The following is a 144,179-nucleotide window of genomic DNA, read 5'->3' on the forward strand; positions in this document are numbered from 1 at the left end:
TCATATTTGATTGTACCATTTCTGTATCTATTCTTCTGTTGATGGACACTCAGATTGCTTCCAGATCTTGGCTACTATAAATAATACTGCAATAAACACATCATATGGATGTATATGTCTTTTCAGTTTACTGTCCTGGGTTTCTTTGCATGTACACCCAGGAATGGAATTGCAGGGTCGCTCTTTGCCTCTTCTTATAGACTTTGTTTTAAAGTCTATTTTGTCTGGTGTAAGTTTTGCAACCTGAGCTTTTTTGTTTTGTTTTGTTTCCATTTTTATGAAATATCTTTTTCCTTGCCTTTACTTTCAGTCTGTGTGTGTCTTTCAAGCTGAAGTGTGTCTCTTGTAGACAGCATACATAAGGGACTTGTTTTCTTAACCATTCAGTCACTGTGTCTTTTGAACATTTAACCTATTTGCATTTAAAGTAATTGTTGATAGATATGTATGTATTTATTGTTATTTTTTATTCATATTTTTTATCTTTTCCTTTTCTTCTTCTTAAGAAAGACCCCTTAACATTTCTTGTAATATAGGTTTCATGGTGATAAACTCTTTCAGCTTTTTCTCGTCTGGGAAGCTCTTTGTCCTTCCATTCTAAATGATAGCTTTGCTGGGTAGAGGAATCTTGGTTGTAGGTCCTTGCTTTTCATCACTGAATATTTCCTGCTAATCCCTTCTGGCCTGTAAAACTTCTGTTGAGAAATCAGCTGACAGTCTCATGGGAGCTCCTTTGTAAGTAACTAAATTCTTTGCGCTTATCACTTTTAAGATTCTCTCTTTGTCTTTAAATTTTTGCATTTTAATTAGGATGTGTATTGGTGTGAAACTCTTGGTGTGAGTTCGTCTTGTATGCAACATTCTGTGCTTCCTGAACTTGCATGCCAATTTCTTTCACCAGATTAGGGAAGTGTTTTGTCATTATTTTTTCAAATAGGCTTTTAATTTCTTGTTTTCTCTTTTCTTTTTCTGGCATTCCCGTGATGCAAATGTTGGTATGCTTGCAGTTGTCTTAGAGGTTCTTACACTACCCTCATATATTTGGATTCTTTTTCTTTTTGCTGTTCTGATTGGGTGTTTTTGCTTCCTTATATTCTAAATCTGATTTGATTTTCTGCTTCATCTACTCTACTTTGTTTTCTTGTAATTTATTCTTCATTTTAGTTTGTGTAACTTTCATTTCTGACTGGTTCTTTCCTATGATTTCTATGTCCTTTTTTATGCTGTTGAAGTTCTCACTAAGTTCCTTGAGCATCCTTATAACCATTGTTTTGAACTTTGTATCTGGTAGTTTTTTTGTCTCTCTTTTATTTCGTTCTTTTTCTGGAGTTTTGTTCTGTTCTTTCATTTAGGACATTTTTTTTGTCTCCTCATTTTGGCTTCTTCCCTGTCTTTGTTTCTACATATTAGGTAGAGCTAATACATCGCCTCACTTGGTAAAGTGGCCTTGTGTAGTAGGTGTCCTGTCGGGCCCAGTGGCACAATCTCCCCAGCCACCTGAGCTGGACATTTTAGGTGCACTCCATGTGTGGGCAGTGTGCACTGTCCCATGGTAGTTGAGCCTTGATTGCTTTTGGCACGTCACTGGGAAGGATTGACTCCCAGGCTGATTGGCTTCAATGGCTGGCTACAAATATAGTGGAGGAGCTGTTGTGCATAGGTCAATCCCATGGAGCAGAACTTGTTTCAGTGAGGCTTTGGTGCCATTCAAGTTGGCCTCTTGAGTGTGTCACTTGTGGAGGTGGTTGGTTCTTAATCTGGCCTGGTCTGAAGATGTCCACAAAGTGCACTGTCTCTGGGGCCTCTCCAAGCAAGGTCAGTCACCACCTGTACCCTGACTGGGGCCACCTAGCATGAGCTACAGAGTGATTTATAGATGGCTGCTACTTCTGCTGGGCTTGGATGTAGCTAGGAGAGGCCAAGGTACAAACCAAGGCCAGCTGCCATTAATGCCAGGCCTGGGGCCACTTAGCAAGAGGTACAGGGCATGCAGAAGCCAAATGCTGCTTGTTTAAGATGTCTTAGGAAAGTCTGAAGCATGAGCCAAGACAGGTTGTTTATATGGACAAGCCACTGGAAACAACTTGGGTGGGCCTGCAAATTGGGTTGGGTAGAGTCTCAGGGAATCACCAGGACAGGGTGAACAATGATAGCCAGGTTGATGGAGACTCAGATATGGCACTCGCCTGGTACTCTGTGGCTCTGTTGGGGGAAGGCTCAGCAAAGGATGGCCTCAACAATGGCTTCTGCTAGCACTTCTGTCTGGGAAAAAGCTGTCTCTCCATCCTTCACCCTGAGGCCAGACAGTTCAGTTTTTCCCCTTGTGTTTCTGGAGCCTTTTGAGCTGCATCCCAGCACTGGAACTCAGAGCAAGTGAATCCCATTAAGTCCAGGTATGGGCCCTTTGAAAGGAATGCCTGGGATTTCATTAGTACTTTGTCTCACTCAGCCACAACCACCACGGGTTTTCACAGGCAGAAATTAAGACTTCTGTGGATTTCTTTTCCCAGCACTAGCACCCTGGGCTGGGAGTTCTCAAATGGGACTGGGACTTCTCACTTCTTAGGAGGAAATTCCACAGCTAAGATATCCCTCCCTGATGCGTGGGTCACCAGCCAGCAGTGACCACGGAACGCTGTGGATGGCTCGACAATAAACATGCGAGAAAAAACATGCACAGAGACAAACTAGTTTCTGTGGGGAAGTAGGGACAGAATGGCCACCCCCCCAGTGGGGAGCGCTCCGATCTACAGTCCATACCTGCTTTTATTGGGCTCATTTTGCATAATAATTCAGGTAAAGTACAGTACTCATTAGGGGGAAGTAAGGAACCATAGAAAACAAAGAACTCTGCCAGTCTATTGAGTCGGGGTCAAAGAGCTGTAAGACTTTGAGGAACAAACTAACTTCCTCCTTGGACCCCTCTCATTCAACTGAGAGCATTCTAAACAAAGAAGGTTTCATAGTAATTTACATATTCTTTCTTAGGCCTGATCACCCAGGGAATCCGCCCTTTTCAGCACAGTGCTGCACCACCCTGTCATTGTTTCAGGCTTAGGTGCAGCAAGGAAACTAAGGCAACCAAGAGATAAGGAGATTTTCTCCCAGACGATGAGAACTCAGGCTATGTCAAAGCCGAAGAGCGAGGGTCCATCACCCCCTTTTGCTGCAGCCCCCCAAGTCCTTCTTTCAGGGGGCCTCCCAAAGTGATCGTGCCTGTCGTAGGTCATTCCCCCCTTGGGGAATCTTACCCGTCTTTGGCTAACCAACCAAGCTTTGGGGTTCAGTTATGAATGAAGCAGCAGAAGCAGCATTCCTGCCAGGGAGATAAGCTTTTGTCTCCTTGCTGGCTTACGGTTCCAAGGGCGTTCCCTTAGCCTTAGCCTAGGTGGGGGTTTCAGCTTCTGATACCAGTCAGGGCGGTTCCCAACACCTCCCAATTTTAAACAACTACACATGGATGTGGGACTAGCCCTTCTATGTCCTTACCTTTCCCACCAGTCTCTATGTGGTTTCTTCTTTGTATCCTTATAGCACTTCTGTTCAGCTAGATTTCTGATATCCTGAATGATGATTTTATCTCTTCACCCCACTCCCTCATCCCCAAAAATATAAGCTTTGTGACAGCACAAGGATAGTGTTTGTTTGTTTACTTATATGTGATTACTACTTGGCACTTAACTACACATGCATATTTGTAGAATGAATGATTGAATGAAAGAATATATGAGTGAATAAAGGAATTAATGAATAAATGGGGGGGCACCTGTGAAGTACTTTCTACTCACCAGCACTGTGCTTAGCACAGTGTCCAATACTCGTAGTACCTGTTTACTTTAAAACTTGTAAACTTTTGCCTTGTAAAATATTATCCTAAGCTGATATTCCTATTTCCCTTTGCTGATATTCCTATGCTGATATTCCTATTTCCCTATTTCACTTCTGTCTCCTTTGATGCCTTCTCTGGCTACTTAACTACTGCCAAGGTTCCTTCCTCAATGGTATGCCCTCCCCTTGCTCTGCATTCTCCTTGACAGCATGTCACAGTGGCCCACCTGAGGGACTCTGATAGGCTTCTGTGTGTCATACTCCACCTCTGTAGAACAAGCTGTATCATGGACAGTTCTGGCAGACCAAACATATTCTAGGTCAAAGCTGTTGCTAGTGAATGTTTCAGCAATGTATAACATTTGTAAAGGTCTTGAGGAAGGAAGGAACATTGAACATTTGGGGAAGTGAAAAAAGCCCGTATGGCTGAAATGAAGAGACCAAGGGTACAACAATAATGATAACATAATTGTAAAGAAATTTTCAGTGGAGGTCGTGTTATGTGCATTTCATTGTCCAAGATGTGTGGACAAAGAAATTACAAATAAACTGAGGTCCCCTTTGTTGCTAAAGTTCTGTGACTTTTGTAATCACAAGCACTGTCTAAACATTGTGATGTCTGTGTCCCCATCAAACACCTTTATTTCACCTCTCAAATCCCCCTTTCCCTGGCCTCCTTTTTGAGGTTCCCCGTGGTCAATTCCACTATTCCTGTTTACTTGAGAAAACAAGTTTTCATCTTTATTTTTTTCAAAGAGTGATCTATATTTAAGATTAATCAGAACAAGAGATTTTATTCCAAAATTTATTCCAAAGTTCTAAGAATCACATGGAACTTAAATTGTATGTAACAAAGAAAAACACAACTTTTGGAAGCAATCATAAAACTGAAAGAGATGTCACTTGCCTTCCCCACTGTTGCACAGCTGTTTTCTTCTTCAGTTGTTTTCCTCCTGCTAGTTCATTCCCCTTCTATCCAGGCTCTTCACGTGTGCGCATGCACATGTGCCGACCACGGGAGTATCTGTGCACAACCCTGGAATCTGAGCTTCAGGCTGTTCTGAGCTGCCATCTACTTTGTAAATTTCAAACAGATGAACCCAACAAGTACCTAATAAAGAAAAGAGGACTTCTATTATGAAGATTCGATAATTACATTGATTATTTTTAAAACATTTTGCCCTAGCTAGTGGGCTCAGTGGATTGAGTGCCGGCCTCCAAACTGATGGGTCACTGGTTCGATTCCCAATCAGAGCATGTGCCTGGGTTGCAAGCTTGGTCCCCAGTGTGGGGCATGTAGGAGACAACCATACACAGATGTTTCTCTCCCTCTCTTTCTCCTTCCTTTCCCCTCTCTCTAAAAATAAAGAAATAAAATCTCTAAAAACAAACCTTTTGAGAAAAATAAGCAGATATTATGAAGAAGAGTGGGTTTAAGCTCTTTGGAAACTCTAAAACATTAGACAAACATAATATATTATTGTTATGAATAAGTAATTGCTTGTATTTAGCCCTGGCCAGGTGGCTAAGTTGGTTGGACCATTGTGCCATAAGCCAAAACAGTTGTGGATTCAATCCCTGGTCAGGATTTAAACAGGATTATAGGGAGCTGCTTTAAATGTGAGTGGGAAGTAAATTCTACAGAGAAACTAGAAGGAGAAAATTACTTTTTTCTTTCTGAACTTTTTCTTTTCTATCTTCTATATTAATGTACTTAGACATTGAGTTACAGGTTTAATATTCTGCTTAGAAAGAATCTTATATCTGCCACACTATACAATGAATTTAAGTGATTAATGAATTAACCAGCTGGAAACACTAAGTGTTTCTATTACCTGGGTGTATTTTAGCACATTTTCAACTAAGAGGAATAAAAGAGGTATCAGAGACCACTTGGGAATCACTAATAATAATTGCATACATTTAGTAAAGAAAATTTGATATTAATTGTCAGAGAAAATAGTCAAAACCTTGCAATATTTTCTGGGAGAAAGTGCAATAGGTGGAACTCAGAACCTTGCTTATCCAGCTAGTCTGTGTATTGCACAGTTTAAGACCGATCTCTGTAGAAAGCACTTGGTTTGCAAAATTGTCAAGGGACTAAATGACTTGATCAAACTTTCACATTTTTATCTGCAGTCAGTATAAGCTTATCTCATTACCAAACCATTCAAGTGATAGCCCCTGACTGAACAGAACACTCCACTGGGCGCAACATGAGTAACCTTCTCTCCTGGGAGGGGAATATTCACAGATATTGCAGTGTTTTTTTTGTTTTGTTTTTTGTTTTTACCTTCAACCTTTACAGGTAGAAACTTAAAAGTCATTTTGAACATTATCTCATTACTCCTTCATTTTTTAAAACTGGGAGTTGATTGCCCTCATTTTACAAGAGGAAACTGTATTGAGAAGTAACTCCATTTCTCTAATGTTACATACAAAGCACTCTGCGGGGCTAAGAACAGAATGCAAACCCTCCAGTCAGTCTGGTCATAATTTCTCCTCTGCTTCAGCATTTATGTAGCATAGTGTTACGACTAAGGCCCTCTATACCTTTGAAAAATATGAGATATTATTGACAAACAAAAATGCTTTTGTATACATTTGAAATTCCATTTCTTAAATCAAAGGTGGCTTTTTTTGAAAGAGAAATAAATTCAGACATTCAAATATAGCAGTGATTCTATTTAACTTATTTATTTTTCTAGTTAGAAAGCTGTTCTGTTTATTAAGAGCCCAAAGGAACGCATCCTTCAAAGAGACAAACTAAGGTAACCCTGATTGTTTTGTTGACTTTGCTAAAGGCAATGGCCCAAAGCATTAGCAATTAAAACCCATTTAAAATTAAATTAATTTCAGGAGCTTCACGAACCCGTAAATCAGACACATGCAAAATTAATAGCTACAGGTGCATTTTGAAGCTAATGGTTTTCCAAGTGAACACAGAGACAACAGAAGGAAGGAAAGCGCAGGAGGGGAAAAGGGGAAATAAGGAGTGAGCATGAGAAAAGAGAAAGTGCTCCATATTAACCTGAGAAGCTTGCCTTTGGACCTCTAGCCTACTGTTTCAAAGTAGGATTACATCACTGAGTAAAGTTTCTGGTTGCTGAAGCATCATTCTCTTTTTCCCCAGAATGGAGCCAAACTGGACCTAGGCATTTGAAAATATTTCTCTGGGTAAACATTAAATTTCTACACATTTCTCAAAACTGATCAGAGCTTCCATTGACTCTAATTTTAACTTCACAGAAATTAAGCAGCTACTTTCTGCAATGAAGTGTTACCCAAGCTTCACGTTGATGAATCTTCTATGCTCTCTTAGACACAAGAATTCAGATTACAAATGTTGGTGTCTGGGAGAAGTGGTGAATATCGCTAAACACTGACCCCACTCTTATTTGAAAGGAAAACTAGGGAAACTGACCTGTCCTGGTGTGAAAAAGAACGTGGTCTACAGTCAATTGCAATTAGGGGCCTGAGTCTGTCAGTTAGAGGTGGGATAGGAGTGTCAGAGAACAAAGGGCATGAAAATAAGCTTCTTTTATAAAGTTTCCTTTCTCTGCCTATCCCTTTCCTTTGCAAAATATGTATTTCTAATCAAGTGAGTGACCCAGTACTGAAAATATGATTTCCTAAAGGAAATTTTAGACTCCTTACAGAACTCTATTCTTGAAAGATACTTTAGAGCAGGGGTGTCCAATTTTTTGGCGTCTCTGGGCCACACTAGAAGAAGAATTGTCTTGGGCCACACATTAAATAGACAAGCACTAATGAAAACTGATGAACAAAAAAGAGTTTTAAGTAGATTTACAATTTTGTTTTGGGCTGCATTATAGCCATCCTGGGCCGTGGGTTGGACACCCCTTGTAGAGGGACCCAACCCTACCTCTGGTTACGTGAAGTAAATTCAACAATACCTCCTTGTCTGCAATGTTCATTATCTCTCACCAGCTCCCTTCTAGTTAATGCAGATAAGTCTATTGTTGAAGACTAAGTCTCAGAAAATTTTTCTTCTAAATCCAAATTCTGTTCTCTTGAGCAGCACAGGATATAATATTGTGTTCCACCATCTGAATGCAATAGCATGGTGGTGAGCCCTGGAGCTTTGAAGTGACTCAGGTTCATGGCCAAGGCTAACAGGGATACTTGTGAGGATAAGATAGGTTACTCAACCTCTCTAAGCATTGGTGTCCTTACCTGTAAAATTTCCCATAGATTTTTTGTAAGGATTAATGAAATAATACACTTAGAACAATGCCACGCATATAATAAATGCTTAGCTAGATTAGCTATTGTGGTGTTAAAGATGTGGATTTTGTAGTCACGTGGTCCTGAGTTCAAATCCCAACTCCACTCTTTAGTGGCTGTCTTTAGATTAATTAATTTCTCTGAGCTTCCATTCTCACATGTTTGACATCTGCCTCACAGGGATTATGTAATAATTTAATGAAAAAAAAAACATTGAAGTGTTTAATACAAAGTCCAGCCCTAATTTTTTTATATCATCATTTCCATCACTGTACACTTAATCAATATTCTCCTTAAAACATGGTGCTAGAAACTAATAAAACATCCCCAATGCAGTCAGCAGCAGCACAAAAGACAGCGTGAAGACTGTGTCCCTTGACCTAAATATGATCCATTTATTTGTGCATTCGAATGTTGTATTTGCCTTTTCTCCTTCTGCCCCATTAGAAAGAAGAGTGTGAAAGAGAAAATACAAACTTAGGATCTATTGGTTCTAGCCCACTCATTCAAAGTCAATAAAAACAATGTATATTGCTCTGGGGGTTGGGGGGCATGTAGCACAGTGGGGTGGATGGCTTTATAGCTGGACACTAGATGCAGCTAAATTGTCCCTTACCACTCACTGATAGGGTTTTGATATGAGTCTAGAAGCAATTGATTTATTACAGTCTCTGTGCAGTCCAACCTCTCTGCTAATGATAATCTGTATTTGCAGCCACTCCCCAGCACTAGCATCACCACCTCAGCTTCACCTCAGGTCATCAGGCATCAGATTCTCATAAGAAGCACACAACCTAGATCCCTCACATGCTCAGTTCACAGTAGGGTTTGCAGTCCTATGAGAATCTGATGCCACTGCTGATCTGATAGGAGGTGGAGCTCAGGAGGTAATATGAGTGTTGGGGAGCAGCTGACTGTCAATACAGATGAAGCTTCGCTAGCCATGGACTGATACTGGTCTGTGGCCCCCAGGGGTTTAGGGATTCCTGAGTTACAACATCTTCCTGATACTCCAAGGTTGCAGGTTCGATCCCTATTCAGGGCACATACAAGAAGCAACCAGTGAACGCATAAATAAGTGGAACAACAAATCAATGTTTCTCTCTCTCCCTTCTTCTTTCTCTCTCTAAAAATCAATAAATAAAAAAAATTAATGTGCACCAAGTTAGAATGTTTCCAGTAAAGGTAAGTCACATGACAGTTCTTTTTAGAGAGAGACATACAGACATACCTGTACTTACATCATTTACCACTTTTTCAGTTGTTCACAAACACTTGTCAAGTACCTCCAGACCGCATCAGATAGAGCCCTGTCCTTGTGGGTCTCATGGTTTAGTGGCATCTGGGATCCAAAGACCTGTTCAATTGAATATGATTTCTCTTAGATGGTCTTAAAATGTCCTCTACATGATTCATTCTACATAATCATTCCATTCAAGTTCCCAAGGTAAAAAGATCCACTTCTTCAAATTCCAGATGTCAAATTGCAATGATAAACTATCTCCACCAAAATGATAGCACATAAAGGTAAACTGTACTCCCGCTTCCAGCATAACTAACTGACCAGTGTACAGATCATTTAGACTCTTTGTTCATCTATAGAGTAAGGGCCATACACTAAATAATCTAAAAAGCCCCTTCTGCTCTAATTCTACAATATAGTTACACTATTCTATTACTAGAATTTCCTGTAGCACGAATTACCAGGCTATATATGTAAGTCACTAGGACATATCTCTTGGATCAGTCATAGAGGAAAACCTCAGTGAGGGTTCTTTTTAAAACTCTCAAATAAATATTCAAGAGAAAATTACTAACATCCCAAGATATACGTGAATAGCCTCAAAAAAAAAAACAACTCTTGCAGCACACACTGCTGCCTTTCCCACCAGCTATCTCCCCTATCCTCTCTTATTTCTTCCAAGTTACAGAAACCTATTTTGTTCATATATTCACTGGTCATGTCCTTCAAAGGAGTCTAGGCCCTTACCTGAACCCAGAGGTTAAGTGTGCATGGTCAGTGGCCAATTATCATTATTCTAATCCACTTGTCAGCAATTGGTTTAGGAATAGGCAAGTGATTGCAATTCTGGACAATTAGATATGAGAATTTAACAGGAGGGAAAATCATGTAAGTGGCTTCTGGAAAGCTTTTCTTTCCTGTTGAAAAGCCATAGGTGAGAGGAAGCTCCTTTTTTTTTAACCCTTTCACTCAGCTGGGCAAGGTGATGCCTGGAGCTTCTGCAGCCATCTTGTGACCACAGGAGGATAAATCTGAGTATAAAAGTAAGGATACTTAGCATAGCAGAGCAGAAAAATGGAAAACACCCAGGAATGGAAAAAATCAAGGCCCTTTTTGCATTGTTGAGTTGCTGACTTGACCAACCCTAGAACCACTTGCTTCTAGTCTACTTATTATCTGAGATTTAGTCCTTGTTTAAAACTGCGCTTCTCAAACAATAATGAGTATACAAATAACTTGTGTATCTTGTTAAAATGCAGCTACTGATTCAGATGTTCTGGGCTGGGGCTGCAGAGTCTGCACTTCTGGCAAGCTTCCAGGTAATGGTGATACTGGTGGTTCTGACCCAAAACTTTTGAGTAAGAAAGGTTTAAGTCATTTTAGATAGATTTCCTATTATTTGTAGTTGAAACCACATTAAAATTATATAATGCTCAACTCTCATCACCTCTTACCTGTGTTAATAAAATTCAACTGAGGACCTGAAAATTTTAACATTAATTTCAATTGCCATCGACCTGCAATACATGCTTTGACTCAGTTCCACACGTTTCTGTACCTCAGCATCACCAGCACCTTCTCTTTCTCTTCTACTTTAAATAAGGCATTCATGGGCCCCAGCACCCAGGGTGTGACAGAGGCCTCTGTGAATGCCGGGTGCATTACCCTGCTCACTGCCTCGAGCTTGCCAGCACACCTGGCCCAAAGGTGAAGCAGCTGCATGCACCTCCGTTCCTTCCCTGCCACCTCCAGCTCTAAAGACAAATGCTTGAGCGCTTTTGCAAATCAAAACCTTTTCATCCTGAATTTGGTGATTCACCCTGAATGGCGTCTTCTCGGAAAGTCTGCAATGCACTATTGTGTAAGATGGGTAAAATTGGCCTGTCTCATTGACAACACTCTTCTTCTCATGGCTCAGGCTGGGCTGGGGGAGGTGAAAGAGTCAAAGTAAAAAGGGTTCTTACAAACGGCTGCCTCCCTGGTGCAGCCACAGCAGTATACCTGCGTGGGCTGTTCTGTCTGCCCGTTGCTATTACCACCCTCTTTGTTCATTACATAGCCCTTGGATGAGAATTAGGTTTCAGCAGGTATGAAGATGCTGCTTGTATTTAACAAGGCAAATTTACAAAGCTTCCATACTTAAAAAAAAAAAGTGTGGAGGAGGCAGACATTCAAAGGCCATGCCAAATTTGCTTTCCCCCAAAGCAGGGAGAGACAAAGGAACTCTCAAGCATACCTCCCAGACACAAAGAACATGTGTTTACCCTCCAAATTCAAGCAAGTGAACTCAGCTCATTATCCCAGGAACTGGTCACTAATTATATCCAGTTAAAAAAAAAATACCTACACTCCCATTCAAAAAGTGAAGAATTTTCTTTGTATTTAGGGTCAACTAACATTTCTTTTAGTGCCAGATATCTCTACATTATGAAATCTTATATATATTATCTTATTTAATCTTTTCAATAAGTCTGTTTGGTAGATATTTGAATTAGTAAGAGAAAACTCCAGAGTCTAAAATGTGTATACTGAGCCCAAGAGAATTTTATGAGAGGAAAAGATAAAATCATTCTGGAAAAGTATATTAAACAGTTAAAGAGCAATTTTAGAGTGTCAAGACTTTGCCCCCAAACAGCTAAAACAGACCTCTCCTTGGCTCCTGCCTCAGTAGTAGTGTCGTGCTCTTTGTAGACAGAAGGACTAATGTCCAGGACCTTGGCCTGGTACCTTTCATCCCTGGATTTACAATACAACCCATGAGTTTACTGCTGGGTCAGCACTGTCCACACCAGAGCTTGTAACTAGCCACCCAGAAGGCAAATCTAGCTCACAGCAGCCTTTTGTGTGGTTCTCTCAACCTTGTTCATTGCTGGTATTTTAAAATGTAGAAATTTCATGTAAAAATATGGATTTTTTAATTTTCCAAGGAAATCAGAATATCTGTCTACACTGGACAGCAGGACAGTAACTCTCTTCACTGCTGAGTAGCAGGAGCCCCCCCTTTTTTTTTCAGAGAAGGTGGTCCCCTAAAGCTGGCACACTGAAGTTCTCCCTACTGTCTTTCCAACATGGTGGCCAGTGTCACTACAAAATACGGCAAGTCCTCCCTCAAATAGCACTGTTTTTTTTCAACACAGTTTCATTATAACATTGCTGAGAAAGAAAAATTGATGTACACCCAGGGCCACTGTCTGTGTAGAGTGGGCATGTTCTCCCCATGTCTGCATGGGTTTTCTCCATGGACTCTGGTTTCCTCCCACATCCCAGACATGTGCAGTTAGGTGAGTTGAAGTGTATGCATTGTCCCAGTCTCAGTCTGAATGAGTGTGAGTGTGGGTGTGAACGCACACTGCCAAGGAAGGGTGCCCTGTCCAGAGTGTCCTGCCTGGTGTCTTGAGCTTCCAGGAGAGACTCTGTCCATTATGACCCTAAACAGGAATAAGGGGTTGGAAACTCATTATCTGACTTGTTTTTAATTCACCCTTCTTAAATGTATGCCTCATATTTATTTCAATATTTAATATTAGAAGCATTTTGATATTTGGTGACATGTTTGTGACCAGAAATTTGTTCTAGGAACATAACTCTTGTTTCTGTCAGTTAGTCTGGGGCAAAGTTGATTGCACTGGAAGTCAGTTTCCAAGAACCTATCGATGATGTTAAGTGAGGACTTACTGTATATGTCACTCTACAACAAGGTTCTTCAACCTCAGAATTACAGGTATTTTGGGTCAGCTAATCTCTGATTGTGAAGGGCTGTCCTATATATCGTAGGATGTTTAGCAACTTCCTTGGTCTCTACTCACTGGATGCCAGTGGCACCTTCCACCCTTACAACAACTGAAAAGGTCTCCAGACATTGCCAAATGTTCCCTGGGCAACAAATGTCCTCTAGCTGAGAACCATACCCAGGCCTCTTCACAAATTTAAGATACCAGTCAAGCCCCCATCCTCATTAGAGTCTGGGTCTCCTACTGACTCCATATGGTCCCTCTTACCACTAATGATAAAAAGTCTGCAAATACAGCTCTGGCTGGTATGGCTCAGTGGATTGAGTGCTGGCCTGTGAACCAAGGAGTCTCAGGGTCAATTTCCAGTCAGGGCACATGCCTGGGTTGCAGGCCAGGTCCCCAGTTGGGGGTGCATGAGAGGCAACCACACTTTGATGTTTGTTTTTTTTTTTAAATCTACAACTATATGCCAATTTCCTTCAACTTAAGGTTTTGTATTCCCTTTAAAATGAGTATCAGTCTGGGTGAGGTAATATATTAACTATCAGTCATTTATATCTTAAGAGTTTCCAGATCCTTTCTCAGGGGCAATTTTTCATAGGGAATAGGATATGGGGAGCATAATATCACTGTGTCCTGAGGGAATGTTGATAATAAAATGTGATTTTAAGAAGAAAAGGGAACAGAAAAAGAGTAACAAACAGGCTACATTACTTTCTTAAGCACCAGCCCAGCAGGCAACCACTTGAAACAAAGCTTTCTGAGGATCACCTGTGCTCACGATGAACTTGACTGCTTTGAGTAGAATAGATTTACACAAGTCCCACCCCCACCCCCAGCCTTGCTCAATGACACACCTCATCAAATCCTGATGAAATCTAGGCGCAATCATATTCTTGTTTTAACTAGTTATTCTGGCAAGGGGTCTTTTTCAGAACTCTGTTCCTCATATTGGCAACATAGCTAACAAAAACACACCCATTTGCCAGCTCCCCTCATTGTCTGCCCTAATTAGAAGGGATGCTGGTGCTTCTTTCAAAACAGCAGAAGAGGGCAAGGGGCTGCTGCAGAGAGAGTGACCACTGCAGGGGCAATTGCTCCAAGTGTCCTCTTAGTAGGGATAGTAGGATCTAGAGAAGGGCTTTCCCATGTTGGGACCCGAGGAGACTCATTAGAACTTTGTGGTTAGATAAATCTAACTTTATAAATTATTTATAACTGAGCAACCACAGGAACCTCATGGAAATGTACAGAGACTTAGACAATGCAGGAAATCAAGGGGACTGAAAATTAGTAAACTCAAAACTTAGAAACAATAAGTAATCTTTTAAATAGAAGAAATTGATGAGAATAAAAGCAAATATTAATAAAAATAAGAATCAGTAAAATATATTTTTTGAGAAGTATGATAAAGAAAGACAGATCAGACTTCTGGTCAAGACGGAGACATTGGTAGACACATTTCATCTCCTCACACAACCATAGAAAGAACTACAATCAGATCTCAAGAAGACAAGAAACACCCAGAACCATCAGAAAATTGAGCTGTGTGGAAGTCCAACAACCAAGGATTTAAAGAAGTCACATTCATCCAGATGGGTAGGAGGAGTGGAGTTACAGAGACTGGGTAGAAAAGCAGTGCAGTGCAGAGAGGTGGTGGCAACAGTGGAATGGTCAGTACCACATTCATGTATGGTAGATAAAAATTGGAAGGGGTATCTAGGGAGAAAGCGATCCCAGCCCCAGGCCAGACTGCACAGCCTTGGGTTCCAGCAACTGGAAGATAAATACCCATTACCTCTGGCAGTAAAAACCAGTGGGGGTTGGGGCAGCAGAAGAAACTGCTGAATTTTCACTGCTTAAAGAACCCATGTGGACTTAGAAGGTACCCAAACTAACCCACTCTGGGTTTCATCATCAGGGTAGCAGCTGGAAGGGCACCAGTCATATACAGGAAGCAGACAAAGTGACTGGAACAGGGCAAGTGCCAGGAAAACCTTCAGAAGTCAGGTAGCAGTATTGTCCCCTTTCTGAGTCCTCCCCCCACACAGAGCCACAGTGGTGAAGCTGGTTGCCCTGCCCTGGCAATTACCTGTGGTTCTGCCACACACAATATACTGGTGCCTTTTCTACACAGGCTACACTACTAAGGCAGCTCTACCTAATACACAGAAACAAATACAAAGAGGCTGCTAAATTGAGGAGACAAAGGAATGTGGCCCAAATGAAAGAATAAAACAAAACCCCAGAAAAAGAACTAAACAAAACAGAGACAGCCAACCTATCAGATACAGAGTTCAAGAGACTGGTAATCAAGATGTTCAGAGAACTCATTGTGTATGACAAAAACATAAAGGAAGGAATGAAGGTTACACTAAATGAAATAAAGAAAAATCAATAGGGAACCAACAGAGATGGAAATGAAACTGGGATTCAAATCAATAATTTGGGACATAAGGAAGAAATAAACATTCAACCAGAATGGAAAGAAGAAACAAGAATTCAAAAAAAAACAAGGATAGACTTGGGAACCTTTGGGACATCTCCAAACAGGCCAACATCCAAATCATAGGGATGCCAGAAGCAGAAGAGGAAGAGCGAAAAATTGAAAATATATTTAAAAAATAATGAGCGAAAACTTCCCTTATTTGGCAAAGGAAATAGAAATACAAGTCCAGGAACCACAGAGAGTCCCAAACAAGTTGGGCCCAAAGAGCACCACAGCAAGACACATCATAATTAAAATGTCAGAGGTTAAAGATAAAGGCTGAATCTTAAAAGCAGCAAGAGAAAAGCAAAGAGTTACCTACAAAGGAGTTCCCATAAGACTATCAGCTGATTTCTCAAAAGAAACTTTGCAGGTAAGAAGGGACTTGGACGAAGGATTCAGTGTTGAAAAGCAAAGACCTACAACCTAAGTTATTCTACGCAGCCAAGCTGTCATTTAGAATGGAAGGGCAGATAAAGTGCTTCCCAGACAAGGTAAAGCTAAAGGAGTCCATTACCACCAAGCCATTATTATATGAAATGTTAAAGGGACTTTTTTAATAAAAAGAAAATCACAACCATGAACATTATGCCCTGGCTGGTGTGGCTCAGTGGATTGAGTGTTGGCCTGTGAATGAACCAAAGGGTCCCGGGTCAGATTTCCAGTCAGGGCACATGCCTGGGTTGCAGGTCAGGTCCCCATAGGGGGCATGTGAGAGGCAACCACATATTGATGTTTCTCTCCCTCTGTTTCTCCCTCCCTTCCCCTCTATCTAAAAATAAATAAATAAAATATTCTTTTAAACCCATGAACATTAAAAAGGTAACAAATTCATAACTATCAACAATTGAATCTAAAAAAATTAAGAAATTAAAAAAAAACAAATAAACAACCAGAACAGGAACAGAATCACAGAAATGGAGATCATTTAAAGGGTTATCAGCTGGGAGGAGTAGGGGAACAATGGGGGATATGATGCAGGGATTAAGAAGCATAATTGGTAGGAACAAAATAGGGGCATGTTAAGAATAGCATAGGAAATGGAGAGGTCAAAGAACTTATACACATGACTCATGGTCATGAACTAAGGGGAGAATTGCTAGAGGGAAGGGAGATACCAGGCAGACAGGGGCATGTGGGGGGAAATAGGATAACTGTAATAGCATAAGTAATAAAATATACATTAAAAAGGGAGCTCAATGTCATAAAGTATGAAAAGGGGCACATGAGTATATCCTAAAAGTCTAGGATATAAGAAATCCTATCTGTTCTATACTAGTCAAACCCGACCTGAGACATTTAGCTTATGTCTTTACAAGAGACAAACAATTCTCCCATAATACACCATGCATATCTCTATTACAGCATATTACCATATCTATTTTTACATTTATGTTACCCACTAGCCCCAGAACTCTTTCTGGAAGGGACTCTGTGTTATTTATGTCTGTACCCTAGAAGTAGGCATGTCTGACATACAAGTTAGTGCACACTAAATATTTGATAAGTGAATGAATTCAAAGAAGAATTACAGGATGATGAAAGGATTATTTTGTGAGGAAGGATACTTGAAGGAAACAGGAATATTTGATCGTCAAAAGAGGTAGTTACAGAATACACCATAGCTGCCTTCAAAAGTGTGAAGGGATATCATGAGGAAGAAGGATTACATTTTTCTAAATAGACCCACAAAATAGAACTTACACCCATGGACACAATGGAAACAGATAAGATTCATGTGGCAAAAGAACCAACTGGAGTATTTCATTTATAAAATACCTTTCTTCCCAGAATGTTTCTATTTAACTTGGTTAAAGGTAAGAAGTATGCCTAAATTATTTTAATTTAATGGTAAATCTCCCTGCCTTTTTTCCTATACACCACTCCCCACCTTACCCCCAAATCACTGATGGACCCTAACACAGTGGTTGGTCAAGAGCTGTTTGGCCAGCTTCAAGTTATAACCACGCATATACTACTTCCTACATCTCTGTCAGATTTCCAGTCTGAAAATAAACTTTGTCAGGTTGGTATGAAGCCTAATTCTAGCAAGGCTAAATGTTCCACTGAGCTGCCTGCCAGACGCTGCTAGTATCAACATTCTGTTCTTCACTCTGAATTGCAGTTTAAAATCAATCGGGCTTTTTCCCAAATAGCATGGCCACCTGTTTAAACCCTCATTTCCTCTATGCCCAGCATGAACACATATCTCCAAAAATCTGAATTAATGATTTTTCTTGATCAACTTCATTACACATGAGGATTAGACTGACTTTTTCACCTGATCATAGCTCACCAGCAATCTGCAAGGGTTTTGCTCTTCAAGCAAATAAACTCTTGATATGCTCACATATAGTTATATTTTTTGATGAATACCACTTTCAGACAAGAAATGAAATTGAAAATTGCATCTGATATTTGTAATTACTTAGGTCTCTACCTGCAGTGAATTGGTTTCACACTTAGAGGAAATGCAAATTACTTTAAATCCAGGTGGAGGAGTATTCTCAGAGGGCTTTATTGAAAATCCTACAGCACAACAAACCTCGAATTAGTAAGAGGAAGAAAGCTGCAAAATTATTACTTGCTCAAATTTAAGATATTGGTGTGTTTTTTCCCATATACAATGTGCTGTAAATACCCACAAATGTGTAATACACATGCCTTATCTAGAACAGCACGGCTGGCCCCTGCCACACACTTCTCAGACTGTTTTCCTGAAAAACCAATGCTGCTGGCACACCCATTCCTTCCCTTCCCACCTGATTCCTCACAATGCCAAAGCTTTTGGGAGTACATGAAATATGCAACAAATGTGTCTGTCAACCCTCTTAGTGCCATTGAAAACCCAAAATCACTAGAATAAAAGTTAGTTAATAGAAACTTATGTTTAATGAGCCAACCCAACAAACAACATATAAAGCTGATATTCCCCTGTCACCAAACTTCCAACTGTGATTTGGTTGAAGAAATGGCAGGTCTCGCATTGACTTCTGCTTATGTATGTTCCTTGAGGCAGAGCCCTTTTTTCACCCCAGGGTTTTGTAATGAACATCACGTACATTCCCTACAGAGATTACAGGCAATTCCATAGCATGTCTCAATCTCTGTACTTTGTGATTGGAATTATTTGGAAGGGTGCTGTTCACTCTTCATAGTCTTAATGAAGGGGAAAATGAGAGAAGGCATTGTTTTCTTTTGGGGATGTTCTATTTTCCTTTTGCATGCATAATGATTTTCTTATCTATTTCTTGTTTGCAAGTTTTTGATTTATAGAGTGCTCTCATTTCCCTTGGAATTTGTGTTTCCAATCACTCCACTAGATACAGACACAAGCACACTTTTCCAGAGTAGCTGCTATATCATATCCTTGTTTTACTAATGGCAACACTTGGGCCTAGTGTGAGATAGGTAGATTTACTGATAGGGAAATGACAGATAGGTGGAAAGAGAGAGAAAAAAAGATGATAGATGATAGACATAAATGACAGATAGATATAGATAATCATGTACCCTCCCCTACATTAAGGCCCTTGAAAGCTTAAGATTCCCTAAAAATTTGCCTGACAGAGAGGGAAAAAATAAACTATTTGTGAGTGGTTGGTGCTTTCATCAGGAAATAACCATAGTATACATGTGACATTCCTTGCTGCTGTCCAACATCTGAATCTCTTTCCTAGATATAGACAACTTCACTATATGAAATTTTATGGGAGGCAGAGCACACCTCCTCCTACACAAAAAGGACATTTTTCTGCCACCTCCACCAAACTGGCTGTTGTTCATGATGACACGACCAAGTCTCAGATGATCAGACACCGACACCCAACACCCAGGGCCTGGTGGCCATGACAGAAGGATGCAGGAACAGTGGAGAACGTGTGCTGCCAATGAGGTCCTGTGGCACTGGGGTAGCTGAGGCAGAGCCCGTGGGGCTTGCACTGCCCAACAGAGGGAACAGCATTGTCCTCACCAGGACACTTCATGTGTTCCTACCCAACTACCAAGCAGAGCTATCCAGTATTACCAGAAGTCTATGAGTTAACCAATATCATTTTCTTTTCATTTTCTTGTATTTTTTTCTTTACTATAAAGATTTATCAATGCAATGCATGTTCAGGGCTTAAAAATTAAATAGATATAGCCCCGGCTGGCATAGTTCAGTGGATTGAGTGCGGGCTGTGAACCAAAATGTCGCAGGTTCAATTCCCAGCCAGGGTACATGCCTGGGTTGCAGGCCATAACCCCCAGCAACCACACATTGATGCCTCTCTCTCTCTATCTCCCTCCCTCCCTTCCCTCTCTAAAAATAAATAAATAAAATCTTTTTAAAAATTAAATAGATATAAAACATTTATGAAAAAAACTGTCCCCTGCTTGCTGTCTCAGCCCCTCACCCCCTACAGTCATGCTCCCTAGAAGCATCACTTTTACCTTTTTGTCTATTTGTTCTGGAGTTTATCTCCATGTTCTTCAATAATGCAACCCTGTGAGTCCTTGATTCATCAGTGTTAGACATTGTCTACTAACTTCCTCTTATGCTAGATGATGAGTTCCTTTGCTCTACTTTCCTTCACCCAATCCTCCAAACACAGTCATAGAACAGTTTTATTTAACCCCACAGAGACTATTAGCATTATCAGGTGTAGAGAAAGACAATGTAGTACATCCTGGTGATTTTTTCCTACCCTATTAATTTTTGTCACACTTTTTTTAGAATTGAACAGTTTTCTACATAGCAATCACTGATATATTTCCCAAATGCTTGATTGTGCAAGAATTTCAGTAGTTTGTTTCAAGATAGCCCTCTACTTTTCCTGGGGATCCAATGTTTACCTGGCTGCTCTCCAGTTGGATCCTTTCCTTTGGAGTTTGCAAGTCCATTGGCCATCTGCTCATAGAGCAAGGGCCTAAAACCAATGGGAAATCCAGTGTGTGGGGGAGGGCCCACACTCTCATAGGTTTCTCTTTAGAGTGAATGGGGTGGGGTAGGTGCGTGGGGGCAGAAGGGAAGACCATTGTACACTGGTGAACTCCTAAGTCCATGGAAGTTCTTTCTTGGGGCTGGCCAATGTCTCCAGAATATTTCCTACCAATCTCCCTTGCTGCAGTATAATCCTGGCTGCTGACTCTCAGGGAGAGAAGCAAGGCATCCAACCAGGGCCAGCTACATGAATCACAAGGCACGGTGTCAAGTGAAAATGTGGGCCCCTTATTTCAAAAGCAGGAAAAATGCCATTAAATTTACTAAAATGTAAATCTTTTTTAAAATTGTGCAATCTCTCTCTTGATTTGTCATAGTGTTTTTCAGTTGCTATTTAAATTTCTAAGTAAAAGCAAATTAAAATTTTATATCATTAGCATGAATTTCACTGTTCATCTTTACATTATGCAATGCCAGTTTTAAATGCAAATATAATAACATTTAATTCTTAAGCAGAATCACTGAATTACATAATCTTTTCATAGCTTGTATCAATACTTGCATATACATTTCATTCTTACCAAAGCAATGGAAATGCTGCACATAAAAAATTGTTTTTATTTTACTTTCTTTAATCCTCACCTGAACATATTTAGAGAAAGAGGAATATTGATGTGTGAGAGAAACATGCTATGCCCACCTCATACACACCCAGAATAGGGACCAAACCCAAAACCAAGGTTATATGCCTTGACCAGAATCAAACTTGCAAACTTTTGGCATATGGGACAATGTTCCAACCAACTGAGCCACCTGATCAGGGTTCATTCTTATTCTTTTATTCTTATTCTTTTATTTTTATTATTCTTATTCTTATTCTCCTCCTCCTCCCTCTTCTTCTTTGTTTAGTCTTTTTCAAACTAGTATTGTAATTCTCTTTCCTTTCTTCCGTATCCCATGTACAACTACAAGAGTACTTATTTTTTTGTGGGGGGAGGGATATAAATCTTTTCTTTTATTTTTTAAAATTATATTTTATTAATTATTCTATTACAGTTGTCCCAACTTTTCCCCCTTTGCCCTTCTCCACCCAGCACCCCCTACTCCTTCAGGTAATCCTCACATGAGCAATGGCTCATGTCCAAGGATCATGGGTAGGTTCCTTGGCTACTCCATTTCCTATACTGTACTTTACATCACCATGGCTATTCTGTAACTACCTATTGGTACTTCTTAATCCTGCCACCTCTTCACCCATTCCTCTATTCCCCCCTCCCATCTGACAAACATTAAGACACACTCCATATCCATGATTCTCTCTCTGTTCTTCTCATTTGCTTTGTTTGTTTTTTAGATTCAATTCTTGATAGATGTATATTTATTACCATTTTATCATTAGTAGTTTTGATCTTCTTTTTCTTTAATAAGTCCCTTTAACATTTTATATAATAATGTTTGGTGATAATGAACTCCTTCAGTTTTTTCTTGTCTGGGAAGCTCTTTATCTGCCCTTCAGTTCTAAATAATATCTTAGCTTGATTTGCAAGATTGGGAGAACAATCTTGGCTATAGGTCCCTGCTTTTCAGGCTTTACATATTTCTTGCCAATTCTTTCTAGCATACAAAGTTTCTTTTGAAAAAACAGCTGACAGTCTTATGGGAATTCCGCTGTAGGTATTAACTGCTTTCCTTTTGCTGCTTTGTAGAGTCTCTCTTTATCTTTGACCTTTAGCATTTTCATTATGATGTGTCTAGGAGTGGGCTTCTTTGCATCTTCTTGTTTGGCTCTCACTGTTCTTCCTGGACTTGCATGTCTATTTCCTTCACCAAATTAGAGAAGTTTTTCATGATTTTTTGAAATAGATTTCCAATTTCTTGCTATTTCTCGTTGTTACAGGGTGCAGCCAAGAGGGGGGACCCCAAATGGGCATTTAAAATGGGGTCCAGAACTTAAGGTGTCCAGAAGATTTTAAGATGTCTTCACCCCAGCCCCCAGGGTGTGGGTTGGGGGAAGGGACAAATGGAGCAGGGCCTTTGAGAGCTGTTTTGCCTAGCAACAGCCTTGTAGCTAACCTCTGGTGTGGTCATTTAACATATCTATAGCCTTTGGCTGGTCGCTTAGATATGTTAAATAGCTGTGGCCATGCCCTGAGCCAGGGGAATGGAAGTAACTTCCCCACCAAGATGTGACTGGGGGAAGGTCCCGGAGCTACAGCGCCTGCGTGGGAGCTTGGAGAAGATTGGCTCCAGGACATGGGGCCACACCTGCCCAGATTCATGATGGCAGCCCAGTAAAGCTGGAAGGGTATGAGTTCTGGCATGTGAAGCTGAGTGTGGGAGGAGTCGGAAATGGGGCTGCAGAGGAAGACTGGCGCGGGGATTTAAACCCAGATGCAGCAACCATTGGAGGGTGAACCCTGCGTGGCCCTGAGGGAGAGAACTACGTGGCTTTAGGGAAGAACCATGCAGCTGTGGAAGTGTATAGAGGATCACAGCTATTGAAGAGGGAGAGAACCACGCAGCTTTAGCAGAGTGAAGACTCCCATGGCCCTGAGGGAGAGAACCACACGGCTCTGGCAGAGTGGGGACTCCTGTGGCCTGGGGAGAGAGGACCACGTGCCTTTGCCAAAGTGGGGACCCCTGCAGCTTTAGGAGATACGGTACTCTGGACTGGGCAAAGGGGGAAGGAAGGACTGTGTCTGTTTGTGGGTGTTTTAAGGGACTTTGGGATTTTGGTAAGGACATTAGGTCACTACTTTAAGTTTGTATAGCATTAAATAAACATTTCCTTTCCTTTTCACAAATCTCTGGCATTGAGAGACGTCTTTCCTCTGGCGGCGGACATAACAGACCTGGGGTCTTCTTTCAGTAATAGTATATCGTCCCAGGCCCCCCGCTTGTTTGTTCTGTAACATCTTCTCCTTCTGGCACACCTATGATGTGAATGCTGGAATGCTTGAAGTTGTCCTAGAGGCTGTTTACACAATCCTCATTTTTTAAGATTCTTTTTTTCATCTTGTTGTTCTGATTACTTGGTTTTGCTTCCTTATGTTCAAAATCATTGATTCAATTCTCAGCTTCATCCACTCTACTGTTGTTTCCCTGTAAATTGTTCTTTATTTCAATTAGTATATCCTTTGTTTCTGCCTGGGTCTTTTTTATACTGTTGAGGTCCTCACTAAGTTTCTTTAGCATTCTTATAACCAGTGTTTTTTTAATTTAATTTTATTTTTTTAAGATTTTTATTTATTTGTTTTTAGAAGGGGAGAGGGAGAAAGAAAGAAAGGGAGAGAAATATCAATGTTTGTTTGCCTCTCACCTGTCCCCCATTGGGGACCAGGACTGCAACCAAGGCATGTGCCCTAGACTGGGAAATGAACCAGTGACCCAGATTCATAGGCCAGCACTCAATCCACTGAGCCACACCAGCCAGGGGTATAACCAGTGTTTTGAACTCTGCATCTGACAGATGGCTTTTCTCCATTTTGTTTAGTTATTTTTCTGGAGTTTTGATCTGTTCTTTCATTTGGGACACATTTGTGTCCTCATTTTGGCAGCCTCTCTGTGTTTGTTTCTATGTATTAGGTAGAGCTGCTATGACTCCCTGTCTTGGTAGTGTGGCCTAATGTAGTAGGTGTCCTATGGTTTCCAGTGGCACAGCATCTTTTATCACACAAGCTGGGTACTTGAGGCATACTTTTCATGTGGGCTGAGTACACCCTCCCCTTGTATTTGAGCCTTAATTGCTATTGGCAGATCAATGAGAGGGATTCACCTAGGCCCATCAGTTGCAAGGACTGACCCAACCTCTGCCCTCCATGGAGGATCAGCTGTGTGTGGGTAGTGTGGTGGTGGTCTGATGTGGCTCTGGGATTTCCCAGGTGGTGCAGCCCATGGTCAGCCCCCACCTGTGTTTTACCCAGGGCCACCCTGCCTGGTCTATATAGCAATCTGAGATGGTTGCTACTTGTGCTGAGCTTGGAGATTCTCAGGTGAAGCCAAATTGTGAATCTAGGTTGACTGCTGCTAGTGCTGGGTCTGGGGCCGCTTAGCAAGAGGTATGAGGAATGAAGGCTCACAGAGGCCAGCTATTGCTTATTTGAGAGGATTTAGGAAGTTGTGAAGTATGAACAGAGACCAGCCATTCTTATGGAAAAGCACCTTGGGTGGGTTAGAGTCTCAGGGAATCTCCAAAGCAAAGCAAGCAGGGTTAACCAGGTTGATGGAGCCTCGGGTATGGCACCAGTTTTTTGGCCCTGTGGCTCTGTGGCTCCATGGCTCTGTGGGGTGAGGGTTCAAAAAGTGGATAATTGCCCCTTGTAGACAATTCAGTTTCTACCTGTATGCCGCTGGTGCTTTTCAAGCTGCTACCCCTAGAGCTCAGAGAGAGTGAGTCTGTAAGTCTGTGTGTGGGATCTTTAAGAGGAACTGCTTGGGACTGTAGAAGTTTCTTCCACTGACTCAATCCCTGTTGAGTTTTGCAGCCAAAAGTTATTAGGATTTATCTTTCTGGCACAAAAACCCTGGGCTGGGTGGACTGGTGTGGGGCTGGGCCTCCTCACTCCTGAGATACCCCTCCCAAATTTTTATCCACCACATGTGGATGTGGGACCAGCCTATTCCACATATCCACCCCACCCACTAGTCTGGTGGATGTGGTTTCTTTAATTCCATAGTTGTCAGATTTCCATTCAACTAGATTTCTGATGGTTCTAGAGTTTTGTTATAATTTTGATGTGATTGTCATCATTTTACTTCTTGATAGGCACACATTCTACCAATATTCTCTGCCTTCAGTTTACTGATGAGTAAGTTAGAACTGAAAAGAAAAAGAACTAAGAGTTTCCCTATCTTTCCCTTTCCTTCTTTGTCTGCATTTTCATTGTGATAGTTAGGCTAATACAGGAAAGTAAGGGGAATAAGAAAGGATATGATAGGGTGTCTTGGTGGTCATGTTTCTTAGAATGCAGCTAATTTTTTTCTCTATTTGACAGTTCTGACTTGAACAGAAAGTGTGCTCCCTGGGGCTATCAGTGCCTCAGCAAACTCACTTAGAGTCTTAACATGCTTACCTTACACTCACTGTGAGTCTTGCTAAACTACCACACATCTGGATCCTCTTTAATTCTGTGCTCACAGAGCATCACAAACACTACTCTTGAATGGGCAGCAAGGAACAGTGGACACACACATCATGTGTGCCTCTTCTGCTCACATTTATGCTCCATCATCCTATTGAACTTCACTTATAAAACACAAGTTCAAATGTAAAATTAGTAAGAGTTTCAAGATGGCAACAGAGGATCATTAAGTAAAGCACAGGACTCTTCTGAGCCCTGGCCTATGTCTCTGACACTAACCCCATGTCCTATGTATTGTTATGCAGACTTTCCCTCAAAATTTTTTTCCAACCTATTGCTTTACCCTCACATAGGGCGATGCTTGATTTCTCTGAGTTGCAATCTGTTCGATTAATTTTTTTTTCACAGAACAAATCTGTTCCATGTTTAAGGACTATACCTTTAACATAAAACAGATCCATAAGGTACATGGGGAGCAGGTCCTGGATTGCTGAGGGTCTCAGTGGGACAAACATGAATAGAGAGTTGGGTTGATTTCTATAACCTGGGTGGGTCCATTATGGTGGGTAGTGAAGTGGAAAGAAAAGGGTATGAAACACCAGACCAGTTAATGTTCATCAGGCTTAGAAAAATGTTATAGACATGTCAATTTCTTTATTTAACTGAAGACTATTGTTTTCATTAATGACTATTTTGCACCTTAAAAATATCTTTGTTAAGTCTGACATTGTGAAAATGTGTGATTTTCCCGAAGTATTTTGTTTTGCTTTGTTTTTGTTTTTGGAGTGATGGGAAATACTGGATTTTGGAGTTTACAGTCCTGGCATTGAACCCTGGTTCCAGGACTCCCCAAGTGTATCTATAGATAAATTATTCAGTCTCACTAAAGTTTGATTTTTCTCTTCTAAAGATAATGAACAGAACAATATCTAATCTCACACAATGGTTTCAAAGATAAAATGAAAGCTAAAATTATATAATATAATGACTAACACATTCTTGATGCATAATGAATATTAGTTTCCGGTCTCACTTTTGATAATATAAATTCTCTCATATCATCTCTTATGATGATATTTAAGAGAACTAAATATTAAGTTTAGAATGATAGAAGGCAACACAGATTTCTTATCCTCCATGGATGATGAATAATAGATACGTAAACATACAAATTTCCTTATTATATTAGTCACTTTACATTTATAAGTGGAGTTAAAGAATAATATATAGCTGGCTTTCATTTACACATGTGTGCATTTCATTTTGATTGGATTTGAACAATAAATTATTTATTTGTTTTTTTATGAACTTTTAAAAAAAGATAGTTACTATTTCTAATTGGATATTTCTGTTTATGTCTAGCATTCAGTAGTTATATACTTTATTATTTTAAGGTATGCTCCAAGTATCCTTAAAGTGTTTATTTTGATGTTGCTCTTTGTAGCTATCCCATCTCAGGTCCTAAACAATGGTTGCATGGGCTGTGTGGTCCATCTGTGACCTACAGCCACATTGGGTACCAATAAGCATGTCTTCAGTGTTGATGTGCTGGAGGCACCCCAGATCCTCCCTTTCAGCAATCATGTTTTGCTTTGTTAACATTAATGGCTATGATGGCTGGGGATGCTAAAGAAACTAACCTCAAGGACCTGCGTGTGTATATGTGATTGGTTTCAGGTTCATAATCAAGTAGAAGATTGAAGCAACATAGGTGTCAGACTTTCAGTTTGACCAGAAGAATAAATCCTTGTGGAAATGTCATGATTTTACATGCATATTCAGTACAATGTAAAATGGTAAAGAAGGTAGCAAACAAACAACATAAGCCAGTGCATGATTAAGTGCCAAGTATTTGATAGCAAGAGTAGGGATTTTAGAAAGTCATTGTTCTGGGTATGGGGCTAAGAGAGGAAGGTGGGAAGTTGGTTAGATAAAGAAGCTACAACAAAGTCACTACTCAGTTGGGAGACTACCCACGTTATCTCATGGGAAAGCTTTCATGATCCTCAAAGGTGAGTAATCTTGTAATATATATTCTTTATGCACAATGAATTTTAGTTTTATGCCTTGCATTTGGTATTATGAAAATCTCTTATGAGAAATGATGGCTTAAAGTGCAAAGAATAAGTAGAATGGAAATACTTGACTCTTACTGGAAAACATGAGAAAGTTCATTCTGCTCTTGTCCATCCCCATCTGCTCTGAAGGAAAATAAATTTCCTTGGTACTGCTACTAAGTGTCTTCAAAGCAATTTGTGAAAGGGAGAGGAAAACTTTCCAGATGCTCCAGAGCTTCAGAAGGAAATGTATATCATGCCTTGCCAGGAAAACAGGACATTAAGTAAAAGTCTAAACAGGAAAGTTTCCAACTAGCATGACCCATGAAGCCATGAAGCAAATCAGAATCTCTCTGTTTAATTTTGACAATGGGAATAATCTAGACTTTGCCAGTGCTTGCCTATGAAATCATTACCATCTTTCAATATATTCTTGGATCCAAGACTCCCTTAATAGTGGATGGAATAAGTGATCAACTATGAGTTTGAGACAACTGGAAATGTTTCCCTTACCACTTGTAACTGCAATTCTATCACTGGAAATTCCTATCTTTGGATTTAGCTTTTCAGCAAGAGATAACAATAAAACTTGAATGCTATCTGGAGTGCTATCCAATGTTGGTATTGGCTAACATTCAGAGGAGACTGCTCTCCTATTGTTCTTTAAGTGAGAGGAGAAATTAAAATGAGTTTCCACGTTGACTGAGCACCAGAAGAGCAAAAGGCTCCAGAAGCAAACAAGTGAGGACGATCAAGAAAACCATGCATTTCTTTCACCATACTCTAGAAATGACCATCCATGGACCTCCTTTTAAAAAGAGGAAACATAGACTTGCTGCCCTTCTAGCAGTTAAGCTTATTTGCAGATACTTCCTGCAGACACCTTGCTTAGCAGTAACTTCGTTTCACTAAGAAACTCTCCAACAGTCCTGCTGTTACCATTCACTGCACAGTGTAATGATGGGGCCACAAAGAAACTTCGACTTAAAATGGCAGAGATCATCAGAAGCAAAAACACTACAGAATTCCCAATCCATAGAGTAGAATCTCCCCTGAGTAGTGGAAGTGTCAGCATAACTTTCAAATTCTGTTACTGGCCTTTGCTTTTCAAATAGCTTTCTCAGCACACCAGTTTACAAAGAAACATGGCTCCCATTGTGTGTGTGCATACAGCAATATGGGGAGTCATCTTGTTTTTAATTTCTTCATTATGAACAAAAGCAGCCGTGCCTACTTCAGTGAGAAGCAACACCACCCTTTTGTTCACTCTGGATTGTCTACTGTCATCAGTTGAATGATTTTTCTTTTAAAGGACTGGCACAGACTGTCTTGTATTTGACTCACTGGAACTGACAGTATTTTCTTTGGTTGAGGACCAAATGGAAAACTATGCTTGGTTTCTGAGACACAAGAGCTCTATTTTGAGAGGGAATCAGACACCAAGAGACTTAACTAGTTCTCAGGCAATCCTGAGTGAGATAAGCCTTTTCTTAAATTTCCAGTTACAGCCAAAACTAAACTTGTCTAAGGTTTAAGTCAGTGTGAAATGTGTGAGGTACCTCTTTCCTCCAGCAGCCTTGTCACTTGATAAGGTAAAAGCTGGAAGACTAAGTGTGTAGCTGCCTCTTAGAAAATATTCAAGAAAATCAGGAGAGCAGTAGATGTCAAATATAGAGAAAGTGGAGGGAGTTAGGATTCTTACACCAGAAAAGAAAACAGTGTAGATGAGGATTTAATTCTTAGGTCCTTACATATGAAAATAACTACAACAACAACAATATTCTTATGATTTAAAAATATATGAATGAGCATATGGGGCAAACAGTAGTCCCAAGTCCTGGGAAGCAGCTCAGGAAAGGCAATATGAAGGGCCTGGGTAATAGGACTATGGTTGAGAATGGGATGGTTGTTACATCTTGGTGGGCACTCCCCTCCAAAAAAATTAACCAACAAACAATAACAGCCAATGAGGTATTAATCTTTGATTATGTAAGAAATAAATATTTGCAGAATGCCATCTGATTTTCTGTAATAAGGGCAGAGCAAAAATTACTACATTTGAAATGCTGTCATGTAATAAAATAATGCAATGAGGAAAATGTAACTGGAAGTTAAATCAGGACTCATCATATCTCTCTTTCAACCATGGTACCAATATTCCAGGTATCAGATACTCAAAAGAATGTGAAACAGCCCTGGCCTAGCAGCTCAGTTGGTAGGAGCATCGTCCCATGCACCAAAAGTTTGTGATTCAATCCCCAGTCAGCGCACATTCAGGAGGCAGCCAATCGATGTTTCTCTCTCACATCAGTGTCTCTCTCTCCTTCCCTCCCTGAAATCAATAAATATATCCTCAGGTGAGGATTTTTTTAAAAAGAATATGAAACAGATCCCCACATGAGCAGTTCACAAAAAGAATTTCTCAGAATTGATTATGTAACTCCTGTCCCCTCTCAATTATTTTGAAAATATTTAAAAAATAATGGACACAGTTGGAGAGCAAGAAATAGTAATGAGATTGTGTGGAGATGGCAGTTGTTACTCCTTGAGTGTGCCTGGCCCAAAAAGGAGGGGGTGGGAGGAGTCTCACTTCCGGCATCTCAGCCTAAATGGGTGGCTTCCAGAGGACCAGTGGATTATCTGGAAATGGGTTAGGCTGAGTCAGGAGATACAGAGGACTGGTTCGTGCCTCAGCACTGAGAAAGATGAAACAGCCCAGGGAGGGAGGATTGAGGTGATAATGCGATAGGTCTGCATTCTCAAGTGAGGGATATGTAAATTTTCCCTGTGGAGCAGATGTGAGAGTTTGCATTGGGCCCTGCACACTGGGGTAGAGTCTGGGGTGGCACAAGGAGCAAGGTGCTCGAGATTAAACCCACCAGAACTGCATCCTGACTTCTCTTTGCTTATGAAGATTAGAGGAAATTCACCTTGGCTTTGAAAACTAGAACAAAAGTGAAAGATTAAAAGTAAGACTTTAAAAAGAAGGAAATAACTTGATCATAACAGAGCAAGAGGAAGAAAATCAGTTATAAACTTTAATGTAAGGTTCTATACTACTGACAGAAAGAGAAATTAAGAGTTTTGAGGCAAAACCAGCTGTCAGACAGTTAGAAAATATGATGAAGCTCTTGAGAAAAGAGAATCTCCTGGAACAGATGGGCGCACCTCTGAGCTTTATAAAGCATTAACTAGCTGTTTAAATAAGTCCTTAGCAGATGTTTTCAATGTAATTTTGGAGGTGAAATGAAAAAAAAAATAACAAAGTCCAAGGCACAAGGGGAATGGATATCACACATAACAGACATCTTGAATTTAGAGTGGTAGTTACTGCAAAAAGTTTTTCTTTTTTTTTTAAGAGTAGCCAAAGTATTATGAAATTGAAGCACATTACCAAAATCTGCAATTAAATTAATGCATACAGGTTGTTACACCACTTTGCTTTTCCAAAAGACCTACATTAGGAGATTCTAACATTTTCTAACAATGTTAGATGGAAATATCTTACCTACTCCCCAGCTTTTGACGGATAAATATTAAAAACTTACAGAAAAATATGAAAAGATAAAAGACCTACATAAGTGCCTGGTTTTGCGAACCAAAATAAATCCAATGAGGATTTTCACTTTTACAAAACAAGACAAAAAGCCAAAGTATCATTCAGCATTTGTCTTGCAATGAGCTATTACAGAAGCAGCAGGCAACCAGAGCACTGAACTCGGCACCACCACACTTCTTCCCAGGGAACCCCACTCAGCATCTCAGCACCAAGTCCCTGTGACTTTGAACTTTGTCTGCGGGTGTCTGTGCTTTATCGCCATCCATTCTACACATCCATTAGCAAGACATGTTCAAAGGTAATTGATTACTTCTTTGCTACAGGCCATTTCAGCTTACAAAAGGTTTCATAGGAACACTCTATTTTGGATATTGAGGGAAACTGTATTGCAGTATTTGCCATTAAAAAGTAGAGCCATATTTAAAGAAAAGAACAGTTTACAGTGGTAGCTACATGATATATATAACTATTCATATGAGACCAAAAAACTGAGCAAACATCCATCTCTGCACTGCTACATGTGTAACGGGTATATTTTTGTAATAGTACCCTGTTTATAATGACTATTTTCATTAGGAAAAGATAATCCACAAAGGGAGAAAGGAAAAGATTTTCACAGGTCTGTGTTAAATGTACTGATACTCAATACTATGTTAAAATATACTTTTTAAAAAAAGAGTTCAGTATATTACACAGAAGATAAAGAGGGCAGTGAGTTTTCTAGTAAGATGGCTCACATGCCTACATACTTAAGATCAGCAAACATTTATCAAGGGGTGTAAGTGCCAGGGAGTGGCCGAAGTGATGCAGAGGGGAGCTAAATAACACCCAGTCCCACCGTCCAGGAGTGGCTGCTATTCTCACCTGTTATCTGACTTTGCATGCAAGTGCTACACTTACCCACACCTTTAGCCACCAACCAGCAGAAGTTGTGGAGGGGAATTGAAGGTGAGGAGCTAGAGAGGTGAAGTGGAGTACCTACGAAGATTCAGACTCCACTCCATCTCCAGATTCAGAGAGGCCTGAGTGGAGAATGTGGAAGACCATCGTGCCACAGGGGTGGAGACCCACATACCTAACGACTCAGCCCATTCACTTCAGCACCATGACTACATGCCGTCACTTAGGGAGGGAGGAGCAGAAGAATGGGAGAGGGGAGGGAGCATAGCACCCATGCCTGTGGCATATGTATTGAAAAGTGATGTGAAATAATCAAAGGAAGAAAAACATAACAATGTAAGGATAAAAGAAAGAATTAACCTATTTAAATTGTCCTTTTCACAAAGTTTGCATCATACGAGGGGACATTAAATCCTGCATAGCAGCTCAGAACTTGGGTTTTTGCCTCTAAGTAACAGCCCAGGATGGAAGTCAAGGCTTTGCCACTCACTAGACATGTAATTTCTGATACTCATTTTTCTCATCTGCAAAATGGGAATGAAAACAGCACCCACAAAGTGTTGCTATAAAAATTAAATCAGATTATGCACCCAAAGTACATGCATCACAGTGTGTGGTACTTACAAGATCTCAACAAATGTTTTCCACTATTATTATTGTTGTTGTTGTTACTATTGCTGAGACTGCTTACATTGGTGGAACTTCTTTACTGTCTAGATCTATCTTTCTGATTTCTCAAGGCATCTTGTTTGCATGGCACTGCATGATTTATCATCAGTGCATCCAGCATGTAGTTACTGATCATCAGTTTGGGGACAAGTAGGGATACAACAGGGGGAAGCAGGTCTGTTTTCTGCCTTCACAGAGCTCAAAGTTTGGGAGAAGAATTACTCTAGAAATGTGATGTTATTGGAAACATTCTTGGCATCAGAAAAATTTCAGAAGAATCCTTCCAAGACTCACATTGGGTCAAATAACTCCCACAAAATGGGTAAAAAGATCTTCCTTATATGAAAACTAAAAGGGAAAAAAGTGAACCTAAAACATGTGAGCCTGAGATAGGTTGGAACATTCATCTGACACTAGATTCTCTGGATTAATCTGATTCTGATGACCACAAGCCTTGCTAGTGCACACTTAATTTTTCTGATGGTTCCACTCCTCTTTACAGTCACTGTCACTATTCTAGTTTTTTCTCACCATCTGCAGCAGGTACCACCCCTATAGACTCCTGAGCGAGTGAGCTTCTGACATCTGGGCTCAGCTCCCTCTAATCATTCCTTTCACCTCCCCTAACAGAATCTCTCATGGTGTTTCAAGTCATCTCAGTTCCCTGTTTAAAACTCTGCAACACATTCCCATTGCCCACATGGCTTTCCATAGCAAAGAAAAACTGGACAGGAACCACTCTGCAGAGTTTTCATAAAACAAACTAAATAAATGCTGCCACCAGACTGTAGGGAGGCAGTTTGATCGAAGTCAAGAAGTCAGTAGGTTGGATGATTGGCTTCTCATCAGCCATGTGACTTTAGGGAAGCAGCTTAACCACTCTTTGCCTCAGTTTTCTAGTTGTAGTGATGTATCTCACATCTAGTTGATGTATCTCACATCTTGCCCTTTCTCTGCCAAAAGTTTTATTTGTTTTAATTCCTTAAAGATTTCAAAAGTACCACATTACCTCTCACCTCTCTGTTTTCCCATATGCTGGCCCCTCTGCCCAAACACCCAATCCGCTGTCCCCTCTGTTGGACTCCTCTAGTGTTATCATGGCTCTTCATGCCTTGATTTTAGGAATCTTAATGGTTTGTCCCTCTTTTTTCTTCTTTTTGTGTCCATCTCTGCACTGAACTGCAAGATCATTGTGAACAGTCTAACATGTTTTATTTGGGTATCCCCACATCTATAGTATTGCACAACTCAAAGTAGTTGCTCAATGAAAAGGTACATTTTTTTCACGTGCATTATCTGATATTTATAGACACTGTGCTTTCTAGAAACTATGTGAGATTGGGATGGCTGGTTTGGGACTTTTATCCCATTGTCAGTTGGTAAAAACAAAGAGAAGAAATATTCAGAAGTAACAGTACAGGATCATGTAAATAAAAATAGTATAAGTTGTTACTTAAATTCTTGCATTGTCTTTACATTCTCTCTTTCTATTAGTCCACATGACCTCTGGGTCTAGAGATGTGAAACAAGAGAAACTGATTGAATAAAAATAATTAATAGAGCAAGAAAGCAGGAGGGAATTTTAGATGTGACCCAATAAATAATCTAAATCATGACTCTCCATTTGTTAGTCAACACTCAAAAACTTTACTCCAAAAGAATACTTTTCTACATTATTTTCCATACTCAAACCAAACAAAAAAAGTTCATAACTTACAATTTACTCACTATGTAAAACCTTTATTCTTTTGCTATTTGTAATCCTCAACTTTAAATTTCCAAAATGTCCTCAAATATTAAACTTATACAGCAAACCTACATTCCAGGTACACATTGCCAAGGACTCATGCTCGGTGAAGCCCGGGTGATCCAAACAGGAACATGATACTGCTTTAAGTCACCTCAGCTCTCGACAGTGTCATTGGTCACGGGTAGAGGAAAATTCATGAGCAGCATCATGGGAGTTAATGAATGGTTGGCCAGATGGTGCCCGTCAGAAGGTGTTGACTCTTTAGACAACTGGGACTGTTTCCTGGGAGGAAACGAGAGGTGTGGAAGAAACAGACTGCATCTCAATCACACAGAAGCAGACAGATTCACTGTGATGAACACAATCACATAGCCAGGCATATTTTTTTCTCTTCTGATTTTGTTTGTTTGTTTCCCATGGTAGACATGGAGGAGGGGCTAACTGAAAATATAATATTCATATTATATTCATATTATATGAAGTAGAAAAACTATATACATAAACTGTATATTAGTATTTTAATTAGGAAATATAAAATAGAACAAGAAAAAAAGATCTGTGAAATAATGATAAACTAGCCCAAAATTAATAAGGGTATTTCAATTAGTATGCCATGAGCTGCTTAAAAAGAAAGCAAAGTTGAAATACAATGATCTGCAGATGTTACTGAAGGGCATTCAGACTAGTGGAGCCCGCTAAGGACGTGATGGCACTTTGGACTTTCCCACATAACACACTGACATGAGCCTCTTTTCCCACCCGGACCATTTTCATTTGTTGCTTAACTCAGTTGGTGATGTTTCCCTTTTGCATGCTCACTGGCATCTTTGATGACTAAACCCTAACATTCAACGCTAATCTTTTAGCAGATATAATCAAGAGAAAGCTTCAATGGTTTTTCGTTGCTATGAGAGAACACTACCTGTACACATATCTGTCTGTTGTGTACCTGTTAGGTGTTGCATGAAATCAGCTGAATAAATGGTGTTGCGGGTTGGCAGAGTGATCTAAGTAAAGATGTCCGCAGACCAAAAATGATAGGCTAGCTTCTTGTCAACTGTGTGACCCTAGGGAAGTTGCTCAGTCTCTCCTTGCCTCAGTTTCCTGCTTGTCGTGAAGATTATATGATGTGAATGAAAACAACTTGACATAGTCACTGGCATGAAGTTCACTTTCATATTAATTGCTTCTCTTTCCTGAATTACAAAGAGCACTCAAGAAGGGTCACTCATTCATTCCGTTCTTGTGTTTCCATTCTCTTTGACTGCCTTTAACCTTTCATCATCCTGAATTTTGTCACCCTTCTAGAGATATATCCAGAAATTTGCCTTGTTTGTTACCTATCAAAAGAGGCCAAGACTATATTAGTACAGAAATTGAAATACTGTATATTTTACTATTTTTTGCTACTAGAGTCAAGACCCTCGGCAGGGGTCAATGTCATGGGTTTTCAAGTACAATTTTTTCTATGCTCAGATTAAGGATTTCCTGGTGTGGGGGGCAGAGGTTCCTTGCAAATATTTTAAGCAATTTAGCAGAAACAGGTGGTTTCATATCCCTAGCACTAACCAAAATATATGTCATTTCTTTATCTTTTACACATGATTGTTTTATTTCTTGCTTGTGCAAATGCATCAGACTACAAGGGGGGATCCCCTCCAAAAAATGGAATTATCTGCTGGAGGGTTGGGCCCCTGGTAATTCAGGCTTCCCCCACTAGGTAAGAGTTCTAGGAACCCATCTGTATCAGTGCACCAGCTGGTGTTGTCGTGAGAGGTTGCCTTTGGCTTCAGTGAATTTTTTAAAGACTCTTTTCAACATGTTTGCCCATTTCATAATGGGTGATTTATAAGCACACCTGCCCACACTGCAGAGTGTTCAGCAGTTTTTGACCAAAACCGGCATCATCCTATGCCCTACCCTCTGTATTCACTTGATCTTGCCCTGTGAAACTGTTTGTTTCCCTGGATGAAAAAAGTCCTTAAAGGAAAGCATTTTGCTGATGTGGAAGAGGTGAAATGAAAAACAGCAGAAGCGCTAAAAGGAATCAAAATCAACGAGTTAAAAAACTGTTGAGCAGTGGAAAAAAGTCTCTATAGGTGTACTGCATCAAATAGAGAGTACGTTGAAGGTGACTGAAGTGTAAACATGTAAGAATAAATACACAAATTTTTATAGTAAGTTCCAGGTTTTTGGGGGGGTCCTCCCTCCTACATACATATAGACATTTCTCATTACGTGAAGTTAGGCATTCAGCCTCCATCTCCTGCATGAAAGCCTAACTATTAAGGAACCACTTGTTTTGGTCAGGATAACAATGGCAAATTTTTATTTCCAATGGACTTACTAATGAAATATAATGAATAAAAGAATGAGAAAGACTCTGACAACTTATGTGTGTATATTCTAAAAGTAAAGGAAGGCAGAAAGAATACTGAACTCTGAGAGAACATTAAAATGTCCAGCATATCCTGGTGCAACATGATTAGCATGGACCAGAATATAAACATTGTGTTGATGTTGTTTACAAGATTTAGTTCAGCCAACCTGGTATATGATGTGCAGTAACCACCACCTAACCATGGACTTGAGAAATCATTATTCCTATCACAGAAAATCCTCCAGCTTTTAAAACTTACTTAAATCTTAATTCAAAACATGTAATTATGAGGAAAATATCTTTAATGTTAATAAAGACTAGAATTCTGAAACTATTGTTGAGTTGAGTAAATGCCTTGTACAGCCAGTGACCTGTGAACAATACTATTAACATCAAATATCAACAACACTTCCGCATATTTGTCTCTTGTCGCATTTCTCTGAATGCTATCCTTCTGTTGGTCTCACAGCGCCATTAGTGAGAGTCACACTCAGCATAAGACCCAGTTGTACTCAGCACTCCTGATCATTTCCACACTGACAGTAACGCATGCTTTACTGCAAGTCATAACAAACTGGTTGGGTTTGTCACATGTCCACTAGTACCGTTTGTGGAACTTGAAGTGCTTCACTCACAAACATTTGCAGGCCACCTATTTCTGGTTATTTGGAAATGCTTACACTGCATGCAAGATGACCACCACAGACGCAAAGAGTACTCCACACAAAACTGCAACATACACATGCATCAGATAGAAGTTAAATTGTAGCATGACTTCCTTCCCTAGGAATCGAAGATATTCACATTTCAAGTTCCAAATGAGAATTAGCTCCATCTTGAACCCTTATTTCCCCTTAGGGAAACACTTTTCTGAAGAAGATGGAGAATGGACACCACGCTCCAGATTATTTGAACCAAAATCCACTTTCATTTCATTTAATTGTACCAATTAGCATTTTGCTTCAGTTCTCTTTCCTACTTTGCATTTTCAGACCCGGAAGGATTAAATACTGATTGATAATGATATCAGCCAGGCTATTATGGGGCCAGGTAGCAACAGTATATTCAAATTAACTCAGTCAGAGAAATTCAGTGTATGTCATTGACGTATCAAATGAGGCTTATCAAATTAAAAACTAGAATTTCTGGGCTTCTGACCCACTAAGCAGAAGTGGTAAAGTCACTTCTACTTAGGTAAAGTAGGTGTGTAGCTTCTGAGCTCAGTGACCTGGAATAAACATCCCTGTCACCCAGGCCTCTTCTCATCCTCCCACCCCACCTGCCCACCGCTCCCAAAAAAACTTGTCAAACTTTCCAAAACTTCCTAAAATTCCTTTCATGTAGGGCAAAAATTTTCATTTCAAAATGCCACTAGAAGCTGTGTGTTTACTTAATTTTACATTAAGTTATGGATATCCCCATAAAGGGCATGTCCTATCTTAGCAAAACTCAGAGCCATTAACATTGTGTACTGGCAGGACAGTTGCCTAGTAAGGAAGGTTGGCTGTTCAGAGCATTGATTCTCCCTCACCTCCTGCCCCTCACCCCCGCTTACCGTGTTTTCTCTTTGGGATTCTCTCATTTTGGTTACCATAGCCACCGCATGCAGACGCCCAGGAATGCTGTACTCTCCCTTTAATATTCTGGGTCGTGCATGGCTAAAGCCTCTTTTCTTAGTGTCTCTTAGCTTAGCTGATACTGACTGGAATACTTAAGTCTTTATTCTGTATTAAAGTACCGTGCTGGCAGGGGCATAGAAAAGGGAGAGAATAAGAAAGGGAAGGGAAGGAGCACTAACACTTTATGACGCTGTGTCTAGAAGCTTTACACATCTAGGAGTTATTTCACTTTATCATCACATCAGTCATATAAAAGAGATTTTATTATTCATGCTTTATAAGTGGTATAACAAGACACAGAGAGATTTAGTAACTCCAAGATCAACTGTTGTTAATAAAGGGCAGAGCTGGAACTCAAATCCAGGTGTGCTCAACCCTACAATATGCACCTGCCTCACACCAAGGGCTTGCTCATTCAGAGCACCAAATGGTCCCCACAGCTTCTTTGTCAAGTCATCTGGGTTTCCTAACCCTCATGCCCAACCCATTTCTGTGGGGAGAGTTCTGACACCTTCCAAAGGGAACAATCTTTCCAACATCAGATCAACTTCATAGGTAGAGGCCAAGAGAAATATCCTGCAGTCCACCTGGATTTAACTCTCTGGTTTCTGGCGATCTAACTTGAGATACTCCTTTTAAGGTGTCTGATTCTCATTCAAATCCAGTAGGTTTCTGACCTTTATAGACAAAACAGAAAACAGTTGTACCTTATACAACCTTCCATGTGCCTTCCATACAAGAGTTACATGCTATTGTAGTCAGAGAGTGTTTCCAATATAGACAATAATATATTCTTTTCTGAAAAAGGTATTAGGTACAGAGGGGAGGAGGGAGGAAGGGAAAACCCATTGTAAAAACACAGGTTAAAGAGAGACCAAGCCAGGGGGAACAGGTAAAGGAAATCAGGCCTTTCCCTCTTCATCTAGTAAGATCCTGCCGATTCCTGAAGGCACAACACAGATTCCTCCTCCGCATGAAGCTTTTTCTGGTGTCTTCACATAGTCTAATTTACCCATTTTTAAATAGCACAATGTTTTCTTTATGCTTTTATTGTTGGCATAAAATTATACTGTCCTGTGGTATAACTAGTTGTTCACGATCTTCCTCCCCTAGTAAAGTGGAAGGAACTTTGTGAGCAGGGACTGTGAGCAGGGACTGTGAGCAGGGACTGTGCCTTATCTCAGACAGTTCTCAAGGCATGTTAGAGGCAGAAACAGGGTTAATAATACTAACAGTAAAGACCACCATTTATTGAGTACTTGGCTTTGAGTGCACCATCCACACCACCCTTGAAATAAGAAATATCAGTCCTATTTTATAGACATAAAAGTCAACCAACCTCCTCAAAGTCACACTACCAATATCCGGCTTCATCCCACAGCTGACTAATTCCCAGATGATGTAGTTTTTGCCAAGTAAGCACTAAATAAGTGCTTCCTAAAAGAGTAAGAATAGTAAACCACTTGTTTTCCCAGTTTTGCTCTGAAAACAGCCCAGAGTAAATCAGAAAGAATTTACTGAGTTTGTCGTTGTTTTTAACCATCTAATATGGCCCACCTAACTAATTCCAATTTCGCAGGCTTGATGCAAGATGCATCAGTAGCTCAAACATAGCAATGTATGTATATTAAGAATCCAAAAATAAATATAAGAATATAAAAATAGATGGAGATGCCCCAAAGGTACAAATTGCCAGGTACAAAATAAACAAATCCTGGTGATATAAGGTACAGCATGGTGACTGAAGTTAACAATACCTATTGTATATTTGAAAGTTGCTGAGATAATAGGGTTTTAAAGTTCTCATCACACAAACAAAAGCAGTTTAACCATGCGTGGCAATGGATGTTAACTAAACTTATTGTGATAATTCTTTTAAAATATATACATGTAACAAATCATTCTGCTGTATACCTGAAACTAATGCAATGTTATATGTCAATTACATCTCAATAAAAAAGATCAAATGTGTACAATAAGTATTTCTGCCATGATATAGACAGTCCCTCTTATACTGAAGATACTCTTTTATCTTTCAGCAAGCCAGCTGACTCACTACTACTCTATAATGGTCAGTCTCTGTCAGCTTCTATAGAGATTCTGTGGATGCTCAGATCCTGTGGAAATGGATGAAACAAATCAGAGAATTTTCTGATATCTATTTTAGTATGTATTAAGCAACATGAACTCAGTATCATCATTTTTTAATAGAATGAGAAGACTGTAAGAAAACTAGCAGTGTTCAGGTTATTTTCTGTGAGGGGAAAACAACTCATCATTCCTTGATTAATCAAGCTTTACGGCACTGTGAACAAACTCTGCTTGCTAGAGGTTAGTGCTGTGGATGTTAAATGGCATCTATGCCAGAATATGGAGACTTATTCTAGCTGTTGGCCCCCGCTCCACTGAAGCAGAGATGCCTCACACCAGATGACAATATTAGTCAGACATGAATAGACAAGCGATAAGGAATATAAAACTACCATTGTTGAGGTGAGCAAATTAAAAGAAAGGAAAATAAAGATAAAGTCACACTACACATACATAGGCACACACTCAGGAGAAGAGAACAGGAAAAGAGTTATGTCCACTGTATTGTACAGGGCAACTGGTATCTTACATAACTGACAAAATGAGGGACTAACAGGAGTATTAATCTCAATCAATATTATAAGGTTAAAAATGTTTTTGTTCACTTGGTTAATCAACTAATCAAATTAGTTTGTTCTAACAAACTGTCTTGGGTTGTTAATTACTATGTTAAGCTTCTGTGGGGGGAAACAAAGAAATCCTAAAAGATAGTTCTTTCCCTCGAGCTTCTCATAGTCTCCTTCACTGCACACTTACTGAATGCCTGCCCTGTGCCAGGCACTGCTCCCACATCTCTGTCCCACAGAGCAAAAATCCTTGCGAGTAGGAACAGACAATCAGGTAGGAAAACCATGATGATGCAGCATGATCGGCACTGATCAGAAGGATGGCCCCTGGGAAGAAGCTTCCCAGAAGAGATTTGGATCGAAATTATCTTGAACGAGTAAACACTATGTCTGAGGCAACATGGGTATGAGACTGTATGCCACTTTTAGAAAATAGTAAGAGAATCCACATGGTGGAACAGTAGTATCTTTAAGAAAAAGGACGTTCAGGGAGCTGGAAAAGGGGGCAGCACATAAAGGGTCTCCACGCTGTGATCTGGAACTTGGACTTCATTCCAAGTGGACTATATTTTATCTCCATTATCGGTGATGGAGAAATACTAAGGAACAAAACACACCACAGAAAAAATATAGTAAGAGAGTAAACATAAAGAACTAAAATGAAGAACTAAAAAATTCAGAGAACTTGTTTTCAATGAAGGCTGAGTAAACAGAAATGAGATCACTTGAGGCAGACACAACCCCCATTCCTGACTCTCCTCTCTCTTGCTTACATCCTACTATAAAGACAAATATGAGGATATTGGCTTTCTGTCCTCCTTTAGAGCTGGGGCTGGCCATGTTCCCAGTGCCCATGTAATGCCGATCAGTTCAATGAGTTTAAGGGAATGTCTGCTGGGGCTTCTCACATACACACACAAAAGGAATTGAACCAGGTACTTAACAAAGATTTTGTTTTCTAATGAAAGGAAAGTCTCACCAAGAAAGCTTCCTCTCATTCTCCTATCACATGCCAATTTCTGCCCTTGAAAAGGCCCTGGAATCTTGTGAATTTTGACCCTGCAATAACTAATTGAAGATTACGGCAGAAGACTCAGGGTCCTGTTTCTGAAATTGAATCAGTTTCATCAAATAAATCATTCGTGCTTGAATATATTTCTTCTAGTGAACAGATTATCCCTAACCATCAATTGCCACAATTTATTTCCTATGATAGGTAAATAAAACTCCATGTTGCTGTGTCATGCAGGTTCAACAGAGTAAGACAAAACAAAAAGCTGAAATGCAAACAAGTGAAATCCTGTATGGGTTTATGTTCAGATGGTGATACAATATAATTAAATGAACAGGCACTAGATAGAAAGCCAAACTCTGGTACTTGCTTTATCTTTATAGAGCAGATGAGCAGATTAGATTAACCATAAAAAGAGGGTGCTGACTGGAAGTTGGGACCTGGAATGAAATTCATTCCCTGGGGTCGAAGACATGCTGGGCACAAAGATGCCTGTGGACCAGAGCCTAGGAGACACCTACGAGGACTGTGTGTTCTTCTCCTGCTACACTTTATACCTCCCTGAACATATGTTGGTGTTTTGCTTCTGGGTTACAGAGATACTAGGACCCATCTCTTTACTAGTCAGGGCTAACAGGGATTATTAGCAAGGTGGGACTCGGGCACCAGGAGCCATCCAGAAATCCCTTATTGCGTTCCAGGTCAGGGTGCTAACAGCAACTGTGACTTCTAGTTTTGTTAAATCTGAAATAACGGAACCCTCACTTTCTAAAGTCAGGGCTGCTTCCACAAACAGGGAGGCTGTTTGTCTCCTACTGGGGGGCAGTTTGGGAAGCTGTGGGGAAAGGATGACACTCATCAGGAGACAAGACAGGATCTGATGGGCCTGTTTCCATTTGGTAAAATAATGACCTTGAATCTCTAGTTTACTCACTCCAAACTGTCATTTTTGCTATTCTAAAACCCATTGCAGGGACTTGCCAAAAAGTAGAGCTAACATAAAACAGGGATTTTTCTGTACGTCAATTTTAGTGCGGGACCCTTAGAAATGGTCTCAACCCTGCCTCCCCACAAAATAAATTCCAATATGTATCAGACTTCTGGGGAGATACTGAGTAAGACAGAGATTGATTAGAAACAAAAACTATTACTTAATTAGCTGTATACCAGTTTAATTTATACTTCATCTAAAAAGATCTGCAAGATTGTGTTAATCATAGTAACAAACTCATACTAAATTAATACCACCCCAAATTTGTAAATCCACTTTGTAATACCCTCCTTTTATTAGTGCATGCTTTATTGTTTACATTTTGTATGATTGCTAATTGTTACATAGTTCTCTGCTGGGATTTTGAATCCCTTAATGCATCTCTTAGAGATTCTCAGCCTGGCAGCTTCTGAAATAACAAGCGCTAAAGCAAAAGGAAATGCAGTATCAAACCCCTGCTGGTGTGATTTTATAGATTCTATACATTCCATTCTTACCCAGAATGGAAACACTGTGTTTATCTTTTTGCATATCAATTCCAATCTGTGCTGGGACATCAGTTGATTTCCAAAGCCGCTCTCCTTTTTGTTTTTCTGAAAGTAAGCAAGCCAATGCATGCTGCTGTGCTAGTATTCTCTCTCCCACACGCACAGAGGACTTGTGCTAATCATTGAACTTCAGTCTGTCTGGGAAACAGGTATTTTTTGATTAGCTGATTTGAGAGCAGATGTAAAGTTTTCAATTAATAAAACAAACAACAAATCAATGCAAGGTTTTATTTAATACTAATGTATTTTTAGTAAGGTTATTTTGACAAGTATACAGTATATGCTATCATCACTGATTCTGATTACATTGATCACCAAATAAGATGCTGGAATGTGGAATGCATTAACTCACTATCCTGTTTCAAGGGTTTGAATTTTGCTAATTAGAATATAATAATTTGAGTGCCTTGTAATTGTCAATATCTGGTCTGCAACTATAATATGTACCTAAAAATACATTCTAAACAGACTACAGGATAAAAATCTCAATAAACTGGTAGGGTCTATCTACTGGAAAAGAATCCAACAAAAGAAGCACTAAGGGATGAAGAAGTACAAACTGGTTGTTATGGAATAATGGTGGGATATAAAGGACAGTATGGAGAATATAGTCAGTAATATTCTCATAACTATGTATGGTGTCAGGGGAGTATGAGAGTTATTGGGGTGATCACTTAGTAAGTTACATAATGTCCATTCACTGGGTTGCACACCTGAAACTAATATAATATTGTATGTAAACTGTAAATGAAAAAAATTTAAAAATGATTAAATGAAGAAAAATCATGAAATTATATAATTTCCAAATTTCTATGAGAATGTACTACTTTTGTAATATCAGCTTTAAGTACACAGAAAAGAATGCAAATCACACACAAGGACACCTTTCCAGAGAATGGCTTGCCAGCAAGTTTGTCAGGTGTGTGTACCTGTTTAGTTTGTGTTTTTCTTGCTACTGAAAAACTTTTCAAAAATGTTTCCTCACTTTGCAAGTAATGCTCAGACCTCCAAGTAGCCCAGATTCCACAAAATACAAGTCATTTGAGAGAGAGAGAAAAAAAAAAAAACAGTTTCTCAGAACTCTACCTGGGCAGGTGATTCTACAACTTAATGTCAGCAGTGCTCAGGAATAGGAGAGTTCTCATCAGAAATGGCTTTTTCAAATGCTACATTTAGCTTGACACAAAGATAGTTCCCTGTGACAACAAGCTTATTAGTGTATTTTTAATATGAGTTAAAGGTACAAACCCACAGAAGTCATTTTCTTGAAAGTAATTGCAGAACAAGACATTATCTGTTATAAGAAATGTATTGAAAAACTTACAAAGAAAACTAATGCTGGGGGAAATTTTAAATACATTTCATATTGACAACCCACATATAAGAAAAATGCCTGGTGCACGTTTTGAAGAATGTTCATGTGAGATAACAGACTTTGACTATAAACAAGTACTTTGCACCACTTAAAAGGATATCTGTTCTTTTAAAAAGTGTCTGAATTTGTGAAGTAACTATCAGTAAATACCTGAGAGAGTATAGTTATTCAGCTGGACTACGTATAAAACTATGCATTCCTCTAAAGATACTTTTACTTTTACTGACAAAAATACAAAATTAAAAAATTAAAAATTTTTTGCCATGAATAAATATGCTGCATGGAACCTAACTCAATCACAGAACATTATATATTATATTATATTTATATATATATATATATATATATATATATATATATATATATATATATTTGTGTGTGTGTGTGTGCTCTTATTGTTGAAATTTCTCCACCAGATAGAAGCTTAAGAAAAGAGATAATAATAATATCTAATATGCAGTGAATTTTTGATATACACCAACAACTACTCTAAGGATTGATGTTTTGTATTAATTCATGGAATACTTACATTTGGAAAGAAGATTTTTCATCTGACTTTATCAGGAATTATTAAATTGTATGATTGGCTCCTCTTGACCACTTCTCTCTAAATCTATATGAAAAATATTTAAGATACATGACAATGTGGACACTTTTTAAATGTTCTTTTCATGGATCAAATAACTCTCAAAGTTGTCATTAATACCAGAGGAAATGCTCTTATTCCTTGGTACTATTCAAATCCTACTTGTCATTTTTCCTTGATCACTGCTCCATATTATACAGCACATTTTGTCAAATTATTTATGATACTCTATTATTTGCACTATTTATTCTATTTATTGTTACATATTAGTGTCTGTCTTAAAAAAATGTGTATCTGCCTCATTTGAAGGTAATGTTTTCTCCAAATCTAAACGCTTCTGGAAGAGAGGACCAGCTTTCATTTATTTTTCTCTCCCTGTGGCCAAGAATAGTGCAAGGCCCACTGTAGGTGTTCCCATCACTTTGAGCTGAAGTCCATTAGGCACTAATGCTTGAAGAGAATTTTCCTCACCTTAGGATGCAATCTAATAACCTTGGGAGAGTCTCAGGTGTGAGGCAATATTAAAATGTAAGGCTGTTTGCTCAGGTAATTAATAGAAGGAAACAGGGCTGGGTTCTTTCCCTGACAAGGTTCAATAATGGCATCTTTAGTAGGGCAACAACCAATTTCCAAGTGCAGTATTAAATGACCTCCTTCCTGCCCTGGAAAAAAGTAAACAGAATTAAAATGTGCACAGTCCTACATGGCACGTCCAGGCCTTGCTCTGGCTCATTGCTAAGTAGGTAAGTTCAGGCACCTCCATGTACCTGGCCCAGGCTTGTTTTCCCCTTTTGTAATCTAGAAGTGACCCCAGAGGTTTTAATGAAGCAATATAAAAGAAGCATTTCCTTTCCTTGTAAGCACTCAGTCAATGACAGCTATTATTACTACCTCTCATAGCCTGTTGGAAGAGCAAAGAAGGTGGTCGTTTCACTGAAAAGCAGACTGGTTAGCAGATAGCTTTGTTACCAAAGGAAACAGGGCCTCTCTCAAACTGAGAAACTGAACCAAAGGCAGTGATGGCTGGATCACTTTGCCCTGGTGAATCTTTAGGGCACATCTACCAAATACCTTAGTATTTACAAAACATCTGTTCTTGGCCAGCGGGAAGAGTCACTCTTTCTGAGCTGGTAGGCATCCTGCAGGCTCCCTTTCTAGCATCTCCAGGTTGATGTGAGCCCTAAAGGTAGCCACACAGCTTCAGCTCCAGCTGTGGTGACCTTGAGCCTCCTCCCAAAAGCTTGCCAGTTGTAAGGTAGGAGATTCCCTCCACTCTCCTGGTGAAACCACAAATAGCTCTGGAGTTGGAGTTAAAGGTGGATGTTCCAGGAAGAGGAACTGTGTAACGGTGAAGGTCATAGCACATAAGGAATAGGATAGATGCGGCCCAATTGTGGCTTCCATGGCTGAATGGCAGTGTCGCTCTAAACTTCACTTTCCTCACCTAGGCATATTTACCATCCTAACACTTGCCTTGCTTTCTTCAAAATGTTATTTGATAATCAGATACATGAAGGGACTCCCCAAAATATATTTTTGAAATAAAAGGGCTCATTATTTCCTCAAGATACTACTTGAGAAATATTCAAGGGCTCTATCCCTCAGCCTCTTTGGGGATCTCAGACAAGTCACTGGACTTAGTTAGCTTGTCTGGGAAATGGGCATAACTCCATCTCCCTGGATGAGTGTGAGATATAAAAATACAAATGCTCTCAGTCTTCTGTAAATTCCAAGGTCAGCAAAATATATACATTATTTAAATGTTTCCCCCAAGAAAATACCCCAGGTTTATGTCTGAGGCATATTGAAAGAGCCAGCAATCTTTCTGTGGCCACACAGAAAGGCAGAATCAAGGCTGCTGTCTTCCTGAGCCCTCAGGGCCACACCATTGGTTCTTTCTTTCTCTACTCCCACACTCAAAACTTTTGCCATTTCCTGCTCCCTCTTTTTTCCTTGGGCTCTTCTTCTCCTAACAGGTTCTCCAAACCCAGACTTGAGAGCTAGAAAAACAAACAGTCCTTCAGGGGACGGAGCCCTGTGCCCAGCGTGCCTGGTCCGGCTGGCACAGGGCTGTTTGCTCAGAGGTGGCTGAGGCATCATTAAGTTCCTGGTTCCCTTGGAGACTAGTGTTGCAAGGTTCACATGGGGTGCATTCAGCTCACATATTATTTCAATCTCTGTAAAAATTAAAATGCAGCAGGTATTGTTTCTGCAAATCTCTATGCAAATACTTTCTGCCCGCGCTGACCAAGGAAATCAAGTCCATTAGAGCTGCTAGTACTCATCCTGCCTTTCAAGAAGAGAAGGCTCATAAATATTAGTCTGCTGGAACAGCAAGCAAATTGTTTTTAAATGCATTCTCTTTGGATTTTAAGTCTCTTTGGCTTTTGAATATGAGTGAGTTAATATGGTCTTTGACACCAGAAAACTGAAAACAAGTCACTAAGAAAGGAGTAGATAAAGATTAAATAGAACCAAATATTCCAAACCTTATCAGAGAATGCTGGTCCATCCTACTATATTTCTCCCCATATCCAATATCTCTAAAACTATATATTCAACAATACCAAAATGAGAAAAAGCCATTGGGTTAGACATATAGCATCATGTAGGATAATGGCCATAAAAATATTAGTTTATATCTAATTAAATCCCCAGTGCCTCATGGGGAGGCAGCATGGCATAGCTCTTAAGACCTTAGCCTGATAGATCTGGGTTTGACTCCTGACTCTGCTGTTATCTAATGAATTTTATTAAAATCTTTCATTATTTCTGAAGTAGTGGTATTTGACTAGGAGCATTCAATGGAAAATTTTGAGTAATTCTTTCATTATATAATCCATCCCATAGATCGCCTGGCAATAATTCGGAGAATTCATCCTTAAGATGTGGTTCTTCTAGAATCACTACCAGTAGCAAAATCTGAATTTTGTCAGAAAACTGTTTTTCTGACGAAAACAAGTAGGAGACAGATGATAGATAGATAAATAAATAGATGATAGCTAGCTAGGTAGCTAAACAATTTGTTACAGAAAATTGGCTGACAGTTGCGGGGATGACTAAGCAATTCCAGCATTAATAGGCAGGCCCTCAGGAAGGATCAGGAGAAGATGAAAAAGCTCCACGGGCACAGGCCAACGCTGCCATTGCTGTCATCCACAGACAGAGCTCCTTCCCCATGTAGGAGTGTTACAGGGTGCAGCCAAGAGGGGGGACCCCAAATAGGCATTTGAAATAGGATCCAGATCTTAAGGTGTCCAAGAGATTTTAAGATGTCTTCACCCCCATTCCCCAGGTGTGGGCTGGGGGAAGGGACACGTGGAATAGGGCCTTTGAAAGCTGTTTCTCATAGCAACATTCTTGCAGCTAACCTCTGGTGTGGTCATTTAACATATCTATAGCCTTTGGCTGGTCACTTAGATATGTTAAATAGCTGTGGCCATGCTCAGAGCCAAGGGAATGGAAGTAACTTCCCCACCAAGATGTAACTGGGGGGCAGGTTCCCCGAGTTACAGCGCCTGTGTGGGAGCTTGGAGATGATTAACTCCAGGACTTGGGGCCACACCTGCCCAGACTCCTGATGGCAGTCCAGTAAAGCTGGAAGGGTATGAGTTCTGGCATGTGAAGCCGAGTGTGGGAGGAGTCGGAAATGGGGCTGCAGAGGAAGATTGGCGCGGGGATTTAAACCAAGATGCAGCAGCCATTGGGGAGAGAACCACACAGCTTTAGCAGAGTGAAGACTCCTGCGGCCCTGAGTGAGAGAACCACACAGATTTAGCAGAGTGAAGACTCCCGCAGCCCTGAGGGAGAGAACCAGGCGACCTAGACAGAGTTGGGACTCCCACAACCCTGCGAGGGAGAACCACGCGGCTCTGGCAGAGTGGGGACTCCCGTGGCCCGGGGAGAGAGGACCACGTGCCTTTGCCAGAGTGGGGACCCCCGCAGCTTTAGAAGGGGGGACCACTGCCTGGTTTTAGCAGAGATCCCGGCGACTCAGCTGAAGGTGCCCGGAACCCAGGGAGGTCTTCCAGACGAGATCGAGTACTAACTGGGAATAACCAGAGGACTGCCTGAGCCATGGACTTCTATTTCCTTTCCTGAGATATGGTACTCTGGACTGGGCAAAGGGGGAAGGAAGGAAGGACTGTGTCTGTTTGTGGGTGTTTTAAGGGACTTGAGGATTTTGGTGAAGACATTAGGTCACTACTTTAAGTCTGTATAGCATTAAATAAACATTTCCTTTCCTTTTCACAAATCTCTGGTATTGAGAGATGTCTTTCCTCTGGCAGCAGACATAACGGACCTGGGGGCTTTTTTTCCAATAATAGTATATTGTCCCAGGCTCCCCCTTGTTTGTTCTGTAACAGGAGGAACCTCAGCCTTGATGCCAAGGCCTTCCAGGTCACTCAGTCAGGCCCAGCCAGATCCTTCAGGGCCCTCTTCCTTACTGAAGGTAAAGCAATTAGAGTGACTAATTACATACACAAACACCTTCACACAAGACCCTGATTAGTGTTTGACTGAGGCACTAGTCTAGTGTAGAAGAGACTAGTCTAGTCGAGTTAACACATGAAAATGTCATCATAAATATTTTAAAAATGCAATGCTAGGTGGAAACCTAAAAATAAACTGCATGGCTTCTGTGTTAAAAACTACAAAATTATTAGGAGAGATACACGGAAAGAACAATTGAAGAGTTATACCATGTTCATGAATTAAAAGACTCAATATTGTAAAGCTAATGATACTCCCAAAATTTAAAAATCGATGAATACCATTCTAATGAAATCCCTAGGAGATCTTTGCAAATATGTTGAAATTGACAAATAAATTCAAACATTTATGTGTAAGTGCAAAAGGCTAAACAATCCTGAACAAGAGCAAAACTGGATAGCTTACACTCCAGTTATCAAGATTCATTATAAAGCTATATTCATTAAGACAGTGTAGATTGCCATAAAAATAGAGTAATAGATCAAGAGAACAGAAGTGAGTCCAGAAACTAAAACATGCATATGAGGTCATTGGATTTATGACAAGGGAGCTACTCACTCAAAGTAGTGGAGGGCTAGTCAACTGGATAATCAATGTAAAAAACAAGTAAATCTTTACTCTCACTCGTATCATACACAGTAAAAATCTGTCCCAGAGAGAGTAGATCTAAATATGGAAGGTAAAATAATAAGCTTTTAGAATATATAAAAATATCTTTATAATCTTGGAGTAGGTGAAAAATTCATAAATAGGACCATAACCTCTAACTCTAAAGGTACATATATGTATTTAATTTATATCTATTACTATCAAGAATGTATGTTCATCAAAAGGCACCATTAAGAACAGAAGAGAGTGCAGAAATAGGCCCATATGTATGTAGTCAAATTGATTTTGGCAAATAGCCAAAATTCCTTTCAACAGATAAAGGAAAATATTTTCAATAAATGGCACTGAAGCCATTAAATAATCACACAAGGAAAGAAAACAATGCTTGACTCCTATCTTATGGGAAAACAAACAAACAAACAGTCAGGATATATCATAGACCTAAATGTAAAACTAAAACTCAGTGCTGATAATAAATAGTCTAGTTCTTGATTTGAATGCTGGGTACAGGGCTCTTTGGGTGAAAATTTTCAGGCTTACGCTATACTTTTTTTGTATGTGTACTATGCTTCTGTTAAAAATACTATTTGTGTGTGTGTGTGTGTGTGTGTTTAGATACATAGATGACCAATAGATAGATAAACACGTAGCTAAGTAGGTAGACAGATTTTTTTTATTTCAAGCCCTAACCCATGTGCCATTTTTACTATTTCTAATCCATAGTGCAGTTCCACAAGGCTAGAAGTAAACTCCCCACCTTGAACTTCAGTATTATATATTTGTGTCATAGTCTGTTCAAGCTGCTTCCAACAAAAATACCACAGACTGGGTGGCTCATAAACAACAGAAATTTATTTCTCACAGTTCTGGAAGCTGCAAGTCCAAGACCAGGGTGCCAGCACGGTCAGGTTGTAGTGAAGGGCCTCTTCTGAGTTTGAGGCTGCTGACTTCTCCCTGGGTCTTCACATGCCAAAAGGGTCAAGGGAGCTCCTGGGTACTCTTCTGTAAGGTCACTAATCCCATTCATGAGGTCCCCACCCTTATGACCCAATCACCTCTCAAACGCCCCACTTCTCACCCTATCACTTTGGGCATTATGTTTTCAACATATGAACTTTAGGTGAAAATAAACATTTAGTCTATAGTAACTTATAACTCCTTTGTGATACATCTTACTTTCTTTGCTGTAGTAATGTTACCAGGATAAACATTTTATTTCCTCTACTAGACTATAAATATATCCATCAAAGAGTCTACCAGTATTTTTGCCATAGCAAGTAATTGGCAACTACATGTCAAAGGACTGCATAAAACCGTGATTTAGTTTCTAAAAAAATGAAAACCTCAACATTTTTTAAGTGGTCATTATAGCATTAAAACATTCATGATTAAATGGATTGCTGACAATGTACAGTGTGTATTAATTTCAGGCATAAACTCTATTTTTAAAATGACATACATAGAACATATACATTTCAACAAAGCAAGATACTTGTACAATATTTTAACAATTGAATATCAATGGATTTTTTCTAAATTAAAATGCATATTTAAACATGAAACTGTAGTTCGCTGGTGTTGGAGAAAGAGCGAGTTACTGTAGTTTAGTGGTTGATACATTTACTAGATACCTGAACAACAGCAGCAAGTCCACATTAAATCGTGATCATCTGTTTAGTTTCCACTTTCCTCATGAGACTGGAGTCCCTTTGAGGACAGGGACCTCATCTTATCCATCATTGCATGTCTAATACCAATTTCACAAATTGCATGTAAACCCAGATTTTTGATGAGTAAATAAATAAAATTAACTGAATAACTTGAAATCAGGAAATCTTTATTTCAAGCCCAGCCCTGCTTTGAACTCTTGTACAGCCTGGCAAAGTCACAAGATAATTCTTTTCCTTCCTTCCTCATTCTTTCCCTTTCTATCTACAACATTAGCAGTAATGCTGCTATGTAAATTACAGACAATTTCTATGTTTGATCCTCTTCTTATAGATCTGCCTTCTCCTCTCTCACACACTAGATTACACATTGCAGTGTTACAGGACAAGAATGGCATCTCTTTTAGGAAAACCTCTATCTTTGGACTCTTCCACATCCTGGTAAATTTAAGCATAAGTACCCACAATCACTCAGGGTTAAAAGGACCCAGGTAAGTGTCATCCCATCATTAACCCTGCACTTTCGATCATAAATCTTTCTAAATATTTCAGGATTGCAAATACACTTTCTTTAAAATGCAATTTTAGTTCATTGATGGGGATATCTTGGGTCCTGTATTGAGAAAAATTCTAAGGTTACCTTCAGTCTCAGCAGGACAGAAAAATCAACTAGTAAGAGAGGAGAGAGAAGGGTTATGCATACCATATACTTATATACAGGGTGTTGCAAAAGTGGGTTTATAGTTGTAAATCTGGCTGGTATGGCTCATTTGATTGGAGTGTTGTCCCATAGATGGAAAGGTCACAGGTACAATTCCCAGTCAGAGCACATACCCAGGCTCTGGGTTCAATCCCTATCCAGGGCATGTATGAGAGGGCAGCCAATAAATGTTGCTCTCTCACATTGATCTTTCTCTCTTTCTCTCTTCCTTCCTCTTTCACTAAAGCAATGAAAATATGTCCTCTGGTGAGGATAAAAATGGAAAAAAGGAAGAAAGGGAGGGAGGGAGGGAGGGAGAAAGATTGACTGATTCTGTGTGTCATGGACTCACAACTGTAAACCTACATTTGCCCCACACTGTATTTGCCATCCCTTTTCCATGGCCTTTAATTATTTCATGCTGAAGTGAAAATTGAAATAGTCATTCATTTACTGATTAGTTCTTCCATTTAACTCAAGATATATTTATTGGGGCTGACTAGGCCCCTAATAGCCAGTATGATTAGAGAAAGAGCTGAGTCCTCTAGACCAACATTCACTCATACAGCCTTTTGAACAAGATATTCTTTTCATGACTTGTCTAATCATTTTAACAGCATTGATTAGTGATATTTCATAGTGCATGCCTTTGTTAAGAAATACTATTCTCTTAAACATTACAATATTTACTTCATCTTATAGAATATTCTTTTTAATTGTAAGGAGATAGATGTCCTTGCACCCATTTTACAAATAAGAAAAACTGAGTCATATATAAACCAAATATAGAAAACAGATAATTAAATCTGGGTTTGTCTAAACATAGAATGTTAGGTAAGGAAAATGTCCTGGTGATCATTCTCATTTTTTCCTGCAGTAATGTTCTGATTTTGTGACTTCCCAAGAGAATTCCCTTTCATGAATTTTAGCTCATTCACTGTGTTCTTACACTTTGCTAAGTAGGGAAAGGCCAGCATTCAGATGCTGGGAGAAAATTCAAATAACATTGAGAAGATGGCACTAGTTTTCTAATTGTCTTCTGGACATGCAGAATTGGACTAACTGTATTTTCTCCTTTCCTCCCATTCAAGTTGCTTGCTTTTTGATACAAGCATACGCATAAAAAATGTGTATAGAATGCTCAATAACACCTGCTGCTGATCATCCTACATATCTCCTAAGTTGGGAGAAAAAACAGTGTGTGTGTGTGTGTGTGTGTGTGTGTGTGTGTGTGTGTGTGTGTGAGAGAGAGAGAGAGAGATAGGTAGAGAGAGAGAGAGAGAGAACCCAATACGAAATAAGGGGAGGAGGAAAACACACAAATCCCACAAGAACATAGCTTGGTGGTTCTGTTCTTTCTTCTTTGGATGGCAGCCACAAGGAACTGGAAATGACTAGAGGTTAAATGTTTTTCATTTCCTGCAGCCCTTAGTCAGAAGGCACACCATGTAGGTGGAATACACCCTAAGATTTGGGTAATTTATTTAAAAAAACATGGTAAATTTTACCAGCTAGGAGTTGGTTACTGCTCCCTGAAACTAAACTTATTTTCACTTTCTAATTATATTTTTCATACAACTTCCCATGAAAAGAAACAATAAGAAACTATACTTCCTGGGGCCATGTCAGGCTAAGGCTAGTCCCACATCCCTAAGATCAAATGACATCTCTGCTCTGACCTAAATTTGACCAATTTTGACTTGTGAATTTCAAGTTTCTGAATGTGTTCTTAGGTCCTGTTTTCAAATTCACTCCTTTCAATTAAATATCTTTTCCTCTAGGTTGAGATTTTAAAATATTGCCCTATTATTTCCCAGGAAAATATTATCTTCAAGTGTGTCTTAAAGAATTGGTTAACTCTTGAAATCATTGCTCTATCAAACATTCGTGAGTATACTTAATTCATTTTCTTGATTTCATAGGTGTGATATCACACGTACAAATTATAATACACAGATCTGCTTTGTGCCAAGGAGCACCATGTGCTTAGCACAGCTATCTATTATACCACACACACATTACTCATTAACACTAATGGACATCACGTGCATAAAGTCCCACTCATTAACTGGAAAATTAAACCCCCTTGTGTACAAACAAATCACATACCAGCTATAGAAAGGCACTTATTTTTATCTTTAAATTTATATTTCAGTGCTTGTCTAATAAACGCAATTGGACTGTTTTATAGTACCTCTTATTGTAGCAAAGATTTGGCTATTGTGCGAACAAATTCCAAGTCTGTCTACTTCAAGCCCCAAAGAGTAAGTGTTAGAACTATTATTAGCCTTCACTCGGTCACTAATATTTCATGCCAAAAGACAGATGGTAAAAGTGGATAAATGTTTTGCAGGCTGATAGTAATGCATGTACATCCTATTAGTAGAGCAAAGTTTTAGCCGAGTTTTAGGCAAAAAGTCCTCTTGAACTCAAAATGACACTCTTACCTGTTTCTTCCTAAAATGGTGAATAAGCTACTATCAGCCTCTGTGTTCCGATTTTCTCAGTTGGAAAATGGGCTAATAATGAAACCTATCTCATAGGCCGTTGGGAAGTTTAAATAAAATAACATACATGGAACTCTTGCCACACATTTGCCACAGCCGGACAGAAGCTAGAAAAGAAAACTGAAATGATCCACCAATTAACTGAAGCCACTTAAATCATGATAATGGGGTTCTACTATGTGCCAGTCTTTCTAAGGGATGCTTTTCTTATCCCAAGCGATCCTCGCAATCCTTATACACTGCAATCATTATTCCCATTGAACACATAAACAATGCTGCAGTTTGTAAGAACCTGACTCAGAGAGGTTAAGCAGGTCTCTCCAGGTCACAAGGATTTGGGCACAAGGATTCTATGTGATTAAGCTCTATACTCTTTCTCTGATTGAGAAAAGCTGAAGGACGAATGCAGACAGAGGGTAACTATTTGTCTCAGAAAAATATCCAAAGCCCCATAAGCTGCTATGATGTCTTTTTTGTAGCTTCTCAGAGAATTTTTGTAGATAATTGTTGGGAACCGTCCTGCCTAGTTTCAGAAGCTGTAACCCTCCCATGGCTAAGGCTGAGAAAGCGACCTTCGGACTGTAAGCCACTAAGGAGACAAGGCTTATCTCCCTTGCAGGGGCACCAGTTCTGCTCATTTTTCTTCATCCATAGCTGGCCCCCAATGTTTGATCGGTTAGCCAATGACGGGTAAGATTCCCCAAGGGAGGAACAACCTAAGACAGGCATGATCACATGGAGGCCCCAAGGAAGGACTTGGGGGTCCACAGCAAAAGGGGATGATGGACCCTTGCCCCTCGGCTTTGACATAGCCTGAGTCCTCATTCTGTCTGAGAGTAGTCTCCTAATCTCTTGGCTGCCTTACTTCCCCTGCCTGACTAAAGCCTGAAACAATGCTGGTGGTGGGTACCGCCCTGTGCTGGAAAGGGTGGGTTCCCTAGGGCAATCAGACCTAAGAAAGAATATGTAAAATCCTGTGAAACCTGCTTTGTTTACAATGTTCTCAATTAAATAAGGGTCTAGGCAAGAAGAGAGTTTGTTCCTCAAAGTTTTATAGCTCTTCAGGCTCTTCATCTAAACAATTAGGTAGCTCTTGTTATCTATTGTTTGATCCTACTGCCTAATAATGATTAATGAGCTCTACCTGTGTTCTTGTGCAAATGAACTCAATAAAAGCCCATTGAGGAAAAGGCCCTTGACCCTTCTCCTTTGAGAGATCAGCCACCTTTCCTCCCCAAGCAGATCAAGTCTTGGTAGACTTATTCTCATCTGTGGGGGACCCTGCAGGTGGAGCACCCCCACAGATAATAATTTTATAAGACCAGAAATATTTTTAATAATATCAAGCATCATTAGAATCCATGATAGAAACTAGAACATTAAGCATCTTTAGCATAAAATTAATGAGTGTCAGAGTAACTTTGGAACCTTGCAGGCTATCTCAGTTCAACCTTGTCCTACTTCACACATGAGGGAAAAAAGATATCCAGTCAAATTCTTCTGTTTATTTGTGCAAACTTCCTGGTAAACCTGGCAGAATGTATAACCTAGTAAAAAAAGGAAGGAAGGAAGGAAGGAAGAAAGGAAGGAAGGAAGGAGGGAAAAAATGAAGGGAGGGAGGGAGGAAGGGAGGGAGGAAGGGTAAAAGAAAGAAAAGGATCAGTTTGGAATACAAACTATAAAAGAAAAATGCAGATAAGAGATTCTTTTATCTGCATTTATACAGAGATTTTTTTTAATGTTTACTTGTAATATTATTAGTGTTTGAAAAGATTTATCTAGCATAAAAATAGTTTCAAAATTGTAAAAAATGTTTAAATAAATAAGAGGCTTTGAGAACATGCCAGCATTTACAACATTAAGTGCTGATTGAAGTGTCATTTTAGTAATGCTTCTAAAATTTCCTGCATAAACTAGTGCCCTTATATGTCTACATAAACACTTTCTCCACTGCAAACAGTATGTATTCTTGGCTCTTAACAAAGACAAATGCCTCACACATGGGATTAGTATTAGCATTTATTCAACAAATGGTAAAAATTCACTCTGACCTTCTCCTTTAATAGATCCTTCCATAATTTACTTTACAGTTGGACCCAAGAAAATAGCGTAAGAATTTCCATGGTCAGGGAAGAGGAGGGAAAAGGGGGAGGGAAGTGGCATTGTATTGTAAATCAGAGAGAGTTCTCTGTACATGCATGGATACACTTCCTGTATGTATAAATTAATAGAAAATATTTATAAAAACTTACATTTTAAAATATATATAACATAATAACTATATATACAAATACATAGAGGACATTAACATTTTATGTTTTTCTCACACTCAATGCAGCCATATTCTTTAATTTGTGTGTTTTTGTATTTGTTACCCCTCAGAATAGCTAGGACTCTAAAGTGCTGGCATTCTCAAACACAGCCATTAGGATAGTTGTTACATATTTAATTTCATGCTCCACTCAGCATAAAGCAGTTGTGGGACCACAGACCAAAGCAAATTAAGTGGCTTCTTAGATAATTTCCTGCTTAATTGAAAGCAGGTAGCTTTTTTTAAAGTAATACTTGGCTTTGTTTCAAATAATTCTAAGGCTATTTCTTTTTTTAAATGCATGGCTATAGGATAACTTTCTACTTCGTCCAAGCCCACTGAGTCTAAGGGGTGTGAACGTGAAGCAGTGCTGGTCACAAGCGAACTAGGGCATGCCGTGGTGGTATGTGGGTGTGCAGACATGGGGCAGAGTGGCAAATGTGTGTGTTTTTATTTACATATTTTATATTTGTGTATATTTTATGTGTGTGGATATAGACACACACACACACATATATGTACACCTACATATATATTTATTTACCATTAATATGGACAATAGATTACATTCCCTATCATTTTGCTTTACTCTGAGCATTGGTCTAATGGTAGCAAGGAGTCTATCATGAGACCAACAGCCCCAGTTCACATCTGATAGGTTTTCTTCATTACAGTGTAAAACTGGCCATCAGCTGTGATATACTCTCTTGCTTCTGGAGATATAGTCCTAGGAGTAAATGTGAACATACTAATAAGGAGACATGAAAGAAATTTGGTTTGGCATAAATTCCTGTAAAATGGGTAGACTATATACTTCCTCTTTGTCAGAAGTCAATAGTCAGATATTTTTTCAAGTTAAACCTGCTAAAAAGCTTTTAAATTAAAGAGAGAATGCTTCCTTATTGCCTATATTTAATTAAAAAAAAACAGAGTGAGACAGAAAGAGGGAGCAAAAGGTATTTTTCAGAACCAAAAATTTTAATACACTACAGGGAAAAAATATATATTGAATTTTTACATTTGTCAATTGCCATGGTAATTCATGCAACTACTAACAGTGAGCTTCAGCACCCTAGAGCTATGGGAGAAATGTTAAGAGATGCACTTTTGGTATTTACTGATATCTAAACTTGCCTGCAGTCTTTTTAGACCCCTGATTCTATTGTCTAGTCTACCTTGTATCACTGCTGTCAATCAACTAAGTTGAAACCACTAGCTCTGCAGTTACCATGCAAAGATTAGCAAATCAAATTTTCAAGGTCAAGGGAAGGAAGGGAGGGAGGGATGAAGGGAGGGAAGGAGGGAGGGAGGATTGCTAGCAGAAGAGCCATCAGTGAGTCTTGTAATCATCAGAAATGTTCACCAGCTATTCCAGTTTTCCACCTTCATGGCATAAGGCAGAAGTACACTTTCTGACCTACTTGAAGTAGGGTATGGTAATGCAACAAGCACTGATCATTGGAAGATGAGCTCAACTGATGTATATCACTGCCAAGCAAAAGCATTTCAGGGACAATCTGGGATATATCTTGCTTCCTGCCTTCCTTGTGCCACAGCAAACGACAACTCACCAGATGTAGGGGCTCCATCAGCCTTACTCAAACCCAAAAGAAGACATGGGCAACATCTTTAGCGAACCCATGATGGACATGAAGCAGAAGCAAGAAATAAACCATTGTTTCTTTAACTAACTAAGATTTTACTTCAACATAAACTAATCCATCCTAATTAATCTAGTGAGTGATGGGAGAGAAGGAACAACTCAACTTGTAGCAGCAATTACCATAAAGATGAAAGGAAGACAGAAAACAAAAATAGAGACTGTATAAAAGAATATGAAGTTCTAAAAAGGATATGAAACTGAAAATTCAAATACTGGCAATGACTAATCTAGACACTAAGAATGATACTAGCAGAATTTCATCAGTTCTTCATGAGGTATAAAAATAGTCTTAGAAGATATTAGCTTTGGAACTGGGGAGGTATTTACTTCCTTGTTGACATACTTTGGCATTCTTTCAACACAACTTACCTTAGTGCTCAGTATTCTATTCCAGGGATTCCTGAAGGAAAAATCAAGAGGAGTTAGTTGTTTCTTGAATGTGTAATAGAAAAATCAAGAGACGATGCCAGAATTCCTGGATTGAGTACCTGAATTAATGGTGGTGCCCTTTAATGAGATGGAGAACACATGTGAGAGGGAAATTTTGAACATTAAGACTGAAAAGCCTGTAACAAATCCAAACAGAAATATCCAATGATAATTAGAAAAACAATACATTAGTCTGGAGTTTAAGGGATAAATTTAAGATGAAGACATAGATTTGGAATCTGTTCACTTTTTCATACTACTTTCAGTTGAATAAGATCATACAGAATTAGTGCATTTGAGAAGAGAAAGGCAAAACCCCAGATTACATCAATATTTAAAGAATAGGTAAAGGAATTTTCCAAAGTGAAAGAAAAAGTAGAGAGAAATGGGAAGAATTTTTTCTCCCATTCTTTCAATTCGTTATGGCTTTACTCCCTTCCCTGTTCAATCACACCACATTTGTTTTTGCCTCTCCTTTGCACTGTCTATAATCTTTCTTTATTGGCTTATACCACTACCCTATCATGCCTTCTGCCTTGGATTAATTTTAAAAATCCAAATTTCTGCCCTGGCTGGGTTAGAGCATTGTCCCAATACACCAAGGTTGTGGGTTCAATCGGGGTCATGGCACGTACAAGAATCAACCAATGACAGCATGAACAAATGGGAAACAAATTGATGTCTGTCTGTCAGTCTCTCTCTCTCTCTCTTTCTCTCCCCCTTTCTAAAATCAGTAAATTAAAAAAATATTTTTTAATAATCCACATTTCTATTTTTACAAGTATATTTTCCCTCGAACTATTTTTCTGGCTATAATTGAGCCTAAAGTTAAGAGGCTTCCAAATACCCAATCCAAGTATTAACTTCCATAATCACTATGCAAAGTTTGTCCAGAAGGTATCTAGCCATGTAATATGAAAAATAGAGACATTTATTGAAGAAGATACAACATACAAGTAACATTTTACACAGGACAATGACGACTCAGTACCCTTCAAGGTAGGCACCTCAGGACCTCACACAGTTCTCCCAATTGCCATCAGCTGTCCCATTGTATTTTCCTGAATCTCATCAAAGGTCTGAAATCTCTTCCCTTGCAAAAGTGATCTTAGTTTTAGGAAAAGACAGAAGTCACAGGGCACCAAATCTGGGCTACAGAGGGGCTGAGTCACCTGGATGACTTGATGTTTTGCCAAAACTCTCTGCAGACATGATATATGAGCAGGTGCATTGTAGTGATGAAGCTGCCGATCACCCTTTGTCCATAGCTGCGGCCTTTTGAATGATACAAATAGGTTCCTCAGAGGAATATTCAAGCTTAATGCAAAATTTGATATAGACTCCTTGTTCTACTCACTCAGTCACTTTGAATGCCATGACCACACAGTACATATGCTCACTCAATGGCAACTGCTACTGCTCCCACTGACTAGTACAATTAGTGTGATTGTTCATGCACGCGCATTCCAGTCCACCCTCCTTGGCTGTCAGGTTACATCAATGTCATATAAACTGTTCTTGTTATATTAACAATGGCTGGACTTTTTCCAGACAGATCTCATTAAAGTGCTACACTGAGCAGGACCACAGAAAAAATAAATATATATTATGTGTTACTCTTGCTCTCTGGTCTATCTTTTACATATAGCATATTTGCTCTTGAAAACACCACATATTAATTTTCCTTGACCTTTAAAAAGATAAGAACTTTGCCCAAGATCTCATCATAATACAGGCATTTTGCTTCCAAACCACCAGGACACCACCAGGTTCCCCTGCCTTCCAAAGAACAAGAAGGTGTTGTTCCCCACTTCAAAGTATTTTCACTGCTGGGCAAGTGAAATTAAGTGATGATAAAATCATTGAAATAGTGGTTGCCAACCTAACAAAGACACTGGGACCTCTCCATATTGGCAGTGTTAAGTAGGTAAGCATAGCTAAGTGATTCTCAACTCTGCCTGTGCTTTTTTAGAATCACCTACGCTGCTTTCAGAAAACCTTGGGTCTTCTATTTCTGGAAGGATGGCTACAAGCACTTTTCCTTATTCCTCCAAGTATAAAAAAATATCTGGACATTATGCAAAAAAAATCAGCATAATAACACTGAAAACAGGGTGAAGGGAAGTAAGCAAACCAGCTAGGGGACTTGACACCTGAAACACAGCAGTGAGTTCTCTGGGTTTTCTTCTTGCCTCAAACATCCCAGATGAGGTGCTAGAGAAGCTGGCAATCCAGAAATGCCAGCAAACACAGACCAAAAAAAGACCTTAGCAAAAGCCTGCTCTTTTAAGACAAAGGACAAGAAAAGGAACATCCTAGCCAGACAGAAAATGCTTGGACAGTAGTGGCTTTACTCCAGCCATACAGCACAGAGAAAAACGTGGTTCCATCTCCACCCCTACCAACAAATACAAGTGGTAGCCTAGACTTCCTCCTTTGCAGGTACTGCAACAGTCCTACCTGAGTGGTGTCAGAGAAGGAAAGTAGGAGGATGGGACTTTCATCCCCACTAGGCAATAAGAAAGCCCCCACCATGGTGTCTGTAGAAACCACATGAGGAGTCCAGACTTCTACTCCATGCAAAATTAATAAAGTGTGTTTTCCTTCCCCATTAGAATGATGTCAGAGAGAGCTCAGTGGTGAGTGAGGACTACTTTCACTACCACTCAGCAGTAATGAGGTCACACCTACCTCCATAATGTCAGTAGAGGCCATGTGAGGAGTAATAATGAAGCACTTATGCTTCTTATGCTTCTTCTGGCCAGGGTGATGTCAGCAGAGGCCTAGTGGAGAGCCAATGCTACTAACGCCTCTTCTCAGCAGTTGTGGAGAAACCCTCCCCACCAGGTGTCAACAGAGGCATGGATTTCTATACCCAACAGGCAGCAATAAGGCAGCATCTTCCTCCCACTCCTCCAACCTTATATCCTCAGTCTGTGTCAGGGAGGCCTGCTAACACAGAGATCTAAGTAAGATCCAGACTCTCAACATAATTCTCAAAATGTCCAAGTTTCAATTGTAAATCGCTCTTCATTACAAGAATCAGAAAATTCTCCTCAACCTGAATGAGAAAAACAATCAATAGACATCAACATCAGATCAACATCAGATAACAAAACTGTAAAACTTGTCACATATTTTAAATTAGCCATCATAAAAATGTTTCAATGAGCAATTACATTTTTAAATAATTTTTTAAAAAGTCTCACCAAAGAAGACAAAGATATAAAAAAGAACCAAAAGGAAATAGTAGAACTGGAAAATACAATAACCAAAATGAAAAAACTAAATGGATGACCTCAACAGCACAATGAATGGGACAAAAGAAAGAATCAATAAACTAGAAGATAATAATAGAAATTATCCAATCTGGAAGATAGATATAGATTTTTTTAAAATGAGCTGAACCTCAGGGACCTGTAGGATGATAACAAAACATTCATGTCCTTAAGACCAGGAAGTAGAGGAGAAAAAGGCAGGGCTGAAAAAGTATTTTTAAAATAATGGCTGAAAATATCTCAAATTTGTCAAAAGGAATCAGTCAACAGATTCATAAAGCTAAGTGAACAAGTGGGATAAGCCAAAAGATAATAATAAAATAAAATCCACACTAAGGCATTTTATAAATGCCCTAACGCTCCTCAACTTATGAGAGGGTTACATCCTAGGAAACTGACTGTAAGTTGAAAGTGTCATAAGTCAAAAATGTGTTTAATACACCTCACCTACAAAACATAGCCTAGCCTGGCCTATCTCAAACATGCTCAGAGCACACATAAGACTACAGATGAGCAATTATCTTTAATTTTATCTTAAGAGTAATTGCCTTCCTCTTCTTATCAGAAACAGGACACATAAATGGGCATTTTACAGACCTGATGGGATCTGAAAATGCAATATCCAAAAAACCTTGGCAACACAGTACACTGTAGACTATCAGTTGTTTACCCTCATGATTTTGGGGCTGACAGAGAGTGGCAGCCTACTGCCCTGCCCAGGATCATGAGAGAGTATTGTGCAACATATCAACAGCCCAGGAAAAGATAGAAATTCAAAGTACAGACTGAATTGAAAGCATATTCCTTTCACACCATCATAAAGTTGAAAAATCATAGGTTGAACTGTCATTAAGTCAGGATTTATATGTCTAGGCCAACTTCTGAAGGCCAAAGAAAGAAAAAAAAATCTTCAAAGTGGCAAGAAAGAAGCAAAACCTTATTTATAAGAGGGAAAAAAACAACTGGAATGACAGAGGATTTCTCATCAGAAACCATGGAGGACAGGAGAAAACAGCACATTTTCAAGTCATGAAAGAAAAGAACTGTTGAGTCAAGACAGAGGCAATAGGTGAGCATTGCTCACCTCCTCACACAACCACAGCAAAAATTACAACTAGACTACAAAACAAATATAACCAAGAATCATCAGAAAATTGAGCTATATGGAAGTCTGACAACAATGAATTAAAGAAGCCACATTCACACACATGGCTAGGAGAGGTAGAGATGCAGAGATGTGCGGAGAGGCTCATGGAGACACAGAGAGGCACAGAGACAAAGTGAGGTAAAGAAAAATGCAATGGGTGGTCCCACACCCACAGTGGTGGATAAAAATTTGGAGGGATACCTCAGAGTGAGGGATCCCAGCCCCATACCAGACCACCCAGTCCAGGGTTCCAGCACCAGGAAGATAAGTCCCCACAAGTTCTGGTTGTAAAAACCAGTGGGTGTTGGGGTAGCAGAAGAAACTGTGAGATTCTCAAGAGGTTCTTCTTAAAGGGCATACAATGGACTTAGGACTTATACAGACTCACTCCCTCTGGGCTTCAGCACCAGAGAAACAACTGCAAGGGCACCAGTGGGGAGAAATTAAAGTGTATGGCATCAGGGCGAGTGCCAGGAGATAGCTTCCTGCCAGACAAAACTCTAGATGCCAGATAGTAGCATCGTCCCTTCTCTGAGCCCCACACAAAGCCACAGAGTGATGACACCATATCAGAGATGCCACCAACCTGGTTCGCATGGGTTGCCCAGCCCCGGTGATTACTTAAGGCTCCACCCTGCCGGGGTCCAGCCTCAGCGGGTCTCCGGGTCCCCGAAGGAGGAACAGCTTAGGCGAAACGAGACATCAGGTGAGGTGCCTGAGGACAGCCAGGCTGTCTAGACCTGACTGGCTCACGGAGAAAAATCAATCTTTATTTTAATATGATTATTAAAACAAAAATGGTTACCATAGAAATAACTTCAAAAAGTACAGATTTTACAGATCGTGTTAAACAAAGAAGTAACTAAAAAGTACAGCAAGTCCCACAGATCAACCATATTAAACAAAGGTTATTTTGACCAAGAGGGTCATTAATCAGATAGCCAATGAAGCTATACGAGCACAAACTTTCAAATGCTGATTATAATTAAATATCTATTAAATTTCTATAGATTGGTCTAAACCAAAGGGGTACAAGGAGAGATTTAAAAATTAGTTATTGTTTATAGAAATTAGATTATCTAAATTAGATAAATGATTTTTTACCTAGATCTATTAACTACATATCTGGGGGGGCGGGGCATATTATGTTTCCATGTACTAAGATTATTATATTTAAATTAAAACTCCTTCCTCCTCTATTTACCTGGTCCCATCAATAACCACTCCTGCCCAGGGCATGGGAAAGGCAGTGGTTCTAATAAATCTTGAGCTTTTGAATGGTAACTCCTGAAACATTCCTAGCAATGGCCTCCTTCAGCGTTCTGGCAGTTGGTCTACCCATAGTTCAATTTTTGTCCTTAACTTCTCAGGTGAGGGAAACAGGCAACATTAGGGTTGCTAGGGGTCTCTATTCTGCGGTCAACAAGTCATTTCGTGCAGAATCAGAGGCATCGTGCAGAGTTTTTTGTTATAAAGCACAGGTGTCCAAAAATCTCACCACCTGATGCTAATAGGGACAAGCAAACGGGAAGAGATAGACAGGAGACCCGTCCACAGGCGCTTCTGCTGTGCAGACACGTCTCATCCATCCCGGCTATGTCAAGGGTCGGTTGTTGGATGGCCTCCAACACCATCCCATCCAACTTATCAGTGTGCTTTTCTACAATAGGCCATGCTACTAAGACAGGTAGTCAAAGCAGCCCTAACACAGAAACAAACACAGGGAGGCTGCCAAAATGAGGAGACAAAAAATATGCCCAAATGTAAAAAGAGAACAAAACTCCAGAAAAAGAACTAAATAAAATGGAGATAAGCAACCTATCTGATGTAGAGTTCAAAACACTAGTTATTAGGATGCTCAAGGAAATCATAGGGTACTTCAACAGCATAAAAAATATCCAGGCACAAGAGAAGGTTGCATTAAGCAAAATAAAGAAAATTTCACAGGGAACCAGCAGTAGAGTGAATGAAGCCAAGAATCAAATAAATGATTTGGAACATAAGGAAGAAAAAAACGTTCAATCAGAACAAGAAGAAAAAAGAATCCCAAAGATGAGGATAGGCTAAGGAGCCTCTGGGACATCTTCAAATGTACCAACATCCAAATCATAGGGGTACCAGAAGAAGAAGAGAAAGAGCAAGAAATTGAAAACTTATTTGAAAAAATAATGAAAGATAATTTCCCTAATTTGGTGAAGACATACAAGTCCAGAAAACACAGAGAGTCCCAACCGAGATTGACCCAAAGAGGACCACACCAAGACACAGCCAAAGGTTAAAGATAAAGAGAGAATCTTAAAAGCAGCAAGAGAAACGCATGGAGTTATCTACAAAGGAGTTCCCATAAGACTGTCAGCTGATTTCTCAAAAAAACCTCTGCAGGCTAGAAGGGACTGGCAAGAACTATTCAAAGTGATTAAAAGCAAGGGCCTACCACCTAGATTACTCTACCCAGCACAGCTGTCATTTAGAAGAAAAGGGCAGATAAAGTGCTTCCCAGACAAAGTAAAGCTAAAGGAGTTCATCATCACCAAGCCACAATTATATGAAATGTAAAGCAACTTATTTAAGAAAAAGAAGACAATCAAAACTATTAAAATGGCAATTAACTCACAACTATCAATAATTGAATCTAAAAAACAACCCAAGCAAACAAGCAGAACAGAAACAGAATCATAGACATAGAGATCATTTGGAGGGTTTCAGTTGGGAGGTGGAAGGAGAAAACTGGATGAAAGGTGCAGAGATTAAGAAGAATAAATGGTAGATACAAAATAGAGAGGGGTATGTTAAGAACAGTATAGGAAATGGAGTAGCCAAAGAACTTATATGCATGACCCATGGACATGAACTAAGGGATGAGAGTTGCTGGAGGGAATGGGGAGTGTCAGATGGAGGAGGGAAAGAAGGAGAAACTGGAACAATTGTAGTAGTGTTACAGGGTGCAGCCAAGAGGGGGGACCCCTAATGGGCATTTAAAATGGGGTCCAGAACTCAAGGTGTCCAGGAGATTTTTGGATGTCCTCACTCCCACTCCCCAGGTGTGGGTTGGGGGAAGGGACAAATGGAGCAGGGCCTTTGAGAGCTGTTTTGCATAGCAACATTCTTGCAGCTAACCTCTGGTGGGGTCATTTAACATATCTATAGCCTTTGGCTGGTCACTTAGATATGTTAAACAGCTGTGGCCATGCTCAGAGCCAAGGGAATGGAAGTAACTTCCCCACCAAGATGTAACTGCGGGGCAGGTCCCCCGAGTTACAGTGCCTGTGTGGGAGCTTGGAGATGATTGGCTCCAGGACATGGGGCCACACCTGCCCAGACTCCTGATGGCAGTCCAGTAAAGCTGGAAGGGTATGAGTTCTGGCATGTGAAGCCGAGTGTGGGAGGAGTCGGAAATGGGGCTGCAGAGGAAGATTGGCGCGGGGATTTAAACCAAGATGCAGCAGCCATTGGGGAGAGAACCACACAGCTTTAGCAGAGTGAAGACTCCCGCGGCCCTGAGGGAGAGAACCACGCGGTTCTGGCAGAGTGGGGACTCCCGTGGCCCGGGGAGAGAGGACCACGTGCCTTTGCCAGATTGGGGACCCCCGCAGCTTTAGAAGGGGAACCACCGCCTGGTTTTAGCAGAGATCCCGGCGACTCAGCTGAGGGTGCTGGGAACCCAGGAAGGTCTCCCAGTCGAGATCGAGTACTAACTGGGAATAACCAGAGGACTGCCTGAGCCATGGACTTCTATTTCCTTTCCTGAGATACGGTACTCTGGACTGGGCAAAGAGGGAAGGAAGGAAGGACTGTGTCTATTTGTGGGTGTTTTAAGGGACTTTGGGATTTTTGATAAAGACATTAGGTCACTACTTTAAGTCTGAATAGCATTAAATAAACATTTCCTTTCCTTTTCACAAATCTCTGGCATTGAGAGATGTCTTTCCTCTGGCAGCAGACATAACGGACCTGGGGGCTTTTTTTCCAATAATAGTATATCGTTCCAGGCCCCCCCTTGTTTGTTCTGTAACAGTAGCATAATCAATAAAATATTTTTTTTTAAAAAAAGAACTGTCAACTCAGAATTCTGTATCAAGCAAAATTATCCTTTAGGAATGTAAAGGGAAAACAAGGCATTGTTAGATGAAAGAAAACTAAGATAATTTATCACTAGCAGACCTGCTCTAAAAGAATCGCTGGAGAGTTTTCTAAACAGAAATCAAATGATAATAGAAGGAATCTTGAAAGATCAGGAGGAAGCACAAAAAAACAATAGAAATGATTGAAATGTGGATAAGTACAATCAATTTTCCTTCTCCTCTTGTGTTTTCTAAATGTTTGACTATTGAGGCAAAAATTATAACACTACATGATGAGGTTATAAATGTATATATAGTAAACACTTAGGGAATTATATTTCAAGTGGAGGAAAGTAAAAGGATACTGAAGGAAAGATAATTTCAACAGTTTACTTGAACTAGTAAACTGCTAATACCTGTAGATTGTGAGGTTATTTACATATGATACAATACTTAGAGCAACTACTAAAAATGTTATACTGAAAGAGGGACTCCCAAACATGATAATAAATCAAAATGGAATTTCAAAAAAATGCTCAACTAGTCCACATGAACATATGAAAAAGAAAACAGAGAAATGAAAAACAGAGAATATAAAGTAAAATAAAATGGCAAACTTAATCCATAATATATCAGTAATTACATTCAATAACAGTGGTCTAAATACACAAATTAAGAAAACAAGGTTAGCAGAATGAATAGAAGAACAGAGAGACACAATCCAACTATATGATGTCTACATGAAGCTCACTTCAAATATTTTGATGTAGGTAAGAGGACTGAAAAGATACACCATGTAAGCATTACTCAGGAGAGTAGAAATGGCTATGTGAACATTATTAAAACTACACTTCAAAGCAAAGAAAATTACTAGGGACAGAGGAACATTAGATAACACTAAAAGTGTTAATTTACCAAGAAGTCATAGCAATTTAAGTGATAAACCAAACAACAGAGCTGCAAAGTATGTGAAGCAAAAACTATTACATCTGAAAGGGAAAACAGACAAATCCTCAATTACAAGGGGACTTCAACACTGCTCTCTCAACAACTGCCTGAACAACCAGACAGAAAATCAGCAAAGATGTAAAAGAAGTCAAGCTCACATCGTTCAGCAGAAGCTAGCTGACACATAGGGAACGCTCCACCCACGAGAGCAGCACTCTTCAAACAATCACAGAACATATACCAGAATGGAGCATATCCTGGGCCATAAAACAAACCTTAAAGAATCTTAAAGAATTAAATCAGACAGAGCATATTCTCTGACTGTTACAGGGTGCAGCCAAGAGGGGGGACCCCAAATGGGCATTTGAAATGGGGTCCAGAACTTAAGGTGTCCAGGAGATTTTAAGATGTCTCCAAACCCCCCCCCCCCACCCAGGGTGTGGGTTGGGGGAGGGGACGGGTGGAGCAGGACCATTGAGAGCTGTTTTGCAGCTGAGCTCTGGCGTGGTCGTTTGGCATATCTGTGGCCTTTGGCTGGTCACTTAGATATGTTAAATAGCTGTGATCATCTCTGAGCCGGGGGAATGGAAGTAACTTCCCCACCAACACGTGACTGGGGGCAGATCCCCCGGGCTGCAGCGCCTGCGTGGGAGCTCGGAGAGGGTTGGCTCCAGGACATGGGGCCACACCTGCCCAGACTCATGGTGGCAGCCCAGTAAAGCTGGAAGGATACGAGTTCTGGCATGTGAAGCCGAGTGTGGGAGGAGTCGGAAATGAGGCTGCAGAGGAAGACTGGCCACGGGGATTTAAAACCCAGACTTGGCGGCCATTGGGGAGAGAACTATGCGCATCCCAGAGAGAGAGAACCATGCGCAGCCCTGAGAAGGAGAGAACCATGCGCATCCCAGAGAGAGAGAACCACGCGGCTTTGGCAGAGTGGGGGCTCTCCCCTTCCCGCAGCCCTGAGAGAGAGAGAGAACCACGCGTCTTTAGCAGAGTGGAGACTCCCGCATCCCAGAGAGAGAGAACCACGAGGCCTGGACGGAGTGGGGACCCCCACAGCTTCAGAAGGGGGAACCACCACCTGGTTTTAGCAAAGATCCTGGCGACTCAGCCGAGGGTGCCGGGAACCCAGGGAGGTCTCCCAGTCGAGAAGGAGGACTAAGAACCAGAGGACTGTCTGAGCCATGGACTTCGTTTTCCTTCCCTGAGATACGGTACTCTGGACTGGGCAAAGGGGGAAGGAAGGAAGGACTGTGTCTGTTTGTGGGTGTTTTAAGTGACTTTGGGATTTTTGATAAAGACATTAGGTCACTACTTTAAGTTTGTATAGCATTAATTAACATTTCCTTTCCTTTTCACGAATCTCTGGCATTTAGAGACGTCTTTCCTCTGGCGGCGGACATAACGGACCCGGGGCCTTCTTTCAATAATAGTATATTGTCCCAGGCCCCCCTTGTTCTGTTCTGTAACATGACCATAATAAAAATCAAACTAGAAGTCATGGGCAGAAAGATAACAGGAAAATAAACACTTAGAAACTAAATAATACACTTCTAAATAATCCATGAGTTAAAGAGGAAATCTCAATAAAAATTTTAAAAATACATTAAACTGAATGAAAATACAACACACTAAATTCACTGCAGTGAACACAGTGCTGAAGAAGAAATTTATATCACTAAAAGGTTACAGTAGAAATCAGGAAACAAAAATCTAAGATCCTATCCCAAGAACCTAAAAAAAGGAAGTGTGGAATAAACCCAAAGAAAGCAGAGGGAGAAAACAGTAAAGATAACAGTTGAAATCAATGAAATTGAAAACAGAATAATAAAAAAGATTTGTAAAACATAAAGATGGTTCTTTGAAAAAAACATCAACCATAATGACCAATCTCTAGGAAGACTGACCAAAAAAAGAGAGAAAACACAAATTAATAATACTTGGAATGAAAATTTAATATCTGATATCATTACAGATCCTGCAGACATCAAAAGAAAAATAAGAGAATACTAAATACATTGTAACAGGGGGCAGCCGAGAGAGGGACCCCAAATAGGGATTTGGAATGGGATCCAGAACTCAGTGTCCAGGAAATACTAGAAAGATATATAGGATGTCCTCACCTCCCCAAAACCAATAGGTGTGAGTTGGGGGAAGGGACACTTGGAGCAGGGCCACTGAGAACTGTTTTTGCATAACAACAGCTTTGCAGCTAACCTCTGGCATGGTCATTTAACATATCTACAACCTTTAACTGCTGTCACTGATATGCTAAATAGCTGTGACCATGCTTTGAGCGAGGAAAAAGGGAGTGACTTCCACCCAAGATGTAACTGGGAGGCAACTCCCTCTGATTACAGACAGAGCTTTCATGAGAGGTTGGAGATGATTGGCTCCACTCCACAGGGCCACACTTGCCCAGACTTACCATGGCAGCCCAGAAAAGCTGAAAAATACGGGAGTGCTGGCAAGTGTAGTCTATTGTAGGAGGAGTTGGAAATGGGGCTGCAGAGGAAGATTGACTCAGATTTAAACCCAGATACAGCAGCATTCAAGGAAGAATCATGGGGCTTTGGCCAGAGTGGGGACTCCCACAGCCATGTGAGGGACAATCACCATGTGGCTTTAGCAGAGAACTGCCACTCGGCAGCCATGTGAGGAAGAACCATGCTGCTTTGCTGGGAGAGAACTATGCGATTTTGCCAGGGTGGGCACCTCTGCAGCTTTTATGGGGGGGACACCCGCGTCTTTGGCGAAAGTGAGGACCCCATGGCTTTGGGGTGCTCCCTTTGGCCACGTAGCTTAGGAAGCAGGAGAGACTTTACCTGCAAGACAAAAGGGGTGAAAGGACTTTTACCCCTGAGAAGGGGTAAAAATGTGGCCATGAGAAGGTGCCACATGACTTTGGATTAATTGGAGATCCTGACAGCGACACAGCTGATGGTGCTGGGAGCCTGAATCAAGGACTTCTACTTTTCCTGAGATAGGGTACCCCAGATTAGGGCAGAGAGAAAAGGAAGGACTATGTGTGTTTGTGGGTGTTTTAAGGGACTTTGGGATTTTAATGAAGACATTGAGTCATTGCTCGTAAGTCTGAATAACTTGAATAAATAATTCCTTTCTTTTTCACAAATCTCTGACCTTGAGAGATGTCTTTCCTCTGGCCACAGGCATAACAAACCTAGCAGGGAATCCTTTTGGTAATGGTATATTGTGCCCCTCTTGGACCTGTTCTGTAACAACATGAATTTGAAAGCTTAGATAAAATGAACCAATTCCTCAAAAAGTACAAACAACCCCAACTCAAAGAAGTGATCTGAATAGCCCTATAACTATTAAGGAAATTAGATCTATAAGTTTAAACCTCCAGAAAAAGAAACCTCCAGGCTCAGGTTGTTTCACTGTAGAATTCTACCAAATATTTAAAGAAAAATTAACACCAAAATTAACACATTCTCTTCCCTAAAATAGAAGAGGCAGAAACACCTTCTATTGTCATTAATATTAGAATATTATCCTGATACCAAAACCAGACAAAGACAATACAACAAAAAGCAATAAAGAAAAAGAAAACTACAGTCTAATATCTCTTATGAATATAAATGAACAACCCTTAACAAAATATTAGCAAATAGATTTAACACTATGTCAGCACAGGATAATATACCATGATACACTGATGTTTATTCCTGGATACAAGGCTAGTTTAATATTTAAAAATCAATATAATCTATCATATTAACAGGCTAAGGAAGAAAAATCACATCATTGTATCAATTGATGCAGAAAAGCACTTAACAAAATTCAATATCCATTAATGGTAAAAATTATCAGAAAACTAGGAATGAGGGGAACTTCTTTAAATGGACAAAGAAAAATAAACCTGTAAGTAACATCATACTCACAATGAAAGACTGAATGCTTTCCCTCCACTATCAGGAACAAAGTAAGGAAGCCCCACCTCATCATTGCTAATCAACATAATACTGGAAGTTTTAGCCAGCACAATAAGGCAGGAAAAATGAAACAGAAAAAACTAAAACTCCCTATTTGCAGACATGACTCTCTAAATAAAAATAAATAAATCCCAAGGAATCTTAAAACAAACAAACAAAAAACCTCCTAGAACAAGTGAGTGTATCAAGGTCATAGAATATAAGCTCAACATATAAAAATCAACTAAATGTCTATAAATTAGCAGAGAGTACATGTAAATGGAAATTAAAAATATAATACTATATACATTTGCTCAACAAAGTGAAACACTTAGGTATAAATCTAAATATGCTCAGACCTTATATACTAAAACTATAAAATGCTAAGGAAAGAAATCAAATAAGATCTAAATAAATGCAGAGACATACTATGTTCACACATTGGGAGACCCTACGTGATATTCAGTAACACAATTCCTAGTGAAATCCCAGAATGACTTAAAAATGTACAAAAGTAAAAATAATGGAGGAATCGTCCACTCAATTTCAATGGTTATCACATAACCACAGTTATCATGATAAGGTTGTTCTTATGGAGAGATACATATGTAGATCAATAGAACAAAATAGAGAAGTCTGAAATAGATGCCCACAAATACTACCAGCTGATATTTGCAAAGCTACAAAAGCAATTCAGTGGAGGAAGAATAGTCTTTATCAACAAATTGGGATATCCACAGGCAAAAGAAAAAACAAAAAATGTATGATCTAAACTTCACACTTACATAAAAGCTCAAAATGGGGCATAGTCTTAAATGTAAAACTATAAAACTTTTAGGAAAAAAAGCAAAGGAGTAAATCTTCAGGACCTAGGACTTGGTAGACAGTTCTTAGACATGGCACCAAAAGCATGACCCATAAGATAAAAAATTGAACATTTGTATTTCATCAAAATTAAAAACTGCTCTCCAAAGTATCTTGGTAACAGAATGAAAAGATTGGGATGAATTACTTGCAAACCACATTTCTGATAAAGGACTCATCTAAAATTCATGAAGTCTCAATATTCAACAGTAGCAAAAAACAATCCAGTAAGAAAATGGGCAAAAGACATGAAGAGCTATTTCACTGAAGAGGATATGTGGATGACAAATAATGACATTAAAATATCACTAGTCATTAGGAAAATGCAAATTAATAATACCATGGTGAGATATCCCTACATACCTATGAGAACAGTTAAAATAAAAAATGTTGGCAAAGATGGTAGAAACTGGCTCTCTCATGCATTGCTGTTGGGGAAAGTAAAATAGGACAGCAGATCTGGAAAATAGTTTGACAGTTTCTTTAAAAACTAAGCATATACTTACCATATGAATTAGCAATCACACTTCTGAGCATTTATCCTACAGAAATAAAAACTTATGTCCACACAGAAACCTGTACAAGAATGTTTGCAGCAGCTTTATTTGTAATAGCACCCCAAAGGGAAACAACCAGCATGCCCTACAATAGGTGAATAATTAACAAACTGTGGTATATTCATGGGATGAAATAATTGCAGTAATAAAATGGAATAAACTATTGATACATGCAACAATTTGTATGGATTTCAAGGACATTGTGCTGAGTGAAAAAAGCCAATTTCAAAAGGTCACAAGCTTGTAAGAATCAATTAACATAACACTCTCAAAATGACAAATAGAGATGGAGAATAGATCAGTGGCTGTCAAGGGCTGGGATGGTGTGTGTGGTGGGGAGAGAGGCAGGAGTGATGATTGTGATGATTATAAAGAGATGCCATGAGGAAGATCTTTGGGGTGTTGGAATAGTTCTGTGTGTTTACTGTGCAGGGGCTTCAAGGAATCTACACGTGATGAGATCCCATAATTATAGAAACACTTTATACCAATGTCAATTTCCTGATTTCATCCTACTATAGTTATGTAAAATGTAACCAGTGGTGGATACAAAGTGAAGGATATGAGACCTCTACTGTCTTGCAACTTCCTGTGAATCTATAATTTAAAATAAAAGGTAGAAAAAAACAGATGCCCTGGCCACAACCCAGACCAAGTAAATAAAATATCTAGGGAAGGAACTTAACCAACCGCATTTTTCAGAAGTTCACAAGGTACTTCTAAAGTGTGGCTAGGGTTCCAAACCACTGGCAGCTGTACTGTTACTGAAACTACAGGTGAGTAGCACAGCTGTAAGTGTAGTGCAAGGTAGAAGAGGAAAATTAAATGTTCAAATCAAATCTATTTGACGTCTCTTGAGGGTTTTTCCTCCCCTAATGTTGAAATCTAGCATTTATATGAATGCAAACAATGTGGATGGGATAATCAGTCATCATTATGTTACAGACCATTTTACACAAAACGCTAACCCTGACAGACTGTTCTTTGGATTCTAAAGCATTTGGTATTGGTGTTATAATTTTAAAATGCTAAGGAGCAATTACAATCACATTTAAATATGCAACAATTTTAGAAAATTAATGTTTCACTGAGTCCTCATTTTTGATGGGTAACAAAGTAAGTTCGAGGGTTTAAAAAAGAAATTAACAAACTGCTGACTAGCAAGTTCCTAGCCGTATCCCTGGGAAACATGTGAATGGTAAATATTTCTCTCAACCATGTATTCGAATGTATTAGTTATTTTTATTAACGATCATCAACTACTTCCTAATAAGGTCTCTTTTTATTGAACTGTTCAAGTGTGTTGAAGATGTAAAAGCCAAGGATTATTATAAGTCGATAAATGATGACTCGACCAACTAACTACTTTGTGTGCTTATTAATCATTCCTTAGCACCATCATCAAGATACACACTGTACACCTATTCAGATGGGCCAGAAGATTTCAAGTTTAAGGAAGAGTCCTTTTCTGCCTTCAAGAGTTTTAAGCCTGCTTGAGGACAGGACAAATATATAGACAATAAATAACAAACAAAAAAAGGATATGCTGTAATCTGGACGAATAGAAAGTAGAAAAGGGCCAAAGTGCTTGTTTTCGTGGGAGGTATTTTTACAAGAGCTGGAAAGGGAGTTTGCATCATCTGGGCTCATTGATCCTGCAGATGAGCGGTGTCAACAATGCAGATTTATGCTATCCATGGGAGGGTTTCGCCTAGTTCTCGGTTGTGGACTTACATCCAAAAATGCAGCTGTTTTGAAGCAAGAGATTTGGCAAAAATATGACATGAAGCGTAAGGAATTACCTCCCAACAAACTCTAGTCAACGACTATGTTTTCTTTTCCCCCTCACTTCCAAGGCTTCAAGATCTTTAGATGGGGGTGAGGAGAGGGTGGGAAGAGGTCGCGTTACGCATTTTTGCCCTACTCGGAAAAAAACCTCCAATCAGTACCGTCTCTTTCTCGCCCCTCCCCCACCTCCTTTCTCTTTTCCTTATTTTCCCTCCCTCAACCCCCCCTCCCATTTCCTCTTCCTCTCTCTGAGTATGGTGCTCATACACTCTTTATTCTAATTTATAACATAACTTCCCAGACTTGTTTTCTGTTTTGGAAAGATTTATCCGTTTAGAAGCGTTAAATTCCTAACTATCGTGAAAAGCACAAAGAGAACCACCGCGTTTTAACAGGGGATGGTGCGAATTCTTTTAAAGAAAGTTTTGTGATTGTGGGAGGTAATCAACACCTACTTAGACATTCTTCTCTAAGACAGCTGAGGTTTGCCATTTTCGCTATTATGGCAATGAATTTTTCCTCCTTTGCTTTACGCCTTTTGGCTGGAGCCTCGACTCTGCAGGTGTTAGCGCTGCAAGGGCTGAACCCAACTGCCAGTAGGCCTGCCGAGCCCAGCGTGGGATGCTGCCCAGCAAAACACAGAGCCCCGGGAGCCCGCGACCGAGGAAGGGCGCCTACAAGCACGCTTCACAAGAGACCGGGACCAGAGCCTTAGAAAACTAGAGAGAGTGCATTTCCCGGCAGGGGGAACCCACAGGAGCCTGGAAAAAAGGAAAGAAAAGACAGAAAGAAATCCACCCCCGAGCTCTTAAAACCCAGCGCAAGCAAGCGAAAGCGCGGGCAGGAGAGCTGCTCCAGCTGGAAGTCATTGTGCCGGCTGGCGTCTGCGTTGTCAGGGAGACCGCCTGGCCGGCGCCAGCAGAGGGGGAAGGCGGGCTGGGTGAATGGGTGACGTCACGTGGCCGGCGCCAGGCAGTCTGGGCGGCCGAGCCAATGAATCAGCTGTCGGGGGAGGGAGCGCGGGGCGCGGGGCGCTAGAGGAGGGCTCAGGAATGCTCCGCGACCGCCCGGCCCCGCGGGCGGGCTGGAGGCGCCTCCGCCCCGCCCCGCCTGTCCCTGGAAGGCCGGCGCGTTCTTGGCGGAGTCGGGCTGAGGATCTTCACTCCTCCTACCCGGGATGTGGCTCAGCCTCGCGGTCCTTGCGTTCTGCCAATACCCCACGGGCGTCTACAGGGAGGGCCGGGACTGGGTAGTGGTTCAGTTAGAGAGGGCTTGCTTTGCACTTATTGCGACTTACTCATTTAAAAAAAGGAAAACAAAACTTGTTTCTGTAGATAAGGTAGACTTTGAAAGTGCTGAATTAATTCACTGCGGCCTTACTGTGTTCTGCATTTTGCTGGTATCACACACACAAAGAGGAATCAAGGGGCTTGAAAGAGCTCAAAACTACTGGGAAGAAAGAAATGTAACGAACACATGATGCGGTCATTTTATTCCATTATTCCATTGTGCTGTACTGCACAGTGCTTTTAAGGGTCTAGAATTCAAAGAACTTCAATTTTATTGCTTTTGTATTCAATTTTATGGGGTTTTTTTTCCTTTGTCTTGTCTTGCTGTCTCTTAGACTGACCTCTAGAAAGCCAAGCACTTAGATCATGGCCATTCAGTATCCCCGGCATTTACCGTTCTCTCAGACACGTGTTTAAGGACCCTAAAATATGACGGATAATCTGCAACGCAAAAGCAAATAACCTTTGCGTAAAGGCTTGCATAAAATAAAAGTAAGTATACTTGAATCCCCAAGCAACAGTCTATTTTTTTTTTTTTTTTTTGGTCGTGTTGGGGAGAGTCAGTGTTCAAGATACAGTCCTGGCCGGGAGTCTAGGTTGTAGTGCCATACCAAAAGGTTTCGGTTCCGTTCCTTGTCACAGCACGTACCTAGGTTACTGGTTCCGGGAGCGTGGGCATTGAAGGCAACCAATGGACGTTTCTTTCTGTCTCTTTCTCCTTTCCCCCGCACCACCTCTGTACAATCAATAAACATATCCTCAGGTGAGGATTAAAAAAAAAAAAGATTGGCAATGCATTGTTACTAAAAGTGGAAAACATGAAGATAGATTATAGACGTCAAATCTACCCTCGCTGCTGCAGTCATTTCCCTCTCTGGGCCTCCCTTTTTTCATTTGTAAAAGGAAACTTGGTGAGATATTTTCTTAAGACCCCTAAAGTTCTATAAAGCCATCATTATATTTCTCAACCTTTAAAACTAAATTTTGAGTTTACTATTCCTGTAATTGTATTTGGTGAACACAATGGTCATGCAACAAACAGTCCATGTGAAATGTTAGGTGAACAGGAAATACTAGAAATTTTAGTTATTTTCCTAAAATTAGAAATAGGATTCCAAACCTGAAAATCTTTAAAGATATACAAGAAATAAACTAGAAAACAAAAGATGCTAATAAACTATTATTGGCCATTGCCTCTCAAAGTTTGATGTGCACCTAGTTGAAACAGAGACTTGTGTGAGGGCTGGGATTATGGATGTATAACAAGTACAAGTGATTCTAACCCTAGACCAACTTTGAGAGTCTACACTCCAAAGTAATAAGGAAGTATAGTAAGAATATGATAGATGTAAAGTGGTGTCATTTCCTGAAATCCTGTAGAGGAGGTGAGCTGGAGCCAGGTGACTGGGGATATGCTAGGCTAAGGGAGAGCAAATAGCCTAAATGAACAGCACTGGAGGGAAAAAGAGCAAGAAATAAATAGGGTAGTGGAGATGATTTTGTTTGACTTCAGAAAATATTTGGAGGAACTACAAAAGATAACATTGGGTCTTAACTGGCGGGGTGGGTAGTATGACAATGAACCAAAGAACTCAACATTTTTGAGCTGAAAAGTACCTTAGAAGTTATCAGTCCCACTAATTTGAAGTCGATGAGGAAACTGAAGAGAAAAATGATTTCATTAGGCAATGACAGAGCTCAGAGTGGCAGCCATGCTGAGGTATTTAGATTGCATACATTCTGTAGAGAGCAGTGGTTGATAGAAAGAAAAGCAATTTGGTACTGTTACGCAAGGTAGAAACATGAAGAATGAAGCAAGAGAAACTGAACTATAGGAAATAATTTAATAGTCCAAGCATGGAATTTTAGGGCTTAATCTAAAAATTTTTGTTTCTGAATACATTATAATGGCTGGAACCAGCTGATTAACTCATTTTTCCTGTAATATAATTCCCTCCATCCTTCTCATATTCTAATCCAATGTTTTTCAAACCCTGAGTCCACATCAGCATCACCTCAGGAGCTTTTATAAAAAATAGGAATGCTCGGACTCCACCCCACACAAATTTAATCAGACTCTCTGGGAGTGCAGTCCTGGCATCAGTATTTTTAAAAGCTCCCCAGGTGATTATAATGTGCAGCCAGTGTTGAAAATCACTAATCTAATATATAGTCACCAGCTCATTCCATAGACTGCATTTCTGCCCCTGAACATTTCCCCTAGTGTTAACTATTACACTAGCACTAGATCATTTTTAATACTTGGTCTGCTTTGTAGTGATTTTGATGGTTTATAGCACATATTCTAAGCTCATTGTCTTCTATCCCTCATTAACTGTCATGGCTGAGTTGTGAACATATCCTGATATCCCTCATTGGCAAGAAAAGGAAAAAAGATTTGGCTCATTATTGGATGGAAATGATAAACCTGGTTTATGAACCTATGTGGTACCATAGTGGAGCAGTGTGTTGCCTTGCAGTTATTTCACTTGGTTTTATCTTAGCTTTAACAATCTCTATGAATAGCCTCCTTAGAGATGATAAGAGATAAGTGTTTAAAATAGCACTTGGACCCTTGGAACTTTTATTTTCAATCTTCTCTCAAAAATCATTTCACTTTTTGATGTGAAAAAATTCTAAAAGTGAGAATTCTTCGTGGCTTTTTCCTTGGTGACTAACTTAACTTTTAAGCCGTCATCGATTTATTCATTTCTCTAAAATTGAGTATCTATCATGTGTCAGGTATTTTTTTTATGTGAGGATGCCAAGAAAAGAAAAACATTTTTTCTGTCCTCAAAAAGGAAAGATAAGCACAGTTAATTTCAGGATATTGTATTTATTCAGTTTGGACATTTAAAAAGTACTTGGGGTACTGTTGCTTGGATGCAGCTCAGCAGTCAGTCACGGAATAAAGGATAGATGGATCAGAAAAAATAAATTAAATAAAAAGTACTTGGTTTATACACTACCTTATAACTGCATTCTGTGAATATTATTTAAAATTCAATTCACTCAGTTATAAAATAATATATTCACATGTTCAAAAACTAAATAAAGAATATTTTTCCTTTCATTCTTGTCCTACATCTGCCTAATTTCCTACTCACACCCCACAGAAGTCACTACTGTTCATTTCTTGGGTACCCTTTCAGAGCATTTAAAAATAAACACTACATAAGCAAGTAGAAATACATTCCCATTTCCCCCACTTTATGCTATTTTGTATCTTTAAATGTAAAAATATTAAATTTTAATATTTTTTTCTATATAATCACATTCTTTTTCACTTTGTTATTCTTCCACAATATCCTATTGATGGTGACCTAGGTTGCTTCCTAGGTCACCATCAGCTCTGTAATCTCTTATTACAGAGCTGAAAAAAATAACCCCACCTCTGTGTCATTTTACATGTGAGAGCTTTTTTTGTAGGTTAAATTCCTACCAGTGAAATTACTGGATCTTTAAAGAGTATATATTAATATTACTGACTGCTTCTTTAAGATACATTCCTAAGCATGGGATTGGTGGGTTGAAAGTTATAAATATTTTTAAGGTTTTGATATGCACTGACAAATTACCATTTACAAAGTTTGTATTGATTCATTTTCTCACGTGCGTAGCATATAAGCACCCATTTATCTGAAAACTTGCCAGCACTAGAAACTATCACTTTTCTTTTTTTATAGTTTTTTGTTTTTGTGGTAGGTGACAATATATGTATAAATGATCAATATAAATATATATTTATATAAATGAATATATTTATGTTATATAAATCAATATATTTAAATTATATTTTATAAAACATACTTATTTATATATACACATACGTTTATAAATTGTATATACAGACAATTTTAACATGTATGTGTATAACAATTATTAAATAGCTTGAACTTGAGTCCATATATTTATTATCTATTCATGACAAGGAAATTGTTAGTTCATTTTGATTGTCCAACTTCGAAAAAATTTTTTCTTACCGATTTGCAAAAAATAGATTATATCTATTAATATGAACAATAAGGACATATTTATTACATCCCTTTCTTGTTACAGGCATTGTGCTAAACATTTTTAATTGGTTTTGAATATTGTAAACATTTTATCTGAGTTTAGTATGTGTCTTTAATCCTTACTGAAACAGTATTTCCACTTTAAAACTTATAGAGGCTTTAAAAATTATGAGATAAAATAAATTATTTCTTTTATTTATTAGCTTTAGATATTCAAAAAGTTTATGCCACTCTAAAGTCAGACTAGCATTTAACTTTTTTTCTAGCTCCTATAGGACATTAAATATTTTAATACCCAAATCAATCATTTTTACATATATAAATATGAGTATTTATGAATGGTTAGCTACCTACAATATAACTATCTTTTCTGTTTTAAGAAAACATTTGCATCCTTTTATAAAAATTTATTTTTAAATATATAGATAACTAAAAAATGGGAGCAGGGGCCAGGATTATCCACAATCCCACCAACCTGAGACAATCCCTATTAACATTAGAACATTCCAGCCCTGTCTGTTGTAGCTCAGTTGATTGAGTGTGGGCTGCAAACCAAAGGGTCCCCAGTTCGATGCCCAGTCAGGGCACATGCCTGGGTTGTAGGCTGGGTCCCTGGTAGGGGCCACTTGAGAGGCAACCACACATTGATTTTTCTCTCCCTTTCTCCCTCCCTTCCCCTCTCTCTAAAAACAAATAAATAAAATCTTAAAAAAAATTAGAGCATTCCAAATTGTATTTTTTATAACACATTATAAACACATTTTAAAACACATTATATATATAATGTGTTTTTATAGAAAAATAGCATTATGCTATGCATGTATTTTGTGACCTCCCTCCATGTTTTAGCCACATGGAGTGAATTTCTTTCTATGTGGGTCACTCTATATTCTCATCATTAGTCATCCATTTGGATGGAGGAGACCTCTCTAGTGAAATACTTTCACTTCCCAGAGAAGGAAACCTCTACAGAATCATTCCAGGAAAAATTTTACCTGCCTGTTTGATGTTCATCTGGTCAGAATTTTCTAAGGCAATTTCATCTCACTGTTTCTCAAAGATTTCCCTTTTCTTTGAGAGCCTGCCAGGACAAAAAAATGAAGAAGAAAAGGAAGAAAAGAAAAGAAAGAAAAAAGGCTTTATAGTGGTCAATCATTAACCTGCCCCAACAAGAGAGACAACTCAGAAACAAAATTAAAATCACTTTCTTAGCAAGGCTTGGTTCAAAATATTCTTCTAGACTAGGTTTCCTTAGTTTGTTTTCCCTATTCTTTTCCACATCTCATTCTCTTCCCCCTACCCTTTCTATATGCAGGTTTCCTTCCTTTAGATAATTTTAAACATGAACCCCTTATTTATTTCTCAACAAATATAATGATATGATTTGCTCTCTCAGATATCTGACCTTAGGTCTGTTGTAGCTGCAACACTAGTACAGGCCATTCCATCCATTATGAATGCATTCATGTGTGTGCCAGCAACAGTAGGCCGGTGGTAATGTTACCTTATTCTAGAGACTCACCTTTATGAATAAATAATGATATGGTTCTGTAAAATGCCTTCAGCAAAAGCAGAGAAACCATTCCTTCTCAAAAGACTGAACAGTTTAAAAAATAAAAATTGATACCAAAGGTTCATCAATAGGATATATACCATTTATGTGGAAAAGAAAAAAGACAAAGAAAGAAAGAAATGAACTGGAAAGTCTATAATGCTAAATTGTGTAGCTGAAGTTCTTCATAGGGCAAGTGCAAAATCTAAATGAACAGATCATAGAGTGTAAAATAGATTCTTGGATATGCAAGGACACTTATCTCTCTACCTCCAAACATGTTTCACGTGAAAAATAATTAGTTTACTATACTTAAAAATCTGAGATAAAGATATATTCCTATCTATTAAGATAATATTGAAAACCTGTAATAAATAATATCAATGAGAATGTAACTTAGTATTACATAGGATAGATTTCTATTATTTAACATTACCTTTTTTTCCTGTCTTAACTAATTCACATTAGACTTTTGTATTAAGCTAGATATTCAAGTCTAGGTACTAATTTAAATAGCTTCATGCAGTATAGTGAGTGCTAGCTTCCTGAGATGATCTGTTCTGCTCTGCATAATCTAATCCTATTTCTAGCAACATAGAAAGTGCTTTGTGGTTGCCACTAGAGGGCAAATAGCCTTCTGGACTTCTCTTTGACCAAAGAGCATCTTAGCCCAGGCAGCCAAAGTTTTAAGGTCTCATATAACTAGTCTTAAGTCTTATATTGCCAACTTCTAGTCAATCCACAGGCTCAGCAGGCTAAGAACATTTAAAGGGAAGATTTAAATGTGCTCTTTTACCATTTTACCAAATGGTCCATTTGGGATGATGGACATCTTCCCTGTGTGTACTAACTCCTGACTTTCTAATCCTACCTAGCCTTTCTGATGATCTAGATCTTAAACCCCACTGCGCTGCCAGCAAGGTGATCTAACCTCACAGCATTCAACAGCATTCTTAGAACTTAGAGTGACATAAAAGGTACTTTCCAATCTCACTAATTTCTGCTTACATTTCCGGTCTCACTTCCTGCCACTCCCTCATATTCCCTCTACTCTGCACTACTTCAGAATTACTTGCAGTTCCTTAAATATTACGTTATTTTAGGTGCCCCTGTCTTTGCTCCATCTATTACTTCTATCTGAGATGCTGGCATTACCCACCATACATTATTGAAGACACAGTTCAGATATTACCTATGAGAAGCCTTCTAGCCTATGCTGATTGCTTTCTTGCCCCTCTTCCTGTCCCTTAAGTAATAGATCTGGTTTCTCACTTCTCTATGCTCCTCCAGCATTTTATACACACCTATTAACAATGCTAACTCTGGTATTGTGATTATGTCTAGCAGAATATCAGCATTCAATCTATTTTGATATGTAAACTCAACTGTTTTGTCTTTTTTCCCCCCTGCATTAGATATTGTTAGGAGTTCTGGAGGAAGGATGGAATGCAAACAACTCCTTTCCACTCCAAGATGCAGATAGCAGGCAGTCATGATGTTTGAAGACTGAGTTCTCACCTCCCTTGAGTGAGTGGGTACAAAATTTCTGCAACTAATAGTTTGGACTTCACTGCTAGTTAAAAGAAGCAATTAGGACTTTAGGCATAAAGAAATATCTGGAATCTGGAGAGATTGGGTAGACCAGAAAAGGGCTGCAGAGGCCAAACATCACCACCCAGAGTCAGGAAAGTGGTATGAAATAGAGCTGCTGCCTGGAGGCACCCCTGAATGGGCTCAGAGAAGAGCCCTGAGGGAAGCTCCGCTGCAGTGCCCAGGAGCTGTGCCAAGGAAACTGCCCCGTCCTCAGCACGGGACTCTTAGTTGATGGGAGTTCTGCCTCAACTAAGTGAATGATCTCGAGGTGTGATTCTCACTCTATGATAAAGTCTTTTTGTCTTTTTTTAGAGAACAACAAACTACTCCTTAAAACTATCAAAGATCATTAAAAATAAGGCGAGCCTGAGAAACTATCACAGCCAGGAGGAGCCTTAAGGAGACACAGCAACTAAATGTAGTGTGGTGTTCTGAATGGGATGCTAGAACAGAAAAGGACATTAGGTGAAAACTAAAGGGATGTGAATAAATAGTAGACTAGTTAATGCAGTGTGTCAAGATTGGTTCATTATTTATAATTATATATTTATCATACCAAGGTAAAATATTAATAATAGTAGAAGCTGGGTGTGCCATATATGGAATCTCTCTGTACTGTTTCTAATGACTGTAAATATAAAACTGTTCTAAAAGTGAAAGTTTATTAAAAAGAAAGAGAAGGAGGAATAGGAGAAGGAGAGGAGAAAAAAACCACAAACAAACTTACCTTCGAGAAACCTCCTCCCAAGCCCTCAGGACACTGGAAGTGCCCAGGGCACAGGGACCCCTGAGCGCCTAGCACGCAAGAACTAATGACACTGGTCGATATCCCCAAGTGCCTGGTTTTTTAATGTCATCAAATAGTACTCATGGGATTAAAATTTCTTTCCAATAAGGAAGTAACAAAAGATAGTAAAACATGTTTTTCTTCTGAGTATGTATATATGCATATATATATATATATATAGTGTGTTTATATATATAGTTTTCTTCTGAATACATATATAGGTGTTTTTTTTGCTTAAATTACAAAAAGTTTTACTGGAGTTCAACAGAGTTTACTCTAACATTTAGAAAGCATGCTGTGAGATAAACTATTATCTTACTACACAAAATAATATAAACTCCATTCTTTAATAATATTGCCACTTTTCTGATGTTAACCTAGAGGCAAACCATCTTTATAATAATGAGATGTTAAAACTGCAGTACAAAGTACTTAAAGAGAGATCATGTAGAAAATCATGTCTAAATAGTTTCAAGTAAAGAAAAAATGTTCAATTTTTTTATATAAAAAGAAGCAAACATATTACAATTCTCCTGGGTACTAATATTTAAAGTGCATAGTCTAAAAATAAAAGGTGCTCTTCTGATGAACTTTTAATATAAAAATTATTCTCTAATTTTTTTAGTTTACTGGAAGTTTCTTGATAAATGATATTTATCAGATAGCATTTTATCCATGAGGGGTATTTCAAAATAATTTGGAATACAGACATTGTATTTTTGAATTGTGCATAGCTCATGATATTTGTCTTTCAAAATGGTAAGGTATAGTAGGAACTTACATTTAAAGAAGAAGATGCCAAAGAAAAGAAAGATGACCTGAATATAAAGGTTTCAGAGAATGAATTTAAAAGCTTTCCCTCTGCCAGCATCCTGTGCATTGACCAAAGCAGCTGGGGGTCTTGCTGATGACTCAGAACTCTGCTAAACTGTCTTGCTTAACACAAGGGAGGCTATCAACCACACAAATATAAAGCTGTAACCCACTCTCTTTTTACTTTGAACAGACAATTCATACTGATATTTTATTCTGGACATATTGTCAGAAATGTAAAAAGGTCATTTTTGATACTTTCAGAATAAATTTAAATCAATGCTGTTCTAAAATACACTCACTATCAGATATATATTTAAATATATTCCAGATAACATATTAAAATGTATTAATACCAGATGGTGGTAATTAATTACATGGAATAAACCCTCTGTTTCTCTCTCAAAATAAAGTAAGAGAAATGAATATAAGGAAAGAGTGCAGAAATGTATGTGGTTGGAGGCAACAGGGTGGGAAGGGCTCTAGGTGATACACAGAGGAAAGAAGACTGGGTAGAAACCCTCTCTGTGCCAACCACTCTACAGGTGAACTTCCATACCTGCACTAGGGGTCTACTATGCTTAGAAATTTTATGTGGCATTTTCTAATTTAAAAAACTTCAACAAATCAATTATGCGTATTTTAGAACTTAGGACTGTGATGTTTAGAGAGTTTGGTAACTGGTCCAAGGTCACCTACACAGTAGAATCAGACCCAAGTATCAAAACTAGATGTATTTGATTGTATAGACCTGCTGTACTATCACTTAGCATATCCCTGTCAAAAAATTTTATGCCTGATTTTGGAGATTTTGGTAGGTTAATTCATACCTGTCAAGAGCTATTAAAGGTTGAACTCATTGTTGAGGCTAATTGAACCTCATCAATGTCTCAAAATTTTTTTGTATCTATAATTTTTGCTACATTTTGTGGACCATAGAGAAGGATATCACTGCTTTTGCCAAATGCTTTATGCTGTACTATAAACCAGAACAATATTGCACTGGTGCCCCTATACCACATCTGCACTCAGAATGTCTAGAGCAGTGCTTGAAATCTGATATCCTGTGTATGTATTTTTATGGCCCAGATAGTGTTTTAATTGTATAAATTTGGGCGGCTTAATTATTATTGTTTCTAGTTCCCTGTAAACTTTCCATCTTGTCTTTTGATTTTTTTAAATATAAGTGGTGGTGGTGCTTTTAAAGTCTGTGTCTGAAATCTCCATGACCTGGATTACCTGTGAGTCTGTTCCTCTTGTCTGTTTTTCTTCTGGATTTTGGTCACATCCTGTCTCTTTGTTTGCCTGATTATTATTGATCACCAGACAATTTTTGAAAACTGTCAAGGGACTCTGTATAGTTCCACACTCTCCCAGAGAGAATGTAGGTAGGCTTGGATCAAGCAGCTAGGTTAAGGACCCTCTAACCCTTAAATACCTTGACAGAATCAGCAAATGGAGATCATTCAAGGTTGGCTTTCAGTCTTGTGAGAATTTATCTATTTTTAGTTTACTGTTATTGCTAAGTATAGCCCTCCCAGGGGCAAACTGACTGCCAGAGGTATGCACCAAGATCCTTACACCTTGGCAAACATTGACCTCCAATTTTCGGTGTCCCATCTCCATGAGTCTGTCTGCAGGTCTCTCCGTTTTCATCCTCTCAGCCATAGCTTTCAGAACCAACCATAACCTTTAGGAGAAAAGTGGACCCAAATATCAGGTTCACCTCATCCTCTCTCAGGTCTTGACCTCACAATTCTTCACAGCCTTGCTGACTTTGCATGGTTTTACTTTTTTTTTTTTTTTTAATATTTAGTCCAAGCCCTGGCTGGTGTAGCTCAGTGGATTGAGTGCGGGCTGCGAACCAAAGTATCGCAGGTTCAATTCCCAGTCAGGGCACATGCCTGGGTTGCAGGCCATGGCCCCCAGTAACCGCACATTGATGTTTCTCTCTCTCCCTCTTTCACCCTCCCTTCCCTCTCTAAAAATAAATAAATAAATCTTTAAAAAAATATTTAGTCTTGTTCCTCTAGCTTCCCTCAGCTAGTCCAAAACAACCTAAGCTGTTAATGCTGAGAGAGGATACACCCATATAGATGAGTTATTTTAAAATTTATGTCAGTATAAAAATAGTTTCCATAAAAAACTGAGATATTTGACTTCTCATAAAAAAAATTATGCCCTGGCTGGTGCAGCTCAGTGGATTGAGGGCCTGCCTGCAAAGAAAGGGGTCACTGGTTCGATTCCCAGTCAGGGTACATGCCTGGGTTGCGAGCCATGTCCCTGGTAGGGGGTGCTCGAGAGGCAATCACACATTGATGTTTCTTTCTCTCTCTTTCGCCTTCCCTTCCCCTCTAAAAATAAATAAATAAAATCTTTTTAAAAATTAGATATTAGGGCATATTGACCCCAAGTTTCTCCACATCGCAATCTGTTGAATCAGAATAAGGGCTGTCACTTTGAGATAATGTCAGGCATGATTCTAGTTCACAAGTTTTTCCAGTGTCCTGGTTTATCATACCAGTTGTCTTTGTTCACTTCTGCTACTTGCCTGGCCCCTATAGCCATTTGCTTTTGTGACCCCTAGTTCAAGTGACTACAAGTTAGGCAACAAAAATCCAAATAAACTAAATTGAGTTAACACCCAGAAGCATCAGAGATTTTGCTTATTCTGATTGATAACCCTCAGAACTAAAGAAATTTCTATCCACATAATATAGTTGAGGTAAGTCACACAACATCATTGTTATTTACATTCTGCAACAAGTTTTTATCCATAAACATTTCTCATTTTTACCTGCTAACTCACAAATTTTGATTGTCTAATCATGACCAAGCAATTCTAATCTATATCAATTGCTTAAAGATTTACAATTTCTTCTTTAATTGAGCCTCATTTTCTTGTTTCCTCAATTGAAATAATTAAATGATCATTCATGGAATTTTTAAAAAATTAATTTGAATAATAGTGAATATTCAGTTTTGGGGGAAAGATTAGCTTTCTCATGCATTCCATCCATGATTGGAAGATGCTCATTTTGTCTCTCACTGTTGAAAATTTAAGCAGATACCCTGTGTCAGGCACTATCCTAAATGCTGAAGATGCCAAGATGAATAAGGCACAAGCTGTGACCTAGAGAAGCTCACTGTAGTAGGGAAACAGACATGAAAAACAGTACTTACAACAATTAATAATAAATAATGTTAACTGAGCTATGAACAAAGAACAATGGGGGTGACTAGGTATGTCTTAGGAGTAGAAAAGAAAGGCTTTTCAGAAAAAGAGTATTTCAACTTGCTCCTAACAGGGTGATTTACTTGTTGGTCAAGTAAAAAAGAGGAAGAATGTCTTTTTGGTATCTTGAATAAACCATAGTTCCCCCCAAACTTCCTCTGGTTTCCCTGCCTCAAATTCTTTCCTCTCTGCACCAATCGTTCCAAAGCAAAATCTGATCATTAGTGTCCCATCCTCTTCATGATGAATTTAGACCCTTTGGCTAACATCCAACTGAGGCCTTTGTCATTCTAACAAATACATCTTGCCTACACATCCATTTTCAGTTCTTGTCCTGGCTCCCAGGCAGGGCATGAACACTCAAAAGAACATGTAACCTTGTGCTTTCATGCCTTTTGCCAGAGTTTCCCCTGCCTCATTCATGTCTTCTATGCTTCTTTCTCAGCACTCTAGGGATACCTCCATTAGCAACTATCCACTGTACGACAAAGCCTGGTTATCTTTCCTAGGTTCAACCAAAAGACTGCTGGATCCATGCAGCTCAGCCCAGTGCTTAGCACGAACTAATCCTCAATTCCCGCTTTTTTGAATGAACGAATGAATTAAAGAAACAATGTGATGCTTACTGTAGCTACAGGTCAGGGGATAAGGGCTAAATTGGAAGAAGATAAGATACACACAGTACTATCCATATCTGGTGATAACAATATCCGAGAGTACTATGTACACATTTTCACTTAGATGATACTGCTACATCTCTGGGATATTGGCCTTCACTTAAGTTTGGAGTTATCCTTGTTAACAGGTTTTCAATATATTTGACTTATAAGAACCCTTGTTAGCTGTTAAAGGGGAGGGAGGTTTCAGGGTTGGATGAAAAAGGTGAAGGTATGAAGCAAAACAAAACAAAAAAAACAACTCATAGACAGAGACGAGAGTATACTGATTACCAGAACGAAAGGAGGGTTTGGGGAGATAAAAGAGTATATAGAAAGGATAAATGGTGATGGAAGGAGCCTTGACTCATGGTGGTGAACACACGATACAATGTATAGATGATGTGTTATAGAACTGTACACCTGAAGCCTACATATATATTTTAACTCATGACATCCAAATAAAGTCAATAAAAAAGAAAAAAAAACACTAAAAGAACTCCTGTTAAATTCTGATAATAAAGCAAAATACCACATGACCTGACAGTAAGATCAGAAATATCACTTGCTTGAAGTAAAACAAAGTGATGGCTACATCTTTTAAGTCGAGGTTTTTCCAAGGCTGACATTTGTGCCATTTCAATTTCTCTTCCTGATTCTAAATCTTGCCATCCATTAGGTCTGAGCTCTTTCTAGCTCTAACTCTGGACTTAAACTTTCTCAAAAGTTGGAGTTCTAGATGCAATATGGTAATCTAGATTGGATCCTGTAAAAGGAAGAACCAGTAGGAAAACTGGTGAGATCCAAATGAAGTCTGCAGTTTAGTTAACAGTAATATCAAAAAGTTAAGTTCTTAATCATCACAAGTCTACCATAGTTATGTAAGATGTTAATATCTAGAGAAACTGAGTAACAAGTACACAGAACTCTCTGTTCTAATTTTGCAACTTTTTTGTATGCTTAGAATTATTCCAAATACAATGTTTATTTTTTTAAAAGTTGAAGCATGATAATAATTATGTTTAGAGTGTGTGTATGACCTACAGAGAAATCAAATTCACTCAAAGATGGACCTATGACATGATACTACAACCCTTATGTCTTCAGCACCCTCAAATGCAGAGCACTGATGGTTTCCTATGTAAAACATCCTTCTGTGCTACACTTTGCTGCCAGACTGGCTGAATTCTATATGTGTATTTGTATTCTAGGAAAAATTCACATGAATCTTGAATTTTATGCTTATTGTCTTCATCCAAAACTAAAATTCCTAGGATCCCTTATTAAGCTAGAAAAGTCACTGGTAAGTAAGCTTTATTCTTTTCAATAATAACACTAAACAAAAAAGAGTTAAACTAGAAATTCTTTGGTTGTATGTTTTCTTTTTTCCTTCCTTCTTCCCTTCCTTTTTGTACCAGTAGTTCATGTTTGTTGTGGAAAATTTAGGAATACCAAAAATCATTTTACTTTTATTGTAAATCCCTGATTCTCAACCGGAGTGTCACAAGAATTTTTAAAATCTGCAGTACCTTACTATTTAGTCAGGGACACTGACCTCTTTTTCCTTAGCTTGTCAATTAAAAACAGTGACAACAGCCAACATAACAATAGTTGTCTGATGTGATGCTCTATCTTGAGTCACAAATACATAGGTCATCTAACACCATTGCATCTTATTGTTCCCATCACATAATAAACATACATCTGATTGGTCAATTCTTTGTATCAGAAATCCTTACACACAAGTATAGGTACCTGATTTTTAAAAAAAATCTCCCTGGAACAAAAAGGGTAGGTAATTACCACTACTATTATTGTTGTTGTTGCAAATGAATAAAAATTATACTCATTTTTTGTCAGATTGGCAAAAAATATATTTTTGTTGTGCTGCAGAATTTTAGTAATTAGTTTATGTGTGCCACAAGATGAAAAAAGTTGAAAATTATCATTAGAAATTAATACTTAATAAGATAAAAAGGAGTAAAGGAAACATTCAATATATTTTCATTTCATGACATTAAATGTGACTGTGGAAACAAAGTGAAATTCTAAATTATGTTATGATAAACAGATGTTTCTAGGTAATGTCAGTTAACTGTATACAGCTTAACAAAGCAGGAAGCATGCTTTACTGGCTACTTCCATGGTTTGCACCTATACAAATAAAATCTGCATAATTAAGAACAAAAATTTTAAAATATTCATGGACTTTAAATATTAGATAAATAGGAAAACTAGCTGCATAGTTTATACTGTAGAGAATCTAAATTTAATAATAAAATTGCTAAGTGATTCACTCTTCTGCAAAACCACAGGCCAGTAAAGGGGCCTCTTCTCCTCAAAGCCACTAAGGAGAGCATTCTGTCTGAGAACATGAGCAAATATCACACGTACAAATATGATTCTGAAATCCACAGGCAACAAGGGTCAAATAGAGGAGAGACCAGAGGGAATGACCTAACTGGGAAAAATTTTGCTTGAGCCTTACAAAGCACCTGGGCACATGAGGGGACTAGACTCAACCAGAATTTCTGGGTAGCTGTCAGAGCCATTTCCTGCCCACACTGAGCAAGTATAAAAATACAGGTGACCTCACAGACCACCTGATCTGGAGTAGTCAGAAATGAAAAGAGAATAGCAGATAAGAGGTATTCTGACTGACAGATACTAGTGTCAAAGTATGCTGGCTGAAGAGAGTGCTCAGAAAGCCATGGGCATGCCACCAATATCTGCAAATGAACGAACGAGTTAATGAAAGAATGAATGAATTAGAAGCATGGGTTGTTGGAGTTCAACAGGACTCCATAGACCAATCAGTTCTAGCTGCTCATTGCATCGACAGTCAGGAAAGCTGAAAAGGAAAAGACTGCACTAGACTTACCCAGTCAATGGTAGAGCTGAGGACAGATTAGGATGCAGAACTCATCACTTCTCCAGAGCTGGGATCCAAGAGTTTCTTAGAGAATCTTGCAGATTATGTCACATTTTCCCCAGAGCAGCTGATTTTTTTTTCTGTATGTATTTAATATATACAACTTTATGAGTTTGGTGATAAATATACATCCTTGAAACCATCACCTTCAAATATTTCTTCCTGCTTTATTTATTTATTCATTCATTCATTTGTCCACTTCTTATCTTTGATAAAAACACTTAAGATCTACCCTCTTAGCAAAATTTTAAGTATTCAATACAGTGTTATTAACTAAGGGCTCTATGCTGTACTTTACCCATAGATCGCTAGAATTTATTCCTCTTGCACAACTGAAACTTTATACCTTTTGATTTTATCTTCACATGGCCTAATTACAGAAGCTACATAGCTCATAAAAGGATATGTTTTATGTAACTTCAGTTTTAAAATAAAATGTGAGAATTAACAATATGTTTTTCATGACTTATAATTTTGTTGAATTTTTAGATCTTTGTTAGGGAGTGAGCTCATGTTGTTCTGACCCAACTCTGTGAAGAGTTTTCATTGTCAGAAAATGTGCTCCACCCTCCCCTTTGCTGGCTGTGGTACACATTAGTGCCAAACCTGCCGTGGTGGTTACACTATACTGGGAGTTCTCCAAAGTGAAACTTGGCTGAGTGACTCTGCTCCTCCTTTCACTCCTGAGAGTCTGTATTTGGGGAACCAGTTTACCCTGCTCATCTTGGTTTTTCTGCATTTATTTGTTGACAATTTCTCTCTCCAAACCTCCCTGGCTTGATTCAAAGTTTGAAAATATAGCATATATATTAACACTAGTATTTAGTGATTAGTGCTTAGACTTCTGAAAGTGAGTTTATATGTATACTTAGAGGCAGAGATATTGATATAGATTATTAATCTCTATATCTGATTGACTTCTTTTACTCTCTTACAGTTCTTCATCTACATTTCCTCTGCCTATCACAACTACTAATTTCACTCAGTCCTTCATTTTAAGATGATGCCTCTCAGGACTGAGAAAATTAAATGATGTATATCTAAATGTGAAGCCATTTCACAGTGTCTGGTCACAGTTCAGTACATGGTAGCTACTACAAGCTGTCATATCATCATCATGAATATCTATCTCCACTGTGTTCCCTCCCCAATTCATTCTCATTCCTAGTGTGTAAGCTCCTAAAATTTCTGTACAAATAACTCTCCAAAAAACCTTTCTTGAATTATCTACCTTTACCTATAGGCTCAATGAAATTCCATATGCACAGTGTTTCCTTTTTAAATTTATTATTATACTTACCATTGATTAGACCAGTATTTTTTAAAATGTGGCCCTTGAATCACTGCATTTGAATCACCTGAAGTGGAACAACTCAAGGTGGCTACCAGATGTCTGTATTTTAAGCAAGTATACAGAAGATTGTTTTGCACACCAAGATTTGGAAACCAGTGTTAGTCTATTTCCAATCCCTACCATTTCATCAACACCATCACTTTTGGCATGGCTTTTCATATGGTGAAAGAGATATTCATTTTACTACTTTCTTAAAGTAACCCATATTTGCAGAGTATACTTCTCTAGAACTTGTTGGTCAGAATAAATAAATATATATAACAATTACTATAAAGATTTAAATCTCCAGAGGAAATAGAAGGACATAGGACAAATTGGTAGATAATGGATGAATGATAATACAATGGAGTCAAGCCTCCTCTGGGTTTAAGTATTGTAGGTATTTGAAGAGATGAATGAGTGAATGCAAATACTCCCCCAAATTGCAAACTTCAGGTAATGTAGTTATAAGGGAACTGGCTATTTATTTCCATTCTTTAATTGAAAGATTGAGTTTGACAGTGCACTGTTGTATATGAGGTGAACTGTTGCAGATTCTTTTTGGAACTATATAGACTCCAGTTCCCAGAAAAAAGTCAATAAAAATGTAGATAACCAGAATTTATCTGTGCAATAAGACTATTGCAAAATGAGACTAGTTTTCTTGGATGACTCATGGAAATCAGAATTGATAATTTATAGCCATACTTTATATTTCAAAAACACAGCCACTACATGAATATAAATATTTTCCAAGTTGTAGATGAGACTCCTGTGTTAGATGGCAATGTACAAGGCATGCACAAAGCAAATGAGGTGCTTTAAAATAAGTGCTGAATCTCTTGAAAGATGAAATATTAGTATTATTGAGATAGACCAAGTACCTTCATCACCAAGGTGTTGGTTAATCTCTTTACTGCGTGTACTAAAGTGGTATTAGGCATTGAGAAGCAAGACCAGTGAATCATTTTACTAAAACTATAATTGCAAAGTTAATTGGAGATTGCAAATCCAGAGGGAATAACATGCACACTGATGTAAAAATGCCATGATATCACAGAAATTTACATTTGGAAGGGACCTAGATAATTTCTAGTCCAATCTCCCACCCAGATCATTATATTCTGTGTTAAAAATGTGAATATAGTGGAAATTCTATGTGTTGATCTAGTTAATATTTATGTAATGTTCTAGAGTTATCATGACTGAATTGTCATTAATAAAGCTCGTTGGTTCAAAGTTCCTTCTCTAATATTTTTTTCCTCCTTGTACTTACACTCCTAAATGTGAGGCCTGGGTTCCTGTCCCCACCTCTTATATTTTCTTTTCCCTTATCTCTGAAAATTTTGTTCCAATATATTTATTTGTTCTATTAGTGCCCAGATACTTCCCAATTACTAACCCAAATTCCTCTGCTTGCTGTAAAATAGCCATTATTCAGTGTGTACTACAATCACTGGTAGGATTATAAAAAGTAAATGACCAAGAGGAGAAGCCATATCTAGACTGTGGTTTTTATTCATGACAAGGAAATGAGAACAGGAAGTCCTTCAGACAATTTCCCTTCTCTGCCTCGTACCATCCCAGTAACAAGTTGATGGACTATTAAGAGATGGTTTTTGGAGCTCCCTGCCAAGCTTGGTCCTCCTGTTCATTCACTCCTAAATTCTGGAATTGTCTGAAAATTCAGTGACAAAAGCAACAACAGATAAAGAACTGTGGCCACTACTTCTTGCCATTATTTGAAACAATTCTAAGTTTCAGAAGAAAGATAACCTTTTTTAAAGCTATGTAAGTCAGAAGGAAGAAAGAGCCCCCTTATAAATCTGTGGTAAAGATTTCAGAACTGTGGTTTTAATAAAATGATACCCACTCTCACTCAGTTCAGCAGGACAACATAAAGACACCATGGGAGCCTGGGGCTCAGGACACATGCTATGGCAGGATGAAGGAGGAGTATAACACTAATGTTATTTCATGTCCTTTCAGAAATTAAATAGTGGATTTCTGAACACCTGGATTATAAAACTGCTGTCTCATTAACAACAAATTAAAACATTAATCATATTCCAATGGAAACAAAATGAAGAATCATTTTTACACTAACAACACTTTTATTCTAAGATGAAATTTGCCAAAATAAATAAGCAATGTTGATAACATTATTATAATAGCAATTTCTAAATTCATATTGTTGAATCGGACCCTTCCTTGTACCTACTACTTACCTTACATAGTATTTGGCTGTTCCACAAAATAAATCAGCACCTGACTCTTCACAAAGAAATTTGGTAAAATTTGCCTTTTCTATTCACTTATTTCTTGTTTACAGTTTTATCAACAGGACAGGTAGTTTACTTTTGCCTTTCGTGGTCACTCCACACTTCCAGGGAAAACTGGTTTGACCTACAGGAACAAAAAGAATTGGGCCAATTTGGGTCAATATAATGATTAGTTGGCGTGCAGAGGAGGCATAAACTTTATAGTCACAATAACACGCAACTGTATTTAAATTTTGATTGTAGGAAATGATTGAAAAAGAAAATAAAGAATTGGAAAAGAGAAAAGGGAGGTTCAGCTTGGAGGTAAACCCTGGGCAGAGCAAGAATCAGCAGGAGCCGTAGAAGCATGGGCACAACTCAACTCACCAGGTATGTAATAATTCTCATTCTGGCTCACACAGACCCCATGACCTCTCCTTTCCACCACTCTCCTCACTTGAGAAAACACCAGCAAGTTCATAAATAAGTTACAATTTTAGCAACTTTCCCTAAAGCTTTTTGCTGAGTAGACCAGAACTTTCCTGGAATGTCAGTTGACCTAGCAGATACCCCACAACCTCCGACCCTTCTTCCCAATCATCAGGTCACCTTTAAACAGCTCTCCATTAGGCTGTCATCCTAGCAGATTGTGCCAACCCCCCTGAGTAGCCATGTGAGCACTTACTATGTGGATAATTCTCTCACTGACCCATTAAAAAGTAACAAAAGACAAGAAAGAACTGGCCTTGCCTCTAAGCTGCTTTAGACTTAGTTGAAGATCTAAAACACACACATCAACAAATGTAAACTGCCATGTAATATTGAGATGAAATAAGTGAATCAGCTGTGATAAAACTACACATTAAAAATGGAAGATAATAAAAATATTTATAATTAAGAATTTGTTAAATAAGTTATGGCAAATATACATAATAGAATACAATGTAACTACAAAAATTGTGACAAAGTGACTCTGGATATAGAAATATGTACATGCCATATAAAGTGAAAAATTAGATTCCCAAGAATTATGTATTGTACGTTAAAATCTTTGTTCAAGAAATAATACCTATATGCATGGAGGAAATATGCACAATAAAATGTTGATAGCTATTATTTCTAATTATGTGTTTGTACATGACCTTTATTTTCATGTTTGTTTTTTCTGTATTTTTTAAATTTCTTTTGGCAATATACACATATATTTTCATTATAAAATAGAACATCAATAGAGTTATTTTTAAATAATTAGAGTTATGGAATTAATGATAGATGGTTTCCTCCTAAATGAGGAAGCTGTTTTGCATTAAGTTCAACATTTTTTGAAATAGTTGGTGGCTGTGGATTGGAAGAAAGGAGAGTGCAAAATGGTTTAGATGGGAAGACTACCATGAGGTGAGGGAGAAAAGTAACAGTTGAATATAAGCAAATGAAAGTCAAAGCAAAGAGAACAACAAGGGAGATCCTTGCAATTTCACCCCACCGAGCTTCTGTACATGCTATCCCACTACTAGGAAAGCTATTTGGCTATAAGGAAGTCATCTTGCAAGATTCAGCTCAAATAACTCTTTTCCTTTAAGTCTCCTTTGACTCGGACTTCGTTTTTTTCCACTACTGGGCCCCACACTCATGCAATGTTACATAGAACACGTTGTATTCCATCGAGTAATCTTCTGTCTATTTAAACCATTTCTTAAGCAGCAAGATCCATGAAGATAAAGATCCTAACTGATATTTTTCTTGAACATAGTCTTGTCATATAATAGATGTACAATACATGTTTGCATAGGTTTGGCTTGAATTGAGTTGAAGCTGTTTTATAGAAAGATCAGTTAACAGAGAGTCTTAAAAGTGAGGATGAAGAGTTAGGTTTGATTTTCATAACACAGAGGTCTGACACATTTATCTCAGTGATATAAGAGGATGCTTTTTCTAGAAGCTGGATGAAAAGAAGGCATTACCATTCTTCCAACCATGGTCACCAGATATTAGAGTTGGCAGTTCTGGGAAGACTGTTATTAGACAATGTTGGAAGGTGCCAAGCATGCCCATTTAAAAATCTGCCAAAGAGCAAAATCATTTTATGTATTGCAGGTTCTAGATTCCTGATAAAGACAGAACAATGGCTTCATGGATGATGTTAAAGCTTTTTCAAAAAGTTGCTTTGATGTCATATAGCTCCATTCTTATGCCCAGAAGCCTCAGTGATAATATATGTAGCTCCTTTACAATGTTGTCACAGTCATGGCTTTATTCTTCCTGAAAACATGTGTTTTCTCATTTTTAGCACATAATGTACACCAAGAGAATCATATATTAATGTTGACTTAATGAACAAGATGTTTTTAAAATGGCAAATATGGTTCCATCAGATGAAGTATTATCTAATTAATGCATTATCAACTTTTTATATTATTCTGTCAATTATATTTTAAGAAAAATATGTCTTTAAGGTTCATAGTCTTTAAAGATTATAAATATCATTTAAATCTATTCAAAGGAAAATAGTTCTGCCTCTAAGCTCTCCCAAAGGATGGTTTTGTTTAACCTGGACTATTTTCATATACCGTATTTTTAGGACTATAAGACACACCTAGGTTTTAGAAAAGGAAAATAGGAAAAACATTTTTGAAACAAAAAATGTGGTAAAATACAATGGAATTGTATGCAGCAGAGAAAGAAGGAGCTCCTACCCTTCAAGATAGCATGGATGGAACTGGAAAGCATTACGCTAAGCGAAATAAGCCAGGCGGTAAAAGACAAATACCATATGATCTCACCTTTAACAGGAACCTAATCAACAAAACAAACAAACAAGCAAAATATAACCAAAGACACTGAAATAGAGAACAGGCTGACAGTGACCAGAGAGGAGAGGGGAGGGAATTTCAGGGGAAAAGGGTGAAGGGTTTGCAGGAATAAGTATAAAGGACACATGGACAATAGTAAGGGGGAGGAGTGGAAACAGGAAGGAGGTGGGGAGGGCTGGGGGGTGGGCTGGGATGGGGGAAAAGGCAGAAAACTGTACTTGAACAACAATTAAAATAAAAAAATTAAAAAATTCAAAATTCAAAAATTCCAAAAAAATGTGGTAAAATATTTAATGACCTGTGACCCCACTCCACTGCCACCCCCACCCACAGCAAGCCAGGTAAGCTACATTTGGATTATAAGAGTCATTCCCCTTTTCCTCCCAAATTTGGGGGGAGGGAGAAGTGCATCTTATACTATGAAAAATACATGTATGAAAATAGTCCAGGTTACATTGATAAAGGTGAAAGTTAACTCAGTCCTTTTTCCTTTAGTTCTGCATTTTTAATTTCTTAAATGTTTTGCTGTACATGGTTTGCTGGTAAAAAAATGTACTAGTTTCATTATTTCACATGTAAGTGGGTTTTTATGCTGTTCATCCACTTTCTGCAGTCATTTTCCACTGCAGGCACACAGTCCCTTCACATTGCCAGCCGTCCAACAACCAGTGACAACTGTGTGAGAGCTACAAAAGTGTCTCAAAAACTGCTCTTCAGAGAAAAAAAATGCAACTGTTTATCAAATATTGTATCCTTTCTTGGGAACCATGACCTACATATCAACAGATTGGGAAAGTGTTTTCTCTTAGCAAAGGCAGATTTACTGTGGTGGATCCACACACAGTATTCAGTTCAAGATATGAAACAATTACTGTTTATTTAAACATCTTTTTTCAAAGTAGGAAAAGTACATTTAATTATACTTTTTCTGTATTTGAAGATTATTTTATATTCACTTTAAAAGAAAGGGAAATATAAATAAAACCCCTTTGGTGTAAATCTGGCAACAGTTTATGCTATGAGTAGAAAACTTCTTAACAATGACTTCCCTTGCGGTACTACCTGCCCAAAGAAAAAATGCAACAGATACACACACATGCACATTGATATTTATTAAGATAATATTTTATTTTTAAAAATTTTATTTTTATTTTTTAAAATATTTTATTTATTTATGTTTAGACAGGGGAAGGGAGGAAGAGAGGGAGAGAAACATCAATGTGTGGTTGTTCCTTGCACGCCCCCTACTGGAGACCCAGGCAGAAACCCAGGCCTGTGCCCCAATCAGGAATTGAACCAGTGACCTTTCATTTGCAGGCCAGCACTCAGTCCATGGAGCCATACCAGCCAGGGCTAAGATAGTATTTTAAATAATAAACAAACAAACATTGATTCTTGTCTTGAATTTCTCTACTAAAGAATAATGATAATTTAAAACAAGAACTTGGATTTTTGACATTTTAATAACCATTTTACCTATTTCAAGCCCTTTTAAATAGAGGCATAGATACCAGTGAACACTGAATATTGATCATACACAAGTATACTGCCCTGTGTTGTTTACTAACTGCCTCTTTCCTGGACTTTCAAAGCAGTTAAACTGTACTCCATCCTTTTAAATCCTTCCTTTGCTTACCAGATGGAGAATCTGAGTTTATAGAGGTTAAACCCTAGGATTTTAGAAGCAAAAATATGGTACCAATTGGGAATTTTTAATCCCTGCTCTGGAAGTGAGAGTAAGAAGCACTTAATCTTGGTAGATTATTTATTTTCTTGAGAAGGAAAGGGTGGAAAGGAAAAACTGGTAGGCCATCCTGAATATAGAATGATGAGGCTTCTTATCTTCTCCACCAAGTGTCTGTTTGCTGCCAGGCACCTGTTAATGTGGGGCAATTGAGGCAGCAGATGCTACAATAGGGTGAAGCACAGAGATGAGAGTCCAGAACACAGCTTTAGTTTTTGCTCAAGGGAAAAATTATTTCAAATAATCAGGTTGGGTCCTCATTGGAGCCTCAGATCCATGTCAGAGCAATATAAAACAGGGAAAAGTAGATGTGGTCCACTACCAGCAAGTGATTGAATATGTAAATGGATACCATGACAACTGAAAATAATAAATCAGTGTATGTCTCATGCCTGCTTTGTGTATATCACCAGAATTCAGTTAATACTATGATACTTGACTGAAAACAATATTATATGGACTTTAAAAAAAGAACGAGAGAACAGCTAACATGATACACAAGGGTGAAAGGCTAAAAGCATTTTCCTTAAGACCAGAAATAAGACAACATTGGACATTTTCACCACTTTTATTAAACATTGTACTGGAAGTCCTAGCCACAGAAATCAGACAAGAAAAAGTACTAAAGGCATCCAAATTGTAAAGGAAGAAGTAAAAGTCTCATTATTTGAAGATATGATAGAGAAACTTAAAGATTCCACCAAGAAACTACTAAAACTAATAAATGAATTCAGTAAAGTAGGAGGATACAAAATTAATATTCAGAAATTTGTTGCATTTTTATACACTAATAATAAACTACAGAAAGAAAAATTAAGGAAACGTCCCACTACAACTGCATCAAAAAATAAAATGCCTATGAATAAATTTAACCAAGGAGGTAAAAGACTTGTACTCAGAAAATTACAAGACATTGAAGAAAGAAATTGAGGAAGCTACAAATAAATGAAAGCATACACCATGTTCATGAATAGGAAGAATTAACATTAAAATGTCCATACTACCCAAAGCAATTTACAAATTCAACGCAACCTCTATCAAAATACCAATAGCATTTTTTACAGAATTAGAACAAAGAATTCAAAAATTTATACAGAACCACAAAAGACCTCAAATAGCCAGAGCAATCTTCAGAAAGAGGAACAAAGTTGGAAGTATTACATTACCTGGTACTATACTATACTAAAAGACTATGGTAATCAAAACAGTATGATACTGGCATAAAAAAAGACACATAGATCCATGGAAAAGAATAAGGAGCCCAGAAATAAACCTACACCAAATGATCAATTAATATATGGCAGAAGAAGCAACAACATACAATGGGGTAATGACAGTCTATTCAATAAATGGTGTTGAGAAAACTGGACAGGTACATGCAAAAAAAAAAAGAAACTAGATCACCTTCTTACACCATACAAAAGAATAAACTTAAAAGGGATTACAGACTTAAATATAAGACTTGAAATCATAAAATTCTTAGAAGGAAACACAGACAGTAAACTCTGACATTTCTCTTAGAAATCTTTTTTCTGGTATATATTCTCAGGCAAGGGAAACAAAAGAAAAAATAAACAAATGAGACTAAAAAGTTTTGCACAGCAAAAGAAACCATCAACAAAATTAAAAGACAACCCAGTAAATGGGAGATCATATTCACCAATGATACTTCTGATAATGGGTCAATATCCAAAATTTATAAAGAAGTTATACAACTCAACACCAAAAAAAAAAACCGGTCCAATTAAAAAATGGGCAGAGGACCTGAATAGACACTTCTCTAAAGAGGACATTCAGATGGCCAATAGCCATATGAAAAGATACTCAATGTCACTAATTATCAGAGAGATGCAAATTAAAACCACAATGAGAAATCACTTCACACTTGTCAGAATGGCTATCATCAATAAATCCACAAACAAGTGCTGGTTAGAATGTGGAGAAAAGGAAACCCTCATGCATTACTGGTGGGAAGACAGATTGGTGCAGCCACTATAGAAAACAACATGGAGGTTTCCTAAAAAAATAAAAATAGAACTACCTTATGATCCAGCAATTCATCTTCTGGGTACATCTCCTAAGAAATCCAAAACACTAATTGAAAATGACATATGCACTCTTATGTTCATTGCAGCACTTTTTTACAATATACAAAAACAACCCAATAGCCAATATATAAAATAGCCTATATATAAAAGCAACCTAAGTGCCTGCTCATCAATAAACAAGTGGATAAAAAAGAGGTGGTACATATATACAATACAACATTGCTTGGCTATAAAAATAAGGAAATCTTACCATATGTGAGAGCACAGATGAACCTAGAGGGTATTATGCTAAGTGAAATAAGTTAGTCAGAGAAAGTCAAATACCATATGATTTAAATTATACGTAGAATCTAAAGAACAAAATAAACAAACATATAAAACAGAAACAGACTCTTAGATACAGAGAGCTGAAGGTTGCCAGATGGGAAGAGGTTTCGGGGGACTGGGTAAAAAAATGTGAAAGGATTAAGAAGTACAGATTGATAGTTACAAAATAGTAAAGGATTACTATTAGGATTGTAAAGTACAGCATAGGGAATATAACCAATAATATTGTAAAACTATGTATGGTGGCAAGTGGGTACTAGAATTACCAGGGGGATCACTTTGTAAATTATCTAATTGTCTAATTGTACACCTGAAACTAATATAAAATAACATTGAATGTCAACTGTAATTGAAAAATTTTAAAAATTCAAAAATAAAAAGAGAAACTATAAAATGCCTATTTATGGAATTTATAGACAGATTCTGGTAGTTTCAGGGAAGGAGCTATTCTGAAATATAATAGTTAACTTTAAAAATTAATACTTTTAACAGGTTTATGGAGATATAATTGGCATATAATAAGCCACTTATTGTATGTGTGTGTGTGTGTGTGTGTGTGTGTATATATATATATATTGCACAACTTGATAAGAGTTGACATATATGCCCATGAAACCATTACTATAATCAAGATAATAAATATATTCATCATTCTCATGCTGCTTCATTTCCTCTGGCCCTTTGTGGCCCTTGAAATATAATTTTATTTCTCTGGGATCTTTGCCCAGCAGTGGAATGAATAAGTCATACAGTATGTCTATGCTGTTTTCCAAAGTGGTTTTCCTCAAGTTACATTCCCATCAGCAGTGTAGAGGCTTCCAGTTGTTCCACATCCTTACCAATATCTAGTATGGTTAGTCTTTTTATTTTTAATAGTTCTGGCAGGTATATAGAGATATTTCATTGTAGTTTTGAAACATGTTCTGAATGACTAGTGATGTTGAGCATCTTTTTATGTGCTTATTTGTCATTTTTATATCTTATTTAGTGGTCTTTTGTCCATGTTTTAATCAGATATACACACACACACACACACACACACACACACACACACACACACATATATATATAACTGTTGAATTACAGTTGTCCCCATTTCTCCCTGACTTCTCTCTCCCCTACCCATTCCCACCTCCCACATTTAATCCTTGTGCTCCCCCGCCCTGTAGTCTTTGTCCATGGGTCCTTTATACATGTTCCTTGTGACCTTTCCCCTTCTTTCCCCAGTTATCCCCCTCCCTGTTCATTTTCTTGTTAAGTTTTGAGTGTGTGTATACTCTGGATATATGTTTTTATATTTTTTAGATACCAGTTCTTTTTTAAATTAAACTTATTTGGGTGACATTAGTTAATAACTATATAAGTTTCAAATGTACAATGCTGTATTACATCATCTGTCTATTACATTGTGTGCTCACCACCGAAAGTTAGTCTCCTTCTGTCACCATGTATTTGACCTCTTTACCTACAAGTTCTTTTTTGAAGAAATTCACAAACTGACTCTAATATTTATATGAAATGCAACATGCCCAGAATAACCAATACAACTTTGAAAAGAAGAACAAAGCTGGAGTCAACAACATTACCTGATTTCGAGATTTACTAAAAAGCTACACTAACCAAGACAGTATGGTCATGGCATGAAAAGGGAAAAATAGACCAATGGAGTAGAACTCAGAGGCCAGAAAAAGACTCATACACATACACCACCAATTTTTAATATAAGTAGAAGCCAATCCAATGAAAAAAAGTAGTTTTTTCTACAAAGAATGCTGGAATGATTGGGTGTACATTTTCTTTTTCTTTTATGGCTTTTTGTTTTTAGTTTATTAATAAGGCAAATTACACTAACTTTCAATCTTTAACCAATGCTGCATTCCTGGGGCACGAACCTCACTTGATCATAGTGCATTGTACTTTTAAAAAATTTTATTGTTATTCTATTACAGTTGTCCCAGTGTTTTCCACTTTGCCCTCCTCCACCCAACATACCCCCTGCTCCCACAGTCAATCTGTTACAGAACACACACACACACACACACACACACACAGGGAAAAGGGGGGTACACCAACATACTATTACAGAAAGGACCCTCACTAAGTTCGTTGTCTGCTGCCTTAGGAAAGATGTCTCTCAAGACCAGAGATTTGTGAGAAAAAAAAAAAAAAAGGAAATGTTTATTTAATGCTATACAGACTTAAAGTAGTGACCTAGCCCTGGCTGGCGTAGCTCAGTGGATTGAGCTCAAGCTGCTAACCAGTGTCGCAGGTTCGATTCCCAGCCAGGGTACATGCCTGGGTTGCAGGCCATAACCCCCAGCAACAGCACATTGATGTTTCTCTCTCTCTCTCTCCCTCCCTCCCTTCCCTCTCTAAAAATAAATAAATAAAATCTAAAAAAAAAAGTAGTGACCTAATGTCCTCATTAAAATATCAAAGTCCTTTTTGGATACCCATAGATGCCCACAGTGCTTCCTTCTCCCCCTGTCCTAATTGGGGTACCGCGTCTTAGGAAAAGAAGCAAATGTCCATGATTCAGGCTACTGACACTGTCAGCTGTGTCACCATCCAGGCTGGATCTCCAGTTAATTCAAAGCCATGTGGCACCTTCTCATGGCCTACTGGCAAGAGTTCTTTCACCCTTCTTTCAGGCAAAGTCTCTCCTGCTTCCCAGGCCACGTGGCCAAAGGGGGCACCCCAAAGCCATGTGGTCCTCTTCTACCAAAGCTGCAGGGGTTCCCACTCTGGCCAACACCTCATGATTCTTCTTGGCAAAGCCACAGGTAGTAGGGGTCGCCACTCTGCCAAAGCTGAGTAGCAGTTCTCTGCTAAAGCCACATGGTGATTCTTTCTACCCAAGCTGCGGGGGTCCCCTCTCTGCCAGAAGCACGAAGTCACTCCTCTGTTGCCACAGCCACATGGTTGTCCCCTCTTTATTGTCACAGCCTCATGGTTCTCTCTCCTTAATGGCTGCCACATCTGGGTTTAAATCCCTGCACCAATCTTCCTCTGCAGCCCCATTTCTGACTCCTCCCACATCAGGTACACTTGTCAGCATTCCCATATCCTTCTAGCTTTCCTGGGCTGCCATAGTGGGTCTGGGCAGGCATGGCCCCATGTCATGGAGTCAATCTTCTCCAAGCTCTCACACAGGCACTGTAACTCGGGGGACCTGCCCCCCAGTTACATCTTGGGTGGATGCCATTCCCTTTTCCCTGGCTCAAAGCATGGCCACAGCTATTTAACATATCTATGCAACCAGTTAAAAGTTATAGATATGTTAAATGACCATGCCAGAGGTTAGCTGCAAAGCTGTCACTGAACAAAACAGCCCTTCATGTTCCTGCTCCATGTGTTCCTTCCCCCAACTCACACCTGTGGGGGAAAGGGGTGAGAATATCCTATATATCTTTCTAATATTTCCTGGACACCTTGAGTTCTGGACCCCATTCCAAATCCCTATTTGGGGTCCCCTCTTGGCTGCACCCTGTTAACAAATCCCCACACTGTTGTACAGGACCATGAGTCATTCAAACATGTTCTTTGACTAGTCCCTTCCCCTTCTTTCCATCATTCAAAAATATTAACCTCAACCCAAATATTTAATCATGTACAAAAATAACCCCAAAGTGGATCATAGACCAAAACATAAAACCTAGAACCAGCACTGGCTACATAATTTTCAGCCCTAGTACAAGATGAAAATGCCCTTGTTCAAAAATTACTGGGAATTTCAAGATGGTCAATAGCAGAGCATTGAATCAAGCATGGACCCTTTAAGCACGGGACCCCATGTGACTGCATAAGGTGCATGCCCATGAAACCAACCAAGCCCCCAAAATTGTAAGACATCTAGGTGAAAACAGAACACCTTTGTTACCTTGGGTTATACAAAGATTTCTTAGATAAATACAATACCAAAAACATAATCTATAGAAGAACAAATTAATAGATTAAACAATCAAAATTGAAAAATTCTGTTCTCAAAAGATTAAATAAAAAGACAAGCCACAGACTTAAGATATTATTTGCCAAAAATAACAATGAATTTGAACACCGTTTATACACTTATTATGTGCTAGACACTGTTCTAAGAAATTTATATAAGTCCTTGTATGTATGGAAACACCTTATAAGGTAGATACAATTTTTATCCTTCTTTAATATACATGAAAGGTACAGAAATTTAAAAAATCCAGCTTAAAGATAAAAAACTAGGAGCCAAAATTGGATCTCAGAGTGCTCGAGCTTTGAGCCCGTGCTCTTTGCATCTCCTAAGGTAAAAAGTGACACCTCTTTCATTTTTCTGTCCTTAATCTGTCTGAGGAGGGCTTTTTAAAAATCACCTATTTCTTATTTCAACAGACTACCTTTTAGAACTCCTGATGTAGGCATTTTTGCTGGACACATTTGCCTTGCTATGTTCAATATATGAGTATCTCCTTCTTATAAGGCTTTTCCAAGACTGGGCTAACCAAGAGGTTATCAGTTCTTCCGGGACCGATATCAGCAATCCAAGGGTAGCACAAGTAAGTTTGTAATACTTAAGTGCCAGATAAAGCAACCTTGAGCTTGAATTGCCACATTGCCTGGTTTACTCTTTTGGAGCAAGGGACATTCTTGTTGCAGAGTACATAGTGGTTTCGTATGCCCTGAAAGAATGCCTGCGCCTCCTTCAGTGACCATGTACATCTAGAGAGAGACCAAGGCATGGGAACGCTCGTGTTTATCTGTGTGTCTGAGCCCACCCACTGTTTCACTGCCAGCCATGGAGAAAGAAGTATCAAGTCCTAAAAAGGCATTTGCGCTGAATAGCACAATATGCTTGGATACCCTTACTTCATGTAAACACAGGGCAATTGTGAATTCTGAGAGGCTGGGTATTACAGTTCAGTGAGGGTCTGATTAGCCTCTAGAATGCATCCCCAGAAAGGGCTGCAAACCTCTTTGTCTGGAGGAGGGGTGTACACATGACTCTGGTCACCAGGGCTTCCTAGCAATTCTATGAATATTTCATCCCAGCTTCCCGTAGAGGAACATTCTGGTAGTCTCTAGCACTTCCGTGGCAAAGGGCTTTTGGCTAGCCCAGCCTATTTTCACAAGTGCGAGGGAAGCATTTTGATGTAAAAGGAAGAGTCGTGGGAAACTAAATTTCCTTCTTTGCACAGTAGAAATAATGTAGCTTGTAAGGTTTTTCCAAAAGCTGGTAATTGCTGAGTAAACTCTGTTTTGAGCTGTCAGTGCCAAGAGTCTTTTGTGACTTCAGCTTTGACGTCATGTCTAAGAATCGAAAGTATACATTGTGTAGCCCCTAATAGTCTCTGGCTTCAGGGACCCCAAAGCACAGAATATTATTCTTTATTTCCATTGTACAATATTTTACATAGCACTTTAATTTTGAATTTCCTCGTCCCTTCCAACCTTCAAAAAGAACAGTACAATACCTGATTTTGCCTACTCCGCTGGCAAGATTTGGGGATCATATTTTTCCTGGGTGCTCTTATTCACATGGCCAGGGTACACGCCTTTGAATTTACCTCCCACAGTAACTCAGCCTTTCTGATTTTAAGCCAGTCACCAAGAAGACCTCTAACAAAACTTGAAACTGAGGCATTTGGCACTTGCCATGCCTAGGGCATGGCCCTCTGAGATTTAGCAAAATCCAAAGAGATGAATAGGATTGTCCCTTTGTGTCACATATTTAAAAATTAAATTTTAATTTCAATTAAGTTCAGATATATAAAGTTTTGAAATGCATATTAGCATAGTTACATTTTTCCAAACAGAGAAAAATCTTGGGTTTTAAATTTTGGAGCTGCTTTTATACTCCAGAAAAGAGAAAAATCGATGGAACAGAATGTCTGTACATATATCCATGTGTTATCGTTATCTGTGCTGATATGACTGGCTCTAAGATAATAGCTTACCACCACCACTCCTCCCTCAACCAACTTTTTGTCTAAAATGACAATATTCTCTGTGTGTGTGTGTGTGTGTGTGTGTGTGTTTATACTAACACAAGAATATATAAAACCATGACAATATTTAGGGGGCCTATCTTGGGGGTTTTATAAATCTGCTCTTCTTGGTAAGTGTGCACATAGACCATTTATGTATACATGTAAGTAAAAGAGAATGTCACTTGTTTCCAAACAACTATTAGAGGCAGTAATGTATAAAGGAAGAGGAGGATTGTTGCATCTACTTGTGAAACCAGCATTAAATAATTACTCCCCATTTCATCAGGAAAAAGGAATGTGCTCTGGGGAAATACTAGTAGTGCAATAGTCATAAAGTACCCACGTGGCTAAACAAAACACCTGCCTGCTGCAAGTATGTCAGCTGTGGGAAAGGAGAGAGGGTTTCCTAACAGAGGGAAGACAGGAAGAGAGGAGGTCCATGTCTCATTCAATTATCTTTAAAAATGAAGGTGCCAATCCATATCATGAACATGAATGAAGATAACTAGAGTTAGTTCATCTCTTAGCTTGTTTAAAGATGGGAGGTTTGAAGGGTGACAGCACTCAAAATTCATGTCTTCACTGACTGCGAGTTTTTATGCTCATTTCTCATCTGAAGGGCTCAATTTTTTAAAAAAAAGTTTTTATTGATTATGCTATTACAGTTGTCCCAATATTTTTTTCTCCCTTTTCTCCCCCTCCTCGCTGCACCCTCCACCCTCCAGCATTCCCTCCTCAGCTCATGTCCATGAGCATATACATGTAAGTTCTTTGAGTTCACACAAGGCCCTATCAAAGTACATTGTGTAATTTTGTTTTGAACCCTTGAAGGACAGCTTTTCCATGAGAAATCTAACAGAACCATCCTTAATTAGCAGACTTTGGGCACAGTGGGGCCCAAACAGGACTCCATGGACTGGAAGTGTGAATTTTAATGCTTTGTTGCAAAAGGAGACTCTGCGTAGTCTCAGCATCTTATTTAAAGAGGGATACGTTGACATACGTGAAGCAGTGCATTAATGGCCTACATTAAGTTACAGGTCTGAATTTTACATAAAACGGATTAATACTATACGTCATGGTGGAATTTTAAATACTCCATGTCCATGCATTTTTAATATTTACATGCTCAAATGTAATACTTAAGGCAATTGCATTTCTTGAGTCCACTTTTGCACCTAGATGGGCAAAAGAAAAAATTTATGATGTTTTGTTTTATTTATATCTCCTTTCACCAAAAAATTGCATTCGGCATTCTTTCTTCCCCCCCCCCCCCCTACCCCGCCCCCAAGCTTTAAACCTTTTCATAAAAGAAAACGGAAGGGCTACACATTCCATTCCATCATTATGGTTTAGGCAATTGTGAAAAGGCAAATAATGAACCGGAGAGGGAAAAATAGAGAACAGAAGGAACGTGCCTTCTTGAGCAGTGTCTCTTAAGGCACTGGAATCCCAGGTATGGAGTGATGATGGGTGGCGGGCGGAGGGTCCCTAGGCGCCACGCTACTCGGGGTGGCAGGAGATTCTCGAGCCAGGAAGGCTCAGCGATGCTTCAGCAGTTTAAGCCGAAGGAGAATGAATTCCAGCCGCACATTCCCGCAGTTCTACGCAGGAACTTCTCTCTCTCTTTCCCCTCCCTAGGGCACACACCAGCCTGGCCCCGCTCCCACCCGGCTCTTTTCTCAGAGATCCGACCTACGGCGTTGACGGAATGGAGTGCCCATCCCATTGGCCCAGGCGTCAGTCCCTGAGGTGGCACCGTCCGCCCAATTGGCTGGCCACTCCCGACCCCCCGCCCACCCCTCCGCTGGGTTGCCCGGCTCCCCGCCCCCCCACCACTGCCCGGAGCCTCCGCCCTCGCCGGCTCCCTCCGCACGCCCAGCCCTGCTCCACTCGGCTCGCGCGGGGACCCAGCCTGCGCTCTGGCCCCGCCCCTAGGGCGCGCGGCTCTATAAATACTGCTGCGCGACGGCCTGGTGAAAGCAGCGAGGAGGTGCTTTTGGGAGTCTGTGCTGGGAGCGGGGGACCTCGGGCGTTCAGGAGTGCGGCGGCGGAGGCTAGGCTATAGTCGGAGCTCCGAAGGGAGTGACTAGGGGCCCTGGTGGGCAGCTTTCCTTCCAGTGCTTTTGATTATTCTTGCCTTTTGGTCCCAGCCGAGTGTCGCCCACTGAGCAGAGAGATCCCCTCGCAAAACCCGGACAGACCCTCAGTCAATTGTTGGGCGCGAGATCGTTGGGAGCTTCGCGGTGCCTGGAGCGCGGACTGAGCGCGCCGGTTGCGAAGGAAAGGAGAGTGAAGCCGGCCACGGGCAGGAGCCCGGCGCTTGCCTGCCTCTTTCGTTCGCCCTAGCGTGTCCGCTCGCACAGGGCGCAGGGCGCGCGCGATGAAGGCGGTGAGCCCGGTGCGCCCCTCGGGCCGCAAGGCGCCGTCGGGCTGCGGCGGAGGGGAGCTGGCGCTACGCTGCCTGGCCGAGCACAGCCACAGCCTGGGCGGCTCGGCGGCTGCGGCGGCGGCTGCTGCAGCCGCACGCTGCAAGGCGGCGGAGGCGGCGGCGGAGGAGCCAGCGCTGTGCCTGCAGTGCGATATGAACGACTGCTACAGCCGCCTACGAAGGTTGGTGCCTACCATCCCGCCCAACAAGAAAGTCAGCAAAGTGGAGATCCTGCAGCACGTTATCGACTACATCCTGGACCTGCAGCTGGCCCTGGAGACGCACCCGGCTCTGCTGAGGCAGCCGCCCCCACCGGCGCCACCGCACCACTCGGCCGGGACCTGTCCGGCAGCTCCGCCGCGGACTCCGCTCACAGCGCTCAACACCGACCCGGTGAGAGGCCCGGCGCCGGCCCCGGCGACCGCCGCGGGGGTCCAGGAGGGCAGTGACTGGGTTTCCGGCCACCGCGTTTCCATTCCTCGGGTCCGGGGCACTCGAGAATGACAGCACCCGGGACCCCCCTTCTCCGGGCGCCCGAACCCGCCTGTAGCTGGCTGGGCTCAATGAGCGCTGGTCAGGGTGAACGCGCAGGGTGGGAGTGGGGTTGGGCGCACCCTGGCCTGTCAAGTCCAGCCTGTTCCCCGGGGGCGGGTGAGAGGAGGGGGTCCCCAGGGCTGCAGGCTGGGGTGGAGAATCCGCGCGCTAGCCTGGTTTCCCGGAACGAATCCAGGACAGTGACGAGTGCGGTGTTTGCGCCTGCTAACCTTTCCCTTGGTGTTCCGTTGCTGTTCCAGGCCGGCGCGGTGAACAAACAGGGCGACAGCATTCTGTGCCGCTGAGCCGCGCTGTCCAGGTGAGCGCGCCTTTCTCTTCTCGAGTGGCGGATCACCGGAGACGCTAGTCCTCCGGGGCTTCCGGTGCCAGGCACCACAGTGTTCTTTGCCCCCAGCATTTCAGAGGGCAAACTCCGGAGAAGGCGGGCAACCGCCGCCGCCCGCCCCCCCCCCCACACCCACCCCTCCCTGCCATCCAGTTAGTAAGTGAATCCGTAACTTCGCTTTAGTAACTGGAACTTCGCCCTAAATGGGGACGCATCAGCTCCTGGCCTTGCCACCTCCAGTGACTGCGGGCTCTAACTGCCCTCCTCCCCGCCGAGGGCGTGGAAACTGCCCGTTGTACCCCCGCGCAGCAGTCTGACACCCAGAAAGGGGGATGCGGATGGGGCCCGGGAGTGTGTCCCCTCTCCTGGCTTCCCGGGGGCCCGCGGCTGTCCGCTCGGCGCCTGGCCGGCCACGGGCTGCGGGTGTTGTCTGACCTGGTGGTTTGTTTTGGGTTGTTGATCAAGCATGTCTTGAGTTTGGTCGGTGGCGCCAGTTAGTCTGCAGCGGGAAGGTTCCCACACCCCCTCTATTCATTCCTCTTCCACAGGTGTGCGGTCGCCTGAGCCCGAGCCAGGAGACTAGAGAGGGAGGGGGAAGAGCAGAACTTAGAGAAAAAATGGCACCGGAGGAAAGGAGAAAACATCAGCAAATCCTAGAAACGTTTTCACCCGTCATTCCAAGAGCGAGAGGAAAGAAAATTAAAACTTTCATCTTTTTCTTTTTGCACGTTCATAAAGTCTACATCCGTATTCTCTTTTGTCTCTTCATTTATAACCGCTGTGAATTGTACATTTCTGTGTTTTCTGAGGTGCAGTTTAACTTTTAAGCTTAAGTGTAACAGGACTGATAAATAGAAGATCAAGAGTTAAAAATGAGTTTAGAAGCCTACTTGTGACCAAGGAGCTCAATTTTTGTTTTGAAGCTTTACTAATATACCAGAGCATTGTAGATATTTTTTTTTAACATCTATTGTTTAAAATAGATGATTAAAACGGGGCAGGGAGCTTTCTTTTCCCTGCAAGAATGTTACATATTGTATAGATAACTGAGTGACATTTCATACGTGTATATATAGAGATGTTCTATAAGTGTGAGAAAGTATATGCTTTACTAGACTACTGTAATTAAGATATTTTTAATTAAATATTTTTTGTAAATATTATGTGTCTTTTTTAAATCTATGGAATTATTTCTTTTGAAAAATTATTTCTCAGCTCAACTGAAGAGCTCTTGATATCTTGAATGTCTTTTCTGTTTGGCTAGGCTTTTAATTTGTTTTTGTTTTGCAAAGTACCGTGTAGAATCGGAAGTAACAGTTATAGCTAGAGGTCCTGCATGACTGCATGAAATGTTTAATAACAAAATAAACTTGTCCTGAGTCCATTCAAATGTCTTTTCTTTAACCTCGATTGAAATCTTTGTATTTGAAGCATACATGTTGGAAAAATACTTTATCAGTTTTTAAGTACAGGGTTTGATGGTGTAATACATAAAGAGTCAGTGTTTGTTTTTTGATTGAAGTCAATGTGGATTCTGAATGATTTTGCATATGGGACAGGGAAATGCTTGGATCCTTAAGGAGTTTATGAAATCTGTTTTATCGAAGTGAAAAAGTGCTTATCATTTTTCATCTTACACTAAAGCTTAATGTTACTGAAGTTTCATGTGTGTACAGATTATTTAAAATCATAGAAATGAAAAATGTTCTCTGCTTGCTACCAAAGGACAACCTCTTGGAAATGAACACTTTCTGCTTTCCTTCCTCCAAAGAATATTAATAAGCAACAGTGAGAGAAAAAAATTAAAAAGGCATAATGGCAAATCCTTCAAGCAGGGATAAAAGTCGATCTTCAAACATTAACCTAAGTAGACCAAAAATTCTGATGACCACATCTAGATTATTTTTTTATAAAAATGATTTTCACGATAGCTACGTTAGTTCCTGGTAAACTACTGTCCAACTCTTGTGATGTGTAACTTTTACATGTGAATATTAAAGTAGGTTTATCTGTCTTGTACTGTGATTTCTGGTCTCATTTCTTAAAACCTTACACTCTGAAGAATTTCTTTTCTAAGGAAGGTAATATTTTCTAGGTTAGGTAGGACTGTCAGGGCTTGTGAACATTGTGCATTTAATGTGATGAGTACTTTACATACCAGTTAGATGGAATTTTTAGAGTGAGAGAATTAAGTAGGATTTAATTGGGTGCTTTGTAAATAGTCAACTGTGTGTATAACGTGGTCTGTTTGATTTTTAAAAGGAAAGGATTTGTTTCAGATTATACAAGAATAAAAGTATTATAGACCTAAGGGACTTTTTATGAGGTCGAAGTCAAATATGTATAGGAATATGAAATATTATGGCCCCTACTAGTCAGTGGAAATGGTAGTATTTGAACAAATTAACTAAGTTAATACTAGTAGGTTTAAATAAATCAAATGGTTTAAGAAAATCTGTCCTATCCCCAGTATGTTGTCCCTTCAGCTTTGACATTTCACTGGTCTTAGGTATTTTTAGAATTTGTTGTAGTTGATGTTGAGCCTTATAAAGTCAAAGGACTGCTTGGTTTTGGGGGGTTTTTTGAGGTTTATTTTTATTTTTGATATTATTCATTTGTGTCACACTTCAAGAGGAAAACACAAGAACACTGCTGGAATTCCAAATCTGAAGAATTCTAATGATCGCATTCTTTGTTATTAAACAGGGGACAATTCTTCCTTTTTATCTGGCAGTTTAATTTCAGTAGGAAGCAAGTCACATGTGTGCTGTTGGTTGGAGTTAGTCATCTGGCAGCCTGACTGCTGAACCTACCTAAGCCTTTAGCCTTATTTTAGACTTAGGCTGCAAAGATTCAGAACCTCAAAATACATAGATAAATACTTTTGGTTTTTGAGGATAGATACTGCTCTTACAATTTATATTTTGGACATGAAAAACCCTAAAAGGGAAGAAAAATGCTACAGATAATAACATTTTAGAGAGTCAGTATTTTCCCCTTAGACTCTTAAAGCAGGAATAGATGTCTCTAAAGAAAAAGTAATTCTTTATTTTTTAAAACTGATATGCAGTGGTATTATAAATTAACTATTACATTCTATCAAAATGTTGGATGTGTCCTAACAAAGCAACCAGATAAACATTTTGAGTCATTTATCTAGCAAGTTCTAATTGTTCAGGTATTTGAACAGAGGAAAATATCCTGACTTCTTTCATTTCATTCTACTTTTCATCATATAGGCACAACCAAAGAGTAAGAATCACTCAAAATCTTCACAGGGGAAAAAAAAAAGTATCCCACAGTGGGATGTTGTTTCAAATGGAATTATAAAATCTCAAACATGTCAGACATCTTGTGCTAAAGAAAGAAAAAAATTCATCCTTTTCATTTCAAAGAACTAATATACTTTGACATTATGTAAATAATATTACTCAAGATCATTGTCAAGCTTTAACTGAATTTTTAAAACTTTAAAAAATTTTGACCCCCAAAATCTATTGTATTAAATGCCATCTGTAATAATAAATCTTCCCTGAGCAAAGGGTTCTGAAGTTTGTGGTTTTTAATTGACTTCTACTGAGTTATGCAATTATTCATTATCAAGAATGGGGCTCTTGATGGATCACCTCAATTATTTACAGTGTTTCTTACCATGTGATGGAAAATGTGGCTTAAAAATGGTGATATGAACAGAAAGAAAATCTAGTTGGAATGCTAGGAAAAGCTTGTCTACTCTTTGGGGTTGGCTAGGATAGGAAGCAATAACCCTGAAGAAGATAGCAGTATGATGCCCAGGGAGACTAGACGTCCTATCCTCAACACACACACACACTGTAAATAATGCAGACATAAAGAAATTATTTCACAGTAGTACAGAACCAAATAAGACTGGCTCTGCCTTTCTAGCTGGTATACGTTAATTACATGCATGTTAATCAGCCCAGATAGCCCTTGGATCTCCACGGGGCCAAACACCAAAACCTCCAGGCTTATAAGGAAGGAAAACCTTCCTTTTGCTGCTTTGCAAGTCCAGGAAATTATATTTCCTCAGAATTATTCTTAATAGGGCTGCCTACAGTAGGTATTCTTTAGACCTAGATGATTTCTTTCAATTACAACCCATGATCTTTTTCTAAAATATGAATTATATTAATTAGAACCATTGACCAAAATGTTTTAGGATTGTAATTTTACTTAGCTCTATCTTGAGCACTAATAAAATCAATTCTTTAAAAAAGAAAATCATAAAAAAGGGAGATGAACTGCTTTCTTATACCCTTAACTGAAAAAGCTTTCACATTTTCAATGAATTTTTTAAAAGTATGTTTTGTGTTCAAGTGCTCCCTGCATATTGATTCATATCCTGGCTTGTTCTAAAAAAGTTTCCCCTAAGTGCTAAAACTCAGGTCAGAGCCACATTGCCAAAGGTTTTCTATGCTCACCCAAGCAAAGCAATTCAGAAGGAAGGCTGCTGAAGTTAGTTCCATCATTCATCAGTCTCCACAGTAAATTCACACATGGGATATGAAAAGAAGGCCGTAAAAATTGAAGTTAATTTAAAAAGTCCCTCTGAGTCCATAAAAGAATAAACACATCAGTTTCTGGGAAAAGAAGAACAAAATGTATTACCTGCATTCCACTGGCTAAAATGTGACTAAAGAGGGATTGAACTTAAAATTTTTTAAATTAAATCAAGAGATTCGAGATAAATTATGTGATTCTAGCTAGTAAATCTCATACGTTAGAAAAGAATCTTCTATGAGATTACATTAAATATTGGCAAAATATGCAAATTCCTGGTAAACCGAGAAACCATTATTTGCTTTAAATTACTGTTCCTCAATGCTTTATGATAGAAAGTTCATTTCAGCACTTTTAGAATGCATATTAAACTTGAATTATAAAATTTTACTATTTATTCTAAATTTTAATTTCCAAAGGCAAGTATTGCATCCTACAGTTAGTTTACGCAAATTCATATATTTTAGAATGTTTCTTAAATATTTATTGAATTTTTAAGAATACTTCTTAAATATTTTAAGCATTTTAAAAAATATTTACTGCACCCTTCCTAAGTTTGTAGCTGTGTGCATGCGTGTGTGTATTTACCTAAAATTAGTCAACCAGCAAGCAGAAAAATATCTTTCAAAATGAAGAAAAAAGAAAGAAGAAAAGAGGAATGTACTTAGGTCAAACCTCAGAGAAAGCCAGGGAAACAGACCTAAACTCATTAATTTTACACCTTACTTCAACTATAATTCTTGGAAACACTTTTCATGCATGTTGAACTTAAGTCCATGACCATAATAAAAACACTCCTTAAGGTAGAAGGTTAGGCATGATTTTTCTTTGCATGTGCTACAGTGCCTAACCAGGGCCTGGAAAAATACTGGTTAAACAGAATGAGGAATGTCCCCTTAATACAGTACCTATTCTTTGTCCCTCATCAACACTGAATCACAATTAAGCTTCAGACTAATATGTCTAACTGCCTTCTGGTCCTCTCTGCCTGTGAAATGCAGTAGGTTTGAATCAGGGTTTTAGGATCTCCTGCATACCTGCCACTCTTTCAGGATTCCTTATTGTCTGTGTCAGTTTCAGCTGCTATAGTAAAGTACCACAGACTGGGTGGCTTAAATGACAAATATTTCTCAGAGTTCTGGAGACTGGGAAGTCCAAGATCAACGTGCCAGCTGACTTGGTTCCTAGAGGTCACTACCATTGCTGGATGAGCACAGCAATTCACATGCTTCCTTCAGTTCCCCGTGGTCACACCTGGCACTAGGCTTACCTGTTAGAGCTGTACCACACAATTCAAAAAGAACCCAGGGGCTGAACATAAGGATCCTTCAACTATCGTTTACCACCTGTCTTTTCTCCCCTGCACTTCTGGCTGCCTTCAAATACATTCAATGCTTCAGCTACACCTAAGCTCTTGTCCTGCATGTGCTCAGTGGCAGACCATGCTTATCTCTCTAATCTAGACACCATGACTGATTTCCTGAGGGTTAAGAAGAGGGCAGGCTCAGAAGGATACACATGATGCAGGGACGGGGCACTGCTCCGCCAGCCAAACCAGCTAAGTCAACTTGCCCATCTGTGGGCAAGGGCTGACCTATACACCATGCAAACAGGTACTCTCATGCTTCCCTTTCTTTGCACATGGTGTTACTCTTCCTGCCTCCCATAACTTTCGCTGCCGGTCTTGGCTGTTGCTGCACTTCTTACCATCTTTCAAGATCCAACTGTCACCTATTCTGCAAAAATTATATAGTGTTTCTCCTCCTCATTCCGAAAACAGCCACCACCACCCATGCTATACTATAGTTATTTTCATGTGATTTGATTCCTGTATACTCCTGACCCTCCAGGGAATCCAGACCACAAAGTGTTGGAAGAACATTCCTGTAACTCCCTGTGCCAGCAAATCTCGCAAATTCTTTGCAACTCAAAATTGCAGTTGAGAGATTGTCGTTATCTTTAAAAGCCTTTGTCTGCCTTACACATGGAAAACAGATAACCTGTGTGTTCTTGAGAGCCAAGGAGTGTGGTCAGCCTTGGGCAAAGAGAATTGGAAGAAGAGACTGAGAAGGAGAGAAGAGAGGCAGATCAGGTCCTGTATCCTGAAGAAAGAAGGAAACATTGCTGACCCAAGTTGGGATAAGTAAACAAAGGCACCTCAGTGCCAGAGACGAAAATGTGGGGCAGGGACATGATGGGTCTGGTGGGAAATGGCAGCCAGGAAGACTGCATGATCAGGTATCTGCATATATGTCTTAAGCCTCTGTTCTCATGGATTGGTAGTGACATGGGATAGATCAGCCACAATAAATGCAGTGACTCTTCACAAGTCACCTCTGAAAAAAACAATCATGCTGCATAAATGATCAAATCTTTTACAGTTAGAAGTGTCATTACCTCTACTATGAGCTAGAAGTAGATTCGTACAATCAGTAACCTGAAATATGTCTTGCAACTTTGCTCCCATTTTTCAGTGAAGGAGACAGAAATCCAAAAGGTGAAGTAGTGGAGTCAGCCCTAGAACCTGGTTTCTCTCTAATCCTGGACCACAAAACTCAGTACAGATGGGTTCTATTCCAATTCACTCAGAAGTGGTTTATCTCAGTCCATATTCTAATCTACAAATTGTTCATGTTCCTTCCTAAGAAGGTGGGGTTCAAAGCATAAGTAAATAATCATTAAATGCAGGACCGATCTGGCTGCCTTTAAAAAAAGAGAACAGGGGCAAAGTACTTTTATAATAAGACTCCAGTATTTCAAAGTTCTTTGACAAAGGAGCAAAGGTAAATCCACAGAGAAAGAATAGTCTTTTCAACAAATGATGCGGGAACAGCAAGATGTCTGTATGTATGCAAAAAAAAAAAAAAAAAAAAAGAACTTAGACACAGACTTTATACATTTCACAAAATAGCTCAAGAGGGATCATGGACCTAAATATAAAGTACAAAACTAGAAAACGCATGAGAAAATTTGTGTGATTTTGGGTTCAGGGATGAGTTTTTAGTATTAACACCAAAACATGAAAGAATTTTGACCCTATGTTATCATTTCCAATGATACCCACCACCCCTGTGTGTACAGACCTGCCCTACAGTCCATGAGGCAGAGCGGTCTGGGGGAAGGGCCACAGGCTGTCCGGAAACCGAAAGAGTTGGGTGCTACTCGGAGCTCTGCAACCAATTACTCGTGTCTTTTCACACAGGTGACTCTTCCAAGTTTCAATTGCCAAGTCTATAAAATGGGTATGTGATAATAATTACCGAGCACAGAAGGTCCTTGAAAGATACAGAAAAGGTAACATATATGAAAATATTGTAAAGGACAATAGTTATAATTTTATATATATGTCATCCAGAGATTTCTAAATCTTAGATTCCTGAGTTCCACCCATCCCTCCCTCCCTCCCACCACTGAGATTCTGATTCATCATGTATAGGGTAGGAACCAGGAATCTGAATTTTACCTTTTCCCCTGTGAATCTGGGGCAAGTTTCCCAAGAACCCCATTTTGAGAAACAGTATTGTAACCATAAAGTGTTATATAGGTTTAAGCAATTATTGTTATGCCACACACAGTGTATTTCTCCTTTTTGACACCGTTTTCCAATCTTCCAGGAGCTCTAATTGAGTCAAGAGGAGAGGTTAATACAATATCAACAGCAGGTCATAGCAATAATACCCAGCGTGAGGAGGGAAGTGGTACTAGTAGGATATGCCTGGGAGGGAGCTGCTTCAAAAGTGATACTGGAGGGGGTGTGCCCCGGGACATGTCTGTGGTTAAGATGCTGAGTAATACCCTTCGTAATAACATTCGTAATAACCTACTGAGCTTTACCTATCCCATTAAATCTTAAATTTCCTAAGGAAAAAGATAAAAGAAGAGGATATTTGCCACCCTCTTATATGCCATTACCTCTCATAGTACATTATCTCACATATATGTGATGGCCTAAAAAATGTTTGGAGAAGGTACGTCTGCACAGGCAGCTATGAGCAGTGTTACTTTAAGAGATTCTTTGAGATAAACAATTTTTTAAAAGTCTTTCATTTCCCCTAGTATATTACATCATCCTAAGGGACTGCCTTTAAAATGATGTAGAAAAATAGTCTAACTGGTCTTGCCCAAACTGTTGTGTTTGCCTTAGAGCTGTCCTAATTCAAGGCCATCAAATGTTAAAATAATGTGTGTGTGTAAAATTGTGATATGGTACAATTAATTGTGACTTAATTCGATTTCTTCTTGGTAAAATTGTATGTGGATTTTTATAAATTTAAAGCAGTGAATAGAACACCTTCATTTTTTCCAAAATTGCATAAGAACTTTATAAAAAGCAATGTCAGAAAGTTCATGGAATTAGGTTCTGAGTCTGCCACTTACTGTGTGACCTCAAGCAAGGTACTTAACCTCTCTGTGCCTTATTTAAACTGTCTTTTATAATGGGATCGCAATACTTAGCAGTAAGAGTCTTTTTGAGGATTATGTGTGCAAAGCCCCTATCAAAGCACCAGGTACATGAACTATTTAGAATATCTTAATTCTTTTTCTCTAAACACTTCTGCCCCTTTTCATCTTCTATGATCTGAAAATATGCTTGCCTTCTTCCCATAAGAAAATGGGGTTAACAAGAATGGAGGAGTAAGGAGTGTGTGTGCAATTTGGTCCTCAATATGGGGAAAATATTTTTCAAAACTGCACAAACATTTTAGGTAGACCAAGATTTTAAACCTTCTAAGTGCAGAAGCTATTTTCTGTCATTCCCTTCTCTCCAGAATAACCCAGAGGTAATCCATACACAAAGACATAAATGGCATAAATGTTTATGGAAGAGAAAAGATTTGAGGAAAAATGGGAGTCTGAGGAGCCAGAAAGAACGGCAGTGGTGAGAAGACGGAGGGAAATAGGTGACAGCTCACAGGAAATTAAAACGGTGGCCTTAATATATGTTGCTTCTGCTGTTAGCGTGGTCAGGCAGCACGCTTGTTTGCTTTTTGATCTATTTTCTGATAGATTGCTAAGTGTGACGGGGCTGAGACAGGTGCTGAGGATGGGACAGAAGGAGGAACTCTGCACATAAACACCTGGATTCAGGGCTAACTAATCTGATGCCCTAATAATATGCTCCTGGTAGAGAAACAGTTTTGAAAACCAGACCTAACACAAGAGTGATACACAATATACCAAGTGATATTTAAGAAAAAAACTAAAGTGGAAAACAGCATAAAATCTGTATATTTCTTCATGACTTAAAAAAGCATGCCTTTTAGATTGTATGTTTATAATGTACTGATAATTTCTGGTAGCTATGCTTTGCCGTAAACAAAAACTGAGGTTACTTCAGCAGGGTAAAGAGATCAATGTCTTGGAGTTTATTCTGTCAAATGCAGTATTTCAGTGAATCCTAAAATAAGATTTTTTAAATAAAATCATATTCTCTTATTTTATTGCTAAGGAAATCGAGGCTTTGAAATATAAAAATGTGCCTTTTGTAAAATGGTTGAAAGTAGGGTCAGAGCTGCCAGCAAAACTCAAGCCCTCCAACTTGCAGTCGAGGAGACTTAGTTAAGGGCAATAGATAGGAGAGCTATATGATATCAGGTTCTGATTTGTTCTGATGCATGTTTTCTTCTCTTATAAAAATTCTGTAACCACAGTTTTTGTTTTTGTTTTGCATTTGTAATTTGAGGACTGACTGGGGTCATGGCTGAGAGGTCATGAGAGGTCAGAGAACAACTACTATTTTGAAACTCTAGAGATGACTGCTCTGGAAATAAGAAATGCGCCTTTTCTTTTAGAGTCATTTTGAGCTGAAAGACCCCTTGATCACTCTGGATTATATTATTCTACAAGTAGAATCCAAAAGATCTATTTACAAATGCCTCATACGTCCTTAATGACCCTTAAGAGCACTAGAGATCCCATCAATTTTTTTTTATAAATTTGTAGCTCTAATTTCATGAGATGTGAAACACCATAAAAAGTAATCTCCTGCCTCAGTATTTTGGAGAATACTAAGAAACACACAATCACTGAGCTTGGTTAGCTCCTGCCAAGTCTGGTTTTTATTATTACACATATGAAGGGAATCCTCTGTTTGCCAGCATCTATAAAGGGGCTGATTTCCTCAACTCTGCAGTAATTGTTCAATGTTACATCAGTCCAAAATTTTAGGGCATGTTTCTCAGAAACTTTTTGTCTAGCATCAGGTGTGTATCCAGACAGTAGAGCAACTGTTAATTTTTAGGTTACCAAAAAAAAAAAAAAGATAATGTATATTTTCATGCATATTTCCAAGTCTTAATGGAAACTTTTTACCATTTAAATATTCTGACTTGTTGATGGAGTAAAAAAATATTTAATTCTTTCTAGAAATCAAAAATATGCTCAAAATGAACAGGGGGCATTCAACTTTTTAAGAGTCCACATCTTCTAAATTTCTTATGTAGTCTGATGTTATCTTTGTAGATTGAAATAATTTTAAAATGCTCTTAATAAAAAAATCAAGAGTAAAAATAATTACTTAAAACCAAGCCACTTAAAAATAAGTCTTGCAATATAGTTTCAGGGTTCATTTGAAAAAGAAGATTGCCTTTTTGTTTACTGTTTCTCTCTGCCAAAAGAAGACAGGACTCTGTGAAGCAGTGTTTGGAGTCAGCACTTGATCACCGCTCTTTCAGCAAACAGGATCATAAAGAGGTCCATTTGGTCATCCTAGGGATGAAATCTTAATATCTTAACTTAGCAGGATTGAGTTGAGAACCATGGTTTCAATCCAAGTGCTTTAAGGCCACTTCCCCTTTAGCAATTTTTCCTCTTCACCCCACCTGCACGCCCCAGCCTTCTGAAACCCCAAACTCCAGGAAGCTAGAGCCTGTGCTTCGTATCACAACTTTCTCCTGGAAGCACTGGAAAATCTCCCAGAGAATTGCCTTTCTCTCCCATCCTGGGTCTCACACCCTGTGGAATTCACCAGGTAAGAAGGGACTGGTACTGCTCATTTCTGAGAATCAGCAAAAGCACTTACAAGCCAGCAGAAGCATACAGGCAGCGGCAGTCTCTGCACCACACTCTGCATGGCCATTTTTCTTATTCTCAGGCCCTGGCTTTGCTCACATTGCCATGGCAAGTTTTTAAAGGTTTTGTGTTTTTTTTTTTAATCACTAAATAATGTGGCATGAGGCTGCCATGGTGGGCAATAGGCCTACACTTGCCCTCAACATCACCAAAGCTCATTAGATCACATTAATCAAATATTTGCTTTTATATTAAACACACAGTTCTATAAACACAAATTTCTGGCACAGCTAATCCTTGCATGACGTGAGTTTTGATAAACCCGCAAATTTTCCTGCTGACATTCCTCAGGTTACATGCTTTCCTGGTCCTGCAGGCAGTGTCGGTTCTCTGCTGCCCTCTTTTGAATTTTAGGACGCACTGCACTCACAAAGAGGGCGGACTGCCTGCAGGAGCCTCTTCTCCCTGTCTGCCTTAGTTTTCTGATAGCCAGCAAGGGCTAGTCCAGTGCTGCTAAAATAGAGGCACTTTAACTCCCCCTTTACCTACTACTTTCTCTGCTGGTGTTCCTCTTGTCAAAAGTAAAACCTGTTTTCTATAACAATAAAGCAGAAAATGATTTATAAGATTCGCTTTTTTCTCCCCTTTTTATTGTAACCAAATTTATCACCCAGATCACTGTCCTCTCTAGCCTAATCTATTAATTTCCCTAAAGTGCATGCATACATTTTTGGTGATAAGGATACTGAAAGGAAGAAGTATGCCTGAACATAGACAAGTGTAGGGCCTGTCTAGCTGCACACATCTGTCCTTCTAAGACAATAGTCAGGTTGAGGTGCTCACAGAGGCAACAGGGTCACAGAGGAATCAGAAGGTCTTACAGGAAGTTAGACCTGCTGAGCTGGGTATAGCTCATTCACACCCCTTTCCTCCTGTCCTCCTGCCCACCTCCACCTGCTGCTCTCTGCTGCAATGACATCATTTCCCCAGAACATCTGTTTGAGGGCTCCTTCCCCAACTCCTCCCTGATAGCAATCTCGCCACTCTACCCGGTCATCTCTCCCGCTTCCTTGTACCAAACAAACATAAAGGAAAAGGTGAGAATATGCTCATTTAAAATAAAACAAAAGAAACCATTGTCATCTTTCCTTTCCAACCACAGGAGTTCTTTGGGGAACAAGAAGACGGCAGCACCTGGTGCTCAGAACAATCATGAGACTATATCTGAGTGTGTAATTGATATAGAAAGTCCATTTCTGTCCGTTCCATGGCAATCTCTCTCTGTCTGCCTCTCTTGTGCTTCTTTGAGCCCTACCCCCCACACATCGCTTTTTCATACTTGATCATAAAACATCATTTTCCTTCAACCTGCCTCTTTGCCATAGCATTCTCATAGTGAGAATGGGGGCTCTCTGACCAGGGAGATAGGAGAAGCGAAGAAGCGATCCCACTGCAGCTCCTATGGCATTGTCCTCTTCTGAGCAGAAGAAAGGCTGAAATCGTCTGATGGCTCAGTCAGGCCACTGGAAGATGAAAGTACACTGAAAATACAGACAGCCTTACAAACCACTGGGCAGATGTGCCTCAGGCTGGCCTCCTGGGTGTGCCGCCTGTAGAGTTAGTTGTTCAGGGCCCTATAGATAGAAGAGCCTGCCCTTAGTTTAATGCTCTGCTGTCACTGTCTTGAAATTCTTCAGATGTTTTGAACAAGGGGCCTGGGTGTTCTTTTTGCGCTTTCTGCTGCACACCCACCCTGCCGCCCCCCCCCCCCAAATTACAAAGCTTGTCCTAAACAGCAGTCAGGGACAGCCCAGTTCTAAGGCATTCTATTTCCTCCTGAAATGGTGGGTTTATAAATGTTTATGTATTTGGGGGTGGGAGGTAACATGTGATTTGCCTTGTACCTGTTTCGGTTCTCTTAGCAAGAATGCCTGCTTGCAAGGGTAGTGCTGCGTGGCTGACTGGCAGTTATACTCCCAGGAACTGCAGGCTCGGTCAATTACAGAGAGAGAAAGTTTCCATGGAGAGCTGTGTGATGTGCCTGGAAGGAATCATCACGGCAGGTAGAAAGAGGTTGAAAATTCTGCACGGGGGAGATAGTTCAGAAAAAAGGGAGGTTCACAAGCAACTCCCAGGGGTAATCCTGTTGTGTCTAGGAGGAAGAGAGAGAGAGAGAGAGAGAGAGAACCCTGTTTCTTCCAGATTTTTCCTTTTCAGCTGAAGCCACAAGACCCCTGGTGCATACTCAGATGATGTGTTTTATGTCTCCTACCGTTACTCTGAATTCTTCCTGAGCTGTTACAGAGAAGCACTACATCAACACAATTTATTTTATTATGATGCCATGTCATATCATGTATCTCCTGTTCACATTAGGTGGACATGGCACCGCGTTTGTGTATGAGCATATATGGATGCATATTATCACAATCACTGCAGAATAGTATTTATTGAGTGTACACTACTGTATTAGATGCTACAAGCAGAAATATGAAGGCACATATACTGATTTAATAACAGGAAAAGAAGAATACCCTTCCTATTTAATTCAACTTGCTGAAAAACAAAACAAAGCCAAAAAAATAAAAAACTCCTTGATATTTCCCCTCCATGCCTGCTGAATGGTGGCAAGAAAGGCCTCTAAAGCACATAAAGCTCTTATCTTTGTTCATTCCCCAAAGAATAATAGATCAGTCAGAGCTCTGAAGCTGTTTTAATAATGTACAATTTACAATTCATTGGTTACCAAGCACTCACAGTATAATTAATTTTACACACCTGTTCAGCAAATCCACATGGTTTTGTAAAATATGGGGGGAAGGGGCCGTGGCACTGGGGGGAGGGGAGGGCGAAAGGAGAGAGGCATCTTCTCTCCTCTTTCATATCAAAGCTGCACCAGCGGGGCAGATTGACAGGCAACTGTCATGGCTGGAGGAGAGACTGAGTTTGGTGCATGAATATCTCCCCAACAAAAAGTTTTGTACCAGCAAAAACCACAGTCCTCACAGGTGCCAGAGTCAGTCTCCTGGGAAGCTCTTCCTGAGGAAGCCAGGAGACTGCATCACAGAGCTGCATCAAGCATCGGTTCCCTTAGAAAGGAAGCTCCTGCAACTGTAACTGAACAGCAATAAAATAATTTAAATTTTTAAAAATTATAAAATATTTATTTTTTGTTGTTCAAGTACAGTCATCTCCAATATTATTTGAGTCTCTTACTATGCAAGTGTTGCTTATTTACAGATGGAAAGTAAAATAAACTTGAAAATAAAGGTTAAACAAAAAAAAAGAAAAGAAGCTCCTTTTCTCCCCTTCTTAACTGTACTCTTCCACAAATAAATTTAAGCTGCATGCAGCCACTCTTTCCCTCCCTCCCAAAAGTGTGTAAAAACTGTGCAAAGCAGGGTTTACCAACTGTGGTGGGGTGAGGGAAGAGAGACAAAGATTCCCGGTCTGCTTTCATCACCCTTCAGCTAGCCCTCATCTACTTGTGGGGGCCTCTGGAAATTCACAGAGAATTCTCCAAGACAGATATCATTCACATGAAATGTGTCTAAGTATATTTCTGATCAATGACCTACTTTGTTCTAAAATCTCTGTTCTGAACCTTTTGGATTTCCCAAATATAAACATAATGTTTAAGCTTAGAATCAGTTTGTCTGAAAAGGAGAATCTGCTGTATTGTTTATTGCTATCCTTAAAAACAGAACATGGAAGAGAAGGTGCAAATAGGCTCAGCATACTTCTGTTTACTCCTGAGGTGTGATTTTCTTTTTTATGGCTTCTGAGATCCTCAGAATGAGACTGCGGATGTGTAGGCTGGCTTCTACACAGTCACCAAGCTGTAACTCCTGGGTTATCACATCCCATGCCATATGGAGGCCAAGACCTTGGGCTCTGTGGGCAGAGAAAATTGGGTTTCAATCTTGGCTTTGTCATTTGCTAGCTGTTTAGCTTGGAAAAGTCATTTAACTTCTTGAGTCCTTGAGTTTCTTCATTAATAAAAGCAATGTAGAAAACCTATACCCCACAGATGTTGAAGGAGGAATGGAGATAATTTGTATAAAGTGGTCAATATAATGCTTTGTTTTTTGGTGGGTGTACCTAGTAAATTATTTTGTTGATATTATGCAACCATGATGAGTCATTTTGTATGCTTAGTTTTTGCTCTTTTCAGCAGCCAGCGTTGCTCTGTTCCAAGCTGGGATAATTGATGCAATGACTGTGCTTTCTAGTCTCCCACTAAGTTAAATGGGGGAGATGAAGGTCTTTGCCCCTGTCAAGGGTAGAGCTGCCCAAAATAATCCCTCTCTGAGTATCCTGAACTTCCCTTCATTGGAATTCTAAATGCATTGGTTAACAAAGGTGGAACATTGTTTTCAGAAAGTCAGAGATAAAATGGACTCCTTTCCATTAGCACATCAAATACCTTCCAGACGTGAAATGTAATAAAGGCAAGTTCAGCAATGGAAGAAGGAAGCAGTCAGCACAGGGAGGGTGTTAGGTCAAAGACATGAGACCAACCATAAAGGCACACTTTCACCTTTAGTGGGCACCCAACTTAAGGAGGGACGTGGGAGCAGTTATGAAAAGAATGGAAGTTCTGTGAGTAGAGGGACATGGAACACAATTGCTTACAGATATATATATATAATATTCCCTGATACTCTTCTAAATGTGTTGCACATGTTGATTCACTTAATTTCTCATCATTATGGTTACAGTCCCCATTTTATAGATAAGGAATGTGAGGTACAGGGAAGGTAAGTCCAAGGGGACATGAACTTCTTTTTCCCCTTAAACTCAGGAGTTAGCTCTGCAACTACTTGAGTCACCGTCCAAGGCCATTTGGATAGGTCCTCTACTTGGGGCTAGGGCTGAAATTAACAATGGCTTAAAATGTTCATTGAGATTATAAATTGGAGCAACCTGTAGTTAGAAGCCTGGGGCGAACACGCAGGATGTTGACAACCCAGGAAGAGGTGTGAGGGACACTCTGAAGAGGTACAGAATAGCCCGAGAAGATGCTCTGAGCCTCAATGTAGCACTCTGGGTCTGTCAGTGTGGTGACCCACTAAGGGTGCTGAGAAGAAGCAGGGATTTTTCTTATATGCCCATATACTAGTAGCTCTTCCCATTGGGAACCACAAACTGTGCCCTTCTGTTTTAGTTGGATGCTTCTGGGTAAGGCAACAGTGATCCACTCAGAACACAAGAAGAGGGAACAGGGTGTTGCTGTAAGGATACAAACCCACAGACTGGAACTGGACCACAAACTGCAAAGCACTTTAGAAATCAACACAGCTCCAGGGACCAGCTACTTTTCCTCTCAAAGGCACATTATCTCTTTCTTTCCACATTTCCTCATTTCTCAGCATATCTCTGCCTTTTTCTTCTCTATCATTAGCTACCTTTGTGTCATCAATGTTTCTAATCCCTGGTGACCCACCATGGCCTCTCCTGCCCAGCTCTACCCCAAACAGTTCCCCTTCCTACCATTTGAACATATTTGTTACAATATCTTAGTTCACATTTCCAAGAGAGTAAATCTGATTGGCTCGGTTGATCTCTTTCTGAATGGAGTGTAGGTGCTGTCTAGCCTGAGGGCTTTTTACACCTCAGCGAGATATCCACTCCTATCCCAGTCAACAGTGACACAAGGACGTGCGGTCACATGGTTCAAACATGGGCTGGGGGCTGCTCCTTCCGCAGTGGCTCTGAGAGAGGCAGCCTGCACCCAGAGACTCCGTCCAAGGCAGGCACTGCAAACCGACTGGTGCACATCCAGAGCCAAGTCTGGATCTGGCAGCAGGGCCATGCTTTTGAGGTGGTGCATGGGGGCTTGGGAGGAGGCTTTGATTTGGCAGAAAGCTGTCCAGTGAGACAGGCATGTCCAACCTGCAGCCCGTGGGCCTGCAAGTGATCCAGGATGGTTATGAATATGGCGCAACACAAAACTGTAAATTTACTTAAAACATCTTGAGATTTTTTTGTGATTATATGCCATAACATTTAATGTAGGGCCTAAGCCAATTATTTTTCCATGTGGCTCAGAGATACCAAAAGGTTGGACACCCTCTAGAATTTCACTATGTATCTTTAACTTCTTCCTATTTTACCTAGTCCTCAAGTCCTGCTGATCCTCACTTGGGATTATCCTCAACACACACAGTCTTACACACATGAATATGCACATGCATGCACCCATGTGCACACACAGGGCTTACCATCTCCCATTCCTAATCAGTCAGTGACCTCAGCCCAGCTCCTAACCTGCTCATACTCTTCTTCCTATGGGATCTGGGTGCTTGCCCCACATCTGACCCCGGCCAACACCGTTTTTAGCTTAGTTACTCTCTTGTCGGGGCTTGTAACTGGAAAGAAGGCCCATTCCCTGACCTGCACAATCTATCGCAGGTGGAAAAGTATTTTCTCTCAGGGCACCCTGGGTTGCAAATGATGTGGAGCTGATGCCTGTCAACTGTCTAGTATCAGTTCGCTCTGCAGCCCTTGTCAGGGTGACTTCGACTTCGCTCGGAGGTGCTGGCGCCTCCTAGTGCTGTCACTCATGCACGTCAAATCCTTGGGGTTTGTTCTGGTTGAGGGTAATCAATCAAACAATCAACCAATTGATACAAAAATATGTTTTACAAAGCTGAACTTATTTTGGCTTCATTGGCTCCTTCTTAATATTTTTATTCCCATTCCATACAATCTTTTCATGGAATTTGTTTTTTTCTTTGACTGTTTTTCTCATGTCCAGCATCTTTCTTCCTTTGGTCTTCTCCGTCTCCTGATGATCAGTTATTCCACGGCAACCCCCTGATTTACCCACCTGGCTCAGCAGAATACACTTTATTTTATTCTTTAAAATAAATTGCCTTCTCTACCACACAATTACATCTGATTATTTCCCCCTCAAGGCAACTTTTAAGGGCTTTCTAAGTGTCCCTGAAAAACAAGACCCTGGTTTACATTGTGAGCAGAAAACTTCAGTTCCACGGGGGGAAGTGGGATGTTTTGTCACAGAAACCAAGCCCCATGGACAGTTCTGTATGTGGGCACATTAGGACACTTGTGTGATTTATAGGGAGCTGGGATGACCCACTGCTCCTCAAAAGATCTTTTTAAAATAATCTGCAATTCAGCAATTCTCTATCACCCAGGGAAGTTTTAAAATTATGAATGCTAGACTCCTACCAAGACCAATGGAGTTGGGGTCCAGACATGGGTATGTATGTTTTAATTCTCTTGGTGACTTTAATGTGCAGCCATGGGTTGAGAATCCTTCCTTACTTCAGTTGTTTATAAACTTGGCTGCCAGTTGGAATCACTCAGGAGCTTTAAGCAATATTGATGCATGGGCTTCACCCTTAGAGGTTTTGATTTAATTAGTCTGGGCTTTGGCTTGGCCATTGAGACTGTAAAGGCTCCCCAGGTGATTCTAATATGCAGCCAAGCTTGAGAACTAGTACCTTAACAAGACTGAAATTTCAACTTAGGCTATCCACTAAGTTTCTGATTGACACAAAAATACACAAGTCCTTCAGAGAAAGTTGATGCTTTTTCTTACACTTACACTTTAGTGTGAATGCGTTCTAGAAGTAGGATTACCAAGTCAAACATAGGACACCCTGTTAAATGTGAATTTCAGATAAACAACAAATAATTTTTAGTATAAGTAGACTCCATGTACTATTTTAAACGTACTTATACTACAAAGTTATTGACTGCCTCTCTGAAATTCAAATTTAACTGGGCAGCCTATATTTTTATTTGCTAAATTCGGTCAGTTCTATCCAGAAGATTTTTGGAGAGCAGTTTGTAGCAGTGTGGCAAGAAAATAGCACAGAGATAGACATAGAGACCCTGAGAGGAGGGCATAAGAAATACTGTAGAAAGAATATACGGAATAAAACAAAGAAGGCCTATGCCAAGAACCAAATTATTTTACTTATCAAACTCATCTAGGTACCATTCTGCCACATCCCTGTAAAAATCAACAGAATCGCCCCTCCCTTATCAGCTTAGATGACACAAGGGCCTGGGCGCACGTTATCCCTCCATACTTGACCACACCATCCACAGCAGCAGGCATCTTCAGTCCAGAATCCCGATCCGGCTGTGGAAGAGCAAGGCTGAAGTGTACTCCATGGCTAACTGACTGATATTCTAAATTTTTAAATTTAGAAATCATTATATTTATAATAAAAAATTTTATGCAAATTCTAAATATAGAATTTAATTATACACAAAGGTTTCAAAATGTCTGGCTTTGACTTATTGATAAATATAACCTGCCTCCAGAAAGTTAGGCGGAAAAAAGTCTTCAAAATTAGGGAAAGAACATAGATATGTAAGTAAACATGATAATGGCTTCCAAAATTTCCCAGTAAACCTACTATGAGGTCCCATAGTACTGTGTACTCTTATCCCATCCTCCACATAAACTCACCTGTCATCTTTTCAAAGGACATTTTTATTTCACTTTTTTTTCAAACTCTTCTCTTTACATTTGTAGAGACCCAGGGCATTTTCTCTCAACTGTTTCCAAGTTGTCTAAACAGAATGTACTTACATCTGGTACCGTGAAATTTCGTTGTACCTAAGAGAACAGGATCTACATACATCCAGAAATCCCTCATTAGCATCCTGAGATCCAACATATTTCAATCTATAAGGTTACCAGGATCTAGAAAACACAAGTTCATTTATTCATGAATATCTTTCAATATCCCAGTTAAGAAGACATTTAGATTGTTAAATCTGACTGAGCACGAACTCACTACCCCAGAAGAAAATGGGAGACATTCCTTTGACCCAAACAAGTTTTACAGAACATATGGGCACATAGTTCTTCTTAGTCCTTCTTACTATTCCCCCGCATTTCCCTCTCCCCACCTACCCCTCCAGCTCTTCACGTTCCTCAGTTTTCTCTTAGCGTCACCTCATTGTCCCATCTCATAGCTCCATGGAACAACACTTCACCGCTGTCTTGGAGATCTTTCAACCCTAGTTCCGACTGCTGCTTGAGACAGGCAGAGCCCTGTGGTCCCTCCTTAATGCTTCTCCTAAAGTGGGAATGGCACTGCCTTTCCAAAGATCATTTAAACAAGAATATCAAGAAAATGCGCTTTACTTTCCAGAAAAACTAAAGAGAATGGTACTCTATTCTGTGGTGGTGCAACACACATTAAGTGTTTAAAATAAGAGACATTCTTTGTTCCTTCCTTCTACACTGGGTGAGCCAAACCTCCCACTGACATTGTCCCATCCCAAGGGTGTAGCTCAGTAGACAGAAGCCATCGCTTTGCAATGACAGCACCACATAACATTACTCTTCAGTTTGTTGATACTTCCCAAATCAACCTCTTACAGGATCTCTTCTCATCTCTCCCTCTGCATAAAATTTAAACCACTGGAACACTGACTTGCTGAGCTAACTACCAGGAAGGTTGTATTTGGACAAGTAAGGAGCTGCCAATCATTTTAAGACTTGTTGGGCCAGCTTATCAGGTTCCCGATTCCTCCAGTATGAAATGCCTGGGTGTTTCAATGATCGAGATAAGCACAGCTGTAATCTACCATGATCCAGAGCTTATTCACAGATCACAGCTGTGTAATTTCAGGTAACATGCTTCCCTTGTTTGGATTTGTTTAACATTGTTAAATATATAGTCAGACCATCTGCACAGTATTTTTTTTAAATTGGAAATTACAACCATAACTTCCTTTTTATATATCAATAAACTAAACAGCAAAATTTCAAAGGGATCCTTCTGCACCAAGCACTGAAGCAGAATGTCTGTCCCACGCCACACCACTGCCTAATTGCACACTAATTGGACAAACGTGATTAAATATTTCAAGATCTTTACTAATTGCCTCTATTTTAGCTTTAAAATTTGCTTGCCACCAACAAATTTAATGACACTGGTGTCTAGTCATCAGCAAAAAGCCCAAGAGTTGCTCTTTAAAATGTACCTAGTCAGAGTATTTACTGATTGTGCATTGTTTCCAATGTAGCTTAATTAGAAATCCAATCAGTTCGCTAAGTCTAATTATACTTGATTTGTAGATTCAGACTATGATACATAATGAAGCCAAGTAGCTAACAGTAAACGTGCCTGAAATGTAACAATAAGAGAAATTTTTTTAATGTACGTCTTGTCACTTTAGAAAATCAAGTAATACACGTGATCTTACATAGTGGCGGTTTGGGAGGTTTCAGCTTTTCAAAGTTTCTATAATCTGGGTTCCAATCTATTGGCAAAACCTTCTTTGAAAGATGATGGTCAGAAAATATTTTTATATCTTCAAGAAAAGAGAAACAACAGCCTCCTTCACATTGACTGTGAGAAACTTCTGTGGCAGTATTCCCAAGAAGTTGCCTTGATGAAACGGATACAGTGAAAATGGACACAGTCACGTAATTCTTATTTAAAAAATTAGCCTTCCCAGAAATTTGGTTATCTCAGAAAATGCCCTATGCAGAAACTGAAAACCACAATGTCTATATAAGCATATATTCAAATATGTGAGAGCATAATGTTGTATATACACAAAATTTTACCAGAGGGAAATATTTCTAAATGTATTATTGCTTCTCTGGAATAATTTGCAACCAATTTCTGGTCTGTGAAAACAGGCTAAAAGAAGTAGAGACAAGAAAAGAAGCATTTAAAAAATAATTAATGCAGACTAAGATGACAGTTACCATTGCTCTAGTCATCTGAGCTATTTGGGACCGTGAGATTCAGAGTGCCCTGAGTACTCACCCCTCTGCACCCCAGGACCCAAGCATCTCCATGTTGGCACACACACTGCAGAAGTGTTGCAGTCTCAAAATGGGCTTGGCACTGACAGCGGTCCATCTCACCTTGCAGTTGTCATCTACCAAAAACGGCAGTGTCTTGGGACTGCTAGTGATAATGTTGGTTCTGAACAAACCTCAAGAGCCATGGTCATTTCACTTTTGTTTTGAACACCGTGGGAAAAATCAATAGGTGAATCAGAGTGGAGGGGAATGGGTGGAGGAGAAATGTGATTTTTAAGCTTTGGGGATAATATTATAAACTTAATGGCAGATGATTCAAAACATCTGAAACTCTGAATTAATTACTGTTGACTGTTCAACAATAGACTATTATGTTACTATAGTTATCTTTTCTTTAATGTAAAACTTATCTTTTTATGACAATGTAGCCTAAAAGAAACACTGAAGTATTCTTGGTTAAAGAAGTGAAAAACATGAGCAGTTTTAATTTTTGCACTAAAAAGCTATTATTTACATTTATTCTGGTGTTGCTTTTAAAAAGCTTTGCAATAAAATTGCTCCATGGAGAGTGTGTAGATGTGCATATGTGTGTGTATTTCAAAGACTCCATGACAAACACCTTATTTTTTTCCTTCTCCTTATTTTTTTTAATCATCTCATAGCATGTGCTGAGCCTAGAGGATTTTCTTTTCTGTTCTTTGTCTTTGACACAGTTCCGAATCAACACAGTCTCTAGTCAAGACCCTTGTCCTCTTCTGTGTGTACCTCTGATTTTCCCCGTACTCTGGTGTCACTCTTAATTAATTTCTCAAAATTTAAGCAAAATGTTCATGTGGGAGTTATTTTTCTCCTATCAGGGTTCATCACACTGAATGAAGGGTTAGCAGAGAAAGCCCTTGTTAGCCTTGTTTGGATGTAACACTCTGGAAAGACTCTTCTTTACCTTCCTTTCCAAAGAAGCTAAAATCAGTGACTTTATTTTTTAATCATTTAAAATTGTTATTCTATTACAGTTGTCCCAATTTTTCCCCCTTTGCCCTCCTCCACCCCCTACCCTCCACTCCAACAGTCATTTCTCACACCGTTGTCTGTGTCCGTGGGTCATTCATACATGTTCTTTGACTAGTCTCTTCCCCTTCTTTCCACCATCATCCCCCTCCCCTCTGCTCACTTTCAGTCTGTTCCATATTTCCATGTCTGTGGTTCTATTTTGTTTGTTAACTTATTTTGTTCATTAGATTCCTCTTATAGGTGGGATTATACAGTATTTGTCTTTAACTGACTGGCTTATTTCACTTAGCACAGTATTTTCCAGTTACATCCATGCTGTCGCAAAAGGCAGGAGCTCCTTCTTTCTTTCTGCTGCATAGTATTCCATTGTGTAAATGTACCTTAGTTTTTTGATCCACTTATTTACTGATGGGCACTTAGGCTGTTTCTAGCACCTGGCTATTGCAAACAGCACTGCTGTGAACATGCTGGTGCATAGGTTCTTTAGAATTGGTGACTCAGAATTCTTAGGATATATTCCCAGCAGCAGAATCACTGGGTCAAAAGGCAGTTCCATCTTTAGTTTTCTGAGGAAAGTCCATACTGTTTTCCATAGAGGCTGCACCAGTCTGCATTCCCATCAACAGTGCACTAGGGTTCCTTTTTTTCCGCATGCTCACCAGCACTTGTTGTTTGTTGATTTGTGTTGCCACTCAGATTGTCAAACACAGTGATGTAGGGAAGCTAGGAGGACACAGAAATCCTTTCATTTCTGTAGGCCAAACAGGTTAGTTCCCACCTTCATCAGCTGATTTTGGTGGAAGAAAGAAAAGATGTACAGTAAGTACTTAACATTGTCAATAGGTTCTGGAAAACTTTGACTTTAAGTGAACCGACATAAGGAAACCAATTTTACCTAGGCTAATTGATAGAACAAGAGTTAAGTTCCTAGGGCACATTTCTGGTCACAAAAACATTATCAAACTTTGAAATAAAGACCCCAAAACACATCTAACAGTAAACATTGAAATAAATGTTAGCTATACATACTTTGAAGAATAGTCAGTAAAAGTAACTAAGAGTTTTTTCCACCCTGCTTATACCAGTTCTGGGTTGCCAGACCTGGAGCCTCTCCCAACAGCTCAGGGCACAGGCAGGCGGGACCCATCCTGGACAGGATGCCCTTCCATCGCAGGGCCACAGACACCCACACCCGCTCAGACTGGGACAATGAAGACACGCCATTCACCTAACATGCACAGCTTTGGGATGTGGGAGGAAGCTGGAGCCCTGGATACATGGGGAGAATGGGCAAACCACACAGACAGTGGCCTCCATCCCGAATCAATTGTTTTGTTTTTTCCTTATCAACATTGTAATGAAGCAATGTTGAATGAAGTGAAAATATTCCAAGAACTGCTACAAATATAAAACCTGAAGTAAACTCAACTCCAGAACAGCTATTCAAAAAACAGAAGTTGACAACTGTATCACTATCACCCATTTAAAATAAGGTTCAGTAGTATTTGACATTATTTGAAACAATACATTCTTTACGCATTGTAAAAAAAATTATACATCTTCACAAATGTCTAGGAAGCTAGGAAATCAGGAAGGAAAAGAGTTACCCAGTGCAGTCTTTTCACTTTTAAATACTGGAGAATTTTTCAAGGAATATTTTGTTCCTTTTTTTCCTTGAAGCTTAGTTTTATCTTTTCTTCTTATTATTAATAAGGCCTGGCCCCTCGTTAACATGCAGCCAGAGCCTAATGAGCCTTGCAGACTCTTGTAATTTCTTCACTGTTGAAAATGCCTGACACTAATTTATGCCATTTATACTAATAAGAGGTGGATCAGCTGATATTTGGTGCAATGAAAATATGCTAAATATACTTTATTGAATTGCACATAGTTAGTTCTTCCCAGTTCACTGTATTACAGCAACAGATGCACAATCATTACCTCTGCGCTCTATGTGGAGCGAAACCCTTGGTTTGAATAAATGAGAGAAAAAGGAGTCAGACGTTTGCTATTTTAGCCTTCTTTTTTAAAATATTGACAATATTGACTTTAAAACTTCCACTTCAGAAAAGCCGTTTTTTCCCCATGACTTTCAAAGCACCAGTACAGTGCTTCCCATTGAAAGGGCAATGAAGTGAAAGCCTGACCTAAAATATGACATTCTATATTAAGTGGACTTTAATGAATGCTAAATTTGAGTGGATTTTGCATAAAGCTTATTAATTACATCCATAAGGAAACCCAAAGAGCTCTTAGTGATTAGTAATTTTCTAATGAATGCTAATGAGATTTTTTAACCAATTTTGATATACGTTAAAATGCTGTATTATTATTATATTAGGCAAAAACATTTTTTATTTTTGCATTGTCAATCTAATTTTTTGGATGACTTTGTGGTATTGCCATATTTTTCTCTCCCACGTGACAGAGAAGACTGGCTGCAAGTGTCAGTAAATATTTCCAACACTGAGGTCAATACCTGTGTCTGGCTCGGACTTCACAAGCCAGAGGGTGCTTTTAGAAACCTTATTTAAAATCTATATATTTATTCAAAACAGTCAGCTATCGCTGCATTCTCTGAGATGGGCTGTGAATAAGGTGGAGGCTTAAGGGTGCCACACTAGAACATTTCCACCCGTGGACTCCAATGCTCAATAGCCTAAGGTCCCCCAGTAAGTGAGTTCGGCAGGAGAACATCAGTTGACTATAGCACCGAAATTTCTCATTAGCTTTGCTCACATGCGACCAAGGATTTAGGAAGACAATAGCAGAGTGAATTGGGAGGCAGAGATGAGGTAAAAATGTCTAATGTCATCCCTAACCTTGGCTCCCCCATCCCACCTAGTTGTTTTCCTCATAGTAGGACTCACATTGGATGTTATGCCCAAACCAATCGGTGATGAAGAGGGAAGAAGGTAATATGTACGACAGTGCTGCCAGAGCAGATTCCACGTGCATTTGACTGTCTCTAATTTCTTAGCAAGCACTCTTGACTGTCTCCTGACCAATATTCCTTTGGAACAGGTATTGTGTTTGCTTTGGCCATATATCTTGCACTTATCTGTAAGCATATTTTTTAGATTTTGAAATGTCCTTTGATTTATCCCCTAAGTGAATTACTGGTCCCTTCTATCTTTACTCCATCCCCTGGACAATTGCCGTATCTGTGCCTTCTAGAATCTCTCCCCTCTTAACCTTTGCCAGCACAGGTGCAGTAACTCCCCAAAGATTAAGTCTTGTTGTAGGTGTGATTGAAATTAGCTTGGCTTGCCTTCAGAATCCGTCGCCCTAGCCTACTAAATCACCTCCTATAATCTTGTGCACTTAGGCAAAGCAAACAAAATAATCTGCCAGGAAATACTAATGGGGCAGTGTCAACACAGATACCGTTTGTATTAACAGTCCCATTATTATTACCTCGCTCCTTAAATCCAATCGAACTTCACTTCCCACTCTGTAGGGCTGGGTGTTAATTAGAAAGGATGTGTATTCATGTGCACCTATGTGTACACACACATGCCTTTTCACACATCTATCACGGACCTCTCATGCATACATGTATGTGCCCATACAGACACAGGTTCTCATTACTAATTAATTTAACTCACAAGTGCTACCCTATGTTTCCAGTTTGTTGTTCCAACTCATAAAAGCATACATTCTGCGTGCATGTCTTTTGCCCTGCATCTCGACATTTTCCAACAGATGTTAGCTAATGTGGTTGTAGAAGGTTCACAGTGGATGCTGCAAGCCCAATAAATCTTCCTCTTAAATGCAGACACTCCACCATCCCAGCATCTTATACCTATAATACATTTTGATTACTTGGCTATTCAAATTATACCAAATTAGATTTGCACAGAACAGTACCATGGTTTTCTCAATTTATATTAAATCCACCACAAACAGCATAAAAGCGGCAAGTGCACTTTTATTTGAACTTGAGGAACCACTGAAGTCTGATACCTTGAAAATTATTAAGTGACAAAGATTACTAGCACTAAGGTTCTACTTTGCTTCCCCATTAGCCATTTAGGTGACAGCTGCTGTATTACACATAAAGATGAACCATTCCTTGAGGGATGATAGTGGCTCCGCTGCGACACTGCTGGCATAAAGCATTATCAGACCAGGGCTGCGCTTGGAGCCATCACAGTCTCCTAGGCACCTATCAGTACTCTCATTATCTGCATCACAGAGTGCTGAGAACGAACACTGCCAGGCCTCACAGCTTCGCAGCTCATTTGAGAAGCGGAAATTAAATGTCCCAGGAGAGAAAACAGGCACACTGTAACAGCACCGGCGCTGTACACCAACAACATGTCGACCGCTGTAGCACTGACTTCGATCTCATTAATTTAATAGGCTCCTGGAACGAGGATGGGAAGGTAGAGAGGCAGCCTTGACAAGGAGATTACTGAGCTGCGCTGGCATTGTGTGACTTGCGAGCTTGTAACAGAACGAGGACTTACTGCATGTATTGCAGCTCTTCAGATATTTGTTGGGGCTTTTAGAAGAGCAAAAAGAAACGAAGGAAGGGAGAGGGAGAGAGAGAGATGTCACTGAACAGGGCTGAAATTAGCTGATCATAAACATGATCTATGCTTATATTATGTAGCATTCCACGAGGCAAAGAGAGCTTCAGGAAGCTATAGAATAAGAAAGGTGATCTTTGCACACAGTAAAACAATTGTATGTATGCGTGTGAAGTCTGTTTAACACTTGCCCTGCTGAAAATTGTTTCTATAACATATTTCCATAACATTCATAAATGGTTTTGCCGCAGAAATAATCAGCTCCTTTATGATTAGAGTGACACCAAGCAAAACAAAGCTAAGAACAAGGGAATTATTCAGATAAGCCAGACCAAGGAAACCTCTTAAGAAAAACAAAATGCCTGAAGTCTCCAGGTAATAAAAAGCAAGAGTGTTTTTTCACCTTGAATAATCTGATTAATGGCCTCAGTCTCAGCTGGTAGGTCTGCCCGTGTGGATCCCTGCCAGTCCAAAGGGATGCAAGACAGTCAAACTCCGAGATTATCAACATAGATTTTTGTACACTGGATTTTTACTTTTAATAACCATTCTCCATCACTGTCACTTCTTTAAAGGCCTCAGGAGAAACAAAGACAGAAAAATCCAGTCCCCTGCACTCCTTGACATTGCTGACAATGGCTCTTCTCGCCTCAGCTTTTATGTTGACGAAAAGCAGCTACGTGGTGAGACGTGGGGACTCTGTGGTTACAAAGAATTATCAGCAATGTATACAAGACCCAGGTAAACCCCTGACTGCTGTGATCTTTGCCTTTGCACTCCAGGCTGGCAGGATTAGGGGGCAGTGGACAGATCACCGGCCGTTTCCAGACTCGGAGGGGAAGGTTTTGTGTCTCAGCACAGTACTTAGGCGTGGCTTTGAACAAATCGCTTTACCTCTATGACCCTCAGTTTCTTTGTCAGTAAAAAGAGGAATAACACCTAGCTCTTAGCATGGTTGTGGGGATTAAGATAACAGGAGTGAAGATCACTGGCGTGGTATGCAGTATGCAGCGCTCCAAGTCGTTTGAATTGAATCAGCCCCTGCATTATTGATTTATGCTCCTGTGAGTTCTAAAATGGATTAGTGAGAGAATACCCACCAAATGGTAAGGAATGGGAGAGGCAAGCTTTTAAAAAGGGGAGAAAATGAAGGAAAGAAGGGGTGACCTGTATAGAGAGGTCTTCCTCGGTCACACATCAGGCACCCAGGATTCTGTTTCTCTCAACACAGCTCTTCTCAAGGTACATGAGTCAGAGATTATATTGGGGTATGAAAAAACAAAACAAATCAAACAAACACCTGAGGGTCTCCTTTCTAAAAAGGAAATTCCCTATTGCTTACAATTTCAGAGAGTCACAGACTTTCTGAAGTCTAGCCATGGACCACAGGTTGAGAACACTTGTTCCAGAGAAAGGATGTATTGTGAGACTTCACGTGGCATCAGAAAAAAAAATTCACTTCAGTCCTTCCTACACACACACACACACACACACACACACACACACACAGAGACAGAGAGAATAATCCAAGCACTGTTATGTAAGGACACAGGTAAACCAGCAAACAGTTTTGAGAATCACAAGCCATCAGCATTCTCCTTTCTCTTTCCTGTTTTGTTGAACTCTGCTTCCCTCTTCTACCCTTAGGATAAGGACATAGTTGGATACTGGACTTCCTAAGGCTCGAGGCCAGTTCTGCTGCTAAACCACTGAAATGCCAGGAGCAGGGGTCAGGTACTCAGATAGCTCAGTATCAACCAGCCTTAACTTGATGGCTAGTGAGCAGCAGCAGAAACAGAAGAGGCTTTTACCTCTGATCAGAGAGTCCCTGCCCTCCACAAAGAGCTGGAGGCTTGGCCTGCTGGGGGCTGACCCATCCAGTCCTGGTGACAGGGCTCTGGTTTATTCTTCTGTCTCTTATGTGTAAGTTGCATGGGACCCCAGTCCTTTCAGGAGGGATCCGTTAGATCCTTTTCCCAAGTAGGTGCTAGATTCCTGGGCCCAGTTTAAGCTGGAGAACTGAGGTTCAAACTTTGGCCCCTGTCCGGTTGCCAGCCTCCTCTGCACATCCCACCTGCCTCTCCTGGACTCCTCCCTCTCCTGATGCTGCCACCTGCCCAGGTAACCTGTTCCACCTGGTGTTCCGAGGGCAGCAAGGAGTCTCTAGGTATTGGTTGCTCTTGGTCTGATAGGCTCTACACATAACAAACACTCAGTAATTATCTCTTGAATAAATAATGTGATAATATATAAAGAAAGGGGCCAGGGAACAGGAAGGCAAAAGCCACAAAAAGTGAACAGAGGTCAGTTGGAGATGGGAGGTGGGTGTCACCATAGTTATTACCTGCTAAGAATTAGAATAAGTTGAAAATTCTTCCCCAAATCTCAAAATGTCATGCTACTTTTTCATACTGCTCTTCACAGACAGGTCTCCTGGATGGTAACGAGTGGGAGTGAGAGAAGGTAAGACATGGTGCCTTTCAGGAGAAAACCTGGAGAGGATGCTGTGGCCATGCCTCTGCCACTAATGTCACATCCTGTCCCCCATGCAGGAGAGGGTCTGTCATTTATGAGGGCATTATGATCACACTACCAAAGGATAAACATTTCCCTATAATGTATCAGTCACATAATCCAAATTTGCTTGTTAATTGCAAATGTGGGTGTTTTCCTCCTGGACTTAAAACATTACATTTTGTGCCTTTGAAGTCCTCCTTGAAAGCAGAGAAGGGTTTTCAGAAAACTCTCCACTCCTTAAATAAAACCTGCTGTGCCAGGACCTGTCTCCAGTCCTTTCCACATAGAGTTCTTTCTACTACACTCTCAAAGCACCCAGAAGCTGTCATTTTTGATGAAAAAAAAAGAGAGAGAGAGGTGCTGTGTGACTACTTCCCAGTGTGGAAAGTTGCAAACTTCAGACGAAAGACCTCACTGCTCTCTATCGACCAATTCTACCTAGAAAAACAAGCGTGTGATCAATCAGCTAAGAATGTTTGATTAGAATGACTAGGGCAAGAGACACACCTGCCCCAGCAGGGTATTCTGTCAGAGGC

The 144,179-nt window shown here is 39.5% G+C and overlaps 1 protein-coding gene and 1 long non-coding RNA gene across 4 annotated transcripts; one reads left to right on the forward strand and one right to left on the reverse strand.

The window, feature by feature from the left end:
• Window positions 1-4,619: 4,619 nt before the first annotated feature.
• LOC123824028 lies at window positions 4,620-113,295 on the reverse strand. Of its 3 annotated transcripts, XR_006786633.1 has the most exons (7): window positions 113,159-113,295; window positions 97,042-97,219; window positions 93,430-93,560; window positions 82,908-82,993; window positions 78,546-78,632; window positions 9,318-9,433; window positions 4,620-4,939 (listed from the first exon to the last, which is right to left on the reverse strand). It is a non-coding gene; the product is annotated as an uncharacterized LOC123824028 (long non-coding RNA). The 3 variants fall into 3 exon arrangements; XR_006786634.1 differs by lacking the exon at window positions 82,908-82,993; XR_006786635.1 differs by lacking the exons at window positions 78,546-78,632; window positions 82,908-82,993.
• ID4 (inhibitor of DNA binding 4, HLH protein) lies at window positions 111,935-114,053 on the forward strand. The gene is made up of 3 exons (XM_045847129.1): window positions 111,935-112,787; window positions 113,189-113,247; window positions 113,823-114,053. Exons 1-2 carry the CDS (start codon window positions 112,347-112,349, stop codon window positions 113,231-113,233), a joined length of 486 nt encoding a protein of 161 aa, XP_045703085.1. The 5' UTR covers window positions 111,935-112,346; the 3' UTR covers window positions 113,234-113,247; window positions 113,823-114,053.
• The last annotated feature ends 30,126 nt before the right edge of the window (window positions 114,054-144,179 follow it).

The sequence above is a fragment of the Phyllostomus hastatus genome, unplaced genomic scaffold, assembly GCF_019186645.2.
Source record: "Phyllostomus hastatus isolate PE091 unplaced genomic scaffold, TTU_PhHast_1.1 phas_contig_524, whole genome shotgun sequence".
NCBI classification, from domain to species: domain Eukaryota; kingdom Metazoa; phylum Chordata; class Mammalia; order Chiroptera; family Phyllostomidae; genus Phyllostomus; species Phyllostomus hastatus.

What these genes read in the sequence shown, in the direction of transcription:
- ID4 (XM_045847129.1), top strand. Translation starts at nt 112,347, where the DNA reads ATGAAGGCGGTGAGCCCGGTGCGCCCCTCGGGCCGCAAGGCGCCGTCG. An exon ending in CAGCGCTCAACACCGACCCG is followed by an intron (nt 112,788 to 113,188) that starts GTGAGAGGCCCG and finishes TTGCTGTTCCAG; the next exon opens with GCCGGCGCGGTGAACAAACA.